The 121,303-nt window shown below is 49.7% G+C and overlaps 8 long non-coding RNA genes across 8 annotated transcripts; 3 read left to right on the forward strand and 5 right to left on the reverse strand.

Moving 5' to 3' along the window:
* Positions 1 to 22,474: 22,474 nt before the first annotated feature.
* Positions 22,475 to 29,731, reverse strand: LOC310890984. The gene is made up of 2 exons (XR_014577382.1): positions 28,955 to 29,731; positions 22,475 to 24,318 (listed from the first exon to the last, which is right to left on the reverse strand). It is a non-coding gene; the product is annotated as an uncharacterized lncRNA (long non-coding RNA).
* Positions 29,732 to 31,626: 1,895 nt separating this feature from the next.
* LOC310890977 lies at positions 31,627 to 43,679 on the forward strand. Its single transcript, XR_014577375.1, has 2 exons — positions 31,627 to 31,857; positions 43,250 to 43,679. It is a non-coding gene; the product is annotated as an uncharacterized lncRNA (long non-coding RNA).
* Positions 35,681 to 41,228, reverse strand: LOC310890980. Its single transcript, XR_014577378.1, has 2 exons — positions 40,479 to 41,228; positions 35,681 to 35,843 (listed from the first exon to the last, which is right to left on the reverse strand). It is a non-coding gene; the product is annotated as an uncharacterized lncRNA (long non-coding RNA).
* A 7,533-nt stretch (positions 43,680 to 51,212) lies between the features above and the next one.
* On the forward strand, positions 51,213 to 76,305 carry LOC310890983. Its single transcript, XR_014577381.1, has 2 exons — positions 51,213 to 53,719; positions 75,020 to 76,305. It is a non-coding gene; the product is annotated as an uncharacterized lncRNA (long non-coding RNA).
* LOC310890979 lies at positions 52,414 to 59,643 on the reverse strand. The gene is made up of 2 exons (XR_014577377.1): positions 58,894 to 59,643; positions 52,414 to 54,257 (listed from the first exon to the last, which is right to left on the reverse strand). It is a non-coding gene; the product is annotated as an uncharacterized lncRNA (long non-coding RNA).
* LOC310890981 lies at positions 62,732 to 77,512 on the reverse strand. Its single transcript, XR_014577379.1, has 2 exons — positions 77,319 to 77,512; positions 62,732 to 62,900 (listed from the first exon to the last, which is right to left on the reverse strand). It is a non-coding gene; the product is annotated as an uncharacterized lncRNA (long non-coding RNA).
* Positions 77,513 to 81,433: 3,921 nt separating this feature from the next.
* Positions 81,434 to 90,950, forward strand: LOC310890982. Its single transcript, XR_014577380.1, has 2 exons — positions 81,434 to 82,558; positions 90,555 to 90,950. It is a non-coding gene; the product is annotated as an uncharacterized lncRNA (long non-coding RNA).
* Positions 81,991 to 90,561, reverse strand: LOC310890978. Its single transcript, XR_014577376.1, has 2 exons — positions 90,371 to 90,561; positions 81,991 to 82,656 (listed from the first exon to the last, which is right to left on the reverse strand). It is a non-coding gene; the product is annotated as an uncharacterized lncRNA (long non-coding RNA).
* Positions 90,951 to 121,303: the final 30,353 nt, after the last annotated feature.

A 121,303-nucleotide genomic window follows, 5' to 3' on the forward strand; every position in this document is an offset into this window, starting at 1 on the left:
AAGTCCTAGGACTAGGAGGAAATGGTGTTTCATAGTGTGTAGGCGTCGGGATAGTCCGAGTATCGTCGGGGTATTCCTGCTAGGCCTAGGAAGTGCTGGGGGAAGAACGTTAGGTTTACTCCTGTAAATATTACCCCGAAGTGGGCTTTTGCTCATGTTTGGTGTAGGGTAAACCCAGTGAGTAGTGGGAATCAGTGAGTAAATCCTGCTAGAATGGCAAAGACGGCGCCTATGGATAGGACGTAGTGGAAGTGGGCAACTACGTAGTACGTGTCGTGCAGGGCGATGTCTAGGGAAGAGTTTGCAAGAACGATTCCTGTTAATCCTCCGATGGTAAATAGGAAGATAAATCCTAGAGCTCATAGTATTGGGGGGGGTCTCATTTGATTGTTCCTCCGTGCAGGGTGGCTAGTCAGCTAAATACTTTGATTCCGGTAGGGATGGCAATGATTATAGTGGCTGATGTAAAGTAGGCTCGGGTATCAACGTCTATTCCTACTGTAAACATGTGGTGAGCTCAGACGATGAATCCTAGGAAGCCGATGGATAGTATGGCTCAGACTATTCCCATGTAGCCGAAGGGCTCCTTTTTGCCTGAGTAGTACGTGACTACGTGTGAGATGATTCCGAACCCCGGTAGGATCAGAATATAGACTTCTGGGTGTCCGAAGAATCAGAATAGGTGTTGGTACAGGATTGGGTCTCCTCCTCCAGCGGGGTCGAAGAATGTGGTGTTTAGGTTTCGATCAGTTAGTAATATTGTAATACCGGCGGCGAGTACGGGGAGTGATAGAAGGAGTAGGATGGCGGTAATTAGTACGGATCAGACAAATAGTGGGGTTTGGTATTGTGAGAGTGCGGGGGGTTTTATGTTGATGGCTGTGGTGATAAAGTTGATGGCCCCAAGGATGGAGGAGATACCGGCTAAGTGGAGTGAGAAGATAGCCAGGTCTACTGAAGCTCCGGCGTGGGCAAGGTCACCTGCTAGGGGAGGGTAGACAGTTCAGCCTGTGCCGGCGCCAGCTTCTACAGTGGATGAGGCTAGTAGGAGGAGGAATGATGGGGGGAGGAGTCAAAAGCTTATGTTGTTTATTCGCGGGAATGCTATGTCGGGGGCACCGATTATGAGGGGGACTAATCAGTTGCCGAATCCTCCGATCATGATGGGTATGACTATAAAGAAGCTTATTACAAAGGCGTGAGCGGTAACGATTACATTGTAAATTTGGTCGTCGCCTAGGAGAGTTCCTGGTTGTCCTAGTTCTGCGCGGATTAATAGGCTGAGTGCGGTGCCGACTATTCCTGCTCATGCCCCGAAGATGAGGTACAGGGTGCCAATATCCTTATGGTTAGTGGAAAATAGTCATCGGTTGATGAAGGTGACGGGTAAGATGGCTGAGTGTTGAAGCGTTAGGCTGTAGTCCTTTTTACAGAGGTTTAATTCCTCTTCTTATCGGCTCTGTAGTGAAATTCATGTTGAGTTGCAAGCTCATCGATGCGCACTAGGGTGCGTCAGGGTCTTTGTAGGCAGAAGCCAATTGGTTTAGGCATTTAGCTGTTAACTAGAGTTTTGTGGGATCGAAGCCCATCTGTCTAGGGAGGCTTTAGCTTAATTAAAGCGTCTGACTTGCATTCAGAAGATACAGGTTAATATTCTGTAAGTCTTAATGTGCAGAAACTAAGAGGGTTTAACTCTTATTTAAGGCTTTGAAGGCCTTCGGTTTGGGGTGTTATCCTAAGTTTCTAGACAATGGCATGTATTATTGGGGACAGGGGAAGTAAGAGGATTGATAGTGAGGCAAGGACCGCAGTAGGTGTGCTTGGGGCTTTGCTAGTGTATCATTGTTTTATGTGGTTAGAGGAGTTGGGGGGAAGGGTAATTGTTGAGTGGTATGCGAGGCGTAGGTAGAAGAAGAGGCTGAGCAGTGATAGCATGGCAATTGCCATGGCTGCTGGTGTTATTTCCTGTTTAGTTAGTTCTTGGATGATAAGTCACTTTGGTATAAAGCCTGTTAATGGGGGGAGGCCTGCTAGGGATAAAAGTACTAGTATTAGGGTGGCGTTTAGCACTGGGGTTTTTGTTCATGAGGTTGTGATCATGGATAGGTTAAGGGCTTTGATTTTGTTAAGGGCTAGGAATACGGCTGATGTTATGATTGTGTATAGGTAGAAGGTAAGTAAGGCCAATTTGGGGCTGTAAACTAGGATGATGGCGATTCAGCCTAAGTGGGAGATGGACGAGAAGGCTAGGATTTTGCGTGTTTGTGTTTGGTTCAGTCCTATTCAGCCTCCTAGTGCTGTTGAGGCTAGGGCCATGGCGGTGAGTAGAGCTGGGTCGAGGGATTTGGATGTTAGTAGGAGCAGGGTTAGTGGGGGGAATTTTATGAGGGTCGAGAGTAGCAGGGCTGTTATTAGTGGCGATCCTTGTAGTACTTCTGGGAATCAGAAGTGAAATGGCACTAGGCCCAGTTTAATAGCGATTGCTGCTGTCAGTAGTAGACAGGAGGTTGGGTGGTTTATCTGTGTGATGTCTCATTGGCCGGTGACTCAGGCATTGGTTATGCTAGAGAATAGGACCAGGGCGGAAGCAGCTGCTTGGGTTAGGAAGTATTTCGTTGCGGCTTCTACTGCTCGTGGGTGGTGGGATTTGGCAATTAGGGGAATGATGGCTAGTGCGTTGATCTCCAGTCCTGTCCAGGCCAGAACTCAGTGGTTGCTGGAAATTGTGATTGTGGTGCCCAAGATGAGGCTGAAGGTTATGATTGGGGTCGCGTAAGGGTTCATTAGTAGAGGAGGGGGTTAAACCATCATTTTCGGGGTATGGGCCCGATAGCTTGATTAGCTGACTCTACTAGAAAATAATATAAGGGAAGTATGGAGAATTTTGATTTCTCTTGTGTGGGTTCAATTCCTACTTTTCTAAGGTCAACAGGAAATGAGAGGGCTGTTATACCTCTATGTTCACTTTATCATAGTGACCCTTTGTAGTTCAGGCACATTTCCTTATGTAAGGAGGTAGGCCTGCATAGCAGATAGGTATGCTGATGTGTCAGAGGCACAGAGCTAGTGTGAGGGGTAGGAAGTTTTTTCATAGTAGGTGCATTAGTTGGTCATATCGGAATCGTGGGTATGAAGCTCGGACCCATAAGAAACCAGAAGATAGTAGGAGGACTTTTGTGGCTAGGATGACGGGGAATAGTTCTGTGGGTGGCCCTAGGGCGCTTGGGTTTAGGAATATGATGGCTGTAAGTGTATTTATTAGCATAATGTTCGCATATTCAGCTAGGAAGAATAAGGCGAAGGGTCCTGCGGCGTATTCAACGTTAAACCCTGAGACTAGCTCAGATTCACCCTCTGTGAGGTCAAAAGGAGCTCGGTTTGTCTCTGCTAGGGTGGATACGTATCATATTATTGCTAGGGGTCATGAGGAGAAAATGAAGTATAGAGGCTCCTGTGCGACGGCAAAGGAGCTGAGTGTGTAGCTTCCGCTTAGTATGATTATTGATAGCAGGATTATGGCCAGTGTCACTTCGTATGAAATGGTCTGTGCTACTGCCCGTAGGGCTCCGATTAGTGCGTATTTTGAGTTCGAGGCTCAGCCTGATCATAGGACTGAGTAGACGGCTAGGCTTGACATGGCTATTAGGAAGAGAACTCCGAGGTTTAGATCTGCTAGGGGAAATGGGAGTGGTAGTGGTGCTCAAGTGGTGAGGGCTAGGACAAGGGCTAGTATTGGTATCAGAATGAATAGAAGTGGGGAAGAGGTAGAGGGTCGGATGGGCTCTTTGGTAAATAGTTTCAGTCCGTCCGCAAATGGTTGAAGTAGGCCAAAAGGCCCGACAACGTTAGGGCCTTTGCGGGATTGTATGTAGCTTAGGATTTTCCATTCTACTAGGGTTAGGAAGGCTACGGCAATCAGGATTGGGATGATGTATAGGAGGGATATAATGAGGCAGCTTAGTGTTGTTATTTGAATCATGGGTGAAGCTAGGGAGAGGATTTGAACCTCTGGGGAAAGGGCTTAAGCCTTCTGCACTTGCCGGGCTCTGCCACTCTAGCTGGTCCTTTTCTAGGATTGAAAGTGGTGGGGGAAGGCCCTCTCCACGGTTTAGTTGGTTTCACTGCTTAGAGGGGGGGGGCGTGCTTGTGGTATTGGCCCCACTTTCCCGGTCCTTTCGTACTGGGGAGAGTGTGTCATAGATAGAAACCGACCTGGATTGCTCCGGTCTGAACTCAGATCACGTAGGACTGTTAATCGTTGAACAAACGAACCCTTAATAGCGGCTGCACCATTAGGATGTCCTGATCCAACATCGAGGTCGTAAACCCCCCTGTCGATATGGGCTCTTGAGGGGGATTGCGCTGTTATCCCTGGGGTAGCTTGGTCCATTAATCAATTATATTGGGTCTGGTCACTGTTAGCACTTTGAGGGGTAGCTCTAGGTAAAGAGGTATGGTCTTGTTTTTGGAGGATTTGTTCTCCTCCAAGGTCGCCCCAACCGAAAAATATCGACCAGGCTCTGCGATGGTAGTGGCCCCAGTGGGGTTGATTGAGGATTCGCGGTGGTCGTTGATTTTTAAGTTCCACAGGGTCTTCTCGTCTTATGTTCACATCCCCGCTTTTGCACGGGGAGATCAATTTCACTGATTATCTGTGAGAGACAGTTAAGACCTCGTTTAGCCATTCATACAAGTCTCGATTTATGGGACAATTGATTGCGCTACCTTTGCACGGTTAGGATACCGCGGCCGTTAAACCTAAGTCACCGGGCAGGCATCACCTTCAATACTTGTTTAATTTGCTGAAGGCTATGTTTTTGGTAAAGAGTCGGGCCTTATTAATTTGCCGAGTTCCTTTCACAGATTTTAATCGCTCTTATAGGCGCTCCTGAGTCGGGTTAACAGGGTTAGTTAATACGTGGTCTTGTAGGGGTTTTTGTATCTGTCTAGGTCTGTTAATAATGTTTCTATGTAAGCTTGCGCCGTTAGAGGGGTGTGGCCCTGAGTTACTTATTTTAGCATTAATTCTCCTATATTCATAGGTTGACCTGTTTGTGATAAGGGAATCATCTTATTTTGGTATTTTTAGGTGGTGGAGCTTTGACGCACTCTTTTTTGATGGCTGCTTTAGGGCCCACGGTAGGATCAGTAGTAAGAATTATCCGCTAGTCGAGGTTGTGTCCTTTTTTAATGGAGCTGTCCCTCCATTAAATAGCTCTTAATCATCTCATTAGGGTTCAGGATGTCCGGTAGGGAGGATTAAGGGGGAACTTAGATTCGTTTCACAGGTAACCAGCTATCACCCAGCTCGGTTGGCTTTTCACCTCTACTGACAAGTCATCCCACTCTTTTGCAACAGAGACGGGTTCGCTCTCTTTAACTGCTTGAAAGTAGCTCGCTTGGGTTTCGGGGGGGCAAACTTTAGTTCACTTTGCTTGGTTGTTCTCGCTAAACCATGATGCAAAAGGTACAAGGGTTGATCTTTGCTGTCTGTCGCTTTGATTGTTTCACTGCTATTTCATCTTTCCCTTACGGTACTGGGGTCTCTATCACGTCTAAGTGTCTTTTCTATCGCCTATACTAAGACTGTAAAATGCTTTAGTTTAATTAGTTTAGTAAATTCTTTAGTTTTGGTGTACTATTTGTGTGGTTGAGCTAGAGGGGGGGCTTCAAGACGATCCGGTCTAGTAGATATCTTTCAGGTGTAAGCTGAGTGCTTTGGTGTTATAGCTACGTCTTGATATTCTAAGTACACCTTCCGGTACACTTACCTTGTTACGACTTACCTCATCTTCAGCGTATTTATGGTATTAGTTATGTGGGATGTGGCTTTTGAGGAGGGTGACGGGCGGTATGTACGTGCCCCAGGGCCGGCTTAAAGTAGGCTCTATTGTCCCACTTTACTGCTAAATCCGCCTTCCAGAAGTGGTTTCACGCTTCTTTCCGTGTGCCCTATGAATAGGGAATGTAGCCCATTTCTTCCACTCCATAGGCTATACCTTGACCTGTCTTATTAGCGGGGTGCTATTGTGTCCACTGTTGTGCTCTCATTCGAGGTGGGCTGGCGACGGCGGTATGTAGGCTGTGTTGGCAAGGGGTGGTTGGGTTAATCGGGGATTATCGATTGTAGAACAGGCTCCTCTAGGTGGGTTTGGGGCACCGCCAAGTCCTTAGAGTTTTAAGCGTTTGTGCTCGTAGTTCTCTGGCGGATACTTCGGTAAAGTAAGTATCAAGATTTAGGGCCAGGCATAGTGGGGTATCTAATCCCAGTTTGGGCCCTGGCTTTCGTGGGTTTAAATCAGTCGTTAGTTCCTAAGATCATCTTAATGGTGTGTTTAGGTGCATCTTGGGCTTATGACAGCTCAGTTGCATTTTGATCTTAGTTAGCTAGGATAGGCATTTTACCACTCTTTACGCCGTGTCAATAGGACGGTTGATTTGGGTTTCTTGTATGACCGCGGTGGCTGGCACAAGATTTACCAACCCTTGAAGTTAGGCTGTTGCTATAACTAAGTCAAGTTTGCACTCATTGCTTAATGTTAATTACTGCTGAATACCCGTGGGGGCGTGGCTTAGCGAGGCGTCTTGGGCTACTACTTGGGTGTGCCTGATACCCGCTCCTCAAGGCCTGTATGGGGGTAGGTGGTCGAGGGCGTTTACACTGGGGCGCGGATACTTGCATGTATATATTTAGCAAAAACCAACCGTAAGGTTAGGACTAAGTCTTTTGTCCGCAGGCATGTTTTATGCCATCTTGGCAACTTCAGTGCCATGCTTTGTGTTAAGCTATGTGGACGGGGGTGTGGTTAGCTGATAGTTGAGTGGTGAGTGAGAGTGAAGTATATGAAATTATTGCTTGTGTTTACTATTTTTAGTACTGGAGTTTCTCTAATAAGTTTAAGTTATTTTGTATGTGTTTGTGTGTATATGTACATCGTTCCGATGATGTCATGGAAGGGATGATTAATGGAGTTTTAGAGGTAGTTTGCTGGGATTGGGCGATGAAGGTTTATGCTACATGGTGGTTAGCGAAAGTTTACTGGTTTAGTTTGTGAAGCGCAGGGGTTGCGCTTAATGATTTGTTGTTTTGTGCTATGTCCAACGAGCATTCATCCAATAGCCCCATTTAACCCGGAGGGTGGAGGTAACATTAACTGAATGTGGTCAAAGTGCATCAGTGTCAGGATGATTCCCCATATACGCCAACCGTCTCATCGAGGGACCCTTGAAATATAGGATAGGCCGTGAGGCAGGTGTGTCCAGGCTTAGATTGTGGGACCCCCGAGATCACTGGGAATAGCCACCTGTGAGGTAACCCCGGAAAAAATAAGAGGAACCAGAGGCGCCAAAAAGCTGGAACATGCCGCGATTACGCATTGAGAAGGTGAAAGTACTCACAGATGCCACTTTGAAGGGCAAGGAGGGGTGAGTGAACCCAATGGATGGCCCTGACCGAGGAACCAGAGGCGCAAAAATGTGAGGAGGGCGAGGGGTTTAGGGGGAACGTATGGGCCTGAAGCTAGTCATACCGGACATTATGTGCAACGGGTTGCTGATTTCACGTGAGGAGTACGATTAATAAATCCGTCTGATACGAACTGCATGAGATATGTGGTGGAGAGTTGTTGTTGGAGCATGTCCTGTGAGCATTCATTAAAATGGGGTCTTGTTATGCGCTTGAGTGGAGTTGTATTGGGTGTTGTGGGGTATGGTCCTAGAACATTCATGCCGGGTGGTTTGGTAGGAGTGTGTTTAAGGGTTTAATGGCCGTGTACATGTATGGGTTTAGCACCTGCTTATAAGATAGTCCGTATATAATGTATATTACTGGTACTATAGTATGTATGTATATGGGGTATATAAATTTATGCACGAATATGCATAACCAAATACCCCCGCCTCGGGGGGGGGAGGGGGGGGGGGTTAAGCATAATGGCATAGATGGGGTAGAATTATTGGGGGCTTGCGGTTAGTTCCTGTAGTTGAGAACAATGGCGGCTTTTCGAGCCGCAGGCCTCGGGTAGTGTCCGGGCAGGAATAATGACTTATTTTATGTTTTTTTTAGGGATTTGCTTTGCGGTGGGTGTTTTGGGTGTGGCGTCGAATCCTTCGCCGTATTATGGGGTTGTTGGTTTGGTGTTAGCGTCTGTGGCGGGGTGCGGGTGGTTGCTGGGCCTTGGGGTTTCGTTCGTGGCTTTAGTGCTGTTTATGGTGTATTTGGGGGGTATGCTGGTGGTGTTTGTTTATTCAGTAGCTTTAGCAGCGGAGCCTTTCCCTGGGGCTTGGGGGGATTGACGGGTGATTGGATGTGCAGTAGCGTTTGTGGCAATTGTTTTTGGGGGGTTGGTGTTTGGGGGGTTTATGGGGGCTTGGAAGTTCGGGGTTTCTACTGTGAATAATGTTGGGGTGTTTGTTGTTCGGTCGGATTTTAGTGGAGTTTCCATGTTTTATTCACATGGGGCAGGGATGTTTTTAGTGGCGGGTTGGGGGCTGTTGTTGACTTTGTTTGTTGTATTGGAGCTTGTGCGGGGGTTGTCGCGGGGTGCTATTCGGGCGGTTTAGGGGTTAGGGTCAGAGAATAGTTTATTGAAAATGCCAGCTTTGGGAGCTGGAGATAAAGGTTTGAGTCCTTTTTTTCTGAGTTTGGGGTACTCTAAGAAGTGGTAAGTCTTCAATCTTTGGTTTACAAGACCAATGTTTTTATAAACTATTAGAGTATTTAGCAGTTGAGTATTTTGTTTTCTAGGGCGCTTGCGGCGGGGAGGAGAAATAGGAGGATAGTGAAGTAGGCGATTGAAGCGAGTTGGCCGATGATGATGAATGGGTGTTCGACGGGTTGGCTTCCTACTCATGTTAGGACGAGGAGGTCGGCGACTAGTACTCAGAATAGGAGCTGGGAGAGTGGTCGGAATGTTATTGCTCGTTGTTTTGATTTGTGCAGGAATGGGATTAGGAATAGGATCAGTACGGAGGCGGCCAGTGCTAATACGCCTCCTAGTTTATTTGGGATTGAACGTAGGATGGCGTAGGCGAATAGGAAGTATCATTCTGGCTTGATGTGTGGTGGGGTTACTAGCGGGTTTGCTGGGGTGAAGTTTTCTGGGTCTCCCAGGAGGTTAACCGCTCATGCTTCTTTCTTATGAGACGTTAGTAAACCAATTACATAGCCTTGTCAAGACTAAATCACAGGTAAAAATCCTGTACATCTCATGTGGCCAACCACTCCCAACTAGGATTCCAAGACGCCTCATCACCCATCATAGAAGAACTCGTTGAATTCCACGACCACGCCCTAATCGTTGCCCTAGCTATCTGCAGCCTAGTTCTCTACCTTTTAGCCCACATACTAACAGAAAAACTCTCGTCCAATGCTGTAGACGCCCAAGAAGTAGAGCTGATCTGGACAATCCTACCTGCTATCGTCCTGGTACTCCTCGCCCTCCCATCCCTACAAATCCTCTACATAATGGACGAAATCGACGAACCAGACCTCACCCTAAAAGCCATCGGCCACCAATGATACTGAAGCTACGAATACACAGACTTCAAAGACCTATCATTCGACTCCTACATAGTGCCCACCCCAGACTTACCCAACGGCCACTTCCGACTGCTAGAAGTTGACCACCGCGTAGTTGTCCCAATAGAATCCCCCATCCGCGTAATCATTACTGCAGGAGACGTACTCCACTCCTGAGCAGTCCCAACGCTCGGAGTTAAAACAGACGCAATCCCAGGCCGACTAAACCAAACTTCATTCATTACCACCCGGCCTGGGATTTTTTACGGACAATGCTCAGAAATTTGCGGGGCTAATCACAGCTACATACCTACTGTAGTAGAATCAACCCCACTCCCACATTTCGAGGCCTGATCGTCCCTTCTATCATCATCCTAATCATTAAGAAGCTATGCAACAGCACTAGCCTTTTAAGCTAGCCAAAGAGGGACTTCCCCCTCCTTAATGATATGCCACAGCTTAACCCCGCACCATGATTTTCAATCATAATTATAACCTGATTAACCCTAGCACTCCTCATCCAACCAAAACTACTAGCCTTCACCACAACCAACCCCCCATCAAATAAGACCTCCCTCACTACCAAACCCACACCATGATCCTGACCATGAACCTAAGCTTCTTTGACCAATTTTCCAGCCCCAATCTATTTGGCATCCCCTTAATCCTACTATCCCTACTCTTCCCAGCCCTACTATTCCCGTCCCCAAACAACCGATGAATCAACAACCGCCTTTCTACTATCCAAACATGACTCCTTCACCTAATCACAAAACAACTAATAGTCCCACTCAACAAAAATGGCCACAAATGAGCCATAATATTTACATCCCTAATAATCATACTTCTTACAATCAACCTTCTAGGCCTCCTTCCATATACATTCACCCCAACCACCCAACTATCTATGAACATAGCCCTAGCCTTCCCACTATGGCTCGCCACACTACTAACAGGCATGTTTAACCATGTACGTGCCCCAGGGCCGGCTTAAAGTAGGCTCTATTGTCCCACTTTACTGCTAAATCCGCCTTCCAGAAGTGGTTTCACGCTTCTTTCCGTGTGCCCTATGAATAGGGAATGTAGCCCATTTCTTCCACTCCATAGGCTATACCTTGACCTGTCTTATTAGCGGGGTGCTATTGTGTCCACTGTTGTGCTCTCATTCGAGGTGGGCTGGCGACGGCGGTATGTAGGCTGTGTTGGCAAGGGGTGGTTGGGTTAATCGGGGATTATCGATTGTAGAACAGGCTCCTCTAGGTGGGTTTGGGGCACCGCCAAGTCCTTAGAGTTTTAAGCGTTTGTGCTCGTAGTTCTCTGGCGGATACTTCGGTAAAGTAAGTATCAAGATTTAGGGCCAGGCAGAGTGGGGTATCTAATCCCAGTTTGGGCCCTGGCTTTCGTGGGTTTAAATCAGTCGTTAGTTCCTAAGATCATCTTAATGGTGTGTTTAGGTGCATCTTGGGCTTATGACAGCTCAGTTGCATTTTGATCTTAGTTAGCTAGGATAGGCATTTTACCACTCTTTACGCCGTGTCAATAGGACGGTTGATTTGGGTTTCTTGTATGACCGCGGTGGCTGGCACAAGATTTACCAACCCTTGAAGTTAGGCTGTTGCTATAACTAAGTCAAGTTTGCACTCATTGCTTAATGTTAATTACTGCTGAATACCCGTGGGGGCGTGGCTTAGCGAGGCGTCTTGGGCTACTACTTGGGTGTGCCTGATACCCGCTCCTCAAGGCCTGTATGGGGGTAGGTGGTCGAGGGCGTTTACACTGGGGCGCGGATACTTGCATGTATATATTTAGCAAAAACCAACCGTAAGGTTAGGACTAAGTCTTTTGTCCGCAGGCATGTTTTATGCCATCTTGGCAACTTCAGTGCCATGCTTTGTGTTAAGCTATGTGGACGGGGGTGTGGTTAGCTGATAGTTGAGTGGTGAGTGAGAGTGAAGTATATGAAATTATTGCTTGTGTTTACTATTTTTAGTACTGGCGTTTCTCTAAGTCCTAGGACTAGGAGGAAATGGTGTTTCATAGTGTGTAGGCGTCGGGATAGTCCGAGTATCGTCGGGGTATTCCTGCTAGGCCTAGGAAGTGCTGGGGGAAGAACGTTAGGTTTACTCCTGTAAATATTACCCCGAAGTGGGCTTTTGCTCATGTTTGGTGTAGGGTAAACCCAGTGAGTAGTGGGAATCAGTGAGTAAATCCTGCTAGAATGGCAAAGACGGCGCCTATGGATAGGACGTAGTGGAAGTGGGCAACTACGTAGTACGTGTCGTGCAGGGCGATGTCTAGGGAAGAGTTTGCAAGAACGATTCCTGTTAATCCTCCGATGGTAAATAGGAAGATAAATCCTAGAGCTCATAGTATTGGGGGGGGTCTCATTTGATTGTTCCTCCGTGCAGGGTGGCTAGTCAGCTAAATACTTTGATTCCGGTAGGGATGGCAATGATTATAGTGGCTGATGTAAAGTAGGCTCGGGTATCAACGTCTATTCCTACTGTAAACATGTGGTGAGCTCAGACGATGAATCCTAGGAAGCCGATGGATAGTATGGCTCAGACTATTCCCATGTAGCCGAAGGGCTCCTTTTTGCCTGAGTAGTACGTGACTACGTGTGAGATGATTCCGAACCCCGGTAGGATCAGAATATAGACTTCTGGGTGTCCGAAGAATCAGAATAGGTGTTGGTACAGGATTGGGTCTCCTCCTCCAGCGGGGTCGAAGAATGTGGTGTTTAGGTTTCGATCAGTTAGTAATATTGTAATACCGGCGGCGAGTACGGGGAGTGATAGAAGGAGTAGGATGGCGGTAATTAGTACGGATCAGACAAATAGTGGGGTTTGGTATTGTGAGAGTGCGGGGGGTTTTATGTTGATGGCTGTGGTGATAAAGTTGATGGCCCCAAGGATGGAGGAGATACCGGCTAAGTGGAGTGAGAAGATAGCCAGGTCTACTGAAGCTCCGGCGTGGGCAAGGTCACCTGCTAGGGGAGGGTAGACAGTTCAGCCTGTGCCGGCGCCAGCTTCTACAGTGGATGAGGCTAGTAGGAGGAGGAATGATGGGGGGAGGAGTCAAAAGCTTATGTTGTTTATTCGCGGGAATGCTATGTCGGGGGCACCGATTATGAGGGGGACTAATCAGTTGCCGAATCCTCCGATCATGATGGGTATGACTATAAAGAAGCTTATTACAAAGGCGTGAGCGGTAACGATTACATTGTAAATTTGGTCGTCGCCTAGGAGAGTTCCTGGTTGTCCTAGTTCTGCGCGGATTAATAGGCTGAGTGCGGTGCCGACTATTCCTGCTCATGCCCCGAAGATGAGGTACAGGGTGCCAATATCCTTATGGTTAGTGGAAAATAGTCATCGGTTGATGAAGGTGACGGGTAAGATGGCTGAGTGTTGAAGCGTTAGGCTGTAGTCCTTTTTACAGAGGTTTAATTCCTCTTCTTATCGGCTCTGTAGTGAAATTCATGTTGAGTTGCAAGCTCATCGATGCGCACTAGGGTGCGTCAGGGTCTTTGTAGGCAGAAGCCAATTGGTTTAGGCATTTAGCTGTTAACTAGAGTTTTGTGGGATCGAAGCCCATCTGTCTAGGGAGGCTTTAGCTTAATTAAAGCGTCTGACTTGCATTCAGAAGATACAGGTTAATATTCTGTAAGTCTTAATGTGCAGAAACTAAGAGGGTTTAACTCTTATTTAAGGCTTTGAAGGCCTTCGGTTTGGGGTGTTATCCTAAGTTTCTAGACAATGGCATGTATTATTGGGGACAGGGGAAGTAAGAGGATTGATAGTGAGGCAAGGACCGCAGTAGGTGTGCTTGGGGCTTTGCTAGTGTATCATTGTTTTATGTGGTTAGAGGAGTTGGGGGGAAGGGTAATTGTTGAGTGGTATGCGAGGCGTAGGTAGAAGAAGAGGCTGAGCAGTGATAGCATGGCAATTGCCATGGCTGCTGGTGTTATTTCCTGTTTAGTTAGTTCTTGGATGATAAGTCACTTTGGTATAAAGCCTGTTAATGGGGGGAGGCCTGCTAGGGATAAAAGTACTAGTATTAGGGTGGCGTTTAGCACTGGGGTTTTTGTTCATGAGGTTGTGATCATGGATAGGTTAAGGGCTTTGATTTTGTTAAGGGCTAGGAATACGGCTGATGTTATGATTGTGTATAGGTAGAAGGTAAGTAAGGCCAATTTGGGGCTGTAAACTAGGATGATGGCGATTCAGCCTAAGTGGGAGATGGACGAGAAGGCTAGGATTTTGCGTGTTTGTGTTTGGTTCAGTCCTATTCAGCCTCCTAGTGCTGTTGAGGCTAGGGCCATGGCGGTGAGTAGAGCTGGGTCGAGGGATTTGGATGTTAGTAGGAGCAGGGTTAGTGGGGGGAATTTTATGAGGGTCGAGAGTAGCAGGGCTGTTATTAGTGGCGATCCTTGTAGTACTTCTGGGAATCAGAAGTGAAATGGCACTAGGCCCAGTTTAATAGCGATTGCTGCTGTCAGTAGTAGACAGGAGGTTGGGTGGTTTATTTGTGTGATGTCTCATTGGCCGGTGACTCAGGCATTGGTTATGCTAGAGAATAGGACCAGGGCGGAAGCAGCTGCTTGGGTTAGGAAGTATTTCGTTGCGGCTTCTACTGCTCGTGGGTGGTGGGATTTGGCAATTAGGGGAATGATGGCTAGTGTGTTGATCTCCAGTCCTGTCCAGGCCAGAACTCAGTGGTTGCTGGAAATTGTGATTGTGGTGCCCAAGATGAGGCTGAAGGTTATGATTGGGGTCGCGTAAGGGTTCATTAGTAGAGGAGGGGGTTAAACCATCATTTTCGGGGTATGGGCCCGATAGCTTGATTAGCTGACTCTACTAGAAAATAATATAAGGGAAGTATGGAGAATTTTGATTTCTCTTGTGTGGGTTCAATTCCTACTTTTCTAAGGTCAACAGGAAATGAGAGGGCTGTTATACCTCTATGTTCACTTTATCATAGTGACCCTTTGTAGTTCAGGCACATTTCCTTATGTAAGGAGGTAGGCCTGCATAGCAGATAGGTATGCTGATGTGTCAGAGGCACAGAGCTAGTGTGAGGGGTAGGAAGTTTTTTCATAGTAGGTGCATTAGTTGGTCATATCGGAATCGTGGGTATGAAGCTCGGACCCATAAGAAACCAGAAGATAGTAGGAGGACTTTTGTGGCTAGGATGACGGGGAATAGTTCTGTGGGTGGCCCTAGGGCGCTTGGGTTTAGGAATATGATGGCTGTAAGTGTATTTATTAGCATAATGTTCGCATATTCAGCTAGGAAGAATAAGGCGAAGGGTCCTGCGGCGTATTCAACGTTAAACCCTGAGACTAGCTCAGATTCACCCTCTGTGAGGTCAAAAGGAGCTCGGTTTGTCTCTGCTAGGGTGGATACGTATCATATTATTGCTAGGGGTCATGAGGAGAAAATGAAGTATAGAGGCTCCTGTGCGACGGCAAAGGAGCTGAGTGTGTAGCTTCCGCTTAGTATGATTATTGATAGCAGGATTATGGCCAGTGTCACTTCGTATGAAATGGTCTGTGCTACTGCCCGTAGGGCTCCGATTAGTGCGTATTTTGAGTTCGAGGCTCAGCCTGATCATAGGACTGAGTAGACGGCTAGGCTTGACATGGCTATTAGGAAGAGAACTCCGAGGTTTAGATCTGCTAGGGGAAATGGGAGTGGTAGTGGTGCTCAAGTGGTGAGGGCTAGGACAAGGGCTAGTATTGGTATCAGAATGAATAGAAGTGGGGAAGAGGTAGAGGGTCGGATGGGCTCTTTGGTAAATAGTTTCAGTCCGTCCGCAAATGGTTGAAGTAGGCCAAAAGGCCCGACAACGTTAGGGCCTTTGCGGGATTGTATGTAGCTTAGGATTTTCCGTTCTACTAGGGTTAGGAAGGCTACGGCAATCAGGATTGGGATGATGTATAGGAGGGATATAATGAGGCAGCTTAGTGTTGTTATTTGAATCATGGGTGAAGCTAGGGAGAGGATTTGAACCTCTGGGGAAAGGGCTTAAGCCTTCTGCACTTGCCGGGCTCTGCCACTCTAGCTGGTCCTTTTCTAGGATTGAAAGTGGTGGGGGAAGGCCCTCTTCACGGTTTAGTTGGTTTCACTGCTTAGAGGGGGGGGGCGTGCTTGTGGTATTGGCCCCACTTTCCCGGTCCTTTCGTACTGGGGAGAGTGTGTCATAGATAGAAACCGACCTGGATTGCTCCGGTCTGAACTCAGATCACGTAGGACTGTTAATCGTTGAACAAACGAACCCTTAATAGCGGCTGCACCATTAGGATGTCCTGATCCAACATCGAGGTCGTAAACCCCCCTGTCGATATGGGCTCTTGAGGGGGATTGCGCTGTTATCCCTGGGGTAGCTTGGTCCATTAATCAATTATATTGGGTCTGGTCACTGTTAGCACTTTGAGGGGTAGCTCTAGGTAAAGAGGTATGGTCTTGTTTTTGGAGGATTTGTTCTCCTCCAAGGTCGCCCCAACCGAAAAATATCGACCAGGCTCTGCGATGGTAGTGGCCCCAGTGGGGTTGATTGAGGATTCGCGGTGGTCGTTGATTTTTAAGTTCCACAGGGTCTTCTCGTCTTATGTTCACATCCCCGCTTTTGCACGGGGAGATCAATTTCACTGATTATCTGTGAGAGACAGTTAAGACCTCGTTTAGCCATTCATACAAGTCTCGATTTATGGGACAATTGATTGCGCTACCTTTGCACGGTTAGGATACCGCGGCCGTTAAACCTAAGTCACCGGGCAGGCATCACCTTCAATACTTGTTTAATTTGCTGAAGGCTATGTTTTTGGTAAACAGTCGGGCCTTATTAATTTGCCGAGTTCCTTTCACAGATTTTAATCGCTCTTATAGGCGCTCCTGAGTCGGGTTAACAGGGTTAGTTAATACGTGGTCTTGTAGGGGTTTTTGTATCTGTCTAGGTCTGTTAATAATGTTTCTATGTAAGCTTGCGCCGTTAGAGGGGTGTGGCCCTGAGTTACTTATTTTAGCATTAATTCTCCTATATTCATAGGTTGACCTGTTTGTGATAAGGGAATCATCTTATTTTGGTATTTTTAGGTGGTGGAGCTTTGACGCACTCTTTTTTGATGGCTGCTTTAGGGCCCACGGTAGGATCAGTAGTAAGAATTATCCGCTAGTCGAGGTTGTGTCCTTTTTTAATGGAGCTGTCCCTCCATTAAATAGCTCTTAATCATCTCATTAGGGTTCAGGATGTCCGGTAGGGAGGATTAAGGGGGAACTTAGATTCGTTTCACAGGTAACCAGCTATCACCCAGCTCGGTTGGCTTTTCACCTCTACTGACAAGTCATCCCACTCTTTTGCAACAGAGACGGGTTCGCTCTCTTTAACTGCTTGAAAGTAGCTCGCTTGGGTTTCGGGGGGGCAAACTTTAGTTCACTTTGCTTGGTTGTTCTCGCTAAACCATGATGCAAAAGGTACAAGGGTTGATCTTTGCTGTCTGTCGCTTTGATTGTTTCACTGCTATTTCATCTTTCCCTTACGGTACTGGGGTCTCTATCGCGTCTAAGTGTCTTTTCTATCGCCTATACTAAGACTGTAAAATGCTTTAGTTTAATTAGTTTAGTAAATTCTTTAGTTTTGGTGTACTATTTGTGTGGTTGAGCTAGAGGGGGGGCTTCAAGACGATCCGGTCTAGTAGATATCTTTCAGGTGTAAGCTGAGTGCTTTGGTGTTATAGCTACGTCTTGATATTCTAAGTACACCTTCCGGTACACTTACCTTGTTACGACTTACCTCATCTTCAGCGTATTTATGGTATTAGTTATGTGGGATGTGGCTTTTGAGGAGGGTGACGGGCGGTATGTACGTGCCCCAGGGCCGGCTTAAAGTAGGCTCTATTGTCCCACTTTACTGCTAAATCCGCCTTCCAGAAGTGGTTTCACGCTTCTTTCCGTGTGCCCTATGAATAGGGAATGTAGCCCATTTCTTCCACTCCATAGGCTATACCTTGACCTGTCTTATTAGCGGGGTGCTATTGTGTCCACTGTTGTGCTCTCATTCGAGGTGGGCTGGCGACGGCGGTATGTAGGCTGTGTTGGCAAGGGGTGGTTGGGTTAATCGGGGATTATCGATTGTAGAACAGGCTCCTCTAGGTGGGTTTGGGGCACCGCCAAGTCCTTAGAGTTTTAAGCGTTTGTGCTCGTAGTTCTCTGGCGGATACTTCGGTAAAGTAAGTATCAAGATTTAGGGCCAGGCATAGTGGGGTATCTAATCCCAGTTTGGGCCCTGGCTTTCGTGGGTTTAAATCAGTCGTTAGTTCCTAAGATCATCTTAATGGTGTGTTTAGGTGCATCTTGGGCTTATGACAGCTCAGTTGCATTTTGATCTTAGTTAGCTAGGATAGGCATTTTACCACTCTTTACGCCGTGTCAATAGGACGGTTGATTTGGGTTTCTTGTATGACCGCGGTGGCTGGCACAAGATTTACCAACCCTTGAAGTTAGGCTGTTGCTATAACTAAGTCAAGTTTGCACTCATTGCTTAATGTTAATTACTGCTGAATACCCGTGGGGGCGTGGCTTAGCGAGGCGTCTTGGGCTACTACTTGGGTGTGCCTGATACCCGCTCCTCAAGGCCTGTATGGGGGTAGGTGGTCGAGGGCGTTTACACTGGGGCGCGGATACTTGCATGTATATATTTAGCAAAAACCAACCGTAAGGTTAGGACTAAGTCTTTTGTCCGCAGGCATGTTTTATGCCATCTTGGCAACTTCAGTGCCATGCTTTGTGTTAAGCTATGTGGACGGGGGTGTGGTTAGCTGATAGTTGAGTGGTGAGTGAGAGTGAAGTATATGAAATTATTGCTTGTGTTTACTATTTTTAGTACTGGCGTTTCTCTAAGTCCTAGGACTAGGAGGAAATGGTGTTTCATAGTGTGTAGGCGTCGGGATAGTCCGAGTATCGTCGGGGTATTCCTGCTAGGCCTAGGAAGTGCTGGGGGAAGAACGTTAGGTTTACTCCTGTAAATATTACCCCGAAGTGGGCTTTTGCTCATGTTTGGTGTAGGGTAAACCCAGTGAGTAGTGGGAATCAGTGAGTAAATCCTGCTAGAATGGCAAAGACGGCGCCTATGGATAGGACGTAGTGGAAGTGGGCAACTACGTAGTACGTGTCGTGCAGGGCGATGTCTAGGGAAGAGTTTGCAAGAACGATTCCTGTTAATCCTCCGATGGTAAATAGGAAGATAAATCCTAGAGCTCATAGTATTGGGGGGGGTCTCATTTGATTGTTCCTCCGTGCAGGGTGGCTAGTCAGCTAAATACTTTGATTCCGGTAGGGATGGCAATGATTATAGTGGCTGATGTAAAGTAGGCTCGGGTATCAACGTCTATTCCTACTGTAAACATGTGGTGAGCTCAGACGATGAATCCTAGGAAGCCGATGGATAGTATGGCTCAGACTATTCCCATGTAGCCGAAGGGCTCCTTTTTGCCTGAGTAGTACGTGACTACGTGTGAGATGATTCCGAACCCCGGTAGGATCAGAATATAGACTTCTGGGTGTCCGAAGAATCAGAATAGGTGTTGGTACAGGATTGGGTCTCCTCCTCCAGCGGGGTCGAAGAATGTGGTGTTTAGGTTTCGATCAGTTAGTAATATTGTAATACCGGCGGCGAGTACGGGGAGTGATAGAAGGAGTAGGATGGCGGTAATTAGTACGGATCAGACAAATAGTGGGGTTTGGTATTGTGAGAGTGCGGGGGGTTTTATGTTGATGGCTGTGGTGATAAAGTTGATGGCCCCAAGGATGGAGGAGATACCGGCTAAGTGGAGTGAGAAGATAGCCAGGTCTACTGAAGCTCCGGCGTGGGCAAGGTCACCTGCTAGGGGAGGGTAGACAGTTCAGCCTGTGCCGGCGCCAGCTTCTACAGTGGATGAGGCTAGTAGGAGGAGGAATGATGGGGGGAGGAGTCAAAAGCTTATGTTGTTTATTCGCGGGAATGCTATGTCGGGGGCACCGATTATGAGGGGGACTAATCAGTTGCCGAATCCTCCGATCATGATGGGTATGACTATAAAGAAGCTTATTACAAAGGCGTGAGCGGTAACGATTACATTGTAAATTTGGTCGTCGCCTAGGAGAGTTCCTGGTTGTCCTAGTTCTGCGCGGATTAATAGGCTGAGTGCGGTGCCGACTATTCCTGCTCATGCCCCGAAGATGAGGTACAGGGTGCCAATATCCTTATGGTTAGTGGAAAATAGTCATCGGTTGATGAAGGTGACGGGTAAGATGGCTGAGTGTTGAAGCGTTAGGCTGTAGTCCTTTTTACAGAGGTTTAATTCCTCTTCTTATCGGCTCTGTAGTGAAATTCATGTTGAGTTGCAAGCTCATCGATGCGCACTAGGGTGCGTCAGGGTCTTTGTAGGCAGAAGCCAATTGGTTTAGGCATTTAGCTGTTAACTAGAGTTTTGTGGGATCGAAGCCCATCTGTCTAGGGAGGCTTTAGCTTAATTAAAGCGTCTGACTTGCATTCAGAAGATACAGGTTAATATTCTGTAAGTCTTAATGTGCAGAAACTAAGAGGGTTTAACTCTTATTTAAGGCTTTGAAGGCCTTCGGTTTGGGGTGTTATCCTAAGTTTCTAGACAATGGCATGTATTATTGGGGACAGGGGAAGTAAGAGGATTGATAGTGAGGCAAGGACCGCAGTAGGTGTGCTTGGGGCTTTGCTAGTGTATCATTGTTTTATGTGGTTAGAGGAGTTGGGGGGAAGGGTAATTGTTGAGTGGTATGCGAGGCGTAGGTAGAAGAAGAGGCTGAGCAGTGATAGCATGGCAATTGCCATGGCTGCTGGTGTTATTTCCTGTTTAGTTAGTTCTTGGATGATAAGTCACTTTGGTATAAAGCCTGTTAATGGGGGGAGGCCTGCTAGGGATAAAAGTACTAGTATTAGGGTGGCGTTTAGCACTGGGGTTTTTGTTCATGAGGTTGTGATCATGGATAGGTTAAGGGCTTTGATTTTGTTAAGGGCTAGGAATACGGCTGATGTTATGATTGTGTATAGGTAGAAGGTAAGTAAGGCCAATTTGGGGCTGTAAACTAGGATGATGGCGATTCAGCCTAAGTGGGAGATGGACGAGAAGGCTAGGATTTTGCGTGTTTGTGTTTGGTTCAGTCCTATTCAGCCTCCTAGTGCTGTTGAGGCTAGGGCCATGGCGGTGAGTAGAGCTGGGTCGAGGGATTTGGATGTTAGTAGGAGCAGGGTTAGTGGGGGGAATTTTATGAGGGTCGAGAGTAGCAGGGCTGTTATTAGTGGCGATCCTTGTAGTACTTCTGGGAATCAGAAGTGAAATGGCACTAGGCCCAGTTTAATAGCGATTGCTGCTGTCAGTAGTAGACAGGAGGTTGGGTGGTTTATCTGTGTGATGTCTCATTGGCCGGTGACTCAGGCATTGGTTATGCTAGAGAATAGGACCAGGGCGGAAGCAGCTGCTTGGGTTAGGAAGTATTTCGTTGCGGCTTCTACTGCTCGTGGGTGGTGGGATTTGGCAATTAGGGGAATGATGGCTAGTGCGTTGATCTCCAGTCCTGTCCAGGCCAGAACTCAGTGGTTGCTGGAAATTGTGATTGTGGTGCCCAAGATGAGGCTGAAGGTTATGATTGGGGTCGCGTAAGGGTTCATTAGTAGAGGAGGGGGTTAAACCATCATTTTCGGGGTATGGGCCCGATAGCTTGATTAGCTGACTCTACTAGAAAATAATATAAGGGAAGTATGGAGAATTTTGATTTCTCTTGTGTGGGTTCAATTCCTACTTTTCTAAGGTCAACAGGAAATGAGAGGGCTGTTATACCTCTATGTTCACTTTATCATAGTGACCCTTTGTAGTTCAGGCACATTTCCTTATGTAAGGAGGTAGGCCTGCATAGCAGATAGGTATGCTGATGTGTCAGAGGCACAGAGCTAGTGTGAGGGGTAGGAAGTTTTTTCATAGTAGGTGCATTAGTTGGTCATATCGGAATCGTGGGTATGAAGCTCGGACCCATAAGAAACCAGAAGATAGTAGGAGGACTTTTGTGGCTAGGATGACGGGGAATAGTTCTGTGGGTGGCCCTAGGGCGCTTGGGTTTAGGAATATGATGGCTGTAAGTGTATTTATTAGCATAATGTTCGCATATTCAGCTAGGAAGAATAAGGCGAAGGGTCCTGCGGCGTATTCAACGTTAAACCCTGAGACTAGCTCAGATTCACCCTCTGTGAGGTCAAAAGGAGCTCGGTTTGTCTCTGCTAGGGTGGATACGTATCATATTATTGCTAGGGGTCATGAGGAGAAAATGAAGTATAGAGGCTCCTGTGCGACGGCAAAGGAGCTGAGTGTGTAGCTTCCGCTTAGTATGATTATTGATAGCAGGATTATGGCCAGTGTCACTTCGTATGAAATGGTCTGTGCTACTGCCCGTAGGGCTCCGATTAGTGCGTATTTTGAGTTCGAGGCTCAGCCTGATCATAGGACTGAGTAGACGGCTAGGCTTGACATGGCTATTAGGAAGAGAACTCCGAGGTTTAGATCTGCTAGGGGAAATGGGAGTGGTAGTGGTGCTCAAGTGGTGAGGGCTAGGACAAGGGCTAGTATTGGTATCAGAATGAATAGAAGTGGGGAAGAGGTAGAGGGTCGGATGGGCTCTTTGGTAAATAGTTTCAGTCCGTCCGCAAATGGTTGAAGTAGGCCAAAAGGCCCGACAACGTTAGGGCCTTTGCGGGATTGTATGTAGCTTAGGATTTTCCATTCTACTAGGGTTAGGAAGGCTACGGCAATCAGGATTGGGATGATGTATAGGAGGGATATAATGAGGCAGCTTAGTGTTGTTATTTGAATCATGGGTGAAGCTAGGGAGAGGATTTGAACCTCTGGGGAAAGGGCTTAAGCCTTCTGCACTTGCCGGGCTCTGCCACTCTAGCTGGTCCTTTTCTAGGATTGAAAGTGGTGGGGGAAGGCCCTCTCCACGGTTTAGTTGGTTTCACTGCTTAGAGGGGGGGGGCGTGCTTGTGGTATTGGCCCCACTTTCCCGGTCCTTTCGTACTGGGGAGAGTGTGTCATAGATAGAAACCGACCTGGATTGCTCCGGTCTGAACTCAGATCACGTAGGACTGTTAATCGTTGAACAAACGAACCCTTAATAGCGGCTGCACCATTAGGATGTCCTGATCCAACATCGAGGTCGTAAACCCCCCTGTCGATATGGGCTCTTGAGGGGGATTGCGCTGTTATCCCTGGGGTAGCTTGGTCCATTAATCAATTATATTGGGTCTGGTCACTGTTAGCACTTTGAGGGGTAGCTCTAGGTAAAGAGGTATGGTCTTGTTTTTGGAGGATTTGTTCTCCTCCAAGGTCGCCCCAACCGAAAAATATCGACCAGGCTCTGCGATGGTAGTGGCCCCAGTGGGGTTGATTGAGGATTCGCGGTGGTCGTTGATTTTTAAGTTCCACAGGGTCTTCTCGTCTTATGTTCACATCCCCGCTTTTGCACGGGGAGATCAATTTCACTGATTATCTGTGAGAGACAGTTAAGACCTCGTTTAGCCATTCATACAAGTCTCGATTTATGGGACAATTGATTGCGCTACCTTTGCACGGTTAGGATACCGCGGCCGTTAAACCTAAGTCACCGGGCAGGCATCACCTTCAATACTTGTTTAATTTGCTGAAGGCTATGTTTTTGGTAAAGAGTCGGGCCTTATTAATTTGCCGAGTTCCTTTCACAGATTTTAATCGCTCTTATAGGCGCTCCTGAGTCGGGTTAACAGGGTTAGTTAATACGTGGTCTTGTAGGGGTTTTTGTATCTGTCTAGGTCTGTTAATAATGTTTCTATGTAAGCTTGCGCCGTTAGAGGGGTGTGGCCCTGAGTTACTTATTTTAGCATTAATTCTCCTATATTCATAGGTTGACCTGTTTGTGATAAGGGAATCATCTTATTTTGGTATTTTTAGGTGGTGGAGCTTTGACGCACTCTTTTTTGATGGCTGCTTTAGGGCCCACGGTAGGATCAGTAGTAAGAATTATCCGCTAGTCGAGGTTGTGTCCTTTTTTAATGGAGCTGTCCCTCCATTAAATAGCTCTTAATCATCTCATTAGGGTTCAGGATGTCCGGTAGGGAGGATTAAGGGGGAACTTAGATTCGTTTCACAGGTAACCAGCTATCACCCAGCTCGGTTGGCTTTTCACCTCTACTGACAAGTCATCCCACTCTTTTGCAACAGAGACGGGTTCGCTCTCTTTAACTGCTTGAAAGTAGCTCGCTTGGGTTTCGGGGGGGCAAACTTTAGTTCACTTTGCTTGGTTGTTCTCGCTAAACCATGATGCAAAAGGTACAAGGGTTGATCTTTGCTGTCTGTCGCTTTGATTGTTTCACTGCTATTTCATCTTTCCCTTACGGTACTGGGGTCTCTATCACGTCTAAGTGTCTTTTCTATCGCCTATACTAAGACTGTAAAATGCTTTAGTTTAATTAGTTTAGTAAATTCTTTAGTTTTGGTGTACTATTTGTGTGGTTGAGCTAGAGGGGGGGCTTCAAGACGATCCGGTCTAGTAGATATCTTTCAGGTGTAAGCTGAGTGCTTTGGTGTTATAGCTACGTCTTGATATTCTAAGTACACCTTCCGGTACACTTACCTTGTTACGACTTACCTCATCTTCAGCGTATTTATGGTATTAGTTATGTGGGATGTGGCTTTTGAGGAGGGTGACGGGCGGTATGTACGTGCCCCAGGGCCGGCTTAAAGTAGGCTCTATTGTCCCACTTTACTGCTAAATCCGCCTTCCAGAAGTGGTTTCACGCTTCTTTCCGTGTGCCCTATGAATAGGGAATGTAGCCCATTTCTTCCACTCCATAGGCTATACCTTGACCTGTCTTATTAGCGGGGTGCTATTGTGTCCACTGTTGTGCTCTCATTCGAGGTGGGCTGGCGACGGCGGTATGTAGGCTGTGTTGGCAAGGGGTGGTTGGGTTAATCGGGGATTATCGATTGTAGAACAGGCTCCTCTAGGTGGGTTTGGGGCACCGCCAAGTCCTTAGAGTTTTAAGCGTTTGTGCTCGTAGTTCTCTGGCGGATACTTCGGTAAAGTAAGTATCAAGATTTAGGGCCAGGCATAGTGGGGTATCTAATCCCAGTTTGGGCCCTGGCTTTCGTGGGTTTAAATCAGTCGTTAGTTCCTAAGATCATCTTAATGGTGTGTTTAGGTGCATCTTGGGCTTATGACAGCTCAGTTGCATTTTGATCTTAGTTAGCTAGGATAGGCATTTTACCACTCTTTACGCCGTGTCAATAGGACGGTTGATTTGGGTTTCTTGTATGACCGCGGTGGCTGGCACAAGATTTACCAACCCTTGAAGTTAGGCTGTTGCTATAACTAAGTCAAGTTTGCACTCATTGCTTAATGTTAATTACTGCTGAATACCCGTGGGGGCGTGGCTTAGCGAGGCGTCTTGGGCTACTACTTGGGTGTGCCTGATACCCGCTCCTCAAGGCCTGTATGGGGGTAGGTGGTCGAGGGCGTTTACACTGGGGCGCGGATACTTGCATGTATATATTTAGCAAAAACCAACCGTAAGGTTAGGACTAAGTCTTTTGTCCGCAGGCATGTTTTATGCCATCTTGGCAACTTCAGTGCCATGCTTTGTGTTAAGCTATGTGGACGGGGGTGTGGTTAGCTGATAGTTGAGTGGTGAGTGAGAGTGAAGTATATGAAATTATTGCTTGTGTTTACTATTTTTAGTACTGGAGTTTCTCTAATAAGTTTAAGTTATTTTGTATGTGTTTGTGTGTATATGTACATCGTTCCGATGATGTCATGGAAGGGATGATTAATGGAGTTTTAGAGGTAGTTTGCTGGGATTGGGCGATGAAGGTTTATGCTACATGGTGGTTAGCGAAAGTTTACTGGTTTAGTTTGTGAAGCGCAGGGGTTGCGCTTAATGATTTGTTGTTTTGTGCTATGTCCAACGAGCATTCATCCAATAGCCCCATTTAACCCGGAGGGTGGAGGTAACATTAACTGAATGTGGTCAAAGTGCATCAGTGTCAGGATGATTCCCCATATACGCCAACCGTCTCATCGAGGGACCCTTGAAATATAGGATAGGCCGTGAGGCAGGTGTGTCCAGGCTTAGATTGTGGGACCCCCGAGATCACTGGGAATAGCCACCTGTGAGGTAACCCCGGAAAAAATAAGAGGAACCAGAGGCGCCAAAAAGCTGGAACATGCCGCGATTACGCATTGAGAAGGTGAAAGTACTCACAGATGCCACTTTGAAGGGCAAGGAGGGGTGAGTGAACCCAATGGATGGCCCTGACCGAGGAACCAGAGGCGCAAAAATGTGAGGAGGGCGAGGGGTTTAGGGGGAACGTATGGGCCTGAAGCTAGTCATACCGGACATTATGTGCAACGGGTTGCTGATTTCACGTGAGGAGTACGATTAATAAATCCGTCTGATACGAACTGCATGAGATATGTGGTGGAGAGTTGTTGTTGGAGCATGTCCTGTGAGCATTCATTAAAATGGGGTCTTGTTATGCGCTTGAGTGGAGTTGTATTGGGTGTTGTGGGGTATGGTCCTAGAACATTCATGCCGGGTGGTTTGGTAGGAGTGTGTTTAAGGGTTTAATGGCCGTGTACATGTATGGGTTTAGCACCTGCTTATAAGATAGTCCGTATATAATGTATATTACTGGTACTATAGTATGTATGTATATGGGGTATATAAATTTATGCACGAATATGCATAACCAAATACCCCCGCCTCGGGGGGGGGAGGGGGGGGGGGTTAAGCATAATGGCATAGATGGGGTAGAATTATTGGGGGCTTGCGGTTAGTTCCTGTAGTTGAGAACAATGGCGGCTTTTCGAGCCGCAGGCCTCGGGTAGTGTCCGGGCAGGAATAATGACTTATTTTATGTTTTTTTTAGGGATTTGCTTTGCGGTGGGTGTTTTGGGTGTGGCGTCGAATCCTTCGCCGTATTATGGGGTTGTTGGTTTGGTGTTAGCGTCTGTGGCGGGGTGCGGGTGGTTGCTGGGCCTTGGGGTTTCGTTCGTGGCTTTAGTGCTGTTTATGGTGTATTTGGGGGGTATGCTGGTGGTGTTTGTTTATTCAGTAGCTTTAGCAGCGGAGCCTTTCCCTGGGGCTTGGGGGGATTGACGGGTGATTGGATGTGCAGTAGCGTTTGTGGCAATTGTTTTTGGGGGGTTGGTGTTTGGGGGGTTTATGGGGGCTTGGAAGTTCGGGGTTTCTACTGTGAATAATGTTGGGGTGTTTGTTGTTCGGTCGGATTTTAGTGGAGTTTCCATGTTTTATTCACATGGGGCAGGGATGTTTTTAGTGGCGGGTTGGGGGCTGTTGTTGACTTTGTTTGTTGTATTGGAGCTTGTGCGGGGGTTGTCGCGGGGTGCTATTCGGGCGGTTTAGGGGTTAGGGTCAGAGAATAGTTTATTGAAAATGCCAGCTTTGGGAGCTGGAGATAAAGGTTTGAGTCCTTTTTTTCTGAGTTTGGGGTACTCTAAGAAGTGGTAAGTCTTCAATCTTTGGTTTACAAGACCAATGTTTTTATAAACTATTAGAGTATTTAGCAGTTGAGTATTTTGTTTTCTAGGGCGCTTGCGGCGGGGAGGAGAAATAGGAGGATAGTGAAGTAGGCGATTGAAGCGAGTTGGCCGATGATGATGAATGGGTGTTCGACGGGTTGGCTTCCTACTCATGTTAGGACGAGGAGGTCGGCGACTAGTACTCAGAATAGGAGCTGGGAGAGTGGTCGGAATGTTATTGCTCGTTGTTTTGATTTGTGCAGGAATGGGATTAGGAATAGGATCAGTACGGAGGCGGCCAGTGCTAATACGCCTCCTAGTTTATTTGGGATTGAACGTAGGATGGCGTAGGCGAATAGGAAGTATCATTCTGGCTTGATGTGTGGTGGGGTTACTAGCGGGTTTGCTGGGGTGAAGTTTTCTGGGTCTCCCAGGAGGTTAACCGCTCATGCTTCTTTCTTATGAGACGTTAGTAAACCAATTACATAGCCTTGTCAAGACTAAATCACAGGTAAAAATCCTGTACATCTCATGTGGCCAACCACTCCCAACTAGGATTCCAAGACGCCTCATCACCCATCATAGAAGAACTCGTTGAATTCCACGACCACGCCCTAATCGTTGCCCTAGCTATCTGCAGCCTAGTTCTCTACCTTTTAGCCCACATACTAACAGAAAAACTCTCGTCCAATGCTGTAGACGCCCAAGAAGTAGAGCTGATCTGGACAATCCTACCTGCTATCGTCCTGGTACTCCTCGCCCTCCCATCCCTACAAATCCTCTACATAATGGACGAAATCGACGAACCAGACCTCACCCTAAAAGCCATCGGCCACCAATGATACTGAAGCTACGAATACACAGACTTCAAAGACCTATCATTCGACTCCTACATAGTGCCCACCCCAGACTTACCCAACGGCCACTTCCGACTGCTAGAAGTTGACCACCGCGTAGTTGTCCCAATAGAATCCCCCATCCGCGTAATCATTACTGCAGGAGACGTACTCCACTCCTGAGCAGTCCCAACGCTCGGAGTTAAAACAGACGCAATCCCAGGCCGACTAAACCAAACTTCATTCATTACCACCCGGCCTGGGATTTTTTACGGACAATGCTCAGAAATTTGCGGGGCTAATCACAGCTACATACCTACTGTAGTAGAATCAACCCCACTCCCACATTTCGAGGCCTGATCGTCCCTTCTATCATCATCCTAATCATTAAGAAGCTATGCAACAGCACTAGCCTTTTAAGCTAGCCAAAGAGGGACTTCCCCCTCCTTAATGATATGCCACAGCTTAACCCCGCACCATGATTTTCAATCATAATTATAACCTGATTAACCCTAGCACTCCTCATCCAACCAAAACTACTAGCCTTCACCACAACCAACCCCCCATCAAATAAGACCTCCCTCACTACCAAACCCACACCATGATCCTGACCATGAACCTAAGCTTCTTTGACCAATTTTCCAGCCCCAATCTATTTGGCATCCCCTTAATCCTACTATCCCTACTCTTCCCAGCCCTACTATTCCCGTCCCCAAACAACCGATGAATCAACAACCGCCTTTCTACTATCCAAACATGACTCCTTCACCTAATCACAAAACAACTAATAGTCCCACTCAACAAAAATGGCCACAAATGAGCCATAATATTTACATCCCTAATAATCATACTTCTTACAATCAACCTTCTAGGCCTCCTTCCATATACATTCACCCCAACCACCCAACTATCTATGAACATAGCCCTAGCCTTCCCACTATGGCTCGCCACACTACTAACAGGCATGTTTAACCATGTACGTGCCCCAGGGCCGGCTTAAAGTAGGCTCTATTGTCCCACTTTACTGCTAAATCCGCCTTCCAGAAGTGGTTTCACGCTTCTTTCCGTGTGCCCTATGAATAGGGAATGTAGCCCATTTCTTCCACTCCATAGGCTATACCTTGACCTGTCTTATTAGCGGGGTGCTATTGTGTCCACTGTTGTGCTCTCATTCGAGGTGGGCTGGCGACGGCGGTATGTAGGCTGTGTTGGCAAGGGGTGGTTGGGTTAATCGGGGATTATCGATTGTAGAACAGGCTCCTCTAGGTGGGTTTGGGGCACCGCCAAGTCCTTAGAGTTTTAAGCGTTTGTGCTCGTAGTTCTCTGGCGGATACTTCGGTAAAGTAAGTATCAAGATTTAGGGCCAGGCAGAGTGGGGTATCTAATCCCAGTTTGGGCCCTGGCTTTCGTGGGTTTAAATCAGTCGTTAGTTCCTAAGATCATCTTAATGGTGTGTTTAGGTGCATCTTGGGCTTATGACAGCTCAGTTGCATTTTGATCTTAGTTAGCTAGGATAGGCATTTTACCACTCTTTACGCCGTGTCAATAGGACGGTTGATTTGGGTTTCTTGTATGACCGCGGTGGCTGGCACAAGATTTACCAACCCTTGAAGTTAGGCTGTTGCTATAACTAAGTCAAGTTTGCACTCATTGCTTAATGTTAATTACTGCTGAATACCCGTGGGGGCGTGGCTTAGCGAGGCGTCTTGGGCTACTACTTGGGTGTGCCTGATACCCGCTCCTCAAGGCCTGTATGGGGGTAGGTGGTCGAGGGCGTTTACACTGGGGCGCGGATACTTGCATGTATATATTTAGCAAAAACCAACCGTAAGGTTAGGACTAAGTCTTTTGTCCGCAGGCATGTTTTATGCCATCTTGGCAACTTCAGTGCCATGCTTTGTGTTAAGCTATGTGGACGGGGGTGTGGTTAGCTGATAGTTGAGTGGTGAGTGAGAGTGAAGTATATGAAATTATTGCTTGTGTTTACTATTTTTAGTACTGGCGTTTCTCTAAGTCCTAGGACTAGGAGGAAATGGTGTTTCATAGTGTGTAGGCGTCGGGATAGTCCGAGTATCGTCGGGGTATTCCTGCTAGGCCTAGGAAGTGCTGGGGGAAGAACGTTAGGTTTACTCCTGTAAATATTACCCCGAAGTGGGCTTTTGCTCATGTTTGGTGTAGGGTAAACCCAGTGAGTAGTGGGAATCAGTGAGTAAATCCTGCTAGAATGGCAAAGACGGCGCCTATGGATAGGACGTAGTGGAAGTGGGCAACTACGTAGTACGTGTCGTGCAGGGCGATGTCTAGGGAAGAGTTTGCAAGAACGATTCCTGTTAATCCTCCGATGGTAAATAGGAAGATAAATCCTAGAGCTCATAGTATTGGGGGGGGTCTCATTTGATTGTTCCTCCGTGCAGGGTGGCTAGTCAGCTAAATACTTTGATTCCGGTAGGGATGGCAATGATTATAGTGGCTGATGTAAAGTAGGCTCGGGTATCAACGTCTATTCCTACTGTAAACATGTGGTGAGCTCAGACGATGAATCCTAGGAAGCCGATGGATAGTATGGCTCAGACTATTCCCATGTAGCCGAAGGGCTCCTTTTTGCCTGAGTAGTACGTGACTACGTGTGAGATGATTCCGAACCCCGGTAGGATCAGAATATAGACTTCTGGGTGTCCGAAGAATCAGAATAGGTGTTGGTACAGGATTGGGTCTCCTCCTCCAGCGGGGTCGAAGAATGTGGTGTTTAGGTTTCGATCAGTTAGTAATATTGTAATACCGGCGGCGAGTACGGGGAGTGATAGAAGGAGTAGGATGGCGGTAATTAGTACGGATCAGACAAATAGTGGGGTTTGGTATTGTGAGAGTGCGGGGGGTTTTATGTTGATGGCTGTGGTGATAAAGTTGATGGCCCCAAGGATGGAGGAGATACCGGCTAAGTGGAGTGAGAAGATAGCCAGGTCTACTGAAGCTCCGGCGTGGGCAAGGTCACCTGCTAGGGGAGGGTAGACAGTTCAGCCTGTGCCGGCGCCAGCTTCTACAGTGGATGAGGCTAGTAGGAGGAGGAATGATGGGGGGAGGAGTCAAAAGCTTATGTTGTTTATTCGCGGGAATGCTATGTCGGGGGCACCGATTATGAGGGGGACTAATCAGTTGCCGAATCCTCCGATCATGATGGGTATGACTATAAAGAAGCTTATTACAAAGGCGTGAGCGGTAACGATTACATTGTAAATTTGGTCGTCGCCTAGGAGAGTTCCTGGTTGTCCTAGTTCTGCGCGGATTAATAGGCTGAGTGCGGTGCCGACTATTCCTGCTCATGCCCCGAAGATGAGGTACAGGGTGCCAATATCCTTATGGTTAGTGGAAAATAGTCATCGGTTGATGAAGGTGACGGGTAAGATGGCTGAGTGTTGAAGCGTTAGGCTGTAGTCCTTTTTACAGAGGTTTAATTCCTCTTCTTATCGGCTCTGTAGTGAAATTCATGTTGAGTTGCAAGCTCATCGATGCGCACTAGGGTGCGTCAGGGTCTTTGTAGGCAGAAGCCAATTGGTTTAGGCATTTAGCTGTTAACTAGAGTTTTGTGGGATCGAAGCCCATCTGTCTAGGGAGGCTTTAGCTTAATTAAAGCGTCTGACTTGCATTCAGAAGATACAGGTTAATATTCTGTAAGTCTTAATGTGCAGAAACTAAGAGGGTTTAACTCTTATTTAAGGCTTTGAAGGCCTTCGGTTTGGGGTGTTATCCTAAGTTTCTAGACAATGGCATGTATTATTGGGGACAGGGGAAGTAAGAGGATTGATAGTGAGGCAAGGACCGCAGTAGGTGTGCTTGGGGCTTTGCTAGTGTATCATTGTTTTATGTGGTTAGAGGAGTTGGGGGGAAGGGTAATTGTTGAGTGGTATGCGAGGCGTAGGTAGAAGAAGAGGCTGAGCAGTGATAGCATGGCAATTGCCATGGCTGCTGGTGTTATTTCCTGTTTAGTTAGTTCTTGGATGATAAGTCACTTTGGTATAAAGCCTGTTAATGGGGGGAGGCCTGCTAGGGATAAAAGTACTAGTATTAGGGTGGCGTTTAGCACTGGGGTTTTTGTTCATGAGGTTGTGATCATGGATAGGTTAAGGGCTTTGATTTTGTTAAGGGCTAGGAATACGGCTGATGTTATGATTGTGTATAGGTAGAAGGTAAGTAAGGCCAATTTGGGGCTGTAAACTAGGATGATGGCGATTCAGCCTAAGTGGGAGATGGACGAGAAGGCTAGGATTTTGCGTGTTTGTGTTTGGTTCAGTCCTATTCAGCCTCCTAGTGCTGTTGAGGCTAGGGCCATGGCGGTGAGTAGAGCTGGGTCGAGGGATTTGGATGTTAGTAGGAGCAGGGTTAGTGGGGGGAATTTTATGAGGGTCGAGAGTAGCAGGGCTGTTATTAGTGGCGATCCTTGTAGTACTTCTGGGAATCAGAAGTGAAATGGCACTAGGCCCAGTTTAATAGCGATTGCTGCTGTCAGTAGTAGACAGGAGGTTGGGTGGTTTATTTGTGTGATGTCTCATTGGCCGGTGACTCAGGCATTGGTTATGCTAGAGAATAGGACCAGGGCGGAAGCAGCTGCTTGGGTTAGGAAGTATTTCGTTGCGGCTTCTACTGCTCGTGGGTGGTGGGATTTGGCAATTAGGGGAATGATGGCTAGTGTGTTGATCTCCAGTCCTGTCCAGGCCAGAACTCAGTGGTTGCTGGAAATTGTGATTGTGGTGCCCAAGATGAGGCTGAAGGTTATGATTGGGGTCGCGTAAGGGTTCATTAGTAGAGGAGGGGGTTAAACCATCATTTTCGGGGTATGGGCCCGATAGCTTGATTAGCTGACTCTACTAGAAAATAATATAAGGGAAGTATGGAGAATTTTGATTTCTCTTGTGTGGGTTCAATTCCTACTTTTCTAAGGTCAACAGGAAATGAGAGGGCTGTTATACCTCTATGTTCACTTTATCATAGTGACCCTTTGTAGTTCAGGCACATTTCCTTATGTAAGGAGGTAGGCCTGCATAGCAGATAGGTATGCTGATGTGTCAGAGGCACAGAGCTAGTGTGAGGGGTAGGAAGTTTTTTCATAGTAGGTGCATTAGTTGGTCATATCGGAATCGTGGGTATGAAGCTCGGACCCATAAGAAACCAGAAGATAGTAGGAGGACTTTTGTGGCTAGGATGACGGGGAATAGTTCTGTGGGTGGCCCTAGGGCGCTTGGGTTTAGGAATATGATGGCTGTAAGTGTATTTATTAGCATAATGTTCGCATATTCAGCTAGGAAGAATAAGGCGAAGGGTCCTGCGGCGTATTCAACGTTAAACCCTGAGACTAGCTCAGATTCACCCTCTGTGAGGTCAAAAGGAGCTCGGTTTGTCTCTGCTAGGGTGGATACGTATCATATTATTGCTAGGGGTCATGAGGAGAAAATGAAGTATAGAGGCTCCTGTGCGACGGCAAAGGAGCTGAGTGTGTAGCTTCCGCTTAGTATGATTATTGATAGCAGGATTATGGCCAGTGTCACTTCGTATGAAATGGTCTGTGCTACTGCCCGTAGGGCTCCGATTAGTGCGTATTTTGAGTTCGAGGCTCAGCCTGATCATAGGACTGAGTAGACGGCTAGGCTTGACATGGCTATTAGGAAGAGAACTCCGAGGTTTAGATCTGCTAGGGGAAATGGGAGTGGTAGTGGTGCTCAAGTGGTGAGGGCTAGGACAAGGGCTAGTATTGGTATCAGAATGAATAGAAGTGGGGAAGAGGTAGAGGGTCGGATGGGCTCTTTGGTAAATAGTTTCAGTCCGTCCGCAAATGGTTGAAGTAGGCCAAAAGGCCCGACAACGTTAGGGCCTTTGCGGGATTGTATGTAGCTTAGGATTTTCCGTTCTACTAGGGTTAGGAAGGCTACGGCAATCAGGATTGGGATGATGTATAGGAGGGATATAATGAGGCAGCTTAGTGTTGTTATTTGAATCATGGGTGAAGCTAGGGAGAGGATTTGAACCTCTGGGGAAAGGGCTTAAGCCTTCTGCACTTGCCGGGCTCTGCCACTCTAGCTGGTCCTTTTCTAGGATTGAAAGTGGTGGGGGAAGGCCCTCTTCACGGTTTAGTTGGTTTCACTGCTTAGAGGGGGGGGGCGTGCTTGTGGTATTGGCCCCACTTTCCCGGTCCTTTCGTACTGGGGAGAGTGTGTCATAGATAGAAACCGACCTGGATTGCTCCGGTCTGAACTCAGATCACGTAGGACTGTTAATCGTTGAACAAACGAACCCTTAATAGCGGCTGCACCATTAGGATGTCCTGATCCAACATCGAGGTCGTAAACCCCCCTGTCGATATGGGCTCTTGAGGGGGATTGCGCTGTTATCCCTGGGGTAGCTTGGTCCATTAATCAATTATATTGGGTCTGGTCACTGTTAGCACTTTGAGGGGTAGCTCTAGGTAAAGAGGTATGGTCTTGTTTTTGGAGGATTTGTTCTCCTCCAAGGTCGCCCCAACCGAAAAATATCGACCAGGCTCTGCGATGGTAGTGGCCCCAGTGGGGTTGATTGAGGATTCGCGGTGGTCGTTGATTTTTAAGTTCCACAGGGTCTTCTCGTCTTATGTTCACATCCCCGCTTTTGCACGGGGAGATCAATTTCACTGATTATCTGTGAGAGACAGTTAAGACCTCGTTTAGCCATTCATACAAGTCTCGATTTATGGGACAATTGATTGCGCTACCTTTGCACGGTTAGGATACCGCGGCCGTTAAACCTAAGTCACCGGGCAGGCATCACCTTCAATACTTGTTTAATTTGCTGAAGGCTATGTTTTTGGTAAACAGTCGGGCCTTATTAATTTGCCGAGTTCCTTTCACAGATTTTAATCGCTCTTATAGGCGCTCCTGAGTCGGGTTAACAGGGTTAGTTAATACGTGGTCTTGTAGGGGTTTTTGTATCTGTCTAGGTCTGTTAATAATGTTTCTATGTAAGCTTGCGCCGTTAGAGGGGTGTGGCCCTGAGTTACTTATTTTAGCATTAATTCTCCTATATTCATAGGTTGACCTGTTTGTGATAAGGGAATCATCTTATTTTGGTATTTTTAGGTGGTGGAGCTTTGACGCACTCTTTTTTGATGGCTGCTTTAGGGCCCACGGTAGGATCAGTAGTAAGAATTATCCGCTAGTCGAGGTTGTGTCCTTTTTTAATGGAGCTGTCCCTCCATTAAATAGCTCTTAATCATCTCATTAGGGTTCAGGATGTCCGGTAGGGAGGATTAAGGGGGAACTTAGATTCGTTTCACAGGTAACCAGCTATCACCCAGCTCGGTTGGCTTTTCACCTCTACTGACAAGTCATCCCACTCTTTTGCAACAGAGACGGGTTCGCTCTCTTTAACTGCTTGAAAGTAGCTCGCTTGGGTTTCGGGGGGGCAAACTTTAGTTCACTTTGCTTGGTTGTTCTCGCTAAACCATGATGCAAAAGGTACAAGGGTTGATCTTTGCTGTCTGTCGCTTTGATTGTTTCACTGCTATTTCATCTTTCCCTTACGGTACTGGGGTCTCTATCGCGTCTAAGTGTCTTTTCTATCGCCTATACTAAGACTGTAAAATGCTTTACTTTAATTAGTTTAGTAAATTCTTTAGTTTTGGTGTACTATTTGTGTGGTTGAGCTAGAGGGGGGGCTTCAAGACGATCCGGTCTAGTAGATATCTTTCAGGTGTAAGCTGAGTGCTTTGGTGTTATAGCTACGTCTTGATATTCTAAGTACACCTTCCGGTACACTTACCTTGTTACGACTTACCTCATCTTCAGCGTATTTATGGTATTAGTTATGTGGGATGTGGCTTTTGAGGAGGGTGACGGGCGGTATGTACGTGCCCCAGGGCCGGCTTAAAGTAGGCTCTATTGTCCCACTTTACTGCTAAATCCGCCTTCCAGAAGTGGTTTCACGCTTCTTTCCGTGTGCCCTATGAATAGGGAATGTAGCCCATTTCTTCCACTCCATAGGCTATACCTTGACCTGTCTTATTAGCGGGGTGCTATTGTGTCCACTGTTGTGCTCTCATTCGAGGTGGGCTGGCGACGGCGGTATGTAGGCTGTGTTGGCAAGGGGTGGTTGGGTTAATCGGGGATTATCGATTGTAGAACAGGCTCCTCTAGGTGGGTTTGGGGCACCGCCAAGTCCTTAGAGTTTTAAGCGTTTGTGCTCGTAGTTCTCTGGCGGATACTTCGGTAAAGTAAGTATCAAGATTTAGGGCCAGGCATAGTGGGGTATCTAATCCCAGTTTGGGCCCTGGCTTTCGTGGGTTTAAATCAGTCGTTAGTTCCTAAGATCATCTTAATGGTGTGTTTAGGTGCATCTTGGGCTTATGACAGCTCAGTTGCATTTTGATCTTAGTTAGCTAGGATAGGCATTTTACCACTCTTTACGCCGTGTCAATAGGACGGTTGATTTGGGTTTCTTGTATGACCGCGGTGGCTGGCACAAGATTTACCAACCCTTGAAGTTAGGCTGTTGCTATAACTAAGTCAAGTTTGCACTCATTGCTTAATGTTAATTACTGCTGAATACCCGTGGGGGCGTGGCTTAGCGAGGCGTCTTGGGCTACTACTTGGGTGTGCCTGATACCCGCTCCTCAAGGCCTGTATGGGGGTAGGTGGTCGAGGGCGTTTACACTGGGGCGCGGATACTTGCATGTATATATTTAGCAAAAACCAACCGTAAGGTTAGGACTAAGTCTTTTGTCCGCAGGCATGTTTTATGCCATCTTGGCAACTTCAGTGCCATGCTTTGTGTTAAGCTATGTGGACGGGGGTGTGGTTAGCTGATAGTTGAGTGGTGAGTGAGAGTGAAGTATATGAAATTATTGCTTGTGTTTACTATTTTTAGTACTGGAGTTTCTCTAATAAGTTTAAGTTATTTTGTATGTGTTTGTGTGTATATGTACATCGTTCCGATGATGTCATGGAAGGGATGATTAATGGAGTTTTAGAGGTAGTTTGCTGGGATTGGGCGATGAAGGTTTATGCTACATGGTGGTTAGCGAAAGTTTACTGGTTTAGTTTGTGAAGCGCAGGGGTTGCGCTTAATGATTTGTTGTTTTGTGCTATGTCCAACGAGCATTCATCCAATAGCCCCATTTAACCCGGAGGGTGGAGGTAACATTAACTGAATGTGGTCAAAGTGCATCAGTGTCAGGATGATTCCCCATATACGCCAACCGTCTCATCGAGGGACCCTTGAAATATAGGATAGGCCGTGAGGCAGGTGTGTCCAGGCTTAGATTGTGGGACCCCCGAGATCACTGGGAATAGCCACCTGTGAGGTAACCCCGGAAAAAATAAGAGGAACCAGAGGCGCCAAAAAGCTGGAACATGCCGCGATTACGCATTGAGAAGGTGAAAGTACTCACAGATGCCACTTTGAAGGGCAAGGAGGGGTGAGTGAACCCAATGGATGGCCCTGACCGAGGAACCAGAGGCGCAAAAATGTGAGGAGGGCGAGGGGTTTAGGGGGAACGTATGGGCCTGAAGCTAGTCATACCGGACATTATGTGCAACGGGTTGCTGATTTCACGTGAGGAGTACGATTAATAAATCCGTCTGATACGAACTGCATGAGATATGTGGTGGAGAGTTGTTGTTGGAGCATGTCCTGTGAGCATTCATTAAAATGGGGTCTTGTTATGCGCTTGAGTGGAGTTGTATTGGGTGTTGTGGGGTATGGTCCTAGAACATTCATGCCGGGTGGTTTGGTAGGAGTGTGTTTAAGGGTTTAATGGCCGTGTACATGTATGGGTTTAGCACCTGCTTATAAGATAGTCCGTATATAATGTATATTACTGGTACTATAGTATGTATGTATATGGGGTATATAAATTTATGCACGAATATGCATAACCAAATACCCCCGCCTCGGGGGGGGAGGGGGGGGGGGTTAAGCATAATGGCATAGATGGGGTAGAATTATTGGGGGCTTGCGGTTAGTTCCTGTAGTTGAGAACAATGGCGGCTTTTCGAGCCGCAGGCCTCGGGTAGTGTCCGGGCAGGAATAATGACTTATTTTATGTTTTTTTTAGGGATTTGCTTTGCGGTGGGTGTTTTGGGTGTGGCGTCGAATCCTTCGCCGTATTATGGGGTTGTTGGTTTGGTGTTAGCGTCTGTGGCGGGGTGCGGGTGGTTGCTGGGCCTTGGGGTTTCGTTCGTGGCTTTAGTGCTGTTTATGGTGTATTTGGGGGGTATGCTGGTGGTGTTTGTTTATTCAGTAGCTTTAGCAGCGGAGCCTTTCCCTGGGGCTTGGGGGGATTGACGGGTGATTGGATGTGCAGTAGCGTTTGTGGCAATTGTTTTTGGGGGGTTGGTGTTTGGGGGGTTTATGGGGGCTTGGAAGTTCGGGGTTTCTACTGTGAATAATGTTGGGGTGTTTGTTGTTCGGTCGGATTTTAGTGGAGTTTCCATGTTTTATTCACATGGGGCAGGGATGTTTTTAGTGGCGGGTTGGGGGCTGTTGTTGACTTTGTTTGTTGTATTGGAGCTTGTGCGGGGGTTGTCGCGGGGTGCTATTCGGGCGGTTTAGGGGTTAGGGTCAGAGAATAGTTTATTGAAAATGCCAGCTTTGGGAGCTGGAGATAAAGGTTTGAGTCCTTTTTTTCTGAGTTTGGGGTACTCTAAGAAGTGGTAAGTCTTCAATCTTTGGTTTACAAGACCAATGTTTTTATAAACTATTAGAGTATTTAGCAGTTGAGTATTTTGTTTTCTAGGGCGCTTGCGGCGGGGAGGAGAAATAGGAGGATAGTGAAGTAGGCGATTGAAGCGAGTTGGCCGATGATGATGAATGGGTGTTCGACGGGTTGGCTTCCTACTCATGTTAGGACGAGGAGGTCGGCGACTAGTACTCAGAATAGGAGCTGGGAGAGTGGTCGGAATGTTATTGCTCGTTGTTTTGATTTGTGCAGGAATGGGATTAGGAATAGGATCAGTACGGAGGCGGCCAGTGCTAATACGCCTCCTAGTTTATTTGGGATTGAACGTAGGATGGCGTAGGCGAATAGGAAGTATCATTCTGGCTTGATGTGTGGTGGGGTTACTAGCGGGTTTGCTGGGGTGAAGTTTTCTGGGTCTCCCAGGAGGTTAACCGCTCATGCTTCTTTCTTATGAGACGTTAGTAAACCAATTACATAGCCTTGTCAAGACTAAATCACAGGTAAAAATCCTGTACATCTCATGTGGCCAACCACTCCCAACTAGGATTCAAAGACGCCTCATCACCCATCATAGAAGAACTCGTTGAATTCCACGACCACGCCCTAATCGTTGCCCTAGCTATCTGCAGCCTAGTTCTCTACCTTTTAGCCCACATACTAACAGAAAAACTCTCGTCCAATGCTGTAGACGCCCAAGAAGTAGAGCTGATCTGGACAATCCTACCTGCTATCGTCCTGGTACTCCTCGCCCTCCCATCCCTACAAATCCTCTACATAATGGACGAAATCGACGAACCAGACCTCACCCTAAAAGCCATCGGCCACCAATGATACTGAAGCTACGAATACACAGACTTCAAAGACCTATCATTCGACTCCTACATAGTGCCCACCCCAGACTTACCCAACGGCCACTTCCGACTGCTAGAAGTTGACCACCGCGTAGTTATCCCAATAGAATCCCCCATCCGCGTAATCATTACTGCAGGAGACGTACTCCACTCCTGAGCAGTCCCAACGCTCGGAGTTAAAACAGACGCAATCCCAGGCCGACTAAACCAAACTTCATTCATTACCACCCGGCCTGGGATTTTTTACGGACAATGCTCAGAAATTTGCGGGGCTAATCACAGCTACATACCCATTGTAGTAGAATCAACCCCACTCCCACATTTCGAGGCCTGATCGTCCCTTCTATCATCATCCTAATCATTAAGAAGCTATGCAACAGCACTAGCCTTTTAAGCTAGCCAAAGAGGGACTTCCCCCTCCTTAATGATATGCCACAGCTTAACCCCGCACCATGATTTTCAATCATAATTATAACCTGATTAACCCTAGCACTCCTCATCCAACCAAAACTACTAGCCTTCACCACAACCAACCCCCCATCAAATAAGACCTCCCTCACTACCAAACCCACACCATGATCCTGACCATGAACCTAAGCTTCTTTGACCAATTTTCCAGCCCCAATCTATTTGGCATCCCCTTAATCCTACTATCCCTACTCTTCCCAGCCCTACTATTCCCGTCCCCAAACAACCGATGAATCAACAACCGCCTTTCTACTATCCAAACATGACTCCTTCACCTAATCACAAAACAACTAATAGTCCCACTCAACAAAAATGGCCACAAATGAGCCATAATATTTACATCCCTAATAATCATACTTCTTACAATCAACCTTCTAGGCCTCCTTCCGTATACATTCACCCCAACCACCCAACTATCTATGAACATAGCCCTAGCCTTCCCACTATGGCTCGCCACACTACTAACAGGCATGTTTAACCATGTACGTGCCCCAGGGCCGGCTTAAAGTAGGCTCTATTGTCCCACTTTACTGCTAAATCCGCCTTCCAGAAGTGGTTTCACGCTTCTTTCCGTGTGCCCTATGAATAGGGAATGTAGCCCATTTCTTCCACTCCATAGGCTATACCTTGACCTGTCTTATTAGCGGGGTGCTATTGTGTCCACTGTTGTGCTCTCATTCGAGGTGGGCTGGCGACGGCGGTATGTAGGCTGTGTTGGCAAGGGGTGGTTGGGTTAATCGGGGATTATCGATTGTAGAACAGGCTCCTCTAGGTGGGTTTGGGGCACCGCCAAGTCCTTAGAGTTTTAAGCGTTTGTGCTCGTAGTTCTCTGGCGGATACTTCGGTAAAGTAAGTATCAAGATTTAGGGCCAGGCATAGTGGGGTATCTAATCCCAGTTTGGGCCCTGGCTTTCGTGGGTTTAAATCAGTCGTTAGTTCCTAAGATCATCTTAATGGTGTGTTTAGGTGCATCTTGGGCTTATGACAGCTTAGTTGCATTTTGATCTTAGTTAGCTAGGATAGGCATTTTACCACTCTTTACGCCGTGTCAATAGGACGGTTGATTTGGGTTTCTTGTATGACCGCGGTGGCTGGCACAAGATTTACCAACCCTTGAAGTTAGGCTGTTGCTATAACTAAGTCAAGTTTGCACTCATTGCTTAATGTTAATTACTGCTGAATACCCGTGGGGGCGTGGCTTAGCGAGGCGTCTTGGGCTACTACTTGGGTGTGCCTGATACCCGCTCCTCAAGGCCTGTATGGGGGTAGGTGGTCGAGGGCGTTTACACTGGGGCGCGGATACTTGCATGTATATATTTAGCAAAAACCAACCGTAAGGTTAGGACTAAGTCTTTTGTCCGCAGGCATGTTTTATGCCATCTTGGCAACTTCAGTGCCATGCTTTGTGTTAAGCTATGTGGACGGGGGTGTGGTTAGCTGATAGTTGAGTGGTGAGTGAGAGTGAAGTATATGAAATTATTGCTTGTGTTTACTATTTTTAGTACTGGCGTTTCTCTAAGTCCTAGGACTAGGAGGAAATGGTGTTTCATAGTGTGTAGGCGTCGGGATAGTCCGAGTATCGTCGGGGTATTCCTGCTAGGCCTAGGAAGTGCTGGGGGAAGAACGTTAGGTTTACTCCTGTAAATATTACCCCGAAGTGGGCTTTTGCTCATGTTTGGTGTAGGGTAAACCCAGTGAGTAGTGGGAATCAGTGAGTAAATCCTGCTAGAATGGCAAAGACGGCGCCTATGGATAGGACGTAGTGGAAGTGGGCAACTACGTAGTACGTGTCGTGCAGGGCGATGTCTAGGGAAGAGTTTGCAAGAACGATTCCTGTTAATCCTCCGATGGTAAATAGGAAGATAAATCCTAGAGCTCATAGTATTGGGGGGGGTCTCATTTGATTGTTCCTCCGTGCAGGGTGGCTAGTCAGCTAAATACTTTGATTCCGGTAGGGATGGCAATGATTATAGTGGCTGATGTAAAGTAGGCTCGGGTATCAACGTCTATTCCTACTGTAAACATGTGGTGAGCTCAGACGATGAATCCTAGGAAGCCGATGGATAGTATGGCTCAGACTATTCCCATGTAGCCGAAGGGCTCCTTTTTGCCTGAGTAGTACGTGACTACGTGTGAGATGATTCCGAACCCCGGTAGGATCAGAATATAGACTTCTGGGTGTCCGAAGAATCAGAATAGGTGTTGGTACAGGATTGGGTCTCCTCCTCCAGCGGGGTCGAAGAATGTGGTGTTTAGGTTTCGATCAGTTAGTAATATTGTAATACCGGCGGCGAGTACGGGGAGTGATAGAAGGAGTAGGATGGCGGTAATTAGTACGGATCAGACAAATAGTGGGGTTTGGTATTGTGAGAGTGCGGGGGGTTTTATGTTGATGGCTGTGGTGATAAAGTTGATGGCCCCAAGGATGGAGGAGATACCGGCTAAGTGGAGTGAGAAGATAGCCAGGTCTACTGAAGCTCCGGCGTGGGCAAGGTCACCTGCTAGGGGAGGGTAGACAGTTCAGCCTGTGCCGGCGCCAGCTTCTACAGTGGATGAGGCTAGTAGGAGGAGGAATGATGGGGGGAGGAGTCAAAAGCTTATGTTGTTTATTCGCGGGAATGCTATGTCGGGGGCACCGATTATGAGGGGGACTAATCAGTTGCCGAATCCTCCGATCATGATGGGTATGACTATAAAGAAGCTTATTACAAAGGCGTGAGCGGTAACGATTACATTGTAAATTTGGTCGTCGCCTAGGAGAGTTCCTGGTTGTCCTAGTTCTGCGCGGATTAATAGGCTGAGTGCGGTGCCGACTATTCCTGCTCATGCCCCGAAGATGAGGTACAGGGTGCCAATATCCTTATGGTTAGTGGAAAATAGTCATCGGTTGATGAAGGTGACGGGTAAGATGGCTGAGTGTTGAAGCGTTAGGCTGTAGTCCTTTTTACAGAGGTTTAATTCCTCTTCTTATCGGCTCTGTAGTGAAATTCATGTTGAGTTGCAAGCTCATCGATGCGCACTAGGGTGCGTCAGGGTCTTTGTAGGCAGAAGCCAATTGGTTTAGGCATTTAGCTGTTAACTAGAGTTTTGTGGGATCGAAGCCCATCTGTCTAGGGAGGCTTTAGCTTAATTAAAGCGTCTGACTTGCATTCAGAAGATACAGGTTAATATTCTGTAAGTCTTAATGTGCAGAAACTAAGAGGGTTTAACTCTTATTTAAGGCTTTGAAGGCCTTCGGTTTGGGGTGTTATCCTAAGTTTCTAGACAATGGCATGTATTATTGGGGACAGGGGAAGTAAGAGGATTGATAGTGAGGCAAGGACCGCAGTGGGTGTGCTTGGGGCTTTGCTAGTGTATCATTGTTTTATGTGGTTAGAGGAGTTGGGGGGAAGGGTAATTGTTGAGTGGTATGCGAGGCGTAGGTAGAAGAAGAGGCTGAGCAGTGATAGCATGGCAATTGCCATGGCTGCTGGTGTTATTTCCTGTTTAGTTAGTTCTTGGATGATAAGTCACTTTGGTATAAAGCCTGTTAATGGGGGGAGGCCTGCTAGGGATAAAAGTACTAGTATTAGGGTGGCGTTTAGCACTGGGGTTTTTGTTCATGAGGTTGTGATCATGGATAGGTTAAGGGCTTTGATTTTGTTAAGGGCTAGGAATACGGCTGATGTTATGATTGTGTATAGGTAGAAGGTAAGTAAGGCCAATTTGGGGCTGTAAACTAGGATGATGGCGATTCAGCCTAAGTGGGAGATGGACGAGAAGGCTAGGATTTTGCGTGTTTGTGTTTGGTTCAGTCCTATTCAGCCTCCTAGTGCTGTTGAGGCTAGGGCCATGGCGGTGAGTAGAGCTGGGTCGAGGGATTTGGATGTTAGTAGGAGCAGGGTTAGTGGGGGGAATTTTATGAGGGTCGAGAGTAGCAGGGCTGTTATTAGTGGCGATCCTTGTAGTACTTCTGGGAATCAGAAGTGAAATGGCACTAGGCCCAGTTTAATAGCGATTGCTGCTGTCAGTAGTAGACAGGAGGTTGGGTGGTTTATTTGTGTGATGTCTCATTGGCCGGTGACTCAGGCATTGGTTATGCTAGAGAATAGGACCAGGGCGGAAGCAGCTGCTTGGGTTAGGAAGTATTTCGTTGCGGCTTCTACTGCTCGTGGGTGGTGGGATTTGGCAATTAGGGGAATGATGGCTAGTGCGTTGATCTCCAGTCCTGTCCAGGCCAGAACTCAGTGGTTGCTGGAAATTGTGATTGTGGTGCCCAAGATGAGGCTGAAGGTTATGATTGGGGTCGCGTAAGGGTTCATTAGTAGAGGAGGGGGTTAAACCATCATTTTCGGGGTATGGGCCCGATAGCTTGATTAGCTGACTCTACTAGAAAATAATATAAGGGAAGTATGGAGAATTTTGATTTCTCTTGTGTGGGTTCAATTCCTACTTTTCTAAGGTCAACAGGAAATGAGAGGGCTGTTATACCTCTATGTTCACTTTATCATAGTGACCCTTTGTAGTTCAGGCACATTTCCTTATGTAAGGAGGTAGGCCTGCATAGCAGATAGGTATGCTGATGTGTCAGAGGCACAGAGCTAGTGTGAGGGGTAGGAAGTTTTTTCATAGTAGGTGCATTAGTTGGTCATATCGGAATCGTGGGTATGAAGCTCGGACCCATAAGAAACCAGAAGATAGTAGGAGGACTTTTGTGGCTAGGATGACGGGGAATAGTTCTGTGGGTGGCCCTAGGGCGCTTGGGTTTAGGAATATGATGGCTGTAAGTGTATTTATTAGCATAATGTTCGCATATTCAGCTAGGAAGAATAAGGCGAAGGGTCCTGCGGCGTATTCAACGTTAAACCCTGAGACTAGCTCAGATTCACCCTCTGTGAGGTCAAAAGGAGCTCGGTTTGTCTCTGCTAGGGTGGATACGTATCATATTATTGCTAGGGGTCATGAGGAGAAAATGAAGTATAGAGGCTCCTGTGCGACGGCAAAGGAGCTGAGTGTGTAGCTTCCGCTTAGTATGATTATTGATAGCAGGATTATGGCCAGTGTCACTTCGTATGAAATGGTCTGTGCTACTGCCCGTAGGGCTCCGATTAGTGCGTATTTTGAGTTCGAGGCTCAGCCTGATCATAGGACTGAGTAGACGGCTAGGCTTGACATGGCTATTAGGAAGAGAACTCCGAGGTTTAGATCTGCTAGGGGAAATGGGAGTGGTAGTGGTGCTCAAGTGGTGAGGGCTAGGACAAGGGCTAGTATTGGTATCAGAATGAATAGAAGTGGGGAAGAGGTAGAGGGTCGGATGGGCTCTTTGGTAAATAGTTTCAGTCCGTCTGCAAATGGTTGAAGTAGGCCAAAAGGCCCGACAACGTTAGGGCCTTTGCGGGATTGTATGTAGCTTAGGATTTTCCGTTCTACTAGGGTTAGGAAGGCTACGGCAATCAGGATTGGGATGATGTATAGGAGGGATATAATGAGGCAGCTTAGTGTTGTTATTTGAATCATGGGTGAAGCTAGGGAGAGGATTTGAACCTCTGGGGAAAGGGCTTAAGCCTTCTGCACTTGCCGGGCTCTGCCACTCTAGCTGGTCCTTTTCTAGGATTGAAAGTGGTGGGGGAAGGCCCTCTTCACGGTTTAGTTGGTTTCACTGCTTAGAGGGGGGGGGCGTGCTTGTGGTATTGGCCCCACTTTCCCGGTCCTTTCGTACTGGGGAGAGTGTGTCATAGATAGAAACCGACCTGGATTGCTCCGGTCTGAACTCAGATCACGTAGGACTGTTAATCGTTGAACAAACGAACCCTTAATAGCGGCTGCACCATTAGGATGTCCTGATCCAACATCGAGGTCGTAAACCCCCCTGTCGATATGGGCTCTTGAGGGGGATTGCGCTGTTATCCCTGGGGTAGCTTGGTCCATTAATCAATTATATTGGGTCTGGTCACTGTTAGCACTTTGAGGGGTAGCTCTAGGTAAAGAGGTATGGTCTTGTTTTTGGAGGATTTGTTCTCCTCCAAGGTCGCCCCAACCGAAAAATATCGACCAGGCTCTGCGATGGTAGTGGCCCCAGTGGGGTTGATTGAGGATTCGCGGTGGTCGTTGATTTTTAAGTTCCACAGGGTCTTCTCGTCTTATGTTCACATCCCCGCTTTTGCACGGGGAGATCAATTTCACTGATTATCTGTGAGAGACAGTTAAGACCTCGTTTAGCCATTCATACAAGTCTCGATTTATGGGACAATTGATTGCGCTACCTTTGCACGGTTAGGATACCGCGGCCGTTAAACCTAAGTCACCGGGCAGGCATCACCTTCAATACTTGTTTAATTTGCTGAAGGCTATGTTTTTGGTAAACAGTCGGGCCTTATTAATTTGCCGAGTTCCTTTCACAGATTTTAATCGCTCTTATAGGCGCTCCTGAGTCGGGTTAACAGGGTTAGTTAATACGTGGTCTTGTAGGGGTTTTTGTATCTGTCTAGGTCTGTTAATAATGTTTCTATGTAAGCTTGCGCCGTTAGAGGGGTGTGGCCCTGAGTTACTTATTTTAGCATTAATTCTCCTATATTCATAGGTTGACCTGTTTGTGATAAGGGAATCATCTTATTTTGGTATTTTTAGGTGGTGGAGCTTTGACGCACTCTTTTTTGATGGCTGCTTTAGGGCCCACGGTAGGATCAGTAGTAAGAATTATCCGCTAGTCGAGGTTGTGTCCTTTTTTAATGGAGCTGTCCCTCCATTAAATAGCTCTTAATCATCTCATTAGGGTTCAGGATGTCCGGTAGGGAGGATTAAGGGGGAACTTAGATTCGTTTCACAGGTAACCAGCTATCACCCAGCTCGGTTGGCTTTTCACCTCTACTGACAAGTCATCCCACTCTTTTGCAACAGAGACGGGTTCGCTCTCTTTAACTGCTTGAAAGTAGCTCGCTTGGGTTTCGGGGGGGCAAACTTTAGTTCACTTTGCTTGGTTGTTCTCGCTAAACCATGATGCAAAAGGTACAAGGGTTGATCTTTGCTGTCTGTCGCTTTGATTGTTTCACTGCTATTTCATCTTTCCCTTACGGTACTGGGGTCTCTATCGCGTCTAAGTGTCTTTTCTATCGCCTATACTAAGACTGTAAAATGCTTTAGTTTAATTAGTTTAGTAAATTCTTTAGTTTTGGTGTACTATTTGTGTGGTTGAGCTAGAGGGGGGGCTTCAAGACGATCCGGTCTAGTAGATATCTTTCAGGTGTAAGCTGAGTGCTTTGGTGTTATAGCTACGTCTTGATATTCTAAGTACACCTTCCGGTACACTTACCTTGTTACGACTTACCTCATCTTCAGCGTATTTATGGTATTAGTTATGTGGGATGTGGCTTTTGAGGAGGGTGACGGGCGGTATGTACGTGCCCCAGGGCCGGCTTAAAGTAGGCTCTATTGTCCCACTTTACTGCTAAATCCGCCTTCCAGAAGTGGTTTCACGCTTCTTTCCGTGTGCCCTATGAATAGGGAATGTAGCCCATTTCTTCCACTCCATAGGCTATACCTTGACCTGTCTTATTAGCGGGGTGCTATTGTGTCCACTGTTGTGCTCTCATTCGAGGTGGGCTGGCGACGGCGGTATGTAGGCTGTGTTGGCAAGGGGTGGTTGGGTTAATCGGGGATTATCGATTGTAGAACAGGCTCCTCTAGGTGGGTTTGGGGCACCGCCAAGTCCTTAGAGTTTTAAGCGTTTGTGCTCGTAGTTCTCTGGCGGATACTTCGGTAAAGTAAGTATCAAGATTTAGGGCCAGGCATAGTGGGGTATCTAATCCCAGTTTGGGCCCTGGCTTTCGTGGGTTTAAATCAGTCGTTAGTTCCTAAGATCATCTTAATGGTGTGTTTAGGTGCATCTTGGGCTTATGACAGCTCAGTTGCATTTTGATCTTAGTTAGCTAGGATAGGCATTTTACCACTCTTTACGCCGTGTCAATAGGACGGTTGATTTGGGTTTCTTGTATGACCGCGGTGGCTGGCACAAGATTTACCAACCCTTGAAGTTAGGCTGTTGCTATAACTAAGTCAAGTTTGCACTCATTGCTTAATGTTAATTACTGCTGAATACCCGTGGGGGCGTGGCTTAGCGAGGCGTCTTGGGCTACTACTTGGGTGTGCCTGATACCCGCTCCTCAAGGCCTGTATGGGGGTAGGTGGTCGAGGGCGTTTACACTGGGGCGCGGATACTTGCATGTATATATTTAGCAAAAACCAACCGTAAGGTTAGGACTAAGTCTTTTGTCCGCAGGCATGTTTTATGCCATCTTGGCAACTTCAGTGCCATGCTTTGTGTTAAGCTATGTGGACGGGGGTGTGGTTAGCTGATAGTTGAGTGGTGAGTGAGAGTGAAGTATATGAAATTATTGCTTGTGTTTACTATTTTTAGTACTGGCGTTTCTCTAAGTCCTAGGACTAGGAGGAAATGGTGTTTCATAGTGTGTAGGCGTCGGGATAGTCCGAGTATCGTCGGGGTATTCCTGCTAGGCCTAGGAAGTGCTGGGGGAAGAACGTTAGGTTTACTCCTGTAAATATTACCCCGAAGTGGGCTTTTGCTCATGTTTGGTGTAGGGTAAACCCAGTGAGTAGTGGGAATCAGTGAGTAAATCCTGCTAGAATGGCAAAGACGGCGCCTATGGATAGGACGTAGTGGAAGTGGGCAACTACGTAGTACGTGTCGTGCAGGGCGATGTCTAGGGAAGAGTTTGCAAGAACGATTCCTGTTAATCCTCCGATGGTAAATAGGAAGATAAATCCTAGAGCTCATAGTATTGGGGGGGGTCTCATTTGATTGTTCCTCCGTGCAGGGTGGCTAGTCAGCTAAATACTTTGATTCCGGTAGGGATGGCAATGATTATAGTGGCTGATGTAAAGTAGGCTCGGGTATCAACGTCTATTCCTACTGTAAACATGTGGTGAGCTCAGACGATGAATCCTAGGAAGCCGATGGATAGTATGGCTCAGACTATTCCCATGTAGCCGAAGGGCTCCTTTTTGCCTGAGTAGTACGTGACTACGTGTGAGATGATTCCGAACCCCGGTAGGATCAGAATATAGACTTCTGGGTGTCCGAAGAATCAGAATAGGTGTTGGTACAGGATTGGGTCTCCTCCTCCAGCGGGGTCGAAGAATGTGGTGTTTAGGTTTCGATCAGTTAGTAATATTGTAATACCGGCGGCGAGTACGGGGAGTGATAGAAGGAGTAGGATGGCGGTAATTAGTACGGATCAGACAAATAGTGGGGTTTGGTATTGTGAGAGTGCGGGGGGTTTTATGTTGATGGCTGTGGTGATAAAGTTGATGGCCCCAAGGATGGAGGAGATACCGGCTAAGTGGAGTGAGAAGATAGCCAGGTCTACTGAAGCTCCGGCGTGGGCAAGGTCACCTGCTAGGGGAGGGTAGACAGTTCAGCCTGTGCCGGCGCCAGCTTCTACAGTGGATGAGGCTAGTAGGAGGAGGAATGATGGGGGGAGGAGTCAAAAGCTTATGTTGTTTATTCGCGGGAATGCTATGTCGGGGGCACCGATTATGAGGGGGACTAATCAGTTGCCGAATCCTCCGATCATGATGGGTATGACTATAAAGAAGCTTATTACAAAGGCGTGAGCGGTAACGATTACATTGTAAATTTGGTCGTCGCCTAGGAGAGTTCCTGGTTGTCCTAGTTCTGCGCGGATTAATAGGCTGAGTGCGGTGCCGACTATTCCTGCTCATGCCCCGAAGATGAGGTACAGGGTGCCAATATCCTTATGGTTAGTGGAAAATAGTCATCGGTTGATGAAGGTGACGGGTAAGATGGCTGAGTGTTGAAGCGTTAGGCTGTAGTCCTTTTTACAGAGGTTTAATTCCTCTTCTTATCGGCTCTGTAGTGAAATTCATGTTGAGTTGCAAGCTCATCGATGCGCACTAGGGTGCGTCAGGGTCTTTGTAGGCAGAAGCCAATTGGTTTAGGCATTTAGCTGTTAACTAGAGTTTTGTGGGATCGAAGCCCATCTGTCTAGGGAGGCTTTAGCTTAATTAAAGCGTCTGACTTGCATTCAGAAGATACAGGTTAATATTCTGTAAGTCTTAATGTGCAGAAACTAAGAGGGTTTAACTCTTATTTAAGGCTTTGAAGGCCTTCGGTTTGGGGTGTTATCCTAAGTTTCTAGACAATGGCATGTATTATTGGGGACAGGGGAAGTAAGAGGATTGATAGTGAGGCAAGGACCGCAGTAGGTGTGCTTGGGGCTTTGCTAGTGTATCATTGTTTTATGTGGTTAGAGGAGTTGGGGGGAAGGGTAATTGTTGAGTGGTATGCGAGGCGTAGGTAGAAGAAGAGGCTGAGCAGTGATAGCATGGCAATTGCCATGGCTGCTGGTGTTATTTCCTGTTTAGTTAGTTCTTGGATGATAAGTCACTTTGGTATAAAGCCTGTTAATGGGGGGAGGCCTGCTAGGGATAAAAGTACTAGTATTAGGGTGGCGTTTAGCACTGGGGTTTTTGTTCATGAGGTTGTGATCATGGATAGGTTAAGGGCTTTGATTTTGTTAAGGGCTAGGAATACGGCTGATGTTATGATTGTGTATAGGTAGAAGGTAAGTAAGGCCAATTTGGGGCTGTAAACTAGGATGATGGCGATTCAGCCTAAGTGGGAGATGGACGAGAAGGCTAGGATTTTGCGTGTTTGTGTTTGGTTCAGTCCTATTCAGCCTCCTAGTGCTGTTGAGGCTAGGGCCATGGCGGTGAGTAGAGCTGGGTCGAGGGATTTGGATGTTAGTAGGAGCAGGGTTAGTGGGGGGAATTTTATGAGGGTCGAGAGTAGCAGGGCTGTTATTAGTGGCGATCCTTGTAGTACTTCTGGGAATCAGAAGTGAAATGGCACTAGGCCCAGTTTAATAGCGATTGCTGCTGTCAGTAGTAGACAGGAGGTTGGGTGGTTTATCTGTGTGATGTCTCATTGGCCGGTGACTCAGGCATTGGTTATGCTAGAGAATAGGACCAGGGCGGAAGCAGCTGCTTGGGTTAGGAAGTATTTCGTTGCGGCTTCTACTGCTCGTGGGTGGTGGGATTTGGCAATTAGGGGAATGATGGCTAGTGCGTTGATCTCCAGTCCTGTCCAGGCCAGAACTCAGTGGTTGCTGGAAATTGTGATTGTGGTGCCCAAGATGAGGCTGAAGGTTATGATTGGGGTCGCGTAAGGGTTCATTAGTAGAGGAGGGGGTTAAACCATCATTTTCGGGGTATGGGCCCGATAGCTTGATTAGCTGACTCTACTAGAAAATAATATAAGGGAAGTATGGAGAATTTTGATTTCTCTTGTGTGGGTTCAATTCCTACTTTTCTAAGGTCAACAGGAAATGAGAGGGCTGTTATACCTCTATGTTCACTTTATCATAGTGACCCTTTGTAGTTCAGGCACATTTCCTTATGTAAGGAGGTAGGCCTGCATAGCAGATAGGTATGCTGATGTGTCAGAGGCACAGAGCTAGTGTGAGGGGTAGGAAGTTTTTTCATAGTAGGTGCATTAGTTGGTCATATCGGAATCGTGGGTATGAAGCTCGGACCCATAAGAAACCAGAAGATAGTAGGAGGACTTTTGTGGCTAGGATGACGGGGAATAGTTCTGTGGGTGGCCCTAGGGCGCTTGGGTTTAGGAATATGATGGCTGTAAGTGTATTTATTAGCATAATGTTCGCATATTCAGCTAGGAAGAATAAGGCGAAGGGTCCTGCGGCGTATTCAACGTTAAACCCTGAGACTAGCTCAGATTCACCCTCTGTGAGGTCAAAAGGAGCTCGGTTTGTCTCTGCTAGGGTGGATACGTATCATATTATTGCTAGGGGTCATGAGGAGAAAATGAAGTATAGAGGCTCCTGTGCGACGGCAAAGGAGCTGAGTGTGTAGCTTCCGCTTAGTATGATTATTGATAGCAGGATTATGGCCAGTGTCACTTCGTATGAAATGGTCTGTGCTACTGCCCGTAGGGCTCCGATTAGTGCGTATTTTGAGTTCGAGGCTCAGCCTGATCATAGGACTGAGTAGACGGCTAGGCTTGACATGGCTATTAGGAAGAGAACTCCGAGGTTTAGATCTGCTAGGGGAAATGGGAGTGGTAGTGGTGCTCAAGTGGTGAGGGCTAGGACAAGGGCTAGTATTGGTATCAGAATGAATAGAAGTGGGGAAGAGGTAGAGGGTCGGATGGGCTCTTTGGTAAATAGTTTCAGTCCGTCCGCAAATGGTTGAAGTAGGCCAAAAGGCCCGACAACGTTAGGGCCTTTGCGGGATTGTATGTAGCTTAGGATTTTCCATTCTACTAGGGTTAGGAAGGCTACGGCAATCAGGATTGGGATGATGTATAGGAGGGATATAATGAGGCAGCTTAGTGTTGTTATTTGAATCATGGGTGAAGCTAGGGAGAGGATTTGAACCTCTGGGGAAAGGGCTTAAGCCTTCTGCACTTGCCGGGCTCTGCCACTCTAGCTGGTCCTTTTCTAGGATTGAAAGTGGTGGGGGAAGGCCCTCTCCACGGTTTAGTTGGTTTCACTGCTTAGAGGGGGGGGGCGTGCTTGTGGTATTGGCCCCACTTTCCCGGTCCTTTCGTACTGGGGAGAGTGTGTCATAGATAGAAACCGACCTGGATTGCTCCGGTCTGAACTCAGATCACGTAGGACTGTTAATCGTTGAACAAACGAACCCTTAATAGCGGCTGCACCATTAGGATGTCCTGATCCAACATCGAGGTCGTAAACCCCCCTGTCGATATGGGCTCTTGAGGGGGATTGCGCTGTTATCCCTGGGGTAGCTTGGTCCATTAATCAATTATATTGGGTCTGGTCACTGTTAGCACTTTGAGGGGTAGCTCTAGGTAAAGAGGTATGGTCTTGTTTTTGGAGGATTTGTTCTCCTCCAAGGTCGCCCCAACCGAAAAATATCGACCAGGCTCTGCGATGGTAGTGGCCCCAGTGGGGTTGATTGAGGATTCGCGGTGGTCGTTGATTTTTAAGTTCCACAGGGTCTTCTCGTCTTATGTTCACATCCCCGCTTTTGCACGGGGAGATCAATTTCACTGATTATCTGTGAGAGACAGTTAAGACCTCGTTTAGCCATTCATACAAGTCTCGATTTATGGGACAATTGATTGCGCTACCTTTGCACGGTTAGGATACCGCGGCCGTTAAACCTAAGTCACCGGGCAGGCATCACCTTCAATACTTGTTTAATTTGCTGAAGGCTATGTTTTTGGTAAAGAGTCGGGCCTTATTAATTTGCCGAGTTCCTTTCACAGATTTTAATCGCTCTTATAGGCGCTCCTGAGTCGGGTTAACAGGGTTAGTTAATACGTGGTCTTGTAGGGGTTTTTGTATCTGTCTAGGTCTGTTAATAATGTTTCTATGTAAGCTTGCGCCGTTAGAGGGGTGTGGCCCTGAGTTACTTATTTTAGCATTAATTCTCCTATATTCATAGGTTGACCTGTTTGTGATAAGGGAATCATCTTATTTTGGTATTTTTAGGTGGTGGAGCTTTGACGCACTCTTTTTTGATGGCTGCTTTAGGGCCCACGGTAGGATCAGTAGTAAGAATTATCCGCTAGTCGAGGTTGTGTCCTTTTTTAATGGAGCTGTCCCTCCATTAAATAGCTCTTAATCATCTCATTAGGGTTCAGGATGTCCGGTAGGGAGGATTAAGGGGGAACTTAGATTCGTTTCACAGGTAACCAGCTATCACCCAGCTCGGTTGGCTTTTCACCTCTACTGACAAGTCATCCCACTCTTTTGCAACAGAGACGGGTTCGCTCTCTTTAACTGCTTGAAAGTAGCTCGCTTGGGTTTCGGGGGGGCAAACTTTAGTTCACTTTGCTTGGTTGTTCTCGCTAAACCATGATGCAAAAGGTACAAGGGTTGATCTTTGCTGTCTGTCGCTTTGATTGTTTCACTGCTATTTCATCTTTCCCTTACGGTACTGGGGTCTCTATCACGTCTAAGTGTCTTTTCTATCGCCTATACTAAGACTGTAAAATGCTTTAGTTTAATTAGTTTAGTAAATTCTTTAGTTTTGGTGTACTATTTGTGTGGTTGAGCTAGAGGGGGGGCTTCAAGACGATCCGGTCTAGTAGATATCTTTCAGGTGTAAGCTGAGTGCTTTGGTGTTATAGCTACGTCTTGATATTCTAAGTACACCTTCCGGTACACTTACCTTGTTACGACTTACCTCATCTTCAGCGTATTTATGGTATTAGTTATGTGGGATGTGGCTTTTGAGGAGGGTGACGGGCGGTATGTACGTGCCCCAGGGCCGGCTTAAAGTAGGCTCTATTGTCCCACTTTACTGCTAAATCCGCCTTCCAGAAGTGGTTTCACGCTTCTTTCCGTGTGCCCTATGAATAGGGAATGTAGCCCATTTCTTCCACTCCATAGGCTATACCTTGACCTGTCTTATTAGCGGGGTGCTATTGTGTCCACTGTTGTGCTCTCATTCGAGGTGGGCTGGCGACGGCGGTATGTAGGCTGTGTTGGCAAGGGGTGGTTGGGTTAATCGGGGATTATCGATTGTAGAACAGGCTCCTCTAGGTGGGTTTGGGGCACCGCCAAGTCCTTAGAGTTTTAAGCGTTTGTGCTCGTAGTTCTCTGGCGGATACTTCGGTAAAGTAAGTATCAAGATTTAGGGCCAGGCATAGTGGGGTATCTAATCCCAGTTTGGGCCCTGGCTTTCGTGGGTTTAAATCAGTCGTTAGTTCCTAAGATCATCTTAATGGTGTGTTTAGGTGCATCTTGGGCTTATGACAGCTCAGTTGCATTTTGATCTTAGTTAGCTAGGATAGGCATTTTACCACTCTTTACGCCGTGTCAATAGGACGGTTGATTTGGGTTTCTTGTATGACCGCGGTGGCTGGCACAAGATTTACCAACCCTTGAAGTTAGGCTGTTGCTATAACTAAGTCAAGTTTGCACTCATTGCTTAATGTTAATTACTGCTGAATACCCGTGGGGGCGTGGCTTAGCGAGGCGTCTTGGGCTACTACTTGGGTGTGCCTGATACCCGCTCCTCAAGGCCTGTATGGGGGTAGGTGGTCGAGGGCGTTTACACTGGGGCGCGGATACTTGCATGTATATATTTAGCAAAAACCAACCGTAAGGTTAGGACTAAGTCTTTTGTCCGCAGGCATGTTTTATGCCATCTTGGCAACTTCAGTGCCATGCTTTGTGTTAAGCTATGTGGACGGGGGTGTGGTTAGCTGATAGTTGAGTGGTGAGTGAGAGTGAAGTATATGAAATTATTGCTTGTGTTTACTATTTTTAGTACTGGAGTTTCTCTAATAAGTTTAAGTTATTTTGTATGTGTTTGTGTGTATATGTACATCGTTCCGATGATGTCATGGAAGGGATGATTAATGGAGTTTTAGAGGTAGTTTGCTGGGATTGGGCGATGAAGGTTTATGCTACATGGTGGTTAGCGAAAGTTTACTGGTTTAGTTTGTGAAGCGCAGGGGTTGCGCTTAATGATTTGTTGTTTTGTGCTATGTCCAACGAGCATTCATCCAATAGCCCCATTTAACCCGGAGGGTGGAGGTAACATTAACTGAATGTGGTCAAAGTGCATCAGTGTCAGGATGATTCCCCATATACGCCAACCGTCTCATCGAGGGACCCTTGAAATATAGGATAGGCCGTGAGGCAGGTGTGTCCAGGCTTAGATTGTGGGACCCCCGAGATCACTGGGAATAGCCACCTGTGAGGTAACCCCGGAAAAAATAAGAGGAACCAGAGGCGCCAAAAAGCTGGAACATGCCGCGATTACGCATTGAGAAGGTGAAAGTACTCACAGATGCCACTTTGAAGGGCAAGGAGGGGTGAGTGAACCCAATGGATGGCCCTGACCGAGGAACCAGAGGCGCAAAAATGTGAGGAGGGCGAGGGGTTTAGGGGGAACGTATGGGCCTGAAGCTAGTCATACCGGACATTATGTGCAACGGGTTGCTGATTTCACGTGAGGAGTACGATTAATAAATCCGTCTGATACGAACTGCATGAGATATGTGGTGGAGAGTTGTTGTTGGAGCATGTCCTGTGAGCATTCATTAAAATGGGGTCTTGTTATGCGCTTGAGTGGAGTTGTATTGGGTGTTGTGGGGTATGGTCCTAGAACATTCATGCCGGGTGGTTTGGTAGGAGTGTGTTTAAGGGTTTAATGGCCGTGTACATGTATGGGTTTAGCACCTGCTTATAAGATAGTCCGTATATAATGTATATTACTGGTACTATAGTATGTATGTATATGGGGTATATAAATTTATGCACGAATATGCATAACCAAATACCCCCGCCTCGGGGGGGGGAGGGGGGGGGGGTTAAGCATAATGGCATAGATGGGGTAGAATTATTGGGGGCTTGCGGTTAGTTCCTGTAGTTGAGAACAATGGCGGCTTTTCGAGCCGCAGGCCTCGGGTAGTGTCCGGGCAGGAATAATGACTTATTTTATGTTTTTTTTAGGGATTTGCTTTGCGGTGGGTGTTTTGGGTGTGGCGTCGAATCCTTCGCCGTATTATGGGGTTGTTGGTTTGGTGTTAGCGTCTGTGGCGGGGTGCGGGTGGTTGCTGGGCCTTGGGGTTTCGTTCGTGGCTTTAGTGCTGTTTATGGTGTATTTGGGGGGTATGCTGGTGGTGTTTGTTTATTCAGTAGCTTTAGCAGCGGAGCCTTTCCCTGGGGCTTGGGGGGATTGACGGGTGATTGGATGTGCAGTAGCGTTTGTGGCAATTGTTTTTGGGGGGTTGGTGTTTGGGGGGTTTATGGGGGCTTGGAAGTTCGGGGTTTCTACTGTGAATAATGTTGGGGTGTTTGTTGTTCGGTCGGATTTTAGTGGAGTTTCCATGTTTTATTCACATGGGGCAGGGATGTTTTTAGTGGCGGGTTGGGGGCTGTTGTTGACTTTGTTTGTTGTATTGGAGCTTGTGCGGGGGTTGTCGCGGGGTGCTATTCGGGCGGTTTAGGGGTTAGGGTCAGAGAATAGTTTATTGAAAATGCCAGCTTTGGGAGCTGGAGATAAAGGTTTGAGTCCTTTTTTTCTGAGTTTGGGGTACTCTAAGAAGTGGTAAGTCTTCAATCTTTGGTTTACAAGACCAATGTTTTTATAAACTATTAGAGTATTTAGCAGTTGAGTATTTTGTTTTCTAGGGCGCTTGCGGCGGGGAGGAGAAATAGGAGGATAGTGAAGTAGGCGATTGAAGCGAGTTGGCCGATGATGATGAATGGGTGTTCGACGGGTTGGCTTCCTACTCATGTTAGGACGAGGAGGTCGGCGACTAGTACTCAGAATAGGAGCTGGGAGAGTGGTCGGAATGTTATTGCTCGTTGTTTTGATTTGTGCAGGAATGGGATTAGGAATAGGATCAGTACGGAGGCGGCCAGTGCTAATACGCCTCCTAGTTTATTTGGGATTGAACGTAGGATGGCGTAGGCGAATAGGAAGTATCATTCTGGCTTGATGTGTGGTGGGGTTACTAGCGGGTTTGCTGGGGTGAAGTTTTCTGGGTCTCCCAGGAGGTTAACCGCTCATGCTTCTTTCTTATGAGACGTTAGTAAACCAATTACATAGCCTTGTCAAGACTAAATCACAGGTAAAAATCCTGTACATCTCATGTGGCCAACCACTCCCAACTAGGATTCCAAGACGCCTCATCACCCATCATAGAAGAACTCGTTGAATTCCACGACCACGCCCTAATCGTTGCCCTAGCTATCTGCAGCCTAGTTCTCTACCTTTTAGCCCACATACTAACAGAAAAACTCTCGTCCAATGCTGTAGACGCCCAAGAAGTAGAGCTGATCTGGACAATCCTACCTGCTATCGTCCTGGTACTCCTCGCCCTCCCATCCCTACAAATCCTCTACATAATGGACGAAATCGACGAACCAGACCTCACCCTAAAAGCCATCGGCCACCAATGATACTGAAGCTACGAATACACAGACTTCAAAGACCTATCATTCGACTCCTACATAGTGCCCACCCCAGACTTACCCAACGGCCACTTCCGACTGCTAGAAGTTGACCACCGCGTAGTTGTCCCAATAGAATCCCCCATCCGCGTAATCATTACTGCAGGAGACGTACTCCACTCCTGAGCAGTCCCAACGCTCGGAGTTAAAACAGACGCAATCCCAGGCCGACTAAACCAAACTTCATTCATTACCACCCGGCCTGGGATTTTTTACGGACAATGCTCAGAAATTTGCGGGGCTAATCACAGCTACATACCTACTGTAGTAGAATCAACCCCACTCCCACATTTCGAGGCCTGATCGTCCCTTCTATCATCATCCTAATCATTAAGAAGCTATGCAACAGCACTAGCCTTTTAAGCTAGCCAAAGAGGGACTTCCCCCTCCTTAATGATATGCCACAGCTTAACCCCGCACCATGATTTTCAATCATAATTATAACCTGATTAACCCTAGCACTCCTCATCCAACCAAAACTACTAGCCTTCACCACAACCAACCCCCCATCAAATAAGACCTCCCTCACTACCAAACCCACACCATGATCCTGACCATGAACCTAAGCTTCTTTGACCAATTTTCCAGCCCCAATCTATTTGGCATCCCCTTAATCCTACTATCCCTACTCTTCCCAGCCCTACTATTCCCGTCCCCAAACAACCGATGAATCAACAACCGCCTTTCTACTATCCAAACATGACTCCTTCACCTAATCACAAAACAACTAATAGTCCCACTCAACAAAAATGGCCACAAATGAGCCATAATATTTACATCCCTAATAATCATACTTCTTACAATCAACCTTCTAGGCCTCCTTCCGTATACATTCACCCCAACCACCCAACTATCTATGAACATAGCCCTAGCCTTCCCACTATGGCTCGCCACACTACTAACAGGCATGTTTAACCATGTACGTGCCCCAGGGCCGGCTTAAAGTAGGCTCTATTGTCCCACTTTACTGCTAAATCCGCCTTCCAGAAGTGGTTTCACGCTTCTTTCCGTGTGCCCTATGAATAGGGAATGTAGCCCATTTCTTCCACTCCATAGGCTATACCTTGACCTGTCTTATTAGCGGGGTGCTATTGTGTCCACTGTTGTGCTCTCATTCGAGGTGGGCTGGCGACGGCGGTATGTAGGCTGTGTTGGCAAGGGGTGGTTGGGTTAATCGGGGATTATCGATTGTAGAACAGGCTCCTCTAGGTGGGTTTGGGGCACCGCCAAGTCCTTAGAGTTTTAAGCGTTTGTGCTCGTAGTTCTCTGGCGGATACTTCGGTAAAGTAAGTATCAAGATTTAGGGCCAGGCATAGTGGGGTATCTAATCCCAGTTTGGGCCCTGGCTTTCGTGGGTTTAAATCAGTCGTTAGTTCCTAAGATCATCTTAATGGTGTGTTTAGGTGCATCTTGGGCTTATGACAGCTTAGTTGCATTTTGATCTTAGTTAGCTAGGATAGGCATTTTACCACTCTTTACGCCGTGTCAATAGGACGGTTGATTTGGGTTTCTTGTATGACCGCGGTGGCTGGCACAAGATTTACCAACCCTTGAAGTTAGGCTGTTGCTATAACTAAGTCAAGTTTGCACTCATTGCTTAATGTTAATTACTGCTGAATACCCGTGGGGGCGTGGCTTAGCGAGGCGTCTTGGGCTACTACTTGGGTGTGCCTGATACCCGCTCCTCAAGGCCTGTATGGGGGTAGGTGGTCGAGGGCGTTTACACTGGGGCGCGGATACTTGCATGTATATATTTAGCAAAAACCAACCGTAAGGTTAGGACTAAGTCTTTTGTCCGCAGGCATGTTTTATGCCATCTTGGCAACTTCAGTGCCATGCTTTGTGTTAAGCTATGTGGACGGGGGTGTGGTTAGCTGATAGTTGAGTGGTGAGTGAGAGTGAAGTATATGAAATTATTGCTTGTGTTTACTATTTTTAGTACTGGAGTTTCTCTAAGTCCTAGGACTAGGAGGAAATGGTGTTTCATAGTGTGTAGGCGTCGGGATAGTCCGAGTATCGTCGGGGTATTCCTGCTAGGCCTAGGAAGTGCTGGGGGAAGAACGTTAGGTTTACTCCTGTAAATATTACCCCGAAGTGGGCTTTTGCTCATGTTTGGTGTAGGGTAAACCCAGTGAGTAGTGGGAATCAGTGAGTAAATCCTGCTAGAATGGCAAAGACGGCGCCTATGGATAGGACGTAGTGGAAGTGGGCAACTACGTAGTACGTGTCGTGCAGGGCGATGTCTAGGGAAGAGTTTGCAAGAACGATTCCTGTTAATCCTCCGATGGTAAATAGGAAGATAAATCCTAGAGCTCATAGTATTGGGGGGGGTCTCATTTGATTGTTCCTCCGTGCAGGGTGGCTAGTCAGCTAAATACTTTGATTCCGGTAGGGATGGCAATGATTATAGTGGCTGATGTAAAGTAGGCTCGGGTATCAACGTCTATTCCTACTGTAAACATGTGGTGAGCTCAGACGATGAATCCTAGGAAGCCGATGGATAGTATGGCTCAGACTATTCCCATGTAGCCGAAGGGCTCCTTTTTGCCTGAGTAGTACGTGACTACGTGTGAGATGATTCCGAACCCCGGTAGGATCAGAATATAGACTTCTGGGTGTCCGAAGAATCAGAATAGGTGTTGGTACAGGATTGGGTCTCCTCCTCCAGCGGGGTCGAAGAATGTGGTGTTTAGGTTTCGATCAGTTAGTAATATTGTAATACCGGCGGCGAGTACGGGGAGTGATAGAAGGAGTAGGATGGCGGTAATTAGTACGGATCAGACAAATAGTGGGGTTTGGTATTGTGAGAGTGCGGGGGGTTTTATGTTGATGGCTGTGGTGATAAAGTTGATGGCCCCAAGGATGGAGGAGATACCGGCTAAGTGGAGTGAGAAGATAGCCAGGTCTACTGAAGCTCCGGCGTGGGCAAGGTCACCTGCTAGGGGAGGGTAGACAGTTCAGCCTGTGCCGGCGCCAGCTTCTACAGTGGATGAGGCTAGTAGGAGGAGGAATGATGGGGGGAGGAGTCAAAAGCTTATGTTGTTTATTCGCGGGAATGCTATGTCGGGGGCACCGATTATGAGGGGGACTAATCAGTTGCCGAATCCTCCGATCATGATGGGTATGACTATAAAGAAGCTTATTACAAAGGCGTGAGCGGTAACGATTACATTGTAAATTTGGTCGTCGCCTAGGAGAGTTCCTGGTTGTCCTAGTTCTGCGCGGATTAATAGGCTGAGTGCGGTGCCGACTATTCCTGCTCATGCCCCGAAGATGAGGTACAGGGTGCCAATATCCTTATGGTTAGTGGAAAATAGTCATCGGTTGATGAAGGTGACGGGTAAGATGGCTGAGTGTTGAAGCGTTAGGCTGTAGTCCTTTTTACAGAGGTTTAATTCCTCTTCTTATCGGCTCTGTAGTGAAATTCATGTTGAGTTGCAAGCTCATCGATGCGCACTAGGGTGCGTCAGGGTCTTTGTAGGCAGAAGCCAATTGGTTTAGGCATTTAGCTGTTAACTAGAGTTTTGTGGGATCGAAGCCCATCTGTCTAGGGAGGCTTTAGCTTAATTAAAGCGTCTGACTTGCATTCAGAAGATACAGGTTAATATTCTGTAAGTCTTAATGTGCAGAAACTAAGAGGGTTTAACTCTTATTTAAGGCTTTGAAGGCCTTCGGTTTGGGGTGTTATCCTAAGTTTCTAGACAATGGCATGTATTATTGGGGACAGGGGAAGTAAGAGGATTGATAGTGAGGCAAGGACCGCAGTAGGTGTGCTTGGGGCTTTGCTAGTGTATCATTGTTTTATGTGGTTAGAGGAGTTGGGGGGAAGGGTAATTGTTGAGTGGTATGCGAGGCGTAGGTAGAAGAAGAGGCTGAGCAGTGATAGCATGGCAATTGCCATGGCTGCTGGTGTTATTTCCTGTTTAGTTAGTTCTTGGATGATAAGTCACTTTGGTATAAAGCCTGTTAATGGGGGGAGGCCTGCTAGGGATAAAAGTACTAGTATTAGGGTGGCGTTTAGCACTGGGGTTTTTGTTCATGAGGTTGTGATCATGGATAGGTTAAGGGCTTTGATTTTGTTAAGGGCTAGGAATACGGCTGATGTTATGATTGTGTATAGGTAGAAGGTAAGTAAGGCCAATTTGGGGCTGTAAACTAGGATGATGGCGATTCAGCCTAAGTGGGAGATGGACGAGAAGGCTAGGATTTTGCGTGTTTGTGTTTGGTTCAGTCCTATTCAGCCTCCTAGTGCTGTTGAGGCTAGGGCCATGGCGGTGAGTAGAGCTGGGTCGAGGGATTTGGATGTTAGTAGGAGCAGGGTTAGTGGGGGGAATTTTATGAGGGTCGAGAGTAGCAGGGCTGTTATTAGTGGCGATCCTTGTAGTACTTCTGGGAATCAGAAGTGAAATGGCACTAGGCCCAGTTTAATAGCGATTGCTGCTGTCAGTAGTAGACAGGAGGTTGGGTGGTTTATTTGTGTGATGTCTCATTGGCCGGTGACTCAGGCATTGGTTATGCTAGAGAATAGGACCAGGGCGGAAGCAGCTGCTTGGGTTAGGAAGTATTTCGTTGCGGCTTCTACTGCTCGTGGGTGGTGGGATTTGGCAATTAGGGGAATGATGGCTAGTGTGTTGATCTCCAGTCCTGTCCAGGCCAGAACTCAGTGGTTGCTGGAAATTGTGATTGTGGTGCCCAAGATGAGGCTGAAGGTTATGATTGGGGTCGCGTAAGGGTTCATTAGTAGAGGAGGGGGTTAAACCATCATTTTCGGGGTATGGGCCCGATAGCTTGATTAGCTGACTCTACTAGAAAATAATATAAGGGAAGTATGGAGAATTTTGATTTCTCTTGTGTGGGTTCAATTCCTACTTTTCTAAGGTCAACAGGAAATGAGAGGGCTGTTATACCTCTATGTTCACTTTATCATAGTGACCCTTTGTAGTTCAGGCACATTTCCTTATGTAAGGAGGTAGGCCTGCATAGCAGATAGGTATGCTGATGTGTCAGAGGCACAGAGCTAGTGTGAGGGGTAGGAAGTTTTTTCATAGTAGGTGCATTAGTTGGTCATATCGGAATCGTGGGTATGAAGCTCGGACCCATAAGAAACCAGAAGATAGTAGGAGGACTTTTGTGGCTAGGATGACGGGGAATAGTTCTGTGGGTGGCCCTAGGGCGCTTGGGTTTAGGAATATGATGGCTGTAAGTGTATTTATTAGCATAATGTTCGCATATTCAGCTAGGAAGAATAAGGCGAAGGGTCCTGCGGCGTATTCAACGTTAAACCCTGAGACTAGCTCAGATTCACCCTCTGTGAGGTCAAAAGGAGCTCGGTTTGTCTCTGCTAGGGTGGATACGTATCATATTATTGCTAGGGGTCATGAGGAGAAAATGAAGTATAGAGGCTCCTGTGCGACGGCAAAGGAGCTGAGTGTGTAGCTTCCGCTTAGTATGATTATTGATAGCAGGATTATGGCCAGTGTCACTTCGTATGAAATGGTCTGTGCTACTGCCCGTAGGGCTCCGATTAGTGCGTATTTTGAGTTCGAGGCTCAGCCTGATCATAGGACTGAGTAGACGGCTAGGCTTGACATGGCTATTAGGAAGAGAACTCCGAGGTTTAGATCTGCTAGGGGAAATGGGAGTGGTAGTGGTGCTCAAGTGGTGAGGGCTAGGACAAGGGCTAGTATTGGTATCAGAATGAATAGAAGTGGGGAAGAGGTAGAGGGTCGGATGGGCTCTTTGGTAAATAGTTTCAGTCCGTCCGCAAATGGTTGAAGTAGGCCAAAAGGCCCGACAACGTTAGGGCCTTTGCGGGATTGTATGTAGCTTAGGATTTTCCGTTCTACTAGGGTTAGGAAGGCTACGGCAATCAGGATTGGGATGATGTATAGGAGGGATATAATGAGGCAGCTTAGTGTTGTTATTTGAATCATGGGTGAAGCTAGGGAGAGGATTTGAACCTCTGGGGAAAGGGCTTAAGCCTTCTGCACTTGCCGGGCTCTGCCACTCTAGCTGGTCCTTTTCTAGGATTGAAAGTGGTGGGGGAAGGCCCTCTTCACGGTTTAGTTGGTTTCACTGCTTAGAGGGGGGGGGCGTGCTTGTGGTATTGGCCCCACTTTCCCGGTCCTTTCGTACTGGGGAGAGTGTGTCATAGATAGAAACCGACCTGGATTGCTCCGGTCTGAACTCAGATCACGTAGGACTGTTAATCGTTGAACAAACGAACCCTTAATAGCGGCTGCACCATTAGGATGTCCTGATCCAACATCGAGGTCGTAAACCCCCCTGTCGATATGGGCTCTTGAGGGGGATTGCGCTGTTATCCCTGGGGTAGCTTGGTCCATTAATCAATTATATTGGGTCTGGTCACTGTTAGCACTTTGAGGGGTAGCTCTAGGTAAAGAGGTATGGTCTTGTTTTTGGAGGATTTGTTCTCCTCCAAGGTCGCCCCAACCGAAAAATATCGACCAGGCTCTGCGATGGTAGTGGCCCCAGTGGGGTTGATTGAGGATTCGCGGTGGTCGTTGATTTTTAAGTTCCACAGGGTCTTCTCGTCTTATGTTCACATCCCCGCTTTTGCACGGGGAGATCAATTTCACTGATTATCTGTGAGAGACAGTTAAGACCTCGTTTAGCCATTCATACAAGTCTCGATTTATGGGACAATTGATTGCGCTACCTTTGCACGGTTAGGATACCGCGGCCGTTAAACCTAAGTCACCGGGCAGGCATCACCTTCAATACTTGTTTAATTTGCTGAAGGCTATGTTTTTGGTAAACAGTCGGGCCTTATTAATTTGCCGAGTTCCTTTCACAGATTTTAATCGCTCTTATAGGCGCTCCTGAGTCGGGTTAACAGGGTTAGTTAATACGTGGTCTTGTAGGGGTTTTTGTATCTGTCTAGGTCTGTTAATAATGTTTCTATGTAAGCTTGCGCCGTTAGAGGGGTGTGGCCCTGTACATGAGGGGCCTAGGATGATTCCTAGGATTGTTATGAGGATGGCAGCGGTTTTGGTGATAAGGGGTATGGTTATTGGGGGGGTTTTGGTTGGTGTGATGAAAGAGGTAATGATTATTCCTGCTGTAATGCTGCCTAGGGCGAGTCGGGTTAGGGGGGCGGTGATTAGTGGGTTGTTTTCGTTTATTGATACTATTGGGGGGATTCGGGTTTGTCCAGCTTGGACTAGGATGGTTATGCGGATGCTGTAGGTTGCGGTGAATGCTGTGGCTATAAGGGTTAGGAGTAGGGCTCAAGTATTTAGGTATGATGTGTTTAAGCTTTCGATGATGAGGTCTTTTGAGTAGAATCCGGCTAGGAATGGGGTTCCTATCAGCGCCAGGTTTCCGATGGTTAGGCAGGAAGTAGTGACTGGGAGTATTTTCTGTAGGCCTCCTATCTTTCGGATATCTTGTTCTCCGTTTAGGTTGTGGATGATAGACCCTGAGCATAGGAATAGTATGGCTTTAAAGAAGGCATGGGTTGAGATGTGTAGGAAGGCTAGTTGTGGGAGGTTTAGTCCGATAGTGACTATTATTAGTCCTAGTTGGCTGGATGTTGAGAAAGCAATGATTTTTTTGATGTCATTTTGGGTTAGGGCGCATGTGGCAGCGAATAGGGTTGATAGAGCACCTAGGCATAGGCAGGCAGTTAGGGCTGTCTGGTTGGTGGCTAGCAGGGGGTGCATGCGGATGAGCAGGAAGATTCCGGCTACTACTATGGTACTGGAGTGCAGTAGGGCTGATACTGGGGTGGGGCCTTCTATTGCTGCGGGCAGTCATGGGTGGAGTCCAAATTGGGCGGATTTTCCTGCGGCTGCGAGGATTAATCCTATGAGGGGGAGGATTGGGGTTTGGTGGGGGTGTACGGCTTGTTGGATCTCTCAGGTGTTGAATGTTGAAGCTAGTCATGCTATGCTCAGGATCAGTCCGACGTCTCCGATTCGGTTGTAGATTACGGCTCGTAGGGCGGCGGTGTTGGCATCTGCTCGGCCTTGTCATCAGCCGATGAGAAGGAAGGACATGATTCCTACTCCTTTCCAGCCTACGAATAGGAGGAATATGTTGTTTGCGGTTGTTAGGAGGAGTATGGCGACTAGGAATGTCAGTAGGTAGGTGAAAAATTTTGTTACGTATGGCTCTGAGGCCATGTATCATATGGCGAATTGTAGGATTGATCATGTTACAAATAGGGCGATTGGAAGAAATGTTATTGAGTATTGGTCTATTTTTAGGCTCAGGGGGATTTTAAAGTTTATAATGAATTTTCACTCCCAGTGGCAGGTGACAGATTCTACTCCCGAGTAGATGAATGCGGTTGTAGGGGCTAGGCTAATTAGGAATGCGGTTTTAACAGCGCGGGTGGTGGCTTGTGGGGTGTTTTTAAAGTTTTTAAATAGAAATGGCAGGATGATTGGGGTTAGGAGGATTGTCAGCGTGAGTAGTGTGAGGGAGTTGATTAGTAGTGTGGGGTTCACTACTTTTACTTGGATTTGCACCAAGATGGGTGGTTCCTAAGACCAGTGGATTGCTGTTATCCTTTAAAAGTAAGGGGGCTGAGGTTTTAGGCTCAGATGTAAGAGTTAGCAGCTCTTGTTGGTTAAACCCTCCCCTCGGCAGGTAAGAAGGTTTGAACTTCTATTCTTAGAATCACAGTCTAATGTTTGGTTTAAACTATACTTGCATGAGGGGATTCCGGAGATCAGTTCGGGTTTGAGGATTAGGAGGAATATTGGGATAATGTGGAGTGTTATGAGCAGGTGTTCTCGCGTGGTTGAGTTTTGCATAGATGTGATGTGGGAGGGGATTGAGCCTCGTTGGGTCATTAGTAGTATGAATAAGGTGTAGGAGGCGGTTAGTAGGGTTGCGATTCCTGTTAGGATGATCGTGAAGGCAGATCAGTTGAATAAGGTGATTATAATGGTTAGCTCTGCTATGAGGTTTGTTGTTGGGGGTAAGGCTATGTTTGTTAGATTGGCCAGCAATCATCAGGTAGCTATGAGTGGTAGGAGAGGTTGTAGGCCTCGTGTGAGTAGTAGAATTCGGCTGTGCGTACGTTCATAGTTTGTGTTGGCTAGGCAGAATAGTATGGAGGAAGTTAGTCCATGGGAAATTATTAGGATCATTGCCCCTGAGAATGATCAGTGGGTTTGGATTATTCCTGCGGCGATAACTAGGCCTATGTGGCTAACGGATGAATAAGCGATTAGTGATTTTAGGTCTGTCTGTCGTAGGCAGATTGAGCTAGCCATTAGGGCGCCTCATAGGGCCAGGGTTAGGAAGGGGTAGTGCAGGAGGTTGGACAGTGGGCCCATAAATAGAGTGACTCGTATAATTCCGTATCCTCCTAGCTTTAGTAGTAGGGCGGCGAGGAGTATTGAGCCTGCGATGGGTGCTTCTACGTGGGCTTTTGGCAGTCAGAGGTGTAGGCCGTATAGTGGGGCTTTTACTATGAATGCTATGAGCAGTGCTAGACCTGATAGTATTCCTGTCCATGAGGTGGATAGGGTTGGGTGGGTTAGTTGTAGGGTTGGCAGGTGCAGGGTGCCAATTTTCACGTATAGGTGTATGATTGTGATTAGCAGGGGTAGAGAGCTTACTGGCGTGTAGAATAGCAGGTAGATGCCAGCGCTTAGGCGTTCTGGTTGGTTCCCCCATCGGGTGATTAAGATTAGGGTGGGAATGAGGGTTGCTTCAAATGAGATGTAAAATAGTGCTAGTTCTGTGGTGGAAAAGGCTAGTAGGATGAATGGCTGGACTGCGACTAAGGTTGAGATAAAGATTCGTTTGCGTTGTAGGGGTTCTTGTTGCAGGTGGTTTTGGCTTGCTATGATTATGAGTGGGAGTAGTCAGCAGGATAGTACTAGGAGGGGGGATGAGATTTGGTCAATTCCTGTTCAGTTGGATAAAAATTTGTAGGGGTAGTAGGTTGGGATTAATCACTGTAGGCTTAGGGCAGCGATTAGGAGGCTGTATAAGGTGGTGTTAGTCCATAGAAATTTTGGTGGAGACAGCAGGGCTGTTGGAAGAAATATGATTGTGGGTAGGATGATTTTTAGCATTGCAGGAGGTTTAGGTTGTGTAGATGGTCGGAGCCATGTGTGCGGGTGGAGGCTACTAGGATGGCCAGGCCTGTGCCCGCCTCACACGCTGAGAAGGTTAGCATGAGAATTGGTACCATGGTGAATGAGGAGACTTGGTTTTCGATGGATCATATTGATAGGCCTACGAATATCGATAATATTATGCTTTCAAGGCATAGTAGGGCGGATACTAGGTGGGTTCGGTGGAAGGCTAGTCCTAGTCCGCTGAAAATGAAGGCTGAGTAGAAGCTTAAATGTAGGGGCGACATAAAAAAGTTACAGGGTTGGCTGTAATCTGCTGGGTCGAAACCAGCTATCTTTTTGGTTAGACTAACTTTCTGTTATTCTGCTCATTCTAGGCCCCCTTGAATTCACTCGTAGGCCAGTCCGAGTGTTAGGAGAAGGAGGATCACTACAGTTCAGGTGAGGGTCATTAGGGGGGATTGGAGTTGGACGGCTCATGGCAGGGGGAGTAGGAGGGCGATTTCTAGGTCGAATAGGACGAACAGGATGGCTACTGAGGAAGAATCGGACTGAGAATGGTAATCGAGCAGATCCAAGTGGGTCGAATCCACATTCGTACGGTGAGAGTTTCTCTGAGTCGGGGTTTATTTGGGCGAGTCAGAAGTTTAATGCGGTTAGGGCGGCGCTTAGGATTGATGATAGGGCGAATATGAACATGAGTGCGTTCATTGCTCTCCTCTGGGTTTATACCAGATTCTAGAGATTGGAAGTCAATTGTAATTAATATACTAGAAGAGCAAGATCCTCATCAGTAGATGGTTATGTAGAGGAATAGTCAGATGACGTCTACGAAGTGTCAGTATCAGGCTGCTGCCTCGAATCCGAAGTGGTGGTCTGATGTAAAGTGGAACTTGATCAGTCGGAAGAGGCAGACGGTCAGGAAGGAGGATCCGATGATTACGTGGAGTCCGTGGAATCCAGTGGCAATGAAGAAGGTAGATCCGTAGACGCTATCGGCGATTGAGAATGGGGCTTCGTGGTATTCTATTGCTTGTAGGGCTGTGAAGTAGAATCCCAGGAGGATCGTTAGGGTTAGGGCGTGGATGGCGTGTTTTCGGTTTCCTTCTGTGATGCTGTGATGGGCTCACGTTACGGTAACGCCTGAGGCTAGTAGGATGGCTGTGTTTAGTAGGGGGACTTCTATCGGGTTGAGTGGTTTAATTCCTGTTGGGGGTCATTGGCCTCCTAGTTCTGGGGTTGGGGCCAGGCTCGAGTGGAAGAACGCTCAGAAGAACCCTAAGAAGAAGAATGCTTCGGATGTGATGAAAAGGATTATGCCGTATCGTAGGCCTTTTTGGACTGTGGGAGTGTGATGGCCTTGGAAGGTGCTTTCTCGTACAATGTCTCGTCATCATTGGAGTATTACTAGGAGTATTGAGATGAGGCCTAGGGTTAGTAGTATGGATGAGTTGTAGTGGAATCACATGATTAATCCTGAGGTTGTGAGTAGGGCGGCGGCTGCCCCGAAGATTGGTCAAGGACTTGGGTCAACTATGTGGTATGAGTGTGCTTGGTGTGCCATTAGATGTTTTCTTGTAAGTATAGGCTTAGAAGGAGCACGAAGACGTAGGCCTGGATTATGGCTACTGCTACTTCTAGGATGGTTAGGAGTAGTAGGATGATTATTGTTAGGATGGATACTGCAGGAAGGGTGGGTATTAATGCAATGGAGGCTGTAGAGATGAGTTGGATGAGTAAGTGTCCTGCTGTAAGGTTGGCTGTAAGGCGGACTCCGAGGGCTAGGGGGCGGATTAGAAGGCTGGTTGTTTCGATCAGGATTAGTGCGGGGATTAGGGGTGTAGGGGTACCTTCGGGTAATAGGTGGGCTAAAGAGGCTGATGGTTGGTTTCGTAGGCCTGTTAGTAGTGTGGCGAGCCATAGTGGGAAGGCTAGGGCTATGTTCATAGATAGTTGGGTGGTTGGGGTGAATGTATATGGAAGGAGGCCTAGAAGGTTGATTGTAAGAAGTATGATTATTAGGGATGTAAATATTATGGCTCATTTGTGGCCATTTTTGTTGAGTGGGACTATTAGTTGTTTTGTGATTAGGTGAAGGAGTCATGTTTGGATAGTAGAAAGGCGGTTGTTGATTCATCGGTTGTTTGGGGACGGGAATAGTAGGGCTGGGAAGAGTAGGGATAGTAGGATTAAGGGGATGCCAAATAGATTGGGGCTGGAAAATTGGTCAAAGAAGCTTAGGTTCATGGTCAGGATCATGGTGTGGGTTTGGTAGTGAGGGAGGTCTTATTTGATGGGGGGTTGGTTGTGGTGAAGGCTAGTAGTTTTGGTTGGATGAGGAGTGCTAGGGTTAATCAGGTTATAATTATGATTGAAAATCATGGTGCGGGGTTAAGCTGTGGCATATCATTAAGGAGGGGGAAGTCCCTCTTTGGCTAGCTTAAAAGGCTAGTGCTGTTGCATAGCTTCTTAATGATTAGGATGATGATAGAAGGGACGATCAGGCCTCGAAATGTGGGAGTGGGGTTGATTCTACTACAATGGGTATGTAGCTGTGATTAGCCCCGCAAATTTCTGAGCATTGTCCGTAAAAAATCCCAGGCCGGGTGGTAATGAATGAAGTTTGGTTTAGTCGGCCTGGGATTGCGTCTGTTTTAACTCCGAGCGTTGGGACTGCTCAGGAGTGGAGTACGTCTCCTGCAGTAATGATCACGCGGATGGGGGATTCTATTGGGATAACTACGCGGTGGTCAACTTCTAGCAGTCGGAAGTGGCCGTTGGGTAAGTCTGGGGTGGGCACTATGTAGGAGTCGAATGATAGGTCTTTGAAGTCTGTGTATTCGTAGCTTCAGTATCATTGGTGGCCGATGGCTTTTAGGGTGAGGTCTGGTTCGTCGATTTCGTCCATTATGTAGAGGATTTGTAGGGATGGGAGGGCGAGGAGTACCAGGACGATAGCAGGTAGGATTGTCCAGATCAGCTCTACTTCTTGGGCGTCTACAGCATTGGACGAGAGTTTTTCTGTTAGTATGTGGGCTAAAAGGTAGAGAACTAGGCTGCAGATAGCTAGGGCAACGATTAGGGCGTGGTCGTGGAATTCAACGAGTTCTTCTATGATGGGTGATGAGGCGTCTTGGAATCCTAGTTGGGAGTGGTTGGCCACATGAGATGTACAGGATTTTTACCTGTGATTTAGTCTTGACAAGGCTATGTAATTGGTTTACTAACGTCTCATAAGAAAGAAGCATGAGCGGTTAACCTCCTGGGAGACCCAGAAAACTTCACCCCAGCAAACCCGCTAGTAACCCCACCACACATCAAGCCAGAATGATACTTCCTATTCGCCTACGCCATCCTACGTTCAATCCCAAATAAACGCGTATTAGAGGCGTATTAGCACTGGCCGCCTCCGTACTGATCCTATTCCTAATCCCATTCCTGCACAAATCAAAACAACGAGCAATAACATTCCGACCACTCTCCCAGCTCCTATTCTGAGTACTAGTCGCCGACCTCCTCGTCCTAACATGAGTAGGAAGCCAACCCGTCGAACACCCATTCATCATCATCGGCCAACTCGCTTCAATCGCCTACTTCACTATCCTCCTATTTCTCCTCCCCGCCGCAAGCGCCCTAGAAAACAAAATACTCAACTGCTAAATACTCTAATAGTTTATAAAAACATTGGTCTTGTAAACCAAAGATTGAAGACTTACCACTTCTTAGAGTACCCCAAACTCAGAAAAAAAGGACTCAAACCTTTATCTCCAGCTCCCAAAGCTGGCATTTTCAATAAACTATTCTCTGACCCTAACCCCTAAACCGCCCGAATAGCACCCCGCGACAACCCCCGCACAAGCTCCAATACAACAAACAAAGTCAACAACAGCCCCCAACCCGCCACTAAAAACATCCCTGCCCCATGTGAATAAAACATGGAAACTCCACTAAAATCCGACCGAACAACAAACACCCCAACATTATTCACAGTAGAAACCCCGAACTTCCAAGCCCCCATAAACCCCCCAAACACCAACCCCCCAAAAACAATTGCCACAAACGCTACTGCACATCCAATCACCCGTCAATCCCCCCAAGCCCCAGGGAAAGGCTCCGCTGCTAAAGCTACTGAATAAACAAACACCACCAGCATACCCCCCAAATACACCATAAACAGCACTAAAGCCACGAACGAAACCCCAAGGCCCAGCAACCACCCGCACCCCGCCACAGACGCTAACACCAAACCAACAACCCCATAATACGGCGAAGGATTCGACGCCACACCCAAAACACCCACCGCAAAGCAAATCCCTAAAAAAAACATAAAATAAGTCATTATTCCTGCCCGGACACTACCCGAGGCCTGCGGCTCGAAAAGCCGCCATTGTTCTCAACTACAGGAACTAACCGCAAGCCCCCAATAATTCTACCCCATCTATGCCATTATGCTTAACCCCCCCCCCCTCCCCCCCCGAGGCGGGGGTATTTGGTTATGCATATTCGTGCATAAATTTATATACCCCATATACATACATACTATAGTACCAGTAATATACATTATATACGGACTATCTTATAAGCAGGTGCTAAACCCATACATGTACACGGCCATTAAACCCTTAAACACACTCCTACCAAACCACCCGGCATGAATGTTCTAGGACCATACCCCACAACACCCAATACAACTCCACTCAAGCGCATAACAAGACCCCATTTTAATGAATGCTCACAGGACATGCTCCAACAACAACTCTCCACCACATATCTCATGCAGTTCGTATCAGACGGATTTATTAATCGTACTCCTCACGTGAAATCAGCAACCCGTTGCACATAATGTCCGGTATGACTAGCTTCAGGCCCATACGTTCCCCCTAAACCCCTCGCCCTCCTCACATTTTTGCGCCTCTGGTTCCTCGGTCAGGGCCATCCATTGGGTTCACTCACCCCTCCTTGCCCTTCAAAGTGGCATCTGTGAGTACTTTCACCTTCTCAATGCGTAATCGCGGCATGTTCCAGCTTTTTGGCGCCTCTGGTTCCTCTTATTTTTTCCGGGGTTACCTCACAGGTGGCTATTCCCAGTGATCTCGGGGGTCCCACAATCTAAGCCTGGACACACCTGCCTCACGGCCTATCCTATATTTCAAGGGTCCCTCGATGAGACGGTTGGCGTATATGGGGAATCATCCTGACACTGATGCACTTTGACCACATTCAGTTAATGTTACCTCCACCCTCCGGGTTAAATGGGGCTATTGGATGAATGCTCGTTGGACATAGCACAAAACAACAAATCATTAAGCGCAACCCCTGCGCTTCACAAACTAAACCAGTAAACTTTCGCTAACCACCATGTAGCATAAACCTTCATCGCCCAATCCCAGCAAACTACCTCTAAAACTCCATTAATCATCCCTTCCATGACATCATCGGAACGATGTACATATACACACAAACACATACAAAATAACTTAAACTTATTAGAGAAACTCCAGTACTAAAAATAGTAAACACAAGCAATAATTTCATATACTTCACTCTCACTCACCACTCAACTATCAGCTAACCACACCCCCGTCCACATAGCTTAACACAAAGCATGGCACTGAAGTTGCCAAGATGGCATAAAACATGCCTGCGGACAAAAGACTTAGTCCTAACCTTACGGTTGGTTTTTGCTAAATATATACATGCAAGTATCCGCGCCCCAGTGTAAACGCCCTCGACCACCTACCCCCATACAGGCCTTGAGGAGCGGGTATCAGGCACACCCAAGTAGTAGCCCAAGACGCCTCGCTAAGCCACGCCCCCACGGGTATTCAGCAGTAATTAACATTAAGCAATGAGTGCAAACTTGACTTAGTTATAGCAACAGCCTAACTTCAAGGGTTGGTAAATCTTGTGCCAGCCACCGCGGTCATACAAGAAACCCAAATCAACCGTCCTATTGACACGGCGTAAAGAGTGGTAAAATGCCTATCCTAGCTAACTAAGATCAAAATGCAACTGAGCTGTCATAAGCCCAAGATGCACCTAAACACACCATTAAGATGATCTTAGGAACTAACGACTGATTTAAACCCACGAAAGCCAGGGCCCAAACTGGGATTAGATACCCCACTATGCCTGGCCCTAAATCTTGATACTTACTTTACCGAAGTATCCGCCAGAGAACTACGAGCACAAACGCTTAAAACTCTAAGGACTTGGCGGTGCCCCAAACCCACCTAGAGGAGCCTGTTCTACAATCGATAATCCCCGATTAACCCAACCACCCCTTGCCAACACAGCCTACATACCGCCGTCGCCAGCCCACCTCGAATGAGAGCACAACAGTGGACACAATAGCACCCCGCTAATAAGACAGGTCAAGGTATAGCCTATGGAGTGGAAGAAATGGGCTACATTCCCTATTCATAGGGCACACGGAAAGAAGCGTGAAACCACTTCTGGAAGGCGGATTTAGCAGTAAAGTGGGACAATAGAGCCTACTTTAAGCCGGCCCTGGGGCACGTACATACCGCCCGTCACCCTCCTCAAAAGCCACATCCCACATAACTAATACCATAAATACGCTGAAGATGAGGTAAGTCGTAACAAGGTAAGTGTACCGGAAGGTGTACTTAGAATATCAAGACGTAGCTATAACACCAAAGCACTCAGCTTACACCTGAAAGATATCTACTAGACCGGATCGTCTTGAAGCCCCCCCTCTAGCTCAACCACACAAATAGTACACCAAAACTAAAGAATTTACTAAACTAATTAAACTAAAGCATTTTACAGTCTTAGTATAGGCGATAGAAAAGACACTTAGACGCGATAGAGACCCCAGTACCGTAAGGGAAAGATGAAATAGCAGTGAAACAATCAAAGCGACAGACAGCAAAGATCAACCCTTGTACCTTTTGCATCATGGTTTAGCGAGAACAACCAAGCAAAGTGAACTAAAGTTTGCCCCCCCGAAACCCAAGCGAGCTACTTTCAAGCAGTTAAAGAGAGCGAACCCGTCTCTGTTGCAAAAGAGTGGGATGACTTGTCAGTAGAGGTGAAAAGCCAACCGAGCTGGGTGATAGCTGGTTACCTGTGAAACGAATCTAAGTTCCCCCTTAATCCTCCCTACCGGACATCCTGAACCCTAATGAGATGATTAAGAGCTATTTAATGGAGGGACAGCTCCATTAAAAAAGGACACAACCTCGACTAGCGGATAATTCTTACTACTGATCCTACCGTGGGCCCTAAAGCAGCCATCAAAAAAGAGTGCGTCAAAGCTCCACCACCTAAAAATACCAAAATAAGATGATTCCCTTATCACAAACAGGTCAACCTATGAATATAGGAGAATTAATGCTAAAATAAGTAACTCAGGGCCACACCCCTCTAACGGCGCAAGCTTACATAGAAACATTATTAACAGACCTAGACAGATACAAAAACCCCTACAAGACCACGTATTAACTAACCCTGTTAACCCGACTCAGGAGCGCCTATAAGAGCGATTAAAATCTGTGAAAGGAACTCGGCAAATTAATAAGGCCCGACTGTTTACCAAAAACATAGCCTTCAGCAAATTAAACAAGTATTGAAGGTGATGCCTGCCCGGTGACTTAGGTTTAACGGCCGCGGTATCCTAACCGTGCAAAGGTAGCGCAATCAATTGTCCCATAAATCGAGACTTGTATGAATGGCTAAACGAGGTCTTAACTGTCTCTCACAGATAATCAGTGAAATTGATCTCCCCGTGCAAAAGCGGGGATGTGAACATAAGACGAGAAGACCCTGTGGAACTTAAAAATCAACGACCACCGCGAATCCTCAATCAACCCCACTGGGGCCACTACCATCGCAGAGCCTGGTCGATATTTTTCGGTTGGGGCGACCTTGGAGGAGAACAAATCCTCCAAAAACAAGACCATACCTCTTTACCTAGAGCTACCCCTCAAAGTGCTAACAGTGACCAGACCCAATATAATTGATTAATGGACCAAGCTACCCCAGGGATAACAGCGCAATCCCCCTCAAGAGCCCATATCGACAGGGGGGTTTACGACCTCGATGTTGGATCAGGACATCCTAATGGTGCAGCCGCTATTAAGGGTTCGTTTGTTCAACGATTAACAGTCCTACGTGATCTGAGTTCAGACCGGAGCAATCCAGGTCGGTTTCTATCTATGACACACTCTCCCCAGTACGAAAGGACCGGGAAAGTGGGGCCAATACCACAAGCACGCCCCCCCCCTCTAAGCAGTGAAACCAACTAAACCGTGAAGAGGGCCTTCCCCCACCACTTTCAATCCTAGAAAAGGACCAGCTAGAGTGGCAGAGCCCGGCAAGTGCAGAAGGCTTAAGCCCTTTCCCCAGAGGTTCAAATCCTCTCCCTAGCTTCACCCATGATTCAAATAACAACACTAAGCTGCCTCATTATATCCCTCCTATACATCATCCCAATCCTGATTGCCGTAGCCTTCCTAACCCTAGTAGAACGGAAAATCCTAAGCTACATACAATCCCGCAAAGGCCCTAACGTTGTCGGGCCTTTTGGCCTACTTCAACCATTTGCGGACGGACTGAAACTATTTACCAAAGAGCCCATCCGACCCTCTACCTCTTCCCCACTTCTATTCATTCTGATACCAATACTAGCCCTTGTCCTAGCCCTCACCACTTGAGCACCACTACCACTCCCATTTCCCCTAGCAGATCTAAACCTCGGAGTTCTCTTCCTAATAGCCATGTCAAGCCTAGCCGTCTACTCAGTCCTATGATCAGGCTGAGCCTCGAACTCAAAATACGCACTAATCGGAGCCCTACGGGCAGTAGCACAGACCATTTCATACGAAGTGACACTGGCCATAATCCTGCTATCAATAATCATACTAAGCGGAAGCTACACACTCAGCTCCTTTGCCGTCGCACAGGAGCCTCTATACTTCATTTTCTCCTCATGACCCCTAGCAATAATATGATACGTATCCACCCTAGCAGAGACAAACCGAGCTCCTTTTGACCTCACAGAGGGTGAATCTGAGCTAGTCTCAGGGTTTAACGTTGAATACGCCGCAGGACCCTTCGCCTTATTCTTCCTAGCTGAATATGCGAACATTATGCTAATAAATACACTTACAGCCATCATATTCCTAAACCCAAGCGCCCTAGGGCCACCCACAGAACTATTCCCCGTCATCCTAGCCACAAAAGTCCTCCTACTATCTTCTGGTTTCTTATGGGTCCGAGCTTCATACCCACGATTCCGATATGACCAACTAATGCACCTACTATGAAAAAACTTCCTACCCCTCACACTAGCTCTGTGCCTCTGACACATCAGCATACCTATCTGCTATGCAGGCCTACCTCCTTACATAAGGAAATGTGCCTGAACTACAAAGGGTCACTATGATAAAGTGAACATAGAGGTATAACAGCCCTCTCATTTCCTGTTGACCTTAGAAAAGTAGGAATTGAACCCACACAAGAGAAATCAAAATTCTCCATACTTCCCTTATATTATTTTCTAGTAGAGTCAGCTAATCAAGCTATCGGGCCCATACCCCGAAAATGATGGTTTAACCCCCTCCTCTACTAATGAACCCTTACGCGACCCCAATCATAACCTTCAGCCTCATCTTGGGCACCACAATCACAATTTCCAGCAACCACTGAGTTCTGGCCTGGACAGGACTGGAGATCAACGCACTAGCCATCATTCCCCTAATTGCCAAATCCCACCACCCACGAGCAGTAGAAGCCGCAACGAAATACTTCCTAACCCAAGCAGCTGCTTCCGCCCTGGTCCTATTCTCTAGCATAACCAATGCCTGAGTCACCGGCCAATGAGACATCACACAAATAAACCACCCAACCTCCTGTCTACTACTGACAGCAGCAATCGCTATTAAACTGGGCCTAGTGCCATTTCACTTCTGATTCCCAGAAGTACTACAAGGATCGCCACTAATAACAGCCCTGCTACTCTCGACCCTCATAAAATTCCCCCCACTAACCCTGCTCCTACTAACATCCAAATCCCTCGACCCAGCTCTACTCACCGCCATGGCCCTAGCCTCAACAGCACTAGGAGGCTGAATAGGACTGAACCAAACACAAACACGCAAAATCCTAGCCTTCTCGTCCATCTCCCACTTAGGCTGAATCGCCATCATCCTAGTTTACAGCCCCAAATTGGCCTTACTTACCTTCTACCTATACACAATCATAACATCAGCCGTATTCCTAGCCCTTAACAAAATCAAAGCCCTTAACCTATCCATGATCACAACCTCATGAACAAAAACCCCAGTGCTAAACGCCACCCTAATACTAGTACTTTTATCCCTAGCAGGCCTCCCCCCATTAACAGGCTTTATACCAAAGTGACTTATCATCCAAGAACTAACTAAACAGGAAATAACACCAGCAGCCATGGCAATTGCCATGCTATCACTGCTCAGCCTCTTCTTCTACCTACGCCTCGCATACCACTCAACAATTACCCTTCCCCCCAACTCCTCTAACCACATAAAACAATGATACACTAGCAAAGCCCCAAGCACACCCACTGCGGTCCTTGCCTCACTATCAATCCTCTTACTTCCCCTGTCCCCAATAATACATGCCATTGTCTAGAAACTTAGGATAACACCCCAAACCGAAGGCCTTCAAAGCCTTAAATAAGAGTTAAACCCTCTTAGTTTCTGCACATTAAGACTTACAGAATATTAACCTGTATCTTCTGAATGCAAGTCAGACGCTTTAATTAAGCTAAAGCCTCCCTAGACAGATGGGCTTCGATCCCACAAAACTCTAGTTAACAGCTAAATGCCTAAACCAATTGGCTTCTGCCTACAAAGACCCTGACGCACCCTAGTGCGCATCGATGAGCTTGCAACTCAACATGAATTTCACTACAGAGCCGATAAGAAGAGGAATTAAACCTCTGTAAAAAGGACTACAGCCTAACGCTTCAACACTCAGCCATCTTACCCGTCACCTTCATCAACCGATGACTATTTTCCACTAACCATAAGGATATTGGCACCCTGTACCTCATCTTCGGGGCATGAGCAGGAATAGTCGGCACCGCACTCAGCCTATTAATCCGCGCAGAACTAGGACAACCAGGAACTCTCCTAGGCGACGACCAAATTTACAATGTAATCGTTACCGCTCACGCCTTTGTAATAAGCTTCTTTATAGTCATACCCATCATGATCGGAGGATTCGGCAACTGATTAGTCCCCCTCATAATCGGTGCCCCCGACATAGCATTCCCGCGAATAAACAACATAAGCTTTTGACTCCTCCCCCCATCATTCCTCCTCCTACTAGCCTCATCCACTGTAGAAGCTGGCGCCGGCACAGGCTGAACTGTCTACCCTCCCCTAGCAGGTGACCTTGCCCACGCCGGAGCTTCAGTAGACCTGGCTATCTTCTCACTCCACTTAGCCGGTATCTCCTCCATCCTTGGGGCCATCAACTTTATCACCACAGCCATCAACATAAAACCCCCCGCACTCTCACAATACCAAACCCCACTATTTGTCTGATCCGTACTAATTACCGCCATCCTACTCCTTCTATCACTCCCCGTACTCGCCGCCGGTATTACAATATTACTAACTGATCGAAACCTAAACACCACATTCTTCGACCCCGCTGGAGGAGGAGACCCAATCCTGTACCAACACCTATTCTGATTCTTCGGACACCCAGAAGTCTATATTCTGATCCTACCGGGGTTCGGAATCATCTCACACGTAGTCACGTACTACTCAGGCAAAAAGGAGCCCTTCGGCTACATGGGAATAGTCTGAGCCATACTATCCATCGGCTTCCTAGGATTCATCGTCTGAGCTCACCACATGTTTACAGTAGGAATAGACGTTGATACCCGAGCCTACTTTACATCAGCCACTATAATCATTGCCATCCCTACCGGAATCAAAGTATTTAGCTGACTAGCCACCCTGCACGGAGGAACAATCAAATGAGACCCCCCCCAATACTATGAGCTCTAGGATTTATCTTCCTATTTACCATCGGAGGATTAACAGGAATCGTTCTTGCAAACTCTTCCCTAGACATCGCCCTGCACGACACGTACTACGTAGTTGCCCACTTCCACTACGTCCTATCCATAGGCGCCGTCTTTGCCATTCTAGCAGGATTTACTCACTGATTCCCACTACTCACTGGGTTTACCCTACACCAAACATGAGCAAAAGCCCACTTCGGGGTAATATTTACAGGAGTAAACCTAACGTTCTTCCCCCAGCACTTCCTAGGCCTAGCAGGAATACCCCGACGATACTCGGACTATCCCGACGCCTACACACTATGAAACACCATTTCCTCCTAGTCCTAGGACTTAGAGAAACTCCAGTGCTAAAAATAGTAAACACAAGCAATAATTTCATATACTTCACTCTCACTCACCACTCAACTATCAGCTAACCACACCCCCGTCCACATAGCTTAACACAAAGCATGGCACTGAAGTTGCCAAGATGGCATAAAACATGCCTGCGGACAAAAGACTTAGTCCTAACCTTACGGTTGGTTTTTGCTAAATATATACATGCAAGTATCCGCGCCCCAGTGTAAACGCCCTCGACCACCTACCCCCATACAGGCCTTGAGGAGCGGGTATCAGGCACACCCAAGTAGTAGCCCAAGACGCCTCGCTAAGCCACGCCCCCACGGGTATTCAGCAGTAATTAACATTAAGCAATGAGTGCAAACTTGACTTAGTTATAGCAACAGCCTAACTTCAAGGGTTGGTAAATCTTGTGCCAGCCACCGCGGTCATACAAGAAACCCAAATCAACCGTCCTATTGACACGGCGTAAAGAGTGGTAAAATGCCTATCCTAGCTAACTAAGATCAAAATGCAACTGAGCTGTCATAAGCCCAAGATGCACCTAAACACACCATTAAGATGATCTTAGGAACTAACGACTGATTTAAACCCACGAAAGCCAGGGCCCAAACTGGGATTAGATACCCCACTATGCCTGGCCCTAAATCTTGATACTTACTTTACCGAAGTATCCGCCAGAGAACTACGAGCACAAACGCTTAAAACTCTAAGGACTTGGCGGTGCCCCAAACCCACCTAGAGGAGCCTGTTCTACAATCGATAATCCCCGATTAACCCAACCACCCCTTGCCAACACAGCCTACATACCGCCGTCGCCAGCCCACCTCGAATGAGAGCACAACAGTGGACACAATAGCACCCCGCTAATAAGACAGGTCAAGGTATAGCCTATGGAGTGGAAGAAATGGGCTACATTCCCTATTCATAGGGCACACGGAAAGAAGCGTGAAACCACTTCTGGAAGGCGGATTTAGCAGTAAAGTGGGACAATAGAGCCTACTTTAAGCCGGCCCTGGGGCACGTACATGGTTAAACATGCCTGTTAGTAGTGTGGCGAGCCATAGTGGGAAGGCTAGGGCTATGTTCATAGATAGTTGGGTGGTTGGGGTGAATGTATATGGAAGGAGGCCTAGAAGGTTGATTGTAAGAAGTATGATTATTAGGGATGTAAATATTATGGCTCATTTGTGGCCATTTTTGTTGAGTGGGACTATTAGTTGTTTTGTGATTAGGTGAAGGAGTCATGTTTGGATAGTAGAAAGGCGGTTGTTGATTCATCGGTTGTTTGGGGACGGGAATAGTAGGGCTGGGAAGAGTAGAGATAGTAGGATTAAGGGGATGCCAAATAGATTGGGGCTGGAAAATTGGTCAAAGAAGCTTAGGTTCATGGTCAGGATCATGGTGTGGGTTTGGTAGTGAGGGAGGTCTTATTTGATGGGGGGTTGGTTGTGGTGAAGGCTAGTAGTTTTGGTTGGATGAGGAGTGCTAGGGTTAATCAGGTTATAATTATGATTGAAAATCATGGTGCGGGGTTAAGCTGTGGCATATCATTAAGGAGGGGGAAGTCCCTCTTTGGCTAGCTTAAAAGGCTAGTGCTGTTGCATAGCTTCTTAATGATTAGGATGATGATAGAAGGGACGATCAGGCCTCGAAATGTGGGAGTGGGGTTGATTCTACTACAATGGGTATGTAGCTGTGATTAGCCCCGCAAATTTCTGAGCATTGTCCGTAAAAAATCCCAGGCCGGGTGGTAATGAATGAAGTTTGGTTTAGTCGGCCTGGGATTGCGTCTGTTTTAACTCTGAGCGTTGGGACTGCTCAGGAGTGGAGTACGTCTCCTGCAGTAATGATTACGCGGATGGGGGATTCTATTGGGATAACTACGCGGTGGTCAACTTCTAGCAGTCGGAAGTGGCCGTTGGGTAAGTCTGGGGTGGGCACTATGTAGGAGTCGAATGATAGGTCTTTGAAGTCTGTGTATTCGTAGCTTCAGTATCATTGGTGGCCGATGGCTTTTAGGGTGAGGTCTGGTTCGTCGATTTCGTCCATTATGTAGAGGATTTGTAGGGATGGGAGGGCGAGGAGTACCAGGACGATAGCAGGTAGGATTGTCCAGATCAGCTCTACTTCTTGGGCGTCTACAGCATTGGACGAGAGTTTTTCTGTTAGTATGTGGGCTAAAAGGTAGAGAACTAGGCTGCAGATAGCTAGGGCAACGATTAGGGCGTGGTCGTGGAATTCAACGAGTTCTTCTGTGATGGGTGATGAGGCGTCTTGGAATCCTAGTTGGGAGTGGTTGGCCACATGAGATGTACAGGATTTTTACCTGTGATTTAGTCTTGACAAGGCTATGTAATTGGTTTACTAACGTCTCATAAGAAAGAAGCATGAGCGGTTAACCTCCTGGGAGACCCAGAAAACTTCACCCCAGCAAACCCGCTAGTAACCCCACCACACATCAAGCCAGAATGATACTTCCTATTCGCCTACGCCATCCTACGTTCAATCCCAAATAAACGCGTATTAGAGGCGTATTAGCACTGGCCGCCTCCGTACTGATCCTATTCCTAATCCCATTCCTGCACAAATCAAAACAACGAGCAATAACATTCCGACCACTCTCCCAGCTCCTATTCTGAGTACTAGTCGCCGACCTCCTCGTCCTAACATGAGTAGGAAGCCAACCCGTCGAACACCCATTCATCATCATCGGCCAACTCGCTTCAATCGCCTACTTCACTATCCTCCTATTTCTCCTCCCCGCCGCAAGCGCCCTAGGAAACAAAATACTCAACTGCTAAATACTCTAATAGTTTATAAAAACATTGGTCTTGTAAACCAAAGATTGAAGACTTACCACTTCTTAGAGTACCCCAAACTCAGAAAAAAAGGACTCAAACCTTTATCTCCAGCTCCCAAAGCTGGCATTTTCAATAAACTATTCTCTGACCCTAACCCCTAAACCGCCCGAATAGCACCCCGCGACAACCCCCGCACAAGCTCCAATACAACAAACAAAGTCAACAACAGCCCCCAACCCGCCACTAAAAACATCCCTGCCCCATGTGAATAAAACATGGAAACTCCACTAAAATCCGACCGAACAACAAACACCCCAACATTATTCACAGTAGAAACCCCGAACTTCCAAGCCCCCATAAACCCCCCAAACACCAACCCCCCAAAAACAATTGCCACAAACGCTACTGCACATCCAATCACCCGTCAATCCCCCCAAGCCCCAGGGAAAGGCTCCGCTGCTAAAGCTACTGAATAAACAAACACCACCAGCATACCCCCCAAATACACCATAAACAGCACTAAAGCCACGAACGAAACCCCAAGGCCCAGCAACCACCCGCACCCCGCCACAGACGCTAACACCAAACCAACAACCCCATAATACGGCGAAGGATTCGACGCCACACCCAAAACACCCACCGCAAAGCAAATCCCTAAAAAAAACATAAAATAAGTCATTATTCCTGCCCGGACACTACCCGAGGCCTGCGGCTCGAAAAGCCGCCATTGTTCTCAACTACAGGAACTAACCGCAAGCCCCCAATAATTCTACCCCATCTATGCCATTATGCTTAACCCCCCCCCCCCTCCCCCCCCGAGGCGGGGGTATTTGGTTATGCATATTCGTGCATAAATTTATATACCCCATATACATACATACTATAGTACCAGTAATATACATTATATACGGACTATCTTATAAGCAGGTGCTAAACCCATACATGTACACGGCCATTAAACCCTTAAACACACTCCTACCAAACCACCCGGCATGAATGTTCTAGGACCATACCCCACAACACCCAATACAACTCCACTCAAGCGCATAACAAGACCCCATTTTAATGAATGCTCACAGGACATGCTCCAACAACAACTCTCCACCACATATCTCATGCAGTTCGTATCAGACGGATTTATTAATCGTACTCCTCACGTGAAATCAGCAACCCGTTGCACATAATGTCCGGTATGACTAGCTTCAGGCCCATACGTTCCCCCTAAACCCCTCGCCCTCCTCACATTTTTGCGCCTCTGGTTCCTCGGTCAGGGCCATCCATTGGGTTCACTCACCCCTCCTTGCCCTTCAAAGTGGCATCTGTGAGTACTTTCACCTTCTCAATGCGTAATCGCGGCATGTTCCAGCTTTTTGGCGCCTCTGGTTCCTCTTATTTTTTCCGGGGTTACCTCACAGGTGGCTATTCCCAGTGATCTCGGGGGTCCCACAATCTAAGCCTGGACACACCTGCCTCACGGCCTATCCTATATTTCAAGGGTCCCTCGATGAGACGGTTGGCGTATATGGGGAATCATCCTGACACTGATGCACTTTGACCACATTCAGTTAATGTTACCTCCACCCTCCGGGTTAAATGGGGCTATTGGATGAATGCTCGTTGGACATAGCACAAAACAACAAATCATTAAGCGCAACCCCTGCGCTTCACAAACTAAACCAGTAAACTTTCGCTAACCACCATGTAGCATAAACCTTCATCGCCCAATCCCAGCAAACTACCTCTAAAACTCCATTAATCATCCCTTCCATGACATCATCGGAACGATGTATATATACACACAAACACATACAAAATAACTTAAACTTATTAGAGAAACTCCAGTACTAAAAATAGTAAACACAAGCAATAATTTCATATACTTCACTCTCACTCACCACTCAACTATCAGCTAACCACACCCCCGTCCACATAGCTTAACACAAAGCATGGCACTGAAGTTGCCAAGATGGCATAAAACATGCCTGCGGACAAAAGACTTAGTCCTAACCTTACGGTTGGTTTTTGCTAAATATATACATGCAAGTATCCGCGCCCCAGTGTAAACGCCCTCGACCACCTACCCCCATACAGGCCTTGAGGAGCGGGTATCAGGCACACCCAAGTAGTAGCCCAAGACGCCTCGCTAAGCCACGCCCCCACGGGTATTCAGCAGTAATTAACATTAAGCAATGAGTGCAAACTTGACTTAGTTATAGCAACAGCCTAACTTCAAGGGTTGGTAAATCTTGTGCCAGCCACCGCGGTCATACAAGAAACCCAAATCAACCGTCCTATTGACACGGCGTAAAGAGTGGTAAAATGCCTATCCTAGCTAACTAAGATCAAAATGCAACTGAGCTGTCATAAGCCCAAGATGCACCTAAACACACCATTAAGATGATCTTAGGAACTAACGACTGATTTAAACCCACGAAAGCCAGGGCCCAAACTGGGATTAGATACCCCACTATGCCTGGCCCTAAATCTTGATACTTACTTTACCGAAGTATCCGCCAGAGAACTACGAGCACAAACGCTTAAAACTCTAAGGACTTGGCGGTGCCCCAAACCCACCTAGAGGAGCCTGTTCTACAATCGATAATCCCCGATTAACCCAACCACCCCTTGCCAACACAGCCTACATACCGCCGTCGCCAGCCCACCTCGAATGAGAGCACAACAGTGGACACAATAGCACCCCGCTAATAAGACAGGTCAAGGTATAGCCTATGGAGTGGAAGAAATGGGCTACATTCCCTATTCATAGGGCACACGGAAAGAAGCGTGAAACCACTTCTGGAAGGCGGATTTAGCAGTAAAGTGGGACAATAGAGCCTACTTTAAGCCGGCCCTGGGGCACGTACATACCGCCCGTCACCCTCCTCAAAAGCCACATCCCACATAACTAATACCATAAATACGCTGAAGATGAGGTAAGTCGTAACAAGGTAAGTGTACCGGAAGGTGTACTTAGAATATCAAGACGTAGCTATAACACCAAAGCACTCAGCTTACACCTGAAAGATATCTACTAGACCGGATCGTCTTGAAGCCCCCCCTCTAGCTCAACCACACAAATAGTACACCAAAACTAAAGAATTTACTAAACTAATTAAACTAAAGCATTTTACAGTCTTAGTATAGGCGATAGAAAAGACACTTAGACGCGATAGAGACCCCAGTACCGTAAGGGAAAGATGAAATAGCAGTGAAACAATCAAAGCGACAGACAGCAAAGATCAACCCTTGTACCTTTTGCATCATGGTTTAGCGAGAACAACCAAGCAAAGTGAACTAAAGTTTGCCCCCCCGAAACCCAAGCGAGCTACTTTCAAGCAGTTAAAGAGAGCGAACCCGTCTCTGTTGCAAAAGAGTGGGATGACTTGTCAGTAGAGGTGAAAAGCCAACCGAGCTGGGTGATAGCTGGTTACCTGTGAAACGAATCTAAGTTCCCCCTTAATCCTCCCTACCGGACATCCTGAACCCTAATGAGATGATTAAGAGCTATTTAATGGAGGGACAGCTCCATTAAAAAAGGACACAACCTCGACTAGCGGATAATTCTTACTACTGATCCTACCGTGGGCCCTAAAGCAGCCATCAAAAAAGAGTGCGTCAAAGCTCCACCACCTAAAAATACCAAAATAAGATGATTCCCTTATCACAAACAGGTCAACCTATGAATATAGGAGAATTAATGCTAAAATAAGTAACTCAGGGCCACACCCCTCTAACGGCGCAAGCTTACATAGAAACATTATTAACAGACCTAGACAGATACAAAAACCCCTACAAGACCACGTATTAACTAACCCTGTTAACCCGACTCAGGAGCGCCTATAAGAGCGATTAAAATCTGTGAAAGGAACTCGGCAAATTAATAAGGCCCGACTGTTTACCAAAAACATAGCCTTCAGCAAATTAAACAAGTATTGAAGGTGATGCCTGCCCGGTGACTTAGGTTTAACGGCCGCGGTATCCTAACCGTGCAAAGGTAGCGCAATCAATTGTCCCATAAATCGAGACTTGTATGAATGGCTAAACGAGGTCTTAACTGTCTCTCACAGATAATCAGTGAAATTGATCTCCCCGTGCAAAAGCGGGGATGTGAACATAAGACGAGAAGACCCTGTGGAACTTAAAAATCAACGACCACCGCGAATCCTCAATCAACCCCACTGGGGCCACTACCATCGCAGAGCCTGGTCGATATTTTTCGGTTGGGGCGACCTTGGAGGAGAACAAATCCTCCAAAAACAAGACCATACCTCTTTACCTAGAGCTACCCCTCAAAGTGCTAACAGTGACCAGACCCAATATAATTGATTAATGGACCAAGCTACCCCAGGGATAACAGCGCAATCCCCCTCAAGAGCCCATATCGACAGGGGGGTTTACGACCTCGATGTTGGATCAGGACATCCTAATGGTGCAGCCGCTATTAAGGGTTCGTTTGTTCAACGATTAACAGTCCTACGTGATCTGAGTTCAGACCGGAGCAATCCAGGTCGGTTTCTATCTATGACACACTCTCCCCAGTACGAAAGGACCGGGAAAGTGGGGCCAATACCACAAGCACGCCCCCCCCCTCTAAGCAGTGAAACCAACTAAACCGTGAAGAGGGCCTTCCCCCACCACTTTCAATCCTAGAAAAGGACCAGCTAGAGTGGCAGAGCCCGGCAAGTGCAGAAGGCTTAAGCCCTTTCCCCAGAGGTTCAAATCCTCTCCCTAGCTTCACCCATGATTCAAATAACAACACTAAGCTGCCTCATTATATCCCTCCTATACATCATCCCAATCCTGATTGCCGTAGCCTTCCTAACCCTAGTAGAACGGAAAATCCTAAGCTACATACAATCCCGCAAAGGCCCTAACGTTGTCGGGCCTTTTGGCCTACTTCAACCATTTGCGGACGGACTGAAACTATTTACCAAAGAGCCCATCCGACCCTCTACCTCTTCCCCACTTCTATTCATTCTGATACCAATACTAGCCCTTGTCCTAGCCCTCACCACTTGAGCACCACTACCACTCCCATTTCCCCTAGCAGATCTAAACCTCGGAGTTCTCTTCCTAATAGCCATGTCAAGCCTAGCCGTCTACTCAGTCCTATGATCAGGCTGAGCCTCGAACTCAAAATACGCACTAATCGGAGCCCTACGGGCAGTAGCACAGACCATTTCATACGAAGTGACACTGGCCATAATCCTGCTATCAATAATCATACTAAGCGGAAGCTACACACTCAGCTCCTTTGCCGTCGCACAGGAGCCTCTATACTTCATTTTCTCCTCATGACCCCTAGCAATAATATGATACGTATCCACCCTAGCAGAGACAAACCGAGCTCCTTTTGACCTCACAGAGGGTGAATCTGAGCTAGTCTCAGGGTTTAACGTTGAATACGCCGCAGGACCCTTCGCCTTATTCTTCCTAGCTGAATATGCGAACATTATGCTAATAAATACACTTACAGCCATCATATTCCTAAACCCAAGCGCCCTAGGGCCACCCACAGAACTATTCCCCGTCATCCTAGCCACAAAAGTCCTCCTACTATCTTCTGGTTTCTTATGGGTCCGAGCTTCATACCCACGATTCCGATATGACCAACTAATGCACCTACTATGAAAAAACTTCCTACCCCTCACACTAGCTCTGTGCCTCTGACACATCAGCATACCTATCTGCTATGCAGGCCTACCTCCTTACATAAGGAAATGTGCCTGAACTACAAAGGGTCACTATGATAAAGTGAACATAGAGGTATAACAGCCCTCTCATTTCCTGTTGACCTTAGAAAAGTAGGAATTGAACCCACACAAGAGAAATCAAAATTCTCCATACTTCCCTTATATTATTTTCTAGTAGAGTCAGCTAATCAAGCTATCGGGCCCATACCCCGAAAATGATGGTTTAACCCCCTCCTCTACTAATGAACCCTTACGCGACCCCAATCATAACCTTCAGCCTCATCTTGGGCACCACAATCACAATTTCCAGCAACCACTGAGTTCTGGCCTGGACAGGACTGGAGATCAACGCACTAGCCATCATTCCCCTAATTGCCAAATCCCACCACCCACGAGCAGTAGAAGCCGCAACGAAATACTTCCTAACCCAAGCAGCTGCTTCCGCCCTGGTCCTATTCTCTTGCATAACCAATGCCTGAGTCACCGGCCAATGAGACATCACACAGATAAACCACCCAACCTCCTGTCTACTACTGACAGCAGCAATCGCTATTAAACTGGGCCTAGTGCCATTTCACTTCTGATTCCCAGAAGTACTACAAGGATCGCCACTAATAACAGCCCTGCTACTCTCGACCCTCATAAAATTCCCCCCACTAACCCTGCTCCTACTAACATCCAAATCCCTCGACCCAGCTCTACTCACCGCCATGGCCCTAGCCTCAACAGCACTAGGAGGCTGAATAGGACTGAACCAAACACAAACACGCAAAATCCTAGCCTTCTCGTCCATCTCCCACTTAGGCTGAATCGCCATCATCCTAGTTTACAGCCCCAAATTGGCCTTACTTACCTTCTACCTATACTAGGATGGCCTCTAGCAGGATTTACTCACTGATTCCCACTACTCACTGGGTTTACCCTACACCAAACATGAGCAAAAGCCCACTTCGGGGTAATATTTACAGGAGTAAACCTAACGTTCTTCCCCCAGCACTTCCTAGGCCTAGCAGGAATACCCCGACGATACTCGGACTATCCCGACGCCTACACACTATGAAACACCATTTCCTCCATCGGCTCCCTAATCTCAATAGTAGCCGTAATCATACTAATATTCATCATCTGAGAAGCCTTTCCGGCCAAACGAAAAGTCCTACAACCAGAACTAACTACCACAAACGTTGAATGAATCCACGGCTGCCCTCCCCCATACCATACTTTCGAGGAACCGGCCTTCGTCCAAGTACAAGAAAGGAAGGAATCGAACCCTCACATGCTGGTTTCAAGCCAACTGCATTAACCGCTCATGCTTCTTTCTTATGAGACGTTAGTAAACCAATTACATAGCCTTGTCAAGACTAAATCACAGGTAAAAATCCTGTACATCTCATGTGGCCAACCACTCCCAACTAGGATTCCAAGACGCCTCATCACCCATCACAGAAGAACTCGTTGAATTCCACGACCACGCCCTAATCGTTGCCCTAGCTATCTGCAGCCTAGTTCTCTACCTTTTAGCCCACATACTAACAGAAAAACTCTCGTCCAATGCTGTAGACGCCCAAGAAGTAGAGCTGATCTGGACAATCCTACCTGCTATCGTCCTGGTACTCCTCGCCCTCCCATCCCTACAAATCCTCTACATAATGGACAAAATCGATGAACCAGACCTCACCCTAAAAGCCATCGGCCACCAATGATACTGAAGCTACGAATACACAGACTTCAAAGACCTATCATTCGACTCCTACATAGTGCCCACCCCAGACTTACCCAACGGCCACTTCCGACTGCTAGAAGTTGACCACCGCGTAGTTATCCCAATAGAATCCCCCATCCGCGTGATCATTACTGCAGGAGACGTACTCCACTCCTGAGCAGTCCCAACGCTCGGAGTTAAAACAGACGCAATCCCAGGCCGACTAAACCAAACTTCATTCATTACCACCCGGCCTGGGATTTTTTACGGACAATGCTCAGAAATTTGCGGGGCTAATCACAGCTACATACCCATTGTAGTAGAATCAACCCCACTCCCACATTTCGAGGCCTGATCGTCCCTTCTATCATCATCCTAATCATTAAGAAGCTATGCAACAGCACTAGCCTTTTAAGCTAGCCAAAGAGGGACTTCCCCCTCCTTAATGATATGCCACAGCTTAACCCCGCACCATGATTTTCAATCATAATTATAACCTGATTAACCCTAGCACTCCTCATCCAACCAAAACTACTAGCCTTCACCACAACCAACCCCCCATCAAATAAGACCTCCCTCACTACCAAACCCACACCATGATCCTGACCATGAACCTAAGCTTCTTTGACCAATTTTCCAGCCCCAATCTATTTGGCATCCCCTTAATCCTACTATCCCTACTCTTCCCAGCCCTACTATTCCCGTCCCCAAACAACCGATGAATCAACAACCGCCTTTCTACTATCCAAACATGACTCCTTCACCTAATCACAAAACAACTAATAGTCCCACTCAACAAAAATGGCCACAAATGAGCCATAATATTTACATCCCTAATAATCATACTTCTTACAATCAACCTTCTAGGCCTCCTTCCATATACATTCACCCCAACCACCCAACTATCTATGAACATAGCCCTAGCCTTCCCACTATGGCTCGCCACACTACTAACAGGCCTACGAAACCAACCATCAGCCTCTTTAGCCCACCTATTACCCGAAGGTACCCCTACACCCCTAATCCCCGCACTAATCCTGATCGAAACAACCAGCCTACTAATCCGCCCCCTAGCCCTCGGAGTCCGCCTTACAGCCAACCTTACAGCAGGACACTTACTCATCCAACTCATCTCTACAGCCTCCATTGCATTAATACCCACCCTTCCTGCAGTATCCATCCTAACAATAATCATCCTACTACTCCTAACCATCCTAGAAGTAGCAGTAGCCATAATCCAGGCCTACGTCTTCGTGCTCCTTCTAAGCCTATACTTACAAGAAAACATCTAATGGCACACCAAGCACACTCATACCACATAGTTGACCCAAGCCCTTGACCAATCTTCGGGGCAGCCGCCGCCCTACTCACAACCTCAGGATTAATCATGTGATTCCACTACAACTCATCCATACTACTAACCCTAGGCCTCATCTCAATACTCCTAGTAATACTCCAATGATGACGAGACATTGTATGAGAAAGCACCTTCCAAGGCCATCACACTCCCACAGTCCAAAAAGGCCTACGATACGGCATAATCCTTTTCATCACATCCGAAGCATTCTTCTTCTTAGGGTTCTTCTGAGCATTCTTCCACTCGAGCCTGGCCCCAACCCCAGAACTAGGAGGCCAATGACCCCCAACAGGAATTAAACCACTCAACCCGATAGAAGTCCCCCTACTAAACACAGCCATCCTACCAGCCTCAGGCGTTACCGTAACGTGAGCCCATCACAGCATCACAGAAGGAAACCGAAAACACGCCATCCACGCCCTAACCCTAACGATCCTCCTGGGATTCTACTTCACAGCCCTACAAGCAATAGAATACCACGAAGCCCCATTCTCAATCGCCGATAGCGTCTACGGATCTACCTTCTTCGTTGCCACTGGATTCCACGGACTCCACGTAATCATTGGATCCTCCTTCCTGACCGTCTGCCTCTTCCGACTGATCAAGTTCCACTTTACATCAGACCACCACTTCGGATTCGAGGCAGCAGCCTGATACTGACACTTCGTAGACGTCATCTGACTATTCCTCTACATAACCATCTACTGATGAGGATCTTGCTCTTCTAGTATATTAATTACAATTGACTTCCAATCTCTAGAATCTGGTATAAACCCAGAGGAGAGCAATGAACGCACTCATGTTCATATTCGCCCTATCATCAATCCTAAGCGCCGCCCTAACCGCATTAAACTTCTGACTCGCCCAAATAAACCCCGACTCAGAGAAACTCTCACCGTACGAATGTGGATTCGACCCACTTGGATCTGCTCGATTACCATTCTCAGTCCGATTCTTCCTCAGTAGCCATCCTGTTCGTCCTATTCGACCTAGAAATCGCCCTCCTACTCCCCCTGCCATGAGCCGTCCAACTCCAATCCCCCCTAATGACCCTCACCTGAACTGTAGTGATCCTCCTTCTCCTAACACTCGGACTGGCCTACGAGTGAATTCAAGGGGGCCTAGAATGAGCAGAATAACAGAAAGTTAGTCTAACCAAAAAGATAGCTGGTTTCGACCCAGCAGATTACAGCCAACCCTGTAACTTTTTTATGTCGCCCCTACATTTAAGCTTCTACTCAGCCTTCATTTTCAGCGGACTAGGACTAGCCTTCCACCGAACCCACCTAGTATCCGCCCTACTATGCCTTGAAAGCATAATATTATCGATATTCGTAGGCCTATCAATATGATCCATCGAAAACCAAGTCTCCTCATTCACCATGGTACCAATTCTCATGCTAACCTTCTCAGCGTGTGAGGCGGGCACAGGCCTGGCCATCCTAGTAGCCTCCACCCGCACACATGGCTCCAACCATCTACACAACCTAAACCTCCTGCAATGCTAAAAATCATCCTACCCACAATCATACTTCTTCCAACAGCCCTGCTGTCTCCACCAAAATTTCTATGGACTAACACCACCTTATACAGCCTCCTAATCGCTGCCCTAAGCCTACAGTGATTAATCCCAACCTACTACCCCTACAAATTTTTATCCAACTGAACAGGAATTGACCAAATCTCATCCCCCCTCCTAGTACTATCCTGCTGACTACTCCCACTCATAATCATAGCAAGCCAAAACCACCTGCAACAAGAACCCCTACAACGCAAACGAATCTTTATCTCAACCTTAGTCGCAGTCCAGCCATTCATCCTACTAGCCTTTTCCACCACAGAACTAGCACTATTTTACATCTCATTTGAAGCAACCCTCATTCCCACCCTAATCTTAATCACCCGATGGGGGAACCAACCAGAACGCCTAAGCGCTGGCATCTACCTGCTATTCTACACGCTAGTAAGCTCTCTACCCCTGCTAATCACAATCATACACCTATACGTGAAAATTGGCACCCTGCACCTGCCAACCCTACAACTAACCCACCCAACCCTATCCACCTCATGGACAGGAATACTATCAGGTCTAGCACTGCTCATAGCATTCATAGTAAAAGCCCCACTATATGGCCTACACCTCTGACTGCCAAAAGCCCACGTAGAAGCACCCATCGCAGGCTCAATACTCCTCGCCGCCCTACTACTAAAGCTAGGAGGATACGGAATTATACGAGTCACTCTATTTATGGGCCCACTGTCCAACCTCCTGCACTACCCCTTCCTAACCCTGGCCCTATGAGGCGCCCTAATGACTAGCTCAATCTGCCTACGACAGACAGACCTAAAATCACTAATCGCTTATTCATCCGTTAGCCACATAGGCCTAGTTATCGCCGCAGGAATAATCCAAACCCACTGATCATTCTCAGGGGCAATGATCCTAATAATTTCCCATGGACTAACTTCCTCCATACTATTCTGCCTAGCCAACACAAACTATGAACGTACGCACAGCCGAATTCTACTACTCACACGAGGCCTACAACCTCTCCTACCACTCATAGCTACCTGATGATTGCTGGCCAATCTAACAAACATAGCCTTACCCCCAACAACAAACCTCATAGCAGAGCTAACCATTATAATCACCTTATTCAACTGATCTGCCTTCACGATCATCCTAACAGGAATCGCAACCCTACTAACCGCCTCCTACACCTTATTCATACTACTAATGACCCAACGAGGCTCAATCCCCTCCCACATCACATCTATGCAAAACTCAACCACGCGAGAACACCTGCTCATAACACTCCACATTATCCCAATATTCCTCCTAATCCTCAAACCCGAACTGATCTCCGGAATCCCCTCATGCAAGTATAGTTTAAACCAAACATTAGACTGTGATTCTAAGAATAGAAGTTCAAACCTTCTTACCTGCCGAGGGGAGGGTTTAACCAACAAGAGCTGCTAACTCTTACATCTGAGCCTAAAACCTCAGCCCCCTTACTTTTAAAGGATAACAGCAATCCACTGGTCTTAGGAACCACCCATCTTGGTGCAAATCCAAGTAAAAGTAGTGAACCCCACACTACTAATCAACTCCCTCACACTACTCACGCTGACAATCCTCCTAACCCCAATCATCCTGCCATTTCTATTTAAAAACTTTAAAAACACCCCACAAGCCACCACCCGCGCTGTTAAAACCGCATTCCTAATTAGCCTAGCCCCTACAACCGCATTCATCTACTCGGGAGTAGAATCTGTCACCTGCCACTGGGAGTGAAAATTCATTATAAACTTTAAAATCCCCCTGAGCCTAAAAATAGACCAATACTCAATAACATTTCTTCCAATCGCCCTATTTGTAACATGATCAATCCTACAATTCGCCATATGATACATGGCCTCAGAGCCATACGTAACAAAATTTTTCACCTACCTACTGACATTCCTAGTCGCCATACTCCTCCTAACAACCGCAAACAACATATTCCTCCTATTCGTAGGCTGGGAAGGAGTACGAATCATGTCCTTCCTTCTCATCGGCTGATGACAAGGCCGAGCAGATGCCAACACCGCCGCCCTACAAGCCGTAATCTACAACCGAATCGGAGACGTCGGACTGACCCTGAGCATAGCATGACTAGCTTCAACATTCAACACCTGAGAGATCCAACAAGCCGTACACCCCCACCAAACCCCAATCCTCCCCCTCATAGGATTAATCCTCGCAGCCGCAGGAAAATCCGCCCAATTTGGACTCCACCCATGACTGCCCGCAGCAATAGAAGGCCCCACCCCAGTATCAGCCCTACTGCACTCCAGTACCATAGTAGTAGCCGGAATCTTCCTGCTCATCCGCATGCACCCCCTGCTAGCCACCAACCAGACAGCCCTAACTGCCTGCCTATGCCTAGGTGCTCTATCAACCCTATTCGCTGCCACATGCGCCCTAACCCAAAATGACATCAAAAAAATCATTGCTTTCTCAACATCCAGCCAACTAGGACTAATAATAGTCACTATCGGACTAAACCTCCCACAACTAGCCTTCCTACACATCTCAACCCATGCCTTCTTTAAAGCCATACTATTCCTATGCTCAGGGTCTATCATCCACAACCTAAACGGAGAACAAGATATCCGAAAGATAGGAGGCCTACAGAAAATACTCCCAGTCACTACTTCCTGCCTAACCATCGGAAACCTGGCGCTGATAGGAACCCCATTCCTAGCCGGATTCTACTCAAAAGACCTCATCATCGAAAGCTTAAACACATCATACCTAAATACTTGAGCCCTACTCCTAACCCTTATAGCCACAGCATTCACCGCAACCTACAGCATCCGCATAACCATCCTAGTCCAAGCTGGACAAACCCGAATCCCCCCAATAGTATCAATAAACGAAAACAACCCACTAATCACCGCCCCCCTAACCCGACTCGCCCTAGGCAGCATTACAGCAGGAATAATCATTACCTCTTTCATCACACCAACCAAAACCCCCCCAATAACCATACCCCTTATCACCAAAACCGCTGCCATCCTCATAACAATCCTAGGAATCATCCTAGCCCTAGAACTATCGAACATAACACACACCCTCACTCACCCCAAACCAAACCCCCTCATAAACTTCTCCTCTGCATTAGGGTACTTCAACCCCCTAGTACACCGATTCTTCTCCAAAAACCTACTAGAAAAGGGACAAAACATTGCCCTACACTTGATCGACCTCTCCTGACTCAAAAAAATAGGGCCAGAGGGCCTTGCTGAACTACAAGTAGCCGCAAGCAAAGCCGCAACCTCAATACACACAGGGCTAATTAAGGCCTACCTAGGATCCTTCGCCCTCTCCATCCTGGTAATAATCCTAATAACACACAGACTCACTAATGGCCCCTAACATCCGCAAATCCCATCCCCTACTAAAAATAATCAACAACTCCCTAATCGACCTACCCGCCCCCTCCAACATCTCTGCCTGATGAAACTTCGGCTCCCTTCTAGCCATCTGCTTAGCCACACAAATCCTAACAGGCCTGCTACTAGCCATACACTACACCGCAGACACTTCACTCGCCTTCTCCTCAGTAGCTCACACATGCCGAGACGTCCAGTACGGATGGCTCATCCGCAACCTCCACGCCAACGGTGCTTCGCTCTTCTTTATCTGCATCTACTTACACATCGGACGAGGCCTCTACTACGGCTCCTACCTATACAAAGAAACCTGAAACACAGGAGTAATCCTCCTACTCACCCTAATAGCAACTGCCTTCGTAGGGTATGTCCTACCATGAGGACAAATGTCATTCTGAGGGGCCACCGTAATCACCAACCTATTCTCAGCCATCCCGTACATTGGGCAAACTCTAGTAGAATGAGCCTGAGGAGGATTCTCAGTAGACAATCCAACCTTAACCCGATTCTTCGCCATCCACTTCCTACTGCCCTTCCTAATTGCAGGAATCACCCTAGTCCACCTAACATTCCTACACGAATCAGGCTCAAATAACCCACTAGGAATCGTATCAGACTGCGACAAAATCCCATTCCACCCATACTTCTCCATTAAAGACAGCTTAGGGCTTACCCTAATAATCACCCCTCTAATAGCACTAGCCCTATTTTCACAGAACCTCCTGGTTCTTGGAATCCTAGTTGGGAGTGGTTGGCCACATGAGATGTACAGGATTTTTACCTGTGATTTAGTCTTGACAAGGCTATGTAATTGGTTTACTAACGTCTCATAAGAAAGAAGCATGAGCGGTTAATGCAGTTGGCTTGAAACCCATCCCCAGTGGTGCCAGTGCACTCTCTGAACTCACTGAAGTGCATCCCCAGTGGTGCCAGTGCACTCTCTGCACTCACTGCACTGCATCCCCAGTGGTGCCAGTGCGCTCTCTGGAGTCACTGCACTGCATCCCCAGTGGTGCCAGTGCACTCTCTGGACTCACTGCAGTGCATCCCCAGTGGTGCCAGTGCACTCTCTGGACTCACTGCACTGCATCCCCAGTGGTGCCAGTGCACTCTCTGGACTCACTGCACTGCATCACCAGTGGTGCCAGTGCACTCTCTGGACTCACTGCAGTGCATCCCCAGTGGTGCCAGTGCACTCTCTGGACTCACTGCACTCCATCCCCAGTGGTGCCAGTGCACTCTCTGGACTCACTGCACTGCATCCCCAGTGGTGCCAGTGCACTCTCTGCACTCACTGCACTGCATCCACAGTGGTGCCAGTGCTCTCTCTGGAGTCACAGCACTGCATCCCCAGTGGTGCCAGTGCAATCTCTGGACTCACTGCACTGCATCCCCAGTGGTGCCAGTGCACTCTCTGGACTCACTGAAGTGCATCCCCATTGGTGCCATTGCACTCTCTGCACTCACTGCACTGCATCCCCAGTGGTGCCAGTGCACTCACTGGACTGACTGCACTGCATCCCCAGTGGTGCCAGTGCGCTCTCCGGAGTCACAGCACTGCATCCCCAGTGGTGCCAGTGCACTCACTGGACACACTGTACTGCAACACAGGTGGTGCCAGTGCACTCTCTGCACTCACTGCACAGCATCCCCAGTGGTGCCAGTGCATTCACTGGACTCACTGGACTGCATCACCAGTGGTGCCAGTGCACTCTCTGGACTCAATGCACTACATCCCCTGTGGTGCCAGTGCACTCTCTGGACTCACTGCACTGCATCCCCAGTGGTGTCAGTGTACTCTCTGGACTCACTGCACTGCATCCCCAGTGGTGCCAGAGCACTCTCTGGACTCACTGCACTGCATCCCCAGTGGTGCCAGTGCACTCTCTGGACTCACTGCACTGTATCCGCAGTGGTGTCAGTGCACTCTCTGTACTCACTGAAGTGCATCCCCAGTGGTGCCAGTGCACTCTCTGGACTCACTGCACTGCATCCCCAGTGGTGCCAGTGCACTCTCTGGACTCACTGCACTGCATCCCCAGTGGTGCCAGTGCACTCTCTGGAGTCACAGCACTGCATCCCCAGTGGTGCCAGTGCACTCTCTGGACTCACTGAAGTGCATCCCCAGTGGTGCCAGTGCACTCTCTGGACTCACTGCAGTGCATCCCCAGTGGTGCCAGTGCACTCTCTGGACTCACTGCAGTGCATCCCCAGTGGTGCCAGTACACTCACTGGACTCACTGCACTGCATCCCCAGTGGTGCCAGTGCACTCTCTGGACTCACTAAACTGCATCACCAGTGGTGCCTCTGCACTCTCTGGACTCACTGCACTGCTTCCCCAGTGGTGCCAGTGCACTCACTGGACTCACTGCAGTGCATCCCCACTGGTGCCAGTGCACTCTCTGGACTCACTGCAGTGCATCCCCAGTGGTGCCACTGCACTCTCTGGACTCACTGCACTGCATCCCCAGTGGTGCCAGTGCACTCTCTGGACTCACTGCAGTGCATCCCCAGTGGTGCCAGTGCACTCTCTGGACTCACTGCACTGCATCCCCAGTGGTGCCAGTACACTCACTGGACTCACTGCACTGCATCCCCAGGGGTGCCAGTGCACTCTCTGGACTCACTAAACTGCATCACCAGTGGTGCCTCTGCACTCTATGGACTCACTGCACTGCTTCCCCAGTGGTGCCAGTGCACTCACTGGACTCACTGCAGTGCATCCCCACTGGTGCCAGTGCACTCTCTGGGCTCACTGCAGTGCATCCCCATTGGTGCCAGTGCACTCTCTGGACTCACTGCACTGCATCCCCAGTGGTGCCTGTGCGCTCTCTGGAGTCACAGCACTGCATCCCCAGTGGTGCCAGTGCAATCACTGGACTCACTGCACTGCATCCCCAATGGTGCCAGTGCACTCTCTGGACTCACTGAAGTGCATTCTCAGTGGTGCCAGTGCACTCTCTGGACTCACTGCACTGCATCCCCAGTGGTGCCAGTGCACTCTCTGGACTCACTGAACTGCATCCCCAGTGGTGCCAGTGCACTCTCTGGACTCACTGCACTGCATCCCCAGTGGTGCCAGTGCACTCTCTGGACTCACTGCAGTGCATCCCCAGTGGTGCCAGTGCACTCTCTGGACTCACTGCACTGCATCCCCAGTAGTGCCAGTGCACTCTCTGGACTCACTGCAGTGCATCCCCACTGGTGCCAAAGCACTCTCTGGACTCACTGCAGTGCATCCCCAGTGGTGCCACTGCACTCTCTGGACTCACTGCAGTGCATCCCCAGTGGTGCCAGTGCACTCTCTGGACTCATTGAAGTGCATTCTCAGTGGTGCCAGTGCACTCTCTGGACTCACTGCAGTGCATCCCCAGTGGTGCCACTGCACTCTCTGGACTCACTGCAGTGCATCCCCAGTGGTGCCAGTGCACTCTCTGGACTCATTGAAGTGCATTATCAGTGGTGCCAGTGCACTCTCTGGACTCACTGCAGTGCATCCCCAGTGGTGCCAGTACACTCACTGGACTCACTGCACTGCATCCCCACTGGTGCCAGTGCACTCTCTGGGCTCACTGCAGTGCATCCCCAGTGGTGCCAGTGCACTCTCTGGACTCACTGCACTGCATCCCCAGTGGTGCCAGTACTCTCTCTGGAGTCACAGCACTGCATCCCCAGTGGTGTCAGTGCAATCTCTGGACTCACTGCACTGCATCCCCAGAGGTGCCAGTGCACTCTCTGGACTCACTGCACTGCATCCCCAGTGGTGCCAGTGCACTCTCTGGAGCAACTGCACTGCATCCCCCCTGGTGCCAAAGCACTCTCTGGACTCACTGCACTGCATCCCCAGTGGTGCCAGTGCACTCTCTGGACTCACTGCACTGCATGCCCAGTGGTGCCAGTGCACTCTCTGGACTCACTGTACTGCATACCCACTGGTGCCAGTGCACTCTGTGGACTCACTGCACTGCATCCCCAGTGGTGACAGTGCACTCTCTGGACTCACTGCAGTGCATCCCCAGTGGTGCCAGTGCACTCTCTTGACTCACTGCAGTGCATCCCCAGTGGTGCCAGTGCACTCTGGACTCACTGCACTGCATCCCCAGTGGTGCCAGTGCACTCTCTGGACTCACTGAACTGCATCCCCAGTGGTGCCAGTGCACTCTCTGGACTCACTGCACTGCATCCCCAGTGGTGCCAGTGCACTCTCTGGACTCACTGCAGGGCATCCCCAGTGGTGCCAGTGCACTGTCTGGACTCACTGCACTGCATCCCCAGTGGTGCCAGTGCACTCTCTGGACTCACTGTACTGCACCCCCAGTGGTGCCAGTGCACTCACTGGACTGACTGCACTGCATCCCCAGTGGTGCCAGTGCACTCTCTGGACTCACTGCACTGCATCCCCACTGGTGCCAGTGTACTCTCTGGACTCAATGCACTGCATCCCCAGTGGTGCCAGTGCACTCTCTGGACTCACTGCACTGCATCCCCACTGGTGCCAGTGCACTCTCTGGACTCACTGCACTGCATCCCCAGTGGTGCCAGTGCACTCTCTGGACTCACTGCACTGCATCCCCAGTGGTGCCAGTGCAATCTCTGGACTCACTGGAGTGCATCCCCAGTGGTGCCAGTGCACTCTCTGGACTCACTGCAGTGCATCCCCAGTGGTTCCAGTGCACTCACTGGACTCACTGCAGTGCATCCCCAGTGGTGCCAGTGCACTCTCTGGACTCACTGCACTGCATCCCCATTGGTGCCAGTGCACTCTCTGGACTCACTGCACTGCAGCCCCATTGGTGCCAGTGCACTCTCTGGACTCACTGCACTGCATCACAGGTAGTGCCAGTGCACTCTCTGGACTCACTGCACTGCATCCCCAGTGGTGCCAGTGCACTCTCTGGACTCACTGCACTGCATCCCCAGTGGTGCCAGTGCACTCTCTGGACTCACTGCAGTGCATCCCCAGTGGTGCCAGTGAAGTCTCTGGACTCACTGCACTGCATCCCCAGTGGTGCCAGTGCAATCTCTGGACTCACTGCAGTGCATCCCCAGTGGTGCCAGTGCACTCTCTGGACTCACTGCACTGCATCCCCAGTGGTGCCAGTGCACTCTCTGGACTCACTGCAGTGCATCCCCAGTGGTGCCAGTGCACTCTCTGGACTCACTGCACTGCATCCCCAGTGGTGCAAGTGCACTCTCTCGAGTCACTGCACTACATCCCCAGTGGTGCCAGTGCACTCACTGGACTCACTGCACTGCATCCCCAGTGGTGCCAGTGCACTCTCTGGACTCACTGCACTGCATCCCCAGTGGTGACAGTGCACTCTCTGGACTCACTGCAGTGCATCCCCAGTGGTGCCAGTGCACTCTCTAGACTCACTGCAGTGCATCCCCAGTGGTGCCAGTGCACTCTCTAGACTCACTGCACCGCATCCCCAGTGGTGCCAGTGCACTCTCTGGACTCACTGCACTGCATCCCCAGTGGTGCCAGTGCACTCTCTGGACTCACTGCACTGCATCCCCAGTGGTGCCAGTGCACTCTCTGGACTCACTGCAGTGCATCCCCAGTGGTGCCAGTGCACTCTCTGGACTCACTGAAGTGCATTCTCAGTGGTGCCAGTGCACTCTCTGGACTCACTGCAGTGCATCCCCAGTGGTGCCAGTACACTCACTGGACTCACTGCACTGCATCCCCAGTGGTGCCAGTGCACTCTCTGGACTCACTAAACTGCATCACCAGTGGTGCCTCTGCACTCTCTGGACTCACTGCACTGCTTCCCCAGTGGTGCCAGTGCACTCACTGGACTCACTGCAGTGCATCCCCACTGGTGCCAGTGCACTCTCTGGGCTCACTGCAGTGCATCCCCATTGGTGCCAGTGCACTCTCTGGACTCACTGCACTGCATCCCCAGTGGTGCCTGTGCGCTCTCTGGAGTCACAGCACTGCATCCCCAGTGGTGCCAGTGCAATCACTGGACTCACTGCACTGCATCCCCAATGGTGCCAGTGCACTCTCTGGACTCACTGAAGTGCATTCTCAGTGGTGCCAGTGCACTCTCTGGACTCACTGCACTGCATCCCCAGTGGTGCCAGTGCACTCTCTGGACTCACTGAACTGCATCCCCAGTGGTGCCAGTGCACTCTCTGGACTCACTGCACTGCATCCCCAGTGCTGCCAGTGCACTCTCTGGACTCACTGCACTGCATCCCTAGTGGTGCCACTGCACTCTCTGGACTCACTGCACTGCTTCCCCAGTGGTGCCAGTGCACTCTCTGGACTCACTGCACTGCATCCCCAGTGGTGCCAGTGCACTCACTGGACTCACTGCAGTGCATTCCCAGTGGTGCCAGTGCACTCTCTGGACTCACTGCACTGCATCCCCAGTGGTGCCAGTGCAGTCTCTGGACTCACTGCAGTGCATCCCCACTGGTGCCAGTGCACTCTCTGGACTCACTGCAGTGCATCCCCAGTGGTGCCAGTGCAGTCTCTGGAGTAACTGCAGTGCATCCCCACTGGTGCCAAAGCACTCTCTGGACTCACTGCACTGCATCCCCAGTGGTGCCAGTGCAATCACTGGACTCACTGCACTGCATCCCCAGTGGTGCCAGTGCACTCTCTGGACTCACTGAAGTGCATTCTCAGTGGTGCCAGTGCACTCTCTGGACTCACTGCACTGCATCCCCAGTGGTGCCAGTGCACTCTCTGGACTCACTGAACTGCATCCCCAGTGGTGCCAGTGCACTCTCTGGACTCACTGCACTGCATCCCCAGTGGTGCCAGTGCACTCTCTGGACTCACTGCAGTGCATCCCCAGTGGTGCCAGTGCACTCTCTGGACTCACTGCACTGCATCCCCAGTAGTGCCAGTGCACTCTCTGGACTCACTGCAGTGCATCCCCACTGGTGCCAAAGCACTCTCTGGACTCACTGCAGTGCATCCCCAGTGGTGCCACTGCACTCTCTGGACTCACTGCAGTGCATCCCCAGTGGTGCCAGTGCACTCTCTGGACTCATTGAAGTGCATTCTCAGTGGTGCCAGTGGACTCTCTGGACTCACTGCAGTGCATCCCCAGTGGTGCCAGTACACTCACTGGACTCACTGCACTGCATCCCCAGTGGTGCCACTGCACTCTCTGGACTCACTGCAGTGCATCCCCAGTGGTGCCAGTGCACTCTCTGGACTCATTGAAGTGCATTCTCAGTGGTGCCAGTGCACTCTCTGGACTCACTGCAGTGCATCCCCAGTGGTGCCAGTACACTCACTGGACTCACTGCACTGCATCCCCAGTGGTGCCAGTGCACTCTCTGGGCTCACTGCAGTGCATCCCCAGTGGTGCCAGTGCACTCTCTGGACTCACTGCACTGCATCCCCAGTGGTGCCAGTGCTCTCTCTGGAGTCACAGCACTGCATCCCCAGTGGTGTCAGTGCAATCTCTGGACTCACTGCACTGCATCCCCAGAGGTGCCAGTGCACTCTCTGGACTCACTGCACTGCATCCCCGGTGGTGCCAGTGCAGTCTCTGGAGCAACTGCACTGCATCCCCCCTGGTGCCAAAGCACTCTCTGGACTCACTGCACTGCATCCCCAGTGGTGCCAGTGCACTCTCTGGACTCACTGCACTGCATGCCCAGTGGTGCCAGTGCACTCTCTGGACTCACTGTACTGCATACCCACTGGTGCCAGTGCACTCTGTGGACTCACTGCACTGCATCCCCAGTGGTGACAGTGCACTCTCTGGACTCACTGCAGTGCATCCCCAGTGGTGCCAGTGCACTCTCTGGACTCACTGCAGTGCATCCCCAGTGGTGCCAGTGCACTCTCTGGACTCACTGCACTGCATCCCCAGTGGTGCCAGTGCACTCTCTGGACTCACTGCACTGCATCCCCAGTGGTGCCAGTGCACTCTCTGGACTCACTGCACTGCATCCCCACTGGTGCCAGTGTACTCTCTGGACTCAATGCACTGCATCCCCAGTGGTGCCAGTGTACTCTCTGGACTCACTGCAGTGCATCCCCAGTGGTGCCAGTGCACTCTCTGGACTCACTGCACTGCATCCCCACTGGTGCCAGTGCACTCTCTGGAGTCACTGCACTGCATCTCCAGTTGTGCCAGTGCACTCTCTGGACTCACTGCACTGCATCCCCAGTGGTGCCAGTGCAATCTCTGGACTCACTGCAGTGCATCCCCAGTGGTGCCAGTGCACTCTCTGGACTCACTGCAGTGCATCCCCAGTGGTTCCAGTGCACTCACTGGACTCACTGCAGTGCATCCCCAGTGGTGCCAGTGCACTCTCTGGACTCACTGCACTGCATCCCCATTGGTGCCAGTGCACTCTCTGGACTCACTGCACTGCATCCCCAGTGGTGCCAGTGCACTCTCTGGACTCACTGCACTGCATCACAGGTAGTGCCAGTGCACTCTCTGGACTCACTGCACTGCATCCCCAGTGGTGCCAGTGCACTCTCTGGACTCACTGCACTGCATCCCCAGTGGTGCCAGTGCACTCTCTGGACTCACTGCAGTGCATCCCCAGTGGTGCCAGTGAAGTCTCTGGACTCACTGCACTGCATCCCCAGTGGTGCCAGTGCAATCTCTGGACTCACTGCAGTGCATCCCCAGTGGTGCCAGTGCACTCTCTGGACTCACTGCACTGCATCCCAGTGGTGCCAGTGCACTCTCTGGACTCACTGCAGTGCATCCCCAGTGGTGCCAGTGCACTCTCTGGACTCACTGCACTGCATCCCCAGTGGTGCAAGTGCACTCTCTCGAGTCACTGCACTACATCCCCAGTGGTGCCAGTGCACTCACTGGACTCACTAAACTGCATCACCAGTGGTGCCAGTGCACTCTCTGGACTCACTGCACTGCATCCCCAGTGGTGACAGTGCACTCTCTGGACTCACTGCAGTGCATCCCCACTGGTGCCAGTGCACTCTCTGGGCTCACTGCAGTGCATCCCCATTGGTGCCAGTGCACTCTCTGGACTCACTGCACTGCATCCCCAGTGGTGCCTGTGCGCTCTCTGGAGTCACAGCACTGCATCCCCAGTGGTGCCAGTGCAATCACTGGACTCACTGCACTGCATCCCCAGTGGTGCCAGTGCACTCTCTGGACTCACTGAAGTGCATTCTCAGTGGTGCCAGTGCACTCTCTGGACTCACTGCACTGCATCCCCAGTGGTGCCAGTGCACTCTCTGGACTCACTGAACTGCATCCCCAGTGGTGCCAGTGCACTCTCTGGACTCACTGCACTGCATCCCCAGTGCTGCCAGTGCACTCTCTGGACTCACTGCACTGCATCCCTAGTGGTGCCACTGCACTCTCTGGACTCACTGCACTGCTTCCCCAGTGGTGCCAGTGCACTCTCTGCACTCACTGCACTGCATCCCCAGTGGTGCCAGTGCACTCACTGGACTCACTGCAGTGCATTCCCAGTGGTGCCAGTGCACTCTCTGGACTCACTGCACTGCATCCCCAGTGGTGCCAGTGCAGTCTCTGGACTCACTGCAGTGCATCCCCAGTGGTGCCAGTGCACTCTCTGGACTCACTGCAGTGCATCCCCAGTGGTGCCAGTGCAGTCTCTGGAGTAACTGCAGTGCATCCCCACTGGTGCCAAAGCACTCTCTGGACTCACTGCAGTGCATCCCCAGTGGTGCCACTGCACTCTCTGGACTCACTGCACTGCATCCCCAGTGGTGCCAGTGCACTCTCTGGACTCATTGAAGTGCATTCTCAGTGGGGCCAGTGCACTCTCTGGACTCACTGCAGTGCATCCCCAGTGGTGCCAGTACACTCTCTGGACTCACTGCACTGCATCCCCAGTGGTGCCAGTGCACTCTCTGGACTCACTAAACTGCATCCCCACTGGTGCCAGTGCACTCTCTGGGCTCACTGCAGTGCATCTCCAGTGGTGCCAGTGCACTCTCTGGACTCACTGCACTGCATCCACAGTGGTGCCTGTGCGCTCTCTGGAGTCACAGCACTGCATCCCCAGTGGTGCCAGTGCACTCTCTGGAGTCACTGCACTGCATCCCCAGTGGTGCCAGTGCACTCTCTGGACTCACTGCACTGCATCCCCGGTGGTGCCAGTGCAGTCTCTGGAGTAACTGCACTGCATCCCCACTGGTGCCAAAGCACTCTCTGGACTCCCAGCACCGCATCCCCAGTGGTGCCAGTGCACTCTCTGGACTCACTGCACTGCATCCCCAGTGCTGCCAGTGCACTCTCTGGACTCACTGCAGTGCATCCCCAGTGGTGCCAGTGCACTCTCTGGACTCACTGCACTGCATCCCCAGTGGTGCCAGTGCGCTCTCTGGACTCACTGCAGTGCATCCCCCGTGGTGCAAGTGCACTCTCTGGACTCACTGGAGTGCATCACCTGTGGTGCCAGTGCACTCTCTGGACTCACTGCACTGCATCCCCAGTGCTGCCAGTGCACTCTCTGGACTCACTGCACTGCATCCCCAGTGGTGCCAGTGCACTCTCTGGACTCACTGCAGGGCATCCCCAGTGGTGCCAGTGCACTCTCTGGACTCACTGCACTGCATCCCCAGTCCTGCCAGTGCACTCTCTTGACTCACTGCACTGCATCCCCAGTGGTGCCAGTGCACTCTCTGGACTCACTTAAGTGCATTCTCAGTGGAGCCAGTGCACTCTCTGGACTCACTGCAGTGCATCCCCAGTGGTGCCAGTACACTCACTGGACTGACTGAAGTGCATCCCCAGTGGTGTCAGTGCACTCTCTGGACTCACAGCAGTGCATCCCCAGTGGTGCCAGTGCACTCCCTGGACTCACTGCACTGCTCCAGCCGCGGCAGCCGATCCAGCCGCGGTAGCCCTCCATTCGTGGCAGCCGCTCCACTCGGTAGCGGCTGGAGCGGCTGCCGCGGCTGGAGCGGCTGGAGCGGCTGCCGCGGCTGGAGCGGCTGCCGCGGATGGAGAGGCTGGCGCGGCTGGAGGGGCTGGAGCGGCTGCCTTGGCTGGAGCGGCTGGAGCGGCTGCCGCGGCTGGAGCGTCTGCCGCGGCTGGAGGGGCTACCGCGGGGTTGACTCGGCTGGAGCGGATGCCGAGGCTGGAGCGGCACTCTCTGGACTCACTGAAATGCATTCTCAGTGGTGCCAGTGCACTCTGTGGACTCACTGCTCTGCATCCCCAGTGGTGCTAGTGCACTCTGGACTCACTGCAGTGCATCCCCAGTGGTGCCATTGCACTCTCTGGACTCACTGAACTGCATCCCCAGTGGTGCCAGTGCACTCTCTGGACTCACTGCACTGCATCCCCAGTGCTGCCAGTGCACTCTCTGGACTCACTGCACTGCATCCCTAGTGGTGCCACTGCACTCTCTGGACTCACTGCACTGCTTCCCCAGTGGTGCCAGTGCACTCTCTGGACTCACTGCACTGCATCCCCAGTGGTGCCAGTGCACTCACTGGACTCACTGCAGTGCATTCCCAGTGGTGCCAGTGCACTCTCTGGACTCACTGCACTGCATCCCCAGTGGTGCCAGTGCAGTCTCTGGACTCACTGCAGTGCATCCCCAGTGGTGCCAGTGCACTCTCTGGACTCACTGCAGTGCATCCCCAGTGGTGCCAGTGCAGTCTCTGGAGTAACTGCAGTGCATCCCCACTGGTGCCAAAGCACTCTCTGGACTCACTGCAGTGCATCCCCAGTGGTGCCACTGCTCTCTCTGGACTCACTGCACTGCATCCCCAGTGGTGCCAGTGCACTCTCTGGACTCATTGAAGTGCATTCTCAGTGGGGCCAGTGCACTCTCTGGACTCACTGCAGTGCATCCCCAGTGGTGCCAGTACACTCTCTGGACTCACTGCACTGCATCCCCAGTGGTGCCAGTGCACTCTCTGGACTCACTAAACTGCATCCCCACTGGTGCCAGTGCACTCTCTGGGCTCACTGCAGTGCATCTCCAGTGGTGCCAGTGCACTCTCTGGACTCACTGCACTGCATCCACAGTGGTGCCTGTGCGCTCTCTGGAGTCACAGCACTGCATCCCCAGTGGTGCCAGTGCAATCTCTGGACTCACTGCACTGCATCCCCAGTGGTGCCAGTGCACTCTCTGGACTCACTGCACTGCATCCCCGGTGGTGCCAGTGCAGTCTCTGGAGTAACTGCACTGCATCCCCACTGGTGCCAAAGCACTCTCTGGACTCCCAGCACCGCATCCCCAGTGGTGCCAGTAAACTCTCTGGACTCACTGCACTGCATCCCCAGTGCTGCCAGTGCACTCTCTGGACTCACTGCAGTGCATCCCCAGTGGTGCCAGTGCACTCTCTGGACTCACTGCACTGCATCCCCAGTGGTGCCAGTGCGCTCTCTGGACTCACTGCAGTGCATCCCCCGTGGTGCAAGTGCACTCTCTGGACTCACTGGAGTGCATCACCTGTGGTGCCAGTGCACTCTCTGGACTCACTGCACTGCATCCCCAGTGCTGCCAGTGCACTCTCTGGACTCACTGCACTGCATCCCCAGTGGTGCCAGTGCACTCTCTGGACTCACTGCAGGGCATCCCCAGTGGTGCCAGTGCACTCTCTGGACTCACTGCACTGCATCCCCAGTCCTGCCAGTGCACTCTCTTGACTCACAGCACTGCATCCCCAGTGGTGCCAGTGCACTCTCTGGACTCACTTAAGTGCATTCTCAGTGGAGCCAGTGCACTCTCTGGACTCACTGCAGTGCATCCCCAGTGGTGCCAGTACACTCACTGGACTGACTGAAGTGCATCCCCAGTGGTGTCAGTGCACTCTCTGGACTCACAGCAGTGCATCCCCAGTGGTGCCAGTGCACTCCCTGGACTCACTGCACTGCTCCAGCCGCGGCAGCCGATCCAGCCGCGGTAGCCCTCCAGCCGTGGCAGCCGCTCCACTCGGTAGCGGCTGGAGCGGCTGCCGCGGCTGGAGCGGCTGGAGCGGCTGCCGCGGCTGGAGCGGCTGCCGCGGATGGAGAGGCTGGCGCGGCTGGAGGGGCTGGAGCGGCTGCCTTGGCTGGAGCGGCTGGAGCGGCTGCCGCGGCTGGAGCGTCTGCCGCGGCTGGAGGGGCTACCGCGGGGTTGACTCGGCTGGAGCGGATGCCGAGGCTGGAGCGGCACTCTCTGGACTCACTGAAATGCATTCTCAGTGGTGCCAGTGCACTCTGTGGACTCACTGCTCTGCATCCCCAGTGGTGCTAGTGCACTCTGGACTCACTGCAGTGCATCCCCAGTGGTGCCATTGCACTCTCTGGACTCACTGCACCGCATTCCCTCTGGTGTCAGTGCACTCTGTGGACTCACTGCACTGCATCCCCAGTGGTGCCAAAGCACTCTCTGGACTCCAGGCACCGCATCCCCAGTGGTGTCAGTGCACTCTCTGGACTCCCGGCACCGTATCCCCAGTGGTGCCAGTGCATTCTCTGGACTCACGGCACTGCATCCCCAATGGTGCCAGTGCACTCTCTGGACTAACTGCAGTGCATCCCCAGTGCTGCCAGTGCACTCTCTGGACTCACTGCACTGCATCCCCAGTGGTGCCAGTGCACTCTCTGGACTCACTGCACTGCATCCCCAATGGTGCCAGTGCACTCCCTTTACTCACTGCACTGCATCCCCAAGGTGCCAGTGCACTCTCTGGACTCACTGCACTGCTCCAGCCGCGGCAGCCTCTCCAGCCGCACCAGCCGCGGCATCCGCTCCAGCCTCGGCATCCGCTCCAGCCGCGTTAACCGCTCCAGCCGCGGTAGCTAATCCAGCCGCGCCAGCCGCTCCAGCCGCGGCAGCCGCTCCAGCCGCTCCAGCCGCGGCATCCGCTCCAGCCGCTCCAGCCGCGGCAGCCGCTCCAACCGCGGCAGCCGCTCCAGCCGCGGCAGCCGCTCCAGCCGCTCCAGCCGCGGCAGCCGCTCCAGCCGCTACCGAGTGGAGCGGCTGCCACGGCTGGAGGGCTACCGCGGCTGGAGCGGCTGCCGCGCCTGGAGCAGTGCAGTGAGTCCAGGGAGTGCAAAGGCACCAGTGGGGATGGAGTGCAGTGAGTCCAAAGACTTCACTGTCACCACTGGGAATGCAGTGCAGTGAGTCCAGAGAGTGCACTGGCACCACTGGCGATGCAGTGAAGTGAGTGCAGAGAGTGCAATGGCACTACTGGGGATGCACTGCAGTGAGTCCAGAGAGTGCACTGGCACCACTGGGGATGCCCTGCAGTGAGTCCAGAGAGTGCACTGGCACCACTGGGGATGCACTACAGTGAGTCCAGGGATAGCACTGGCACCACTGGGGATGCAGTGCAGTGAGTCCAGAGAGTGCACTGGCACCACTGGGGATGCCCTGCAGTGAGCCCAGAGAGTGCACTGGCACCACTGGGGATGCAGTGCAGTGAGTCCAGTGAGTGCACTGGCACCACTGGGGATGCACTGCAGTGAGTCCAGAGAGTGCACTGGCACCACTGAGAATGCACTTCAGTGAGTCCAGAGAGTGCACTGGCAGCACTGGGGATGCACTGCAGTGAGTCCAGAGAGTGCACTGGCACCACTGGGGATGCACTGCAGTCAGTCCAGAGAGTGCACTGGCTCCACTGAGAATGCACTTCAGTGAGTCCAGAGAGTGCACTGGCACCACTGGGGATGCAGTGCAGTGAGTCAAGAGAGTGCACTGGCACCACTGGGGATGCAGTGCAGTGAGTCCAGAGAGTGCACTGGCACCACTGGGTCTGCAGTGCAGTGAGTCAAGAGAGTGCACTGGCAGGACTGGGGATGCAGTGCAGTGAGTCCAGAGAGTGCACTGGCACCACTGGGGATGCCCTGCAGTGAGTCCAGAGAGCGCACTGGCACCACTGGGGATGCACTGCAGTGAGTCCAGAGAGTGCACTGGCACCACTCGGGATGCAGTGCAGTGAGTCCAGAGAGTGCACTGGCACCACTGGGGATGCAGTGCAGTGAGTCCAGAGAGTGCACTGGCACCACAGGTGATGCACTCCAGTGAGTCCAGAGAGTGCACTTGCACCACGGGGGATGCACTGCAGTGAGTCCAGAGAGCGCACTGGCACCACTGGGGATGCACTGCAGTGAGTCCACAGAGTGCACTGGCTCCACTGGGGATGCAGTGCAGTGAGTCCAGAGACTGCACTGGCACCACTGGGGATGCACTGCAGTGAGTCCAGAGAGTGCACTGGCACCACTGGGGCTTCAGTGCAGTGAGTCCAGAGAGTGCACCTGCACCACTGGGGATGCAGTGCAGTGAGTCCAGAGAGTGCACTGGCACCACTGAAAATGCACTTCAGTGTGTCCAGAGAGTGCACTGGCACCACTGGGGATGCACTGCAGTGAGTCCAGAGAGTGCAATAGCGCCACTGGGGATGCAGTGCAGTGAGTCCAGAGAGTGCACTGGCACCACTGGGGATGCACTGCAGTGAGTCCAGAGAGTGGCGCTCCAGCCTCGGTTTCCGCTCCAGCCGCGTCAACCGCTCCAGCCGCGGTAGCCCCTCCAGCCGCGGCAGACGCTCTAGACGCTCCAACCGCGTCAGCCTCTCCAGCCGCGTTAGCCCCTCCAGCCGCGGCAGCCGCTCCAGCCGCGGCAGCCGCTCCAGCCGCTCCAGCCGCGGTAACCGCTCCAAACGCGGCAGGAGCTCCAGCCGCGGCAGCCGCTCCAGCCGCTCTAGCCGCGGCAGCCGCTCCAGCCGCTACCGAGTGGAGCGGCTGCCGCGGCTGGAGCGGCTGCCGCGGCTGCCGCGGCTGCGAGGCTGGAGGGCTACCGCGGCTGGAGCGACTGCCGCGGCTGGAGTAGTGCAGTGAGTCCAGAGAGTGCACTGTCACCTTTGGGGATGCAGTGCAGTGAGTCCAGAGAGTGCACTGTCACCTTTGGGGATGCACTGCAGTGTCTGCAGAGAGTGCCCTGGCACCACTAGGGATGCAGTGCAGTGAGTCCAGAGAGTGCACTGGCACCACTGGGGATGCAGTGCAGTGAGTCCAGAGAGTTCACTGGCACCACTGGAGATGCAGCGCAGTGAGTCCAGAGAGTGCACTGGCACCAGTGAGAATGCACTGCAGTGAGTCCAGAGAGAGCACTGGCAGCACTGGGGATGCAGTGCAGTGAGTCCAGAGAGTGCTCTGGCACCACTGGGGATGCACTGCAGTGAGTCCAGAGAGTGCACTGGCACCACTCGGGATGCAGTGCAGTGAGTCCAGAGAGTGCATTAGCACCACTGGGGATGCATTGACGCGAGTCCAGAGAGTGCACTGGCACCACTGGGGATGCACTGCAGTCACTCCAGAGAGTGCACTGGCACCACTGGGGATGCGGTGCAGTGAGTCCAGAGAGTGCACTGGCACCACTGGGGATGCAGTGCAGTGAGTCCAGAGAGTGCACTGGAACCACTGGGGATGCGGTGGCGGGAGTCCAGAGAGTGCTTTGGCACCACTGGGGATGCAGTACAGTGAGTCCAGAGAGTGCACTGGCACCACTGGGGATGCAGCGCAGTGACTCTAGAGAGTGCACTGGCACCACTGGGGATGCGGTGCAGTGAGTCCAGAGAGTGCACTGGCACCACTCAGGGTGCAGTGCGGTGAGTCCAGAGAGTGCACTGGCACCACTGGGGATGCAGTACAGTGAGTCCAGAGAGTGCACTGGCACCACTGGGGATGCAGTGCAGTGAGTCCTGAGAGTGCACTGGCACCACTGTGGATGCACTGCAGTGAGTCCAGAGTGCAGTAGCACCACTGGGGATGCACTGCAGTGAGTCCAGAGAGTGCACTGGCACCACCGGGGATTCACTGCAGTGAGTCCAGAGAGTGCACTGGCACCACCGGGGATTCACTGCAGTGAGTCCAGAGAGTGCACTGGCACCACTGGGGATGCAGTGCAGTGAGTCCAGAGAGTGCACTGGCACCACTGGGGATGCACTGCAGTGAGTCCAGAGTGCACTAGCACCACTGGGGATGCAATGCAGTGAGTCCAGAGAGTGCACTGGCACCACCGGGAATGCAGTGCAGTGAGTCCAGAGAGTGCACTGGCACCTCTGGGGATGCAGTGACGCGAGTCCAGAGAGTGCACTGGCACAACTGGGGATGCAGTGACGCGAGTCCAGAGAGTGCACTGGCACCACTGGGGATGCACTGCAGTCACTCCAGAGAGTGCACTGGCACCACTGGGGATGCAGTGCAGTGAGTGCAGAGAGTGCACTGGCACCACTGGGGATGCAGTGCAGTGAGTCCAGAGAGTGCACTGGCACCACTGGGGATGCACTGCAGTGAGTCCTGAGAGTACACTGGCTCCACCGGGGATGCCCTGCAGTGAGTCCAGAGAGTGCACTGGCAGCACTGGGGATGCAGTGCAGTGAGTCCAGAGAGTGCACTGGCACCACTGGGGATGCAGCGCAGTGAGTCCAGAGAGTGCACTGGCACCACTGGGGATGCCCTGCAGTGAGTCCAGAGAGTGCACTGGCACCACTGGGGATGCACTACAGTGAGTCCAGTGAGTGCACTGGCACCACTGGGGATGCAGTGCAGTGAGTCCAGAGAGTGCTCTGGCACCACTGGGGATGCAGTGCAGTGAGTCCAGTGAGTTCACTGGCACCACTGGGGATGCACTGCAGTGAGTCCAGAGAGTGCACTGGCACCACAGAGCATGCACTTCAGTGAGTCCAGAGAGTGCACTGGCTCCACTGGGGATGCACTGCAGTGAGTCCAGAGAGTGCACTGGCACCACTGGGGATGCAGTGCAGTGAGTCCAGAGAGTGCACTGGCACCACTGATGATGCAGTACAGTGAGTCCAGTGAGTGCACTGGCACAACTGGGGATGTAGTGCAGTGACTCGAGAGAGTGCACTGGAACCACTGGGGATGCAGTGCCGCGAGTCCAGAGAGTGCACTGGCTCCACTGGGGATGCGGTGCCGGAGGTCCAGAGAGTGCATTGGCACCACTGGGGATGCAGTGCAGTGAGTCCAGAGAGTGCACTGGCACCACTGGGGATGCACTGCAGTGAGCCCAGAGAGTGCACTGGCACCACTGGGGATGCGGTGCCGGGAGTCCAGAGTTTTCTTTGGCACCGCTGGGGATGCACTGCAGTTACTCCAGAGAGTGCACAGGCACCACTGGGGAAGCAGTGCAGTGAGTCCAGAGAGTGCACTGGCACCACTGGGGATGCACAGCAGTGAGTCCAGAGAGTGCATTAACACCACTGGGGATGCAGTGCAGTGAGTCCAGAGAGTGCACTGGCACCATTGGAGATGCAGTGCAGTGAGTCCAGAGAGTGCACTGGCACCACTGGGGATGCAGTGCAGTGAGTCCAGAGAGTGCACTGGCACCACTGGGGATGCAGTGCAGTGAGTCCAGAGAGTGCACTGGCACCACTGGGGATGCAGTACAGTGAGTCCAGAGAGTGCACTGGCACCATTGGAGATGCAGTGCAGTGAGTCCAGAGAGTGCTCTGGCACCACTGGGGATGCAGTACAGTGAGTCCAGAGAGTGCACTGGCACCACTGGGGATGCACTGCAGTGAGTCCAGAGAGTGCATTGGCACCACTGGGGATGCAGTGCAGTGAGTCCAGAGAGTGCACTGGCACCATTGGAGATGCAGTGCAGTGAGTCCAGAGAGTGCACTGGCACCACTGGGGATGCAGTGCCGTGAGTCCAGAGACTGCACTGGCACCACTGGGGATGCAGTGCAGTGAGTCCAGAGAGTGCACTGGCACCACTGGGGATGCACTGCAGTGAGTCCAGAGAGTTCACTGGCACCTCTGGAGATGCACTTCAGTGAGTGCAGAGACTGCACTGGCACCACTGGGGATGCAGTGCAGTGAGTCCAGTGAGTGTACTGGCACCACTGGGGATGCACTGCAGTGAGTCCAGAGATTGCATTGGCACCACTTGGGATGCACTGCAGTGAGTCCAGAGAGTGCACTTGCACCACTGGGGATGCAGTGCAGTGAGTCCAGAGAGTGCACTGACACCACTGGGGATGCAGTGCAGTGAGTCCAGAGAGTGCACTGGCACCACTGGGGATGCAGTACAGTGAGTCCAGAGAGTGCACTGGCACCACTGGGGATGCACAGCAGTGAGTCCAGAGAGTGCATTGGCACCACTGGGGATGCAGTGCAGTGAGTCCAGAGAGTGCACTGGCACCACTGGAGATGCAGTGCAGTGAGTCCAGAGAGTGCACTGGCACCACTGGGGATGCACTGCAGTGAGTCCAGAGAGAGCACTGGCAGCACTGGGGATGCAGTGCAGTGAGTCCAGAGAGTGCACTGGCACCACTGGGGATGCAGTGCAGTGAGTCCAGAGAGTGCACTGGCACCACTGGGGATGCACTGCAGTGAGTCCAGAGAGTGCATTAGCACCACTGGGGATGCATTGACGCGAGTCCAGAGAGTGCACTGGCACCACTGGGGATGCACTGCAGTCACTCCAGAGAGTGCACTGGCACCACTGGTGATGCGGTGCAGTGAGTCCAGAGAGTGCACTGGAACCACTGGGGATGCGGTGGCGGGAGTCCAGAGAGTGCTTTGGCACCACTGGGGATGCAGTACAGTGAGTCCAGAGAGTGCACTGGCACCACTGGGGATGCAGCGCAGTGACTCTAGAGAGTGCACTGGCACCACTGGGGATGCGGTGCAGTGAGTCCAGAGAGTGCACTGGCACCACTCAGGGTGCAGTGCGGTGAGTCCAGAGAGTGCACTGGCACCACTGGGGATGCAGTACAGTGAGTCCAGAGAGTGCACTGGCACCACTGGGGATGCAGTGCAGTGAGTCCAGAGAGTGCACTGGCACCACTGGGGATGCACTGCAGTGAGTCCAGAGTGCAGTAGCACCACTGGGGATGCACTGCAGTGAGTCCAGAGAGTGCACTGGCACCACCGGGAATGCACTGCAGTGAGTCCAGAGAGTGCACTGGCACCACTGGGGATGCAGTGCAGTGAGTCCAGAGAGTGCACTGGCACCACTGGGGATGCACTGCAGTGAGTCCAGAGTGCACTAGCACCACTGGGGATGCACTGCAGTGAGTCGAGAGAGTGCACTGACACCACAGGGAATGCACTGCAGTGAGTCCAGAGAGTGCACTGGCACCACTGGGGATGCAGTGACGCGAGTCCAGAGAGTGCACTGGCACAACTGGGGATGCAGTGACGGGAGTCCAGAGAGTGCACTGGCACCACTGGGGATGCACTGCAGTCACTCCAGAGAGTGCACTGGCACCACTGGGGATTCAGTGCAGTGAGTCCAGAGAGTGCACTGGCACCACTGGGGATGCAGTGCAGTGAGTCCAGAGAGTGCACTGGCACCACTGGGGATGCACTGCAGTGAGTCCTGAGAGTACACTGGCTCCACCGGGGATGCCCTGCAGTGAGTCCAGAGAGTGCACTGGCAGCACTGGGGATGCAGTGCAGTGAGTCCAGAGAGTGCACTGGCACCACTGGGGATGCAGCGCAGTGAGTCCAGAGAGTGCACTGGCACCACTGGGGATGCAGTGCAGTGAGTCCAGAGAGTGCACTGGCACCACTGGGGATGCACTACAGTGAGTCCAGTGAGTGCACTGGCACCACTGGGGATGCAGTGCAGTGAGTCCAGAGAGTGCTCTGGCACCACTGGGGATGCCCTGCAGTGAGTCCAGAGAGTGCACTGGCACCACTGGGGATGAGGTGCAGTGAGTCCAGTGAGTTCACTGGCACCACTGGGGATGCACTGCAGTGAGTCCAGAGAGTGCACTGGCACCACAGAGCATGCACTTCAGTGAGTCCAGAGAGTGCACTGGCTCCACTGGGGATGCACTGCAGTGAGTCCAGAGAGTGCACTGTCACCTTTGGGAATGCACTGCAGTGTCTGCAGAGAGTGCCCTGGCACCACTAGGGATGCAGTGCAGTGAGTCCAGAGAGTGCACTGGCACCACTGGGGATGCAGTGCAGTGAGTCCAGAGAGTTCACTGGCACCACTGGAGATGCACTTCAGTGAGTGTAGAGACTGCACTGGCACCACTGGGGATGCAGTGCAGTGAGTCCAGTGAGTGTACTGGCACCACTGGGGATGCAGCGCAGTGAGTCCAGAGAGTGCTCTGGCACCAGTGAGAATGCACTGCAGTGAGTCCAGAGAGAGCACTGGCAGCACTGGGGATGCAGTGCAGTGAGTCCAGAGAGTGCACTGGCACCACTGGGGATGCACTGCAGTGAGTCCAGAGAGTGCACTGGCACCACTCGGGATGCAGTGCAGTGAGTCCAGAGAGTGCATTAGCACCACTGGGGATGCATTGACGCGAGTCCAGAGAGTGCACTGGCACCACTGGGGATGCACTGCAGTCACTCCAGAGAGTGCACTGGCACCACTGGGGATGCGGTGCAGTGAGTCCAGAGAGTGCACTGGCACCACTGGGGAAGCAGTGCAGTGAGTCCAGAGAGTGCACTGGAACCACTGGGGATGCGGTGGCGGGAGTCCAGAGAGTGCTTTGGCACCACTGGGGATGCAGTACAGTGAGTCCAGAGAGTGCACTGGCACCACTGGGGATGCAGCGCAGTGACTCTAGAGAGTGCACTGGCACCACTGGGGATGCGGTGCAGTGAGTCCAGAGAGTGCACTGGCAACACTCAGGGTGCAGTGCGGTGAGTCCAGAGAGTGCACTGGCACCACTGGGGATGCAGTACAGTGAGTCCAGAGAGTGCACTGGCACCACTGGGGATGCAGTGCAGTGAGTCCAGAGAGTGCACTGGCACCACTGGGGATGCACTGCAGTGAGTCCAGAGTGCAGTAGCACCACTGGGGATGCACTGCAGTGAGTCCAGAGATTGCACTTTCATCACCGGGAATGCACTGCAGTGAGTCCAGAGAGTGCACTGGCACCACTGGGGATGCAGTGCAGTGAGTCCAGAGAGTGCACTGGCACCTCTGGGGATGCACTGCAGTGAGTCCAGAGTGCACTAGCACCACTGGGGATGCAATGCAGTGAGTCCAGAGAGTGCACTGGCACCACCGGGAATGCAGTGCAGTGAGTCCAGAGAGTGCACTGGCACCACTGGGGATGCAGTGACGCGAGTCCAGAGAGTGCACTGGCACAACTGGGGATGCAGTGATGCGAGTCCAGAGAGTGCACTGGCACCACTGGGGATGCACTGCAGTCACTCCAGAGAGTGCACTGGCACCACTGGGGATGCAGTGCAGTGACGCCAGAGAGTGCACTGGCACCACTGGGGATGCAGTGCAGTGAGTCCAGTGAGTTCACTGGCACCACTGGGGATGCAGTGCAGTGAGTCCAGAGAGTGCACTGGCACCACAGAGCATGCACTTCAGTGAGTCCAGAGAGTGCACTGGCTCCACTGGGGATGCACTGCAGTGAGTCCAGAGAGTGCACTGGCACCACTGGGGATGCAGTGCAGTGAGTCCAGAGAGTGCACTGGCACCACTGATGATGCAGTACAGTGAGTCCAGTGAGTGCACTGGCACAACTGGGGATGTAGTGCAGTGACTCGAGAGAGTGCACTGGAACCACTGGGGATGCAGTGCCGCGAGTCCAGAGAGTGCACTGGCTCCACTGGGGATGCGGTGCCGGAGGTCCAGAGAGTGCATTGGCACCACTGGGGATGCAGTGCAGTGACTCCAGAGAGTGCACTGGCACCACTGGGGATGCACTGCAGTGAGCCCAGAGAGTGCACTGGCACCACTGGGGATGCGGTGCCGGGAGTCCAGAGAGTGCTTTGGCACCGCTGGGGGTGCACTGCAGTTACTCCAGAGAGTGCACAGGCACCACTGGGGAAGCAGTGCAGTGAGTCCAGAGAGTGCACTGGCACCACTGGGGATGCACAGCAGTGAGTCCAGAGAGTGCATTAACACCACTGGGGATGCAGTGCAGTGAGTCCAGAGAGTGCACTGGCACCATTGGAGATGCAGTGCAGTGAGTCCAGAGAGTGCACTGGCACCACTGGGGATGCACTGCAGTGAGTCCAGAGAGTGCACTGGCACCACTGGGGATGCAGTGCAGTGAGTCCAGAGAGTGCACTGGCACCACTGGGGATGCAGTACAGTGAGTCCAGAGAGTGCACTGGCACCATTGGAGATGCAGTGCAGTGAGTCCAGAGAGTGCACTGGCACCACTGGGGATGCAGTACAGTGAGTCCAGAGAGTGCACTGGCACCACTGGGGATGCACTGCAGTGAGTCCAGAGAGTGCATTGGCACCACTGGGGATGCAGTGCAGTGAGTCCAGAGAGTGCACTGGCACCATTGGAGATGCAGTGCAGTGAGTCCAGAGAGTGCACTGGCACCACTGGGGATGCAGTGCCGTGAGTCCAGAGAGTGCACTGGCTCCACTGGGGCTGCAGTGCAGTGAGTCCAGAGAGTGCACTGGCACCACTGGAGATGCACTTCAGTGAGTCCAGAGACTGCACTGGCACCACTGGGGATGCAGTGCAGTGAGTCCAGTGAGTGTACTGGCACCACTGGGGATGCACTGCAGTGAGTCCAGAGATTGCATTGGCACCACTTGGGATGCACTGCAGTGAGTCCAGAGAGTGCACTGGCACCACTGGGGATGCAGTGCAGTGAGTCCAGAGAGTGCACTGACACCACTGGGGATGCAGTGCAGTGAGTCCAGAGAGTGCACTGGCACCACTGGGGATGCAGTGTAGTGAGTCCACAGAGTGCACTGGCACCACTGGGGATGCACAGCAGTGAGTCCAGAGAGTGCATTGGCACCACTGGGGATGCAGTGCAGTGAGTCCAGAGAGTGCACTGGCACCACTGGAGATGCAGTGCAGTGAGTCCAGAGAGTGCACTGGCACCACTGGGGATGCACTGCAGTCACTCCAGAGAGTGCACTGGCACCACTGGTGATGCGGTGCAGTGAGTCCAGAGAGTGCACTGGCACCACTGGGGATGCAGTGCAGTGAGTCCAGAGAGTGCACTGGAACCACTGGGGATGCGGTGGCGGGAGTCCAGAGAGTGCTTTGGCACCACTGGGGATGCAGTACAGTGAGTCCAGAGAGTGCACTGGCACCACTGGGGATGCAGCGCAGTGACTCTAGAGAGTGCACTGGCACCACTGGGGATGCGGTGCAGTGAGTCCAGAGAGTGCACTGGCACCACTTAGGGTGCAGTGCGGTGAGTCCAGAGAGTGCACTGGCACCACTGGGGATGCAGTGCAGTGAGTCCAGAGAGTGCACTGGCACCACTGGGGATGCAGTGCAGTGAGTCCAGAGAGTGCACTGGCACCACTGGGGATGCACTTCAGTGAGTGCAGAGACTGCACTTGCACCACTGGGGATGCAGTGCAGTGAGTCCAGAGAGTGCACTGGCACCATCGGGAATGCACTGCAGTGAGTCCGGAGAGTGCACTGGCACCACTGGGGATGCAGTGCAGTGAGTCCAGAGAGTGCACTGGCACCACTGGGGATGCACTGCAGTGAGTCCAGAGTGCACTAGCACCACTGGGGATGCACTGCAGTGAGTCGAGAGAGTGCACTGACACCACCGGGAATGCACTGC

The sequence above is a fragment of the Anser anser genome (genome assembly GCF_964211835.1).
Source record: "Anser anser genome assembly, contig: HAP1_SCAFFOLD_249, whole genome shotgun sequence".
NCBI lineage: Eukaryota > Metazoa > Chordata > Aves > Anseriformes > Anatidae > Anser > Anser anser.